Source organism: Myodes glareolus, chromosome 1 (genome assembly GCF_982192425.1).
Source record: "Myodes glareolus chromosome 1, mMyoGla1.1, whole genome shotgun sequence".
In the NCBI taxonomy this organism is placed as follows: domain Eukaryota; kingdom Metazoa; phylum Chordata; class Mammalia; order Rodentia; family Cricetidae; genus Myodes; species Myodes glareolus.
The window spans coordinates 27,327,282-27,429,402 of NC_142026.1; the positions used below are offsets into that span (position 1 = coordinate 27,327,282).

The 102,121-nt window shown below is 41.9% G+C and overlaps 1 protein-coding gene across 1 annotated transcript; it reads left to right on the forward strand.

Moving 5' to 3' along the window:
• Positions 1-2,372: 2,372 nt before the first annotated feature.
• On the forward strand, positions 2,373-87,477 carry LOC125396888 (nuclear autoantigen Sp-100-like). Its single transcript, XM_087907268.1, has 25 exons — positions 2,373-2,503; positions 4,626-4,785; positions 13,564-13,732; positions 14,625-14,699; positions 16,899-16,958; positions 18,648-18,737; positions 19,253-19,402; positions 19,795-19,875; positions 32,715-32,861; positions 33,928-34,106; positions 39,735-39,867; positions 41,400-41,453; positions 43,902-43,952; positions 50,569-50,622; positions 50,843-50,917; positions 54,619-54,669; positions 57,037-57,141; positions 63,464-63,606; positions 65,045-65,083; positions 66,904-66,942; positions 70,343-70,443; positions 71,789-71,906; positions 72,173-72,244; positions 72,932-73,075; positions 82,771-87,477. The coding sequence occupies exons 2-25, from the start codon at positions 4,627-4,629 to the stop codon at positions 82,897-82,899; spliced, it is 2,418 nt and encodes an 805-aa protein (XP_087763394.1). The 5' UTR covers positions 2,373-2,503; position 4,626; the 3' UTR covers positions 82,900-87,477.
• The last annotated feature ends 14,644 nt before the right edge of the window (positions 87,478-102,121 follow it).

Below are 102,121 nucleotides of genomic sequence, written 5' to 3' on the forward strand. Positions count from 1 at the left end.
ACTGAAGGGCTATGGGAGATGATGCAGACTAGAGGTAGGGACTCCCCGGACATGAGGCCTTGGTCCAGCATCCCACCTGCTCCTGAGCGTTATCAGGACCCTGGGCTTCTTCAACGGTGTTTCTCATGGATGGTCCTCAGGTATTCAGAAGATGGCAGATAGACCTCCTATGTGCCTCTGTCCTTGACTTTTTCCTTCACTGCCTTCGGATCTCTTCCCATTCACACTTCTCATTAGAAATATTCATGTTTCCTCCTCTATCTCCCCAGCATCTCACACAGTTCAAAGCCTGTGACATCCAAAGCTTCACATCCCTTACCTTACTCAGGGAGGTTCTAGGCAGAGGTCTGGCTGTTCAGTGAATTCACTCAGTCTCACCACAGTCTCTAAGAGTTCAGATATTCCTACCCAATGCCCACCAGGCCCTAAGAATAATTGCATAATGATGATGGAATTGCCCAGGACTTCCTTTTGGGGAATATTATTTTAGAGTGTGTGACTTTTGTTTATGTTGCATTTGTTTAACTCTGTGAAGTTGTGTTACTGCGCCTGTCTAAACACCTGATTGTCCTAATAAAGAGTTGAACGGCCCACAGCAAGACAGGAGCAAGGATAAGAAGGGCTGGTAGACAGAGGGTATAAATAGGAGGAGAAAGGAGAGAAAAGAAAGGGGAAAGAGATGGAGAGGCGGACAGCAGGGACTAGACACCCAGCCACTGAGCCAGCCACGGAGTAAGAAGGGAAGCAGGATATGCAGAAGAGAAGAGGAAAAGCCCAGAGACAAAAGGTCGATGGAATAAATTAAGGAAAAACTGAGAAGCAACAAACCAAGCCAAGGAGAAGCATTTGTAACTAAGAACAAGCTTCCATGTGTGATTTATTTGGGAGCTGGCTGGCAAACCCCCCAAAAGAGCCAAAAGAGTAAAAAAGCATCACAGTACAGCTTCCGGCCTCTCCTCTCCTGGTGCTCAGGTAAAGCGAACTTGAGGAAAAAGACACAGCCTTAGGCTTAGGGTTAAACAAGATTAAGGCCTCATAGCCCCAAGTTTATCATTTTCTCTGACCTTGGTCCTAGACCATCTGACAGATAGGCAACGTGAAGAGACAGGATGAGGATCAAAATACTGTCTGCAGCTAGAGATGGCTCAGCTGTTGAGAGCCTTCTCTTACAGAGGACCAGGGTCTGGTTCCCAGCACCTGCATCTGGTGACACAGCTGCCTCTGACTCCAGCTCCAGGGATCCCACGTGGTCGGTTTTCTTACAGCATTAGCCACATCCACTCCCATGTGCATACCCCATACAGAAACACACATGCATGCATTAAAATCAAATAAAGTCATTTTAAAAAGTTTTATTCCTGATAGAAGTAGAGTTGGAGACCTGGCTAAAATGTGGGACAGTGAAAGGAGCCCTGAAATCTGACCTCAGGCCTGGCCTCAGGCTGTGGCTGTCAGTCAGACCCGCTCCAGCCCCGCACCTGCCTGTCCCTGTGCATTTGAGCTAAGGATGAGAACAGAGCCCTGGGCTGCGCAGGCAAGAAGACTGCTGGAGACCTGACAGGACTCAGGCTCACCCAATCTCCTGGTTCCTCAGAGAGAGTCTTCCCAGAGGGAGCAACAGAGAGGAACCTGGTGCATCCTGGTGATCCCTGAGGGCCTTCCTGGAAGGCCTCCCTGGAGGTGTCTGTGCATCTCTCTCCAGGTCCACATCTCAGAAGGATGGACAAGTTCTTTGTCCTTATGCCCTGGTGGTCACTGTGGCAGCTTCCTTTCACTCTTGAGTTCTAGGCTGGGATGACAACTCCTCAGTCAGTGCTCTGACCAGAGTGTCCATCAAGCTGAAGGATCTGCCTCTCCAGCCCCATTTCCCCTGGTGTCTGAGGTAAAGCTTCTCTTAGTCAGGATCCAGCTCTGTATTTTGCTGCTAGCCTGAGAGAGAACCTGAAAGTGTGTGGCCCTCCTTCCCCATCTCTCGCCCACCCATGTGCTCTTCCTCTCATGCCAGTTCAGCCAGGGACAAGATAAAGTAGAGATTACAGCCCACCCTGGGGAAATCTGTTCCCCTAGACACAGGGGTGCCTAACAGTTTGGGTTAGAATGAAGTTGTGTTGTTGCTGTTATTTATTGCCTTTCGGTTGCTGCTTTATTTTCCATCTTTGTGTAAATAAGGTTACTACTAAGACCTGGCCCTGCATGTCCCTGGTGTTCCCCTTCGCAATCCACTAGCCCCCTTTCTCCTCCCCGCTGCCACCACATTCCAGGAAAGAAAGAAGGGACAGTATCTCAGAGCAGTCCAAGTGAGAGTAGAAAAATACTTTTATTTTCCTTTTCCCCATCTGGGCGGAGCCCTCCCTGGTGAGTTAGTACTCAGGCTGACTTCCTGCTCTCAGCTGTGGGCCACAACACACAGTCTGCAAGTCTGTGAGGAGACCAAGGATCAGAGATCACCCTTCCAAACCCCGAGCAGGAGTTGGGAGACAGAAGGTGGCAGCTTCAGCAACAGGTGAGTCTTTCTCCCTCTGTAACTTAATCCTCTGACAGCTTGGGTGATTTCACGTCTTAAGTGGCTGCAGCTTCAGTCAGTTTAAAGCCCTGGACATGAAGAAGCTGTGCACTGTAGTTAGAGAGAAGAGATAAGAGAGAGGTAGAGAGAGGGAGAGAGACAGAGACACAGAGACAGAGTGTGACAGACAGACAGAGGGTGACAAAGACATACAGAGAGACAGCAAGACAGAGACAAGCAGACACAGAGACAGAGAGAATACCCAGAGCTTTTGAAACTGAGTAAGATATCTGCCTGCAAGGCCAGTTTGCCACAACACACAGTCATAACGTTCTTGTGTGCAACACTGTCAGCTGTCAGGAGACTCTGGTCACAGCTGTGAGGCACTCCTGGCGGCCTCTGTGACACGATTCTGTTGTTATCTCAGTAACTCTGCGTTTTCTCAGTCCCTCTGCCTCTCTCTGCTTTCACTAAGTCACCTCAGGGAAGACATTCAAATAGCAGAGTCTCAGGGTCAGCAGCTGGCTGCCCTCTGTCCTGGTCTCCTACCTGTCTGGCAGGACTTGTCACCTAGGAAGCTGTCCCAGGCTCACTCCTGGTTTGAGTTCTCACTGTCAGATTTTGTTCCAAGAAAGAAAAAAAGACAAGAAAGGCCCTGGCTAGCAGCGGCCATGTCAAGCTGCACGTTTTTCTTTCCACCTCAGCGCCCTGTCCTAGGAGGTGACTCCTCTGACAAGGACATGGCCGACCTCTGTCTGCTCCACAGTGGTGATCAGATGTGCTCCTCAGAAACAGTGCCAGTCGGGGTGTTTGCTCCTGCACAGGAAGTGATGTATTTCCAGTACTGCTGTTGAACCTAGGGCCTCGACTGTGCCTGACTATATATTTCTATCTATTTTAAGGATGTTAGAATCCGTGTTTTGCTATGTTACTCAGGCTGGCCTGAACTCATTCCACAGTGCTGAATGGCCTTGAACTTATGATCCTAGTGCCTCAGTCTTCTGAATGAGTGGGGATACAGGCCACTGTTTAAAAGCTTTATATCTTGTGGAATTATAGAAAGTATAAAACCACTTTAACTGTCCCCCATACACAATCCCCAAAAAAACAAACAAAAATAAAAACCCAAATCAGTTAGAATACAATGTGTAATTGTTATTCAAAATATCCACCTTTTCCTGTACTCAGAGGAAAAAAATATTCAGCCTGTCACCTTTATTGATTTGTTCATCATTTTGAATTTCCACTTCATATTTTTGACAGGTTTTTTAGTTTAACTTACTTGCTATAAAATTTACCCATTATAATAAACAATCCAATGACATTTTACAGAGCCTGCAACCAGCACCACAGTTCAAGTTTGTAACTTTGGACTAGGAATCCCCAGAAGAACCCCCACAGCTGTGTACAGTCCGTTCTTGGTCCCTAGTCCATGCAACCACACATACATCTGTCTCTGTAGATTTCATTTCTGGGCATTTTATAGATATGGAATTATACATTATGTGGCCATCTTTATTTGTCTTCCATTATTAAGAAAAATTTTTGAGATTCATTAACTCATAGAATGTATTAGCATTTTGTTCCTTTTATTGAGGAATAATATTTCATTGTATAAATTATCCAGTTTTACTTTTCTACATTCAAACTAATGGCCATTTCAAACATTCCTAACTTTTAGCTATCAATAATGCTACGAGAAATATTTGCATATAAATTAGTGAGAATATTCCTTTTCACCTGTATAAGAACACCTAGCAGTGGAATTTTTGAATCATAGTTAACATTATATTTCACTTTATTTTTGTCTGTATGTGAATATGCAGTATACATGCATGCATAAACATTCACATGCATGAGGGCTTATGTGTGCAGATGCACATGTATATGTGTGTGCACATGTGCACATGGGAGTGATAGGCAGGGTCTTTCTTTCTTGAACCTAGAACTTGCCAAATTATTGGACTTGACTCATTGTATTTATTGGGGTTAACTCAAGACCACCTATCTTATGTATGTTACTCCTTTACAGTCTTTCTTTCATGTATAAAACCCTACATTTCACAAGCATATAGACTGATAGACCTGATTATCATTTCCCCATGGTATTTCTCCCCTCCAGGATGTCCACAGAAGATAAGAACACAGAGACGATTCCCTTCAAACCTATATTCCTGACCTTCAAAAGACATAAAGTGATGATTTCAAATGCAATAAAAAAGCCATTTCCTTTTCTTGAGGTACTCCGTGACAACAGTCTCATCACTGAACAAATGTATGAAGTAAGTGAGGTTTGTTATACCCTATGCTGGTAAACAGGCTCCAGATTAAGTTATACTTTGATATCTTGGAGCCAAACTGGATGATTGGTAGGTTTTTAAAATTGGACTTAATTTTTAAAGAAAGATTTTATTTTTTTTATCTTTTTTTTTTAAAGTTTATTAAATTATAAAAGTTTCCATTTCCGCCCCTCCTCCCAACACCCTCCCACTTCCCCAACTCCCTCTCCTCCCTCTCCCTCCCTAAGAGTAGTCAGGGTTTCCTGCCCTGTGGGAAGTTCAAGTTCCTCCCCCCTCCCTCCAGGTCCAGGAAGGTGAGTATACAAACAGACTGGATCCCAAAAATCCAGTATATGAAGAGGAAACAAGTCCCAGTGTCATTGTCAATGGCTTTTCAGAAAGACTCCGGGCCAGCCACATCCAGAGAATCTGGTTAGATCACGTGCTCGTTCAGTTCCAGTCCAGCTGGCCTTGGTGAACTCTCATTAGATCAGTCCCCTTGTATCAGTGGGTGATGGCGCCCATCGCAGTCCTGATTTCTTTTTTCATTTTCTTCATCCTTCTGCTCCTCATTTGAACCGTGGAGGGCTCCGTCCGGTGCTCCAATATGGGTCTCCGTCTGTATCGCCATCCAACGTCGGATGAAGGTTTCCTCTGCTCTTGCCTTCTTTGTTCACGTTCTCCTTCCTTCTGCCTCTCCTTTGGACCTAGGGAGCTAGGTCCAGTGTTTCGACGTGGGTCTCCGCCTCCATCTCCCTCCATCGCCAGATGAGGGTTCTATGGTGATATGCAAAATGTTCATCAGTATGGTTGTGGGCCAAGGCCGGTTCAGGCACCCTCTCCTCTGTCCAGAGAACAATCTGGGGATCTCTCCTTGGACCTGGGATCCCCTTTATACTCAAGTCTCTTGTAAACCCTAAAATGACTCCCTTAGTTGAGGTATATACTTCCCTGATCCCCTATCTATCCGTTCTCCCTCCCCCCCATCCCAGTCCCCCCATCTTTCCCCATTCCTCCCCTACTCCCTTCTCTCTAACCCTATCCCCTTCCAACAGCTCCCCTACCACCCCCCATGCACCCGAGGTTACCTGGGACTCTTGTCTATTTCCAATCTCCAGGAAGATAGCTACATGATTTTCGTCAGGTTCACCTTCTTATTTAGCTTCTCTAGGATCACGAATAATAGGCTCACAGACCTTTAATTACGGTTAGAATCCACTTATGAGTGAATACATACCATATTCCTCTTTTTGGGTCTGGCTTACCTCACTCAGTAAAGCGTTTTCTATTTCCATCCATTTGCATGCAAAAGTCAAGATGTCATTGTTTTTTACCGCTGAGTAAAACTCTAATGTGTATATGTTCCACACCTTCTTTAACCATTCTTCTATTGAGGGGCACCTAGGTTGTTTCCAGGTTCTGGCTATTACAAATAGTGCTGCTATGAACATAGTTGAACAAATGCTTTTGTAATATGTTAGGGCATCTTTTGGGTATATTCCCAAGAGTGGAATTGCTGGGTCCTGAGGGAGGTTGACTCCCAGTTTCCTGAGAAACCGCCACACTGATTTCCACAGTGGCTGCACAAGTTTGCATTCCCACCAACAACGGATGAGTGTTCCCCTCATTCCACATCCTCTCCAGCATAGGCTATCATTGGTGTTTTTGAGTTTGGCTATTCTGACAGGTGTAAGATGATACCTCAAAGTTGTTTTGATTTGTATTTCCCTGATCGCTAAGGAGGTTGAGCATGACCTTAAGTGCTTTTTAGCCATTCGAAGTTCAACTGTTGTGAATTCTCTGTTCAGTTCAGTACCCCATTTTTTAATTGGGTTAATTAGAGTTTTAGTGTCTAGTTTCTTGAGTTGTTTGTATATTTTGGAGATCAGACCTTTGTCTGTTGAGGGGTTTGTGAAGATCTTCTCCCAGTCAGAAGGTAGCCTTTTTGTCTTACTGACAGTGTCCTTTGCTTTACAGAAGCTTCTCAGTTTCAGTAGGTCCCATTTATTTATTGTTTCTCTTATTGTCTGCGCTCCTGGGGTTCTGCTTAGGAAGTGGTCTCCTGTGCCTATGTCTTGTAGACTACTTCCTACTTTCTCTTCTATCAGGTTCAAAGTGGTCAGATTAATGTTGAGGTCTTTAATCCATTTGGACCTGAGTTTTGTGCATGGTGATAGATATGGATCTATTTTCATTCTTCTACAGGTTGACATCCAGTTATGCCAGCACCATTTGTTAAAGATGCTATCCTTCTTCCATTGTATAGCTTTAGCTCCCTTGTCAAAAATCAGGTGTTCATACGTTTGTGGGTTAATACCCGGGTCTTCTATTCGATTCCATAGGTCGACTTCTCTGTTGTTATGCCAATACCAAGCTGTTTTTAATACTGTTGCTCTGTAATAGAGTTTGAAGTCAGGGATGGTAATGCCTCCAGAAGTTCCTTTATTGTATAAGATTGTTTTAGCGATCCTGGGTTTTTTGTTTTTCCTTATAAACTTGATTATTGTTCTCTCCAGGTCTGTGAAGAAGTTTGATGGGATTTTGATGGGAATTGCATTGAATCTATAGATTGCTTTTGGTAGAATTGCCATTTTTACTATGTTGATTCTCCCAATCCAAGAGCAGGGGAGGTCTTTCCATTTTCTGGTATCCTCCTCAATTTCTTTCTTCAAGGACTTAAAGTTCTTATCAAATAGGTCTTTCACTTCTTTGGTTAGAGTTACCCCAAGATACTTTATGCTATTTGTGGCTATCATGAAAGGTGATGTTTCTCTGATTTCCCTCTCTGCTTCTTTATCCTTTGTGTATAGGAGGGCTACCGATTTTTTGGAGTTGATCTTGTATCCTACCACATTACTAAAGGAGTTTATCAACTGTAGGAGTTCTTTGGTAGAGTTTTTGGGATCGCTTATGTACACTATCATATCGTCTGCAAATAACGAAAGTTTAACTTCATCCTTTCCAATTCGTATCCCCTTGATCCCCTTATGTTGTCTTATTGCTATTGCTAGAACTTCAAGCACTATATTGAAGAGGTATGGTGAGAGTGGACAGCCTTGTCGTGTTCCTGATTTTAGTGGAAAGGCTTTGAGTTTCTCTCCATTCAATTTGGTGTTAGCTGACGGCTTGCTGTATATTTCTTTTATTATATTTAGGTATGATCCTTGTATCCCTAGTCTCTCCAACACCTTTATCATAAATGGGTGTTGAATTTTGTCAAATGCTTTTTCAGCATCCAATGAAATGATCATATGGTTTTTTTCTTTCAGTTTATTTATATGATGGATTACATTGATAGATTTGTGTATGTTGAACCAGCCCTGCATCTCTGGGATGAAGCCCACTTGATCATAATGGATAATTTTTCTAATGTATTCTTGGATTCGGTTTGCCAGTATTTTATTGAGTATTTTTGCGTCAATGTTCATGAGTGAGATTGGTCTGTAATTCTCTTTCTTGGTCGTGTCTTTGTGTGGTTTTGGTATCAGGGTAACTGTAGCCTCATAAAAAGAGTTTGGCAATGATTCTTCTGTTTCTATATTGTGAAATACATTAAGGAGTATAGGTATTAGCTCTTCCTGGAAGTTCTGGTAGAATTCTGCATTGAAACCATCTGGTCCTGGGCTTTTTTTGGTAGGGAGATTTTTAATAACAGCTTCTAATTCTTCACGGTCTGTTTAGATTGTTCACCTGGTCTTGGTTCAACTTTGGTATATGGTACTTATCTAAAAAAATGTCCATTTCTTATACATTTTCCAACTTTGTGGCATATAAATTTTCGTAGTAAGATCTAATGATTCTCTGAATTTCCTCTGCGTCTGTGGTTATGTCCCCCTTTTCATTTCTGATCTTATTAATTTGCATGTTCTCTCTCTGCCGTTTGATTAATTTGGATAGGGGCTTGTCGATCTTGTTGATTTTCTCCAAGAACCAGCTTTTTGATTCATTGATTCTTTGGATTGTTTTCTCTGTTTCTATTTTGTTGATTTCAGCCCTCAGTTTGATTATTTCCAGTCTTCTACTCCTCCTGGGTGAATCAGCTTCTTTTTTTTCTAGAGCTTTCTAGTGTGCTGTTAAGTCTCCAATGTGTGCTTTCTCCGTTTTCTTTAATTGGGCACTTAGTGCTATGAACTTTCCTCTTAGCACTGCTTTCATAGTGTCCCATAGGTTTGAGTATGTTGTGTCTTTATTTTCATTAAATTCAAGGAAGACTTTAATTTCTTTCTTTATTTCTTCCTTGACCCAGGGGTGATTCAGTAGTTGACTGTTCAACTTCCATGAATTTGTTGGCTTCCTGGGGTTAGCACTGTTGTTGAATTCTAACTTTAATCCATGGTGGTCTGACAAGACACAGGTGGTTACTAATATTTTTTTGTATCTGTGGAAGTTTGCTTTGTTACCCAGTATGTGGTCAATTTTCGAGAAGGTTCCATGAGCTGCAGAGAAGAAGGTATATTCTTTCCTATTTGGGTGGAACGTTCTATAGATGTCTGTTAAGTCCATTTGATTCAATACCTCCAATAATTCTCTTCTTTCTCTGTTAGGTTTCTGTCTGATTGACCTGTCCATTGGTGAGAGAGGAGTATTGAAGTCTCCTACTATTTGTGTGTGTGGTTTGATGACTGCCTTGAGTTCTAAAAGTTTTTCTTTTATATAAGTAGGAGGCTTTATATTAGGGGCGTAGATATTCAGGATTGAGACTTCCTCCTGATGAATTGTTCCTGTTATGAGTATAAAATGTCCATCTCCATCTCTTCTGATTGATTTTAGTTTGAAGTCAATTTTGTTGGAAATTAGAATGGCCACACCTGCTTGTTTCTTAGGTCTGTTTGCTTGAAAAACCTTTTCCCAGCCGTTTACTCTGAGTAGATGTCTGTCTTTGTGGTTGAGGTGTGTTTCTTGTAAACAGCAGAATGTTGGATCCTGTTTTCGTATCCAATCTCTTAGTCTGTGCCTTTTTATAGGTGAATTGAGTCCATTAATATTAAGTGATATTAATGACCAGTGGTTGTTGACTCTGGTTATTATTATTTTTTGTTTATATGTTTAATAGAGTTTGTATGTGTCCCTTTTTTGAGTAAAGCTCGTGAAGGGTCGCTAGATGTCTGAGTTATTGTAGGTAATGTTGACAATGTTGGATTCCTTGGGTTGCGATTTTCCTTCTATTACTTTCAGTAAGGCTGGGTTTGTGGCTACGAATTGTTTAAATTTGTTCTTATCTTGGAATATTTTGTTTTCTCCATTGATAGTGAACAATAGCTTGGCTGGGTATAGTAGTCTGCGTTTGCATCCATGCTCTCTTAGTTTCTGCATTACCTCTATCCAGGACCTTCTGGCTTTCATGGTTTCCATAGAGAAGTCCGGTGTAAGTCTGATAGGTTTACCTTTATAAGTTACTTGCCCTTTTTCCTTTACAGCTCTTAATATTCTTTCTTTAATTTGTATGTTTTGTGTTTTGATTATTATATGACGAGGGGATTTTGTTTTTTGATCAAGTCTATTTGGTGTTCTGTATGCTTCTTGAACCTTCATAGGAATATCATTCTTTATGTTGGGAAAGTTTTCTTCTATAATTTTGTTGAATATATTTTCTGGTCCTTTGATCTGCAGTTCTTCTCCTTCTTCGATCCCTATTATTCTTAGATTTGGTTTTTTTATTGTGTCCCAGATTTCTTGAATGTTTTGTGATGAGAATTTATTGGATTTGCTGTTTTCTTTGATCAGAGCATTTATTTTCTCTATGGTATCTTCAGACTCTGAGATTCGTTCTTCCATCTCTTGTATCCTATTGGTTATGCTTGATTCTGTAGTCTCTGTTCGTTTACCTAGATTTTCCATATCCAGCTGGCCCTCGTTTTGTGTTTTCTTCATTGACTCCATTTCAGTTTTCAATTCTTGAACTGTTTCCATTACCTGTTTGATTGTTTTTTCTTGGTTTCCCAGTGTATCATTCATGGATTTACTCATTTCTTCGAACTTTTTGTTATATTTCTCATCCATTTCTTTACTCATTTCTTCAATCTTTTTGTTGTACTTCTGATCCAGTTCTTTAAGGGAGTTATTCATATCCTGTTTAAGGGACTCTATTGCTTTCATAATGGCATTTTTTTCTGCTTCTTCTGAATTAAGAGGTTCAAGACCTTCTATTGTAGGGTCATTGGTATCTGGTGTTTTCATGTCGTTTTTTAGATTGTTGGAGGAGTTCTTGCCTTGGCGTCTGCCCATCTCTTCCTTCAAATGCTCTCTATTGGATCTTCTGGTACCAGGTCAGGTTCCCTTGTTGGGCAGGGACTTCACTGACAGAAGGTCTACCTTTCCTCAGGCAGCCTATTGAAACACAGGCACTCCCTCCTGCCGGGTTGCACTCACAGCCCAGGCCCAGTGAGCAAGGGAGCTGCTCTGGGGAGATCTTGTGGCCCCAGAGGGAAGGGGGGAAGAGAGGAAGGTGTGCCTGGATAAATACTGGGACAGGATTCTGGAGAGCTCTGCAGGGAGGAGCCTCCTCTGCCTGGTGACCAGAAAGTCGAGGGGGGCAGGGAAAGTCTGAATTCCTCCTAGCCAAAGCCCTCGGGACAGGAGCAAACTCACCCCTCCTCCAATGGATGTCTGCTAGAAGATCACTGTCTCTTGCTGGCCAGGAGTGTGGCTGAGCTGAGACAGAGCTTGCCTGTCCTCAGGCAGGCTCTCAAAGCAAAGGAAATGCCCCTGCCGGCCTGAGCCCACAGTCCAGGCCCAGCATGCAAGGGAGCAGCTCTGGGGAGATCTTGTGGCCCCAGAGGGGAGGGGGGAAGAGAGGAAGGTGTACCCGGATAAAGGCTAGGACAGGATTCGGGAGAGCTCTGCAGGGAGGGCCCACCTCTGCCGGGTGACCAGAAAGTCGAGGGGGAAGATTTTATTTCTTATGTGCATGCATGTTTGTGTGCTTTTGCGTGCTCATGTGTGCATTTGTGTGTGTGTGTGTGTTCACATGTGTGCTGGTGCCTACAGAGTCCAGAGAAGAGCTCCAGCTTCCCTGGAACGGGAGTTACATGTAGTTGTGAGCCATCTGATGTGGGTGCTGGGAATCCCCCTGGTCTTCTATTACAGTAACACGTCTTCTGAACCACTTAGCCAACTCGCCAGCACCCAAACCTAATTTCTGACAAAGAATTATTGACAAAGTTTTCATAGCACTTTGTAGAGATATAAGCTACAATAATACATTCATCAATTATAAGTTAGAATTCTGGACTCAGATTTAAACCTGCATATTCTGGGAGTGATGTATATCATGTAAATATTTCGAGAAGTCTTCTCTCCATGTATTAAGAGGAGGAGAAGCAGAGACCTCAGGAGATGGTGCTGCTTCTATCTGAGGAGCAGGTGTTCCATGGTCCTTTCTGGATGAGTAATGCTGAAGAGAAGCCAGGGCAGAACAGGGGTTCTCCATAGATGTGCAATGTCTCATGGATTTTAAACCATAGAGTTCATGGAATTCAAACTCAATTAAACTAAAATGATAAACAAGCTAAAAGTTAAAAGTGATTTTAATTTACTGTTGGATTATTTTATTGAACTGACTTAGTGAAATTTCCATGACGACATTTTATTTTAATTAATATCTATTTTTTTAAACCTATATCTGAGAATATTACAAACTACAGAATTTTTTATTTGGACAAATTTTTAAAAACTTTTTTATTATTTTATATGTCTGAGTGTTTTGTATACATGTAAGTCTATGCACCACAGTGTCCCTGGTTCCTCTGGCGGTCAGAAGAGAGGGCACCAGATCCTCTATGACTGTAGTTAAAGATGATTGTGAACATCATCAGAGTGCTGACAAACAAATCTGGGAAATCTGCAAGAGCAGCAAGTGTGCTTAACCCCTGGGCCCTCTGTACAGTCCCTCCAGTTGTTTATTTGTTTGCTTTGCCTTATGAATTTGCCTCCCTCCAGCAGAGTTCACAGTCAGAGGGAATGGACACCTGATTTCCTAGAGGAGGACAGGTGGTGTCTGAGTAACAGAACAGCACTGGCCACCTACTCTGTTAACCTTTAAACAAACAAACAAAAAAAAGAATGCTTCTGTTTTTATTTTTATGGGTACAAGTGTTTTTCCTGACTCTATGTGTGCATAGCACTTGTGGGCCTGGTGCCCATACTGTACAGAAATCAGCACCAAATCCCTAGAAACTGGAGTTACAAGTGTTCTTGCATTGCTGTGTGGGTGCTGGGAACTGAATGAGGGTTCTCTGAAAGAGCAGCAAGTATTCTCAACCGTGAACCATCTTTCCAGCACCTCCATTCTAGAAAATATTATTGCATATATTATTTATTCATAAGTCTGTGTGTGTTTCTATTGTGTGTGCATGTGTGTATGAGCCTGCTGCTGTGCTTGTGTCCAAGTCAGAGGACAGCCTGTGGCTAGTTGGTTCTCCCCTTTCACCATCTGAATCCCAGTGACTGAACTAAGACCATCAGGATTGGTGACCAGTGCCTATAACCCACTGAACCATCTCACCAGCCCCATTGTTAACCCTTAACCCAAGTGTCCCTCTCTTACAAAAAATGGCCCTTCTTACATGTCACAGGAATGAGGGTGGGAGCTTAAAGTCACTAGTGAGTATTTTCAAAGAGAAAATATTTACTTGTTTCATGAAGTAGCAATGCAAATATAAAACTTTTTATTAAAAGATATGATTGTTGGTGATTGAGGTACACTAACTATAATTGTTTCCTATGGCTCTTCTGTGACTTGGAACCCTGCACTTAAAGTTTCTCCATCAAATATCTTGTAAGGATTTTAGAGATTCCTGTACAAACCTGGTCCCTGTACAAGAAGTGGTCTACAGAGCCTTGGAAGTACTGGAGAAGAGACTTGACCTGCAGGTTCTACGGGTATTGTTCTGTGTGGAAAATATGGAGGCATACCCTAATTTGAAACACATTTTTGAAAGACTTAAACACGGTAATTGGGTTTAGTATCCCCTTGGAGATCACAGTCCTTATTTCCCCCGCCCAATAACCATATATTAAGCATCTACCATGTGTCACATATTGTACAGCACAATCTGAGATGTAGGAGTTTAAAAACTAACATGTTACGTATCATCACAAAACTTACATCTAATGGCTACAGTCAACACGCTCCCGAGGTCTGCTAGGCTGGCTATATAGACTGAGAAGACAATGAGAGCCCCACCAGCATCAGGCTATGGAGAAGAGGACAGGAGAACTCAGTCCCAGGAGGGTAGCACTGCTGTTCTCTTCAGTGGAGCCCTTATAATATTATACACAAGAGTCCATCAGGTTCACTACACCCACCTTGAGTGACAGCTCGGCTGTGGGTTGCAGGAGTCATCTTAGCTTAGCACCACATGCTCATAGAAATCAACAATGTGTGAGCCAGTTCTTCAACCCCATCTGGCCCATCTTTAAAGCCTGCCCATCATGAAGCCTCCCTTTGGTATGTGCCAGATCCTTGACCTTCCATCCAGGAAAGCCCCTCTTTCTTCTTACAATTCTGGAAGCCATGTTCAACTTCCATTTTTTTTTTCTGTTTTGACATCCACCTTCTCTGCCCTCTGATCACTGGAATAGGAACACAGCACAAGTGTGTCTTCAAATTTTTAGTCTTGACCTTGAGCATCTCCTTTCTGTATGGGAAGCATAAAGTCTCCCTTGTGGAGTCTTCTCTGTCCCAGGACATGATGGGTAAACTCTGTCATGTGGCACTCACTAATCTGCAGTGATTAGAAGACTGGACATTTCTAAACGTGTAATGCAGAAATGCTGCCCCTTGTTCCTACTAGAGATCTCTAATGGCTTCCTCTTCTTCTTTTCTCTCCCTCCCATTTCAGTCTTACCACCGAAAGAATTGTGGTCCAGAGACATTGATAGAAGGGACCCAAACTCACAGCTCAGTCTTAAACAAGGTAATTATACACTGGTCTCTCATACCAGATATGTGGTGAGTGAAGTTTTCCCACACCAACAAACTCTCCAGACATCAGCAAGGTGTCTTATGGTGTAATTAAATCAGATAAAGTGTTCAGTGCCATAAGACAGCAGTCTACTTCCCATGCTGGTTAAAAAATTCTAGAGTGTGGCTACTGCTTCTGCTCAACTAGACATAAACCAGAGGTTTCCATGGCTCCTCAGGCAACAGAACTGTTAGCATAGCTCATGAGCTTCAAAGAAACATTAAAATTTATTTAAAAAAGTTATATCTCAAAAATAGTCAGCTATGGTGAGGGGAATTGGGAAGATGACTCTGTTGTCAAAGTGCATGCAAGCACAGGGGCTTGAATTTGATCCCCTAAACTCATGTAAAAAAAAACCAGCTCAATACACAGGGGCAGGTGCTGCAGTCCTAGTACCAGGGAGTCAGAGACAGACAGCTTCCTTGTGATCACTGGTTATGAAAACTGATGAGGTCTAGTCCAGTGAAAACTCCATCTCTACAAAAACCGGTCTATGCCACCTAAGGAATGACACCCAAGATTGTCCTCTGTTCTCTCCCACATATGCACACTAACAATAACCACATGGATGGGGAACACCCCAAGGAATAACAGGGAGAGAACACAACACCCTCTTGTCTTCGCTGGGCACACCACCCTTCCTCCATTATGGAGATTGTCAACCCCAAATCTATCTGAATTAGTCACTTGGGAATTTTAATAAAAGTTCCACCATGCAGGCATTATTGGTTACATTATTAGCTATGTGATTAAGTCAAATTCTAGCTCTTCTCACCTTGGAGATCAAGGTTCCAATGCTATCATCATGTTTTGGTCCCCTGGAAGCCAGCATTCCATTTCCAATGGCTTTCCAAACTTTACCTCTGTAATGTGCACTGCGGTGTTACTGAGGAAGGCTGGCTATGCTCAAGGGCAGACTGACGCTGTTTTCACCTTAATCTCTTGGAACTTACCCAGGATTTGAGGATTTCTGGCCAGAAACGGGATGAAGATCAAAACTATCATTTCTTAGTATGTCACAGTCTCAAACTTGATGTTAGAAGAGATGGATTCAACATAAGAAATGTTGTTTGGGAACCTGGTCTGTTTGGACGCTCTCCTTCCTGGACCTGGAGGGAGGGGGGAGGAACTTGGACTTCCCACAGGGTGGGAAACCCTGACTGCTCTTGGGACTGGAGAGGAAGGAGGAGAGGGAGTGGGGGGAGCGGGAGGGTACTGGGATGAGGGGAGGAAGTGGAAATTCTTATAAATAAATAAATAAGTAAATTTTTAAAAAAATGTTGTTTGAGAGCAAAAATATTGCAGAAGAAAGATAGAATAAAACACCCAGCGAGAAAGTGGTAGAGGTGTGGGGAGAGCACATGGATTCTTTCAGACAGGAAAAGAAAGAGGGAAGGAAAGAGTGAGAGCAGAAAGTATAACAGACAATGGCAGAAGGATCCATGTTGCTAGTTTCCTGCTTTGGTTATCATCTACTTTTGATTCCTATCAACCCCAGCTGGTATGAAGCATGGACATCATTTAGATGCCCAGTTTATTGGTGAGGAAGCTGAACCTGAGAGAGACCATGTGGGGAGTGTTCTTGGTGTCAAATGAAGGAGCAAGAATCCAGACACTCAGGAGGCAGAGTCTGTGTTCTTGACTGTGTACTGGTAATCCAATGGAGAACATGAAACAGAAGTAGGGGAAATAGAGAGAGAAAATAGAGGAAGGAATTCAAAAATGGGAGGGAATGGAGACAGGCTGTTTCTGAGTCCTCATGAGAAGACCAGCAGGGACAAGCCATCAGATATATACGGGGAGGCTGTTTTGTGATAGGTGATGTGTTTCGGAGACAGCTAGAAACAAACTCATGTAAGGCCACTGGGCATGAATTCTCTGGGGACACATGCAGACATCCTATAGCCATGGATATGAAGACAGGTCACCATCAGGTGCTAAAGTGGCCCAGGCAGGACCTTCTCAGCCAGTGCTGACTCTTACAACCTTTTCTCATGACTCGAGTCTGATCTCAGGAATCATGGGGAGATTGTCAGCTCCAGATGGGCTCTGGATTGGTGCTTCAAAGGCTGCTTCAGCTCTCGCATGATAAAGACAGAAGAGGTAACCTACTCCAGTTCCTGAAATGAACATCTAATTTTTGTTTCTTAGGACCTGGTGACAGCTGCTCTCAAGAAAGCCTGACCTGGTCACCCTCCTCCTCATCTGGTGGTCTGTTCTCGTTGACTCTGTTAACATTGCTCTCTCCTCCCATGCAAACTCATTTGCTTTCTGTTGTTGTGATGAAACCCCATGACCTAAAGCAATGTGGGAAGGTTTAGTTTATCTTACAGTTTATAGTCCACTCCTGAAGGGACATCAAGATAGAAACTTGAGGCAGGAACTGAAGCAGAGGTCATGGAGAAATGTTGCTTACTGGCCTCCTCAGTTTGCTTTCTTATATATCTGAGGACTATCCATACAGTGGTGTCGTATCTATCATTAATCAAGAAAATGCCCCCACAGTCTTGTCAACAGGCCAATCTGATGGAGAAATTTTCTCAAGTCCCTCTTCCAACATAATCCTCTCTTGTTTTGTGAACGAAACAAAACCAACCCTCACAACACATACGTGGGGAGCTCTTTCCTCATTTTTCTGATGTCCATAACATTTTCTGCTTCTGTCATTTTTCCAGGTTCAGGGTTTAAATACTAGGGTCCTCGGGGTTGACTAGTAAAGTTTCGGCTCCTGTATATCTTGTCCATATTCATGAATTCGCAGTTGTCTGCCTGTGGCTCTCTTGACTAACTAGACGTGGCCTACATGCTCTGATCTTCTGTCTAGCGGAGGTTAGAGAGCGATGATGAACATGAACATTAGGGAGGCAGTGAATTTTCCCCTTTGGGTCCAGCTCATAAGATCATGTCACAACTGGATCTCTTCAACGATACCTCTACTTGTTACCAGGGTAACAGCTTGAGAGTCTCTCTCCAGAGAAGATAGACCACTGGGGAAAAAACTTTTGATGTTTTATTTACTTACTTATTTGTTTGTTTCCTTACTTATTTATTCATTTATTTGACTATTCGAGAGAGTATTTCTGTGTAGTCCTTGACTATTCTGCAATTTTCTCTGTAGACAAGGGTGACCTTGAACTCAGAGATCCACATGCCTCTACCTTCTGATTGTTGGTATTAAAAGTGTGTACTACCATGGCCTGACTCCTTTTGATATTTTAATTAAACTCTTGACCTTCCTTATATTAATAAATATTTAAGCGATTTCTTATTTAGAATATTCTAAATTCAAGGCATTGATCATAATGAATATTATGTTTATAAACAGAACTTATAATTGAATTATAATTATAAACAACAATAAATATATTATAATGTAATAATGAATATAAAAGAATATTATATTTTTCTGATATATTGTTACAGGTATTCTTTCAGTAATCTTCTGAATGACTTAAAAATGATGCTGTCTCATCCTATTTTCAGAAAATAAAAAGTTTTATTTGAGGAGAATCTAATCTTTTACTCAACTAAGTGTTAAGATTCAATTGTGCTTTAAGATCCAGGGCAGATCAGGAATGTCTGGGTTCAAATTCTGCCTCTGTGATCCCAGGCAGGTTATCTGTCCTCTCTGGGCCCTGGGGTCATTTCCTATAAAAGGGATGTGACAGTGGTCCATGCTCCAGATGGATGTCAAATGATGTCATGAAGAGCGTCAATACTTGTGTTTGGTGCTTCATCTCTGTTAGATGCATTTCTTGTTTTTTTTTTTTTTGACCGATTCAGTCATCAGTGTCAGTTGTACCTGCTTCCAGAATCTAAGCTTCTCATACTGCATAAATGGGATTTCTTCTCTAAGGATGTCTAACATGGATACTCACTATGAAATCCATTATTCCTCAGCCTGGAGAAGTAATGATGGAGAAATTACCACCCTCACCCAGGGAAACCAAACTGAGAATCATCAATTCTCCATCCCCCAGATTCACAATGGTATGTACGCAATAGTATTTATTTCTTTATTCCATGACTTGTCTTTGTAAACACATCTCTGGCACTTTGTGGGGTTTTTTTTGTTATTTTTGTTTTTTGTTTTGTTTTTAAAGATTTATTTATTTATTTATGCAGTATCCTGCCTGTAGGCCAGAAGAGGGCACCAGGTCTCATTATAGATGGTTGTGAGCCACCACGTGGTTGCTGGGAATTGAACTCAGGACCTCTGGAGGAGCGGTCAGTGCTCTTAACCACTGAGCCATCTCTCCAGTCCTCTCTGGCACTTTGGAAGGGTTACTGTGTGGATTTCAGGTGAGATATGTCATTTTAAAAGAGACTTCTTAAAATTAACACTTTATTTTTAAATGCTTTTGAAGATTCACTTACTTCTGTTTTATCTGTGTATGTGTTTTCTGCATATATATATATATATATATATATATATATATATATATATATATGCCATGTGTGCCCCTGGTGCAAATAAAATAATTACAAAATAAAATCTGTTTTAGCTGTGAGTTTATCTGAAAATGAACTATCAAAAGACCTCAAAGAAACAGTAAAGATTAACCACTTGAGAGGAGATACTACTGGCAACGACATTGATGAACTGCAAAGGCCCCAAGCAGCCATACCACCAGGCCCAGGTTCTGAGCCTGAGGGTAAGATGGACTCAGTATTAGCACGAAGGGCTAAGCTCTGGGAGGGAGCAGAGGAAGGCGCTGGTGTCTGATACAAGAAGAAAACTACTTAGGCACGAAGAACCAAAGAGAACACTTGATGCACTGTTGAGACCTGGAGGGGGTTGTTGAAAAAGAAACCCCAGAGGGAAAGAGTTGGAAAAGTCTTACCAGGGCAAAGAGAAGCTAAGAAACAAGAGTTAAAGGTGTTGGCTAGGGAGTCCTGAAGCACAAACACCTTCCAGGGTGGGGTGGCCGCATGTGAAGATGGGGCTAGAAGTAGGAACGAGAGATGAGATCAGGGGGAGGGATGAAGGTGGAAACTGGGAAAGACAAGGCTCTTGGGATCTCATCTGTGGCCTTTCCATCTTCAGAGTCCTGTGAACTAGAAGTCCAACTGAGTGACAGAGATGCAGGCCTGGAGCCTCACATCCCATTGCCCAGCAGCAACAAAAGTAACTATTGTTTACCTTCCTGGCTTTGTCAGGTGGTCTGTATGGGTTTGGTAGAACTTTTTTTTGTTTGTTAAAAAAATTCTTAATCATTTTCAAAATTGACTATTGAAAAAATTGTTAGGCATATTTGGGGTTTTGAGTGTAGTTTGAGGGTGGAATGCTTGTCTAGCATTTGTGAGATCCTTGGTTCAATCCTAGCACCACACACACACACACACACACACACACACACACACACACGCACATATGTACCCATGCACAAGCATCCACACCCCCCCACATACACATCATCTCAGAGGCAGCATACAGTTTTAAATACGCAATTGAAATGGCTGTATCAAGGTATGTGTATTACCTCACATACATTTTCGTGGGAAGAATATTTAAAATTCATGACCTCAGCAATTTCTTGAGAACTCAATATATTGTTAGTCTTATCATGTTGTATAATGGACGTCTTGAACTTATTCTTCCTGACTGAAATTTTATGTCCACTATGACCTCAACCCCCCTCCTCACTCCCACTTTACTTCATCTGAGTCAGACCCTTTCCCAGGCCACCAAACGTGAAATCGTGTAGCTTTAGCTTTTCTGTGTAACAGAGGGCCAGCTTGTTCATTGGGGTTTCAGTTGTTACCGGTACCCCACTTTCGGCAAGCCCCAAAGAAAATCGCACAGAAATCTCCATAAGTTATAAAACTGATTGGTCCATTAGCTCAGGCTTCTTATTAACTCTTACAGCTTATATTAACCCATTATTCTTATCTATGCTAGCTACACGGCTCAGTACCTTTCTCAGCGAGGCAGTTTACATCTTGCTTCTTCAGAGTCTGGGCAGGAGTGGAGGAATGGGCTTCCTCCTTCCTAGCCTTCTCCTGTTCTCATCACCCTGCCTCTACTTCCTGTCTGCTTGACCCACCTATACTTCCTTCCTGGCCAATCAGCATTTATTCAAAATAAACAGATTGACAGAATACAGACAATTCTCCTGTACCACTCCCCCCTTTTTTAAAACAAAGGAAAATACCCATTGTCCATTTTTTGGGAATGTGGGCATAGTATTCCAGACTACTTCTTGCTTGTTGGGGGCACTGATAAGCTTATGGGGACCTAAAGAAAATTTAGAATTATTATCAAGTCCTGACTGCAGTATCCTGTAAGTCTTGATCATCTCAGGCAGCAGTCTTGAATCCATTCTGGATGTAGAACTCAGACATCCAGACCATCTGTTCCCACCACAGATTTCTCAGGTGGTCTTCCTTGATCAAACCTGATTTGTCTTAATTCAGAATGAATCCACAGTCTTTCATTTCCTATGGAAACCAAAGCAAAAGCTCTTCTCCAAAGTAACATATCTTCTGACTTCAATTTTGAAGTCAAGGTCAAAATACCTATCTTAGTCAAAATACCTATCTTGGATTAATTCAGCAGCATTTATAAACAAATATCTTTTAGCAGCTGTTGCTCCTTCCTTAGCATTCAAACAATTCAAAGAGAGCATAATAGTATCAAGATTCTCTGTGTATTTTCCATCTTTATGTGGCTTTATTTTAACCTCTATATCTTTTACTTGTACTTTTACTTTTTGAGACAGGTTTTATCTATATCTTTGTCCTAAAATAACTCTGTAGACCAGGCTGTCCTTGAACTCACAGAGATCCATCTGTCTCTGCCTCCCCGGTGCTGGGATTAAATGTGTTCACCATCACACCTTGAATTCACAGAGGTCTGTCTGCCTCTGCGTCCCAAGCTTTGGGATTAAAGCATGTACTACCACACCTTATTACTCTCTTTCTTTCTTTTTTATTTTTAAGGACTTTAACCTTTAGCCTGCATATATTTTTAACACACTGTAAGCCATTTAGAGGTTTTTTTCATCTTTGAATCGCTCTTTACTGTATCTCTTTCTTTTTTGACCATATGAGTCTTTAATTTACTAAGCAATATGCTTCATGAATGTTCTTCCTCATCCATGTTGTCTCCACTGATGTGGTCTCCTTCACTTTAAGACTGTCTGGGAGTGTCTCCAGTGAGAACAGCACATTCTCTCCAGCTGCTGGCAGCTGTTCATGCTGACTCCATATGTGGAGCTTGTCTGGCTGTAACAACTGCAGGCATCTCATTAACAGACTGATTTTAATTCTCCGAGTTCTGTACACAGTAGAGAGGACTGTCTACTCATATTTTCAGTTGTTTTTGAGGAAACTCCATACTATTTTTATCCTAACGGCTATAGGTAATCACACCCCACTCACACATACAGGGCTCCATTTCTCCACATTACCAACACTTCCTCTTGTTTGTCTTTTTGGTGGTGGCCATTCTAACTGGTGTGAGGTGACATCTCTCTGGAATTTCTTGTTCCCTGACCATGGTGCTGGACACCCTTGTTTTCCCCTGGTCATCCATAGTCCTATTGAATAGAAGCATTGAGGTTGGGCATCCTTTGGTAAAGAGAGAACTTTTCGCCCTTGAGTACTGATGTTTGCTATGAGTTCTTTGTAAATGGCTTTGAGTTTTAACTGCATATAATTTCTGACTTTTATTTATTTATTTTTCAAAGTTTATTAAGTTATGAAAGTTTCCATTTCCGCCCCTCCTCCCAACATCCTCCCACTCCTCCCCTCCCCCCCCTCCTCCCTCTCCATCCCTAAGAGCAGTCAGGGCTTCCAGCCCTGTGGGAAGTTCAAGTTCCTCCCCCCTCCCTCCAGGTCTAGGAAGGTGAGTATCCAAACAGACTGGATCCCAAAAATCCAGTGTATGCAGAGGAAACAAGTCCCAGTGTCATTGTCAATGGATTTTCAGAAAGGCTCCGGGCCAGCCACATTCAGAGAATCCGGCCACATTCAGAAAATTTGGTTGGATCAGGTGCTCGTTCAGTCCCAGTCCAACTGGCCTTGGTGAACTCTCATTAGATCAGTCCCCTTGTATCAGTGGGTGATCGCACCCTTCGCAGTCCTGAGGTTTTTTTTCATGTTCTTCCTCCTTCTGCTCCTCATTTGGACCATGGGGGGCTCAGTCCGGTGATCCAATGTGGGTCTCCGTCTGTATCGCCATCCATCGTCGGATGAAGGATCTATGGTGATAAGCAAAATATTCATCAGTATGGTTACAGGCCAAGGCCGGTTCAGGCACCCTCTCCTCTGTCCAGAGAACAATCTGAGGATCTCTCCTTGGACCTGGGATCCCCTTTATAATCAAGTCTCTTGTAAACCCTAAAATGACTCCCTTAGTTGAGATATATTCTTCCCTGATCCCATATCCATCCTTCCTCCCTCCCCCCATCTCAGTCCCCCGAGTTTTCCCCATTCCTCCCCTACTCCCTTCTCTCTAACCCTCTCCCCTTCCAACAACCCTCCCACCCACCCACCCCATGCACCCGAGGTTACCTGGCACTCTTGTCTATTTCCAATCTCCAGGAGGATAAGTACATGATTTTCTTCAGGTTCACCTTCTTATTTAGCTTCTCTAGGATCTCGAATAATAGGCTCAAAGACCTTTAATTATGGCTAGAATCCACTTATGAGTGAATACATACCATATTCCTCTTTTTGGGTCTGGCTTACCTCACTCAGTAAAGCATTTTCTATGTCCATCCATTTGTATGCAAAATTCAAGATGTCATTGTTTTTTACCGCTGAGTAAAACTCTAATGTATATATGTTCCACACCTTCTTTAACCATTCTTCTATTGAGGGGCACCTAGGTTGTTTCCAGGTTCTGGCTATTACAAATAGTGCTGCTATGAACATAGTTGAACAAATGCTTTTGTGGTATGATAGGGCATCTCTTGGGTATATTCCCAAGAGTGGAATTGCTGAGTCTTGAGGGAGGTTGACTCCCAGTTTCCTGAGAAACCGCCACACTAATTTCCACAGTGGCTGCACAAGTTTGCATTCCCACCAACAATGGATGAGAGTTCCCCTCTCTCCACATCCTCTCCAGCATAGGCTATCATTGGTGTTTATTACTTTAGCTAATCTGACCAGTGTAAAATGGTATCTCATAGTTGTTTTGATTTGCATTTCCCTGATCGCTAAGGATGTTGAGCATGACCTTAAGTGTCTTTTGGCCATTCGGAGTTCTTCTGTTGAGAATTCTCTGTTCAGATCAGCACCCCATTTTTTAATTGGGTTAATTAGAGTTTTATTGTCTAGTTTCTTGCGTTCTTTGTATATTTTGGAGATCAGGCCTTTATCTGATGAGGGGTTGGTGAAGATCTTCTCCCAGTCAGAAAGTAGCCTTTTTGTCTTACTGACGGTGTCCTTTGCTTTACAGAAGCTTCTCAGTTTCAGGAGGTCCCATTTATTCATTGATTCTCTTATTGTCTGTGCTACTGGGGTTCTACCTAGAAAGTGGTCTCCTGTGCCTATGTCTTGTAGACTACTTCCCACTTTCTCTTCTATCTGGTTCAAAGTGGTCAGATTAATGTTGAGGTCTTTAATCCATTTGGACTTGTTTTTTTGCATGGTGATAGATATGGATCTACTTTCATTCTTCTACAGGTTGACATCCAGTAATGCCCGCACCATTTGTTAAAGATGCTTTCCTTCTTCCATTGCATACCTTTAGCCCCCTTGTCGAAAATCAAGTGTTCATAGGTTTGTGGGTTAATATCTGGGTCTTCTATTCGATTCCATAGGTCGACTTCTCTATTCTTATGCCAGTACCAAGATGTTTTCAATACTGTAGCTGTGTAATAGAGTTTGAAGTCAGGGATGGTTATACCTCCAGACGTTCTGTTATTATATAAGATTGTTTTGGCTATCCTGGGTTTTTTGTTTTTCCATATAAAATTGATTATTATTCTCTCAAGGTCTGTGAAGAAGTTTGATGGGATTTTGATGGGGATTGCATTGAATCTATAGATTGCTCTTGGTAGAATTGCCATTTTTACTATGTTGATCCTCCCAATCCAAGAGTAAGGGAGATCTTTCCATTTTCTGGTATCCTCCTCAATTTCTTTCTTCAAAGACTTAAAGTTCTTGTCAAATAGGTCTTTCACTTCCTTGGTCAGAGTTATCCCAAGATATTTTATGCTATTTGTGGCTATCGTGAAAGGTGAAGTTTCTCTGATTTCCCTCCCTGCTTCTTTATCCTTTGTGTATAAGAGGGCAACTGATTTTTTGGAGTTGATCTTGTATCCTGCCACATTACTAAAGGTGTTTATCAACTGTAGGAGTTCTTTGGTAGAGTTTTTGGGGTCGCTCATGTATACTATCATATCGTATGCAAATAACGAGAGTTTAACTTCTTCCTTTCCAATTTGAATCCCCTTGATCCCCTTATGTTGTCATATTGTTATTGCTAGAACTTCTAGCACTATATTGAAGAGGTATGGGGAGAGTGGACAGCCTTGTCTTGTTCCCGATTTCAATGGAATGGCTTTGAGTTTCTCTCTGTTCAGTTTGATGTTAGCTGTCGGTTTGCTGTAAATAGCTTTTATTATATTTAGGTATGATCCTTGTATCCCCAATCTCTCCAACACCTTTATCATAAAGGGATGTTGGATTTTGTCAAATGTTTTCTCAGCATCTAATGAGTTGATCATATGGTTTTTCTCTTTCAGTTTATTTATATGATGGATTACATTGATGGATTTGTGTATGTTGAACCAGCCCTGCATCTCTGGAATGAAGCCTACTTGATCATAATGGATAATTTTTCTAATGTGTTCTTGGAATCGGTTCGCCAGGATTTTGTTGAGAATTTTTGTGTCGATGTTCATGAGTGAGATTGGCCTGTAGTTCTCTTTCTTGGTTGTGTCTTTATGTGGTTTTGGTATCAGGGTAACTGTAGCTTAATAAAAAGAGTTTGGCAATGACTCTTCTGTTTCTATATTGTGAAATACATTAAGGAGTATAGGTATCAGCTCTTCTTAAAAGTTCTGGTAGAATTCTGCATTGAAACCATCTGGCCCTGGGCTTTTTTTGGTCGGGAGGTTTTTGATAACAGCTTCTAATTCTTCGCGACTAACAGGTCTATTTAGATTGTTCACCTGGTCTTGATTTAACTTTGATAAATGGTATTTATCTAAAAACCAATCCATTTCTCGTACATTTTCCAACTTGTGGCATATAAACTTTCGTAGTAAGTTCTAATGATTCTCTGAATTTCCTCTATGTCTGTTGTTATGCCCCCTTTTCATTTCTGATCTTATTAATTTGAGTGTTCTTTCTCTGCCATTTGATTAGTTTGGCTAGGGGTTTGTCAATCTTGTTGATTTTTCTCCAAGAACCAACTTTTTGTTTCATTGATTTTTTGGATTGTTTTCTGTGTTTCTATTTTGTTGATTTCAGCCCTCAGTTTGATTATTTCCAATCTTCTACTCCTCCTGGGAGAGTCTGCTTCTTTTTTTTTCCAGAGCTTTCAGGTGTGCTGTTAAGTCTCCAATATATGCTTTCTCCATTTTCTTTAATTGGGCACTTAGTGCTATGAACTTTCCTCTTAGCACTGCTTTCATTGTGTCCCATAGATTTGAGTATGTTGTGTCTTTATTTTCATTAAATTCAAGGAAGACTTTAACTTCTTTCTTTATTTCTTCCTTGACCCAGGGATGATTCAGTAGTTGACTGTTCAACTTCCACACGTTTGTAGGCTTTCTGGTGTTAGAATTGTTATTGAATTCTAACTTTATTTCGTGGTGATCCGACAAGACACAGGTGGTTACTAATATTTTTTTTGTACCTATGGAAGTTTGCTTTGTTACCGAGTATGTGGTCAATTTTCGAGAAGGTTCCATGAGCTGCAGAGAAGAAGGTATATTCTTCCCTTTTTGGGTGGAATGTTCTATAGATATCTGTTAAGTCCATTTGATTCATGACCTCTAGTAATTCTTTTATTTCTCTGTTGAGTTTCTGTTTGATTGACCTGTCCATTGGTGAGAGAGGTGTGTTGAAGTCTCCTACTATTAGTGTGTGTTGTTTGATGACTGCCTTGAGTTCTAAAAGTTTTTCTTTTACATAAGTGGGTGCTTTTATATTAGGGGCATAGATATTCAGGATTGAGACTTCCTCCTGATGAATTGTTCCTGTTACGAGTATGAAATGTCCATCTCCATCTCTTCTGATTGATTTTAGTTTGAAGTCAGTTTTGTTAGATATTAGAATGGCCACGCCCACTTTTTTCTTAGGTCCGTTTGCTTGGAAAACCTTTTCCCAACCCTTTACTCTGAGTAGATGTCTATCTTTGTGGTTGAGGTGTGTTTCTTGTAAACAGCAGAATGTTGGATCCTGTTTTCGTATCCAATCTCTTAGTCTGTGCCTTTTTATAGGTGAATTGAGTCCATTAATATTAAGTGATACTAATGACCAGTGGTTGTTGATTCCGGTTATTATTTTGTGTGTGTGTGTGTGTGTGTGTGTGTGTGTAGTAGAGTTTGTGTGTTTCTCTTCTTTGAGTTGTGGTTGTGAAGGGTCGCTAAATGTCTGGGTTATTGTAGGCAGTGATGGCAATGTTGGATTCCTTGGGTTGCGATTTTCCTTCTATTACTTTCTGTAAGGCTGGATTTGTGGCTACGAATTGTTTAAATTTATTTTTATCCTGGAATATTTTGTTTTCTCCATTGATAGTGAATGATAGCTTGGCTGGGTATAGTAGTCTGGGTTTGCATCCATGGTCTCTTAGTTTCTGCAGTACCTCTATCCAGGATCTTCTGGCTTTCATGGTTTCCATAGAGAAGTCCGGTGTAAGCCTGATAGGTTTACCTTTATAAGTTGCTTGACCTTTTTCCTTTGCAGCTCTTAATATTCTTTCTTTAATTTGTATGTTTTGTGTTTTGATTATTATATAGCGAGGGGATTTTTTTTTTGATCCAGTCTATTCTGTGTTCTTTATGCTTCTTGAACCTTCATAGGAATATCGTTCTTTAGATTGGGAAAGTTTTCTTCTATAATTTTGTTGAATATATTTTCTGGGCCTTTGATCTGCAGTTCTTCTCCTTCTTCAAACCCTATTATTCTTAAATTTGGTTTTTATTATTGTGTCCCAGATTTCCTGAATGTTTTGTGAAGAGAATTTGTTGGATTTGCCGTTTTCTTTGACCAGAGCATTTATTTTCTCTATGGTATCTTCAGAATCTGAGATTCGTTCTTCTATCTCTTGTATCCTATTGGTTATGCTTGATTCTGTAGTCTCCGTTCATTTACCTAGGTTTTCCATATCCAGCCAGTTCTCGGTTTGTGTTTTCTTCATTGCCTCCATTTCAGTTTTCAATTCTTGAACTGTTTCCTTTACCTGTTTGATTGTTTTTTCTTTGTTTCTCAGGGTATCATTCATGGATTTACTTATTTCTTCAAACTTTTTGTTATATTTCTCATCCATTTCTATACTCATTTCTTCAAACTTTTTGTTATATTTCTCACCCAATTCTTTAAGGGAGTTATTCATATCCTGTTTAAGGGACTCTATTGCTTTCATAATGGCACTTTTTTCACTTCTTCTGGGTTAAGTTGTTCAAGTCCTTCTATTGTAGGGTCCTTGGGATCTGGTGTTTTCATGTTGTTTTTCAGATTGTTGGATGAGGTCTTGCCTTGGCGTCTGCCCATCTCTTCCTTCAAATGCTCTCTATTGGAAGTTCTGTTACCGGGTCAGGTTCCCTTCTTGGGCAGGGACTTCACTGACAGAATGCTCACCTTTCCTCAGGCAGGCTATTGAAGCACAGGCACTCGCTCTCTCCGGGATGCGCTTACAATGCAGGCCCAGCTAGCAAGGCAGCTGAGCTGGGAAAATTTTATGGCCCCAGGGGTAAGGGAGAAATATAGGAATTTGTATCTGGATGGGAGCTGGGATGGCAGACGGGAGGGGGGAGCCAGCACTGCAGTGTGACCTGGGAGTCTATGGGCTCAGGGAAAGCCCGAGCTCCTCCTCACCGGGACCCTGCCACGGGCTGAAGCAAACTCACCCCTCCAATGAATTTCTGACTTTTAGATTAGGAAGATATCTGATTCTGGTCCTTTTTTAAAATAATAGTTGAGTTTTAATTATGAATTTAACCTTGTGGCTTGTCTTAAGTCAAACTGGAGACCTTCTGCCTTCTGCCTGGACATTTATACCTTCCCATAAATTTGGAAAGTTTTCTGTTATAGCTTCAAAGTTTTCATTCTCTGTTCCTTTACAAAGGAAATAGGCCTAGCTTTTCAGGTGAGTCATTCAATAGCCTAGGACTACAGTCTATAACAGACTTGGAGACTCATATCACAGTTACTGGCTTTGGCCTCATAGGGGCCTGCTTAGTGCTGAGTTCTCTGGGGCAGCACCAGCATTGAGGTCGAAGGTCAAACCTGGTTCTTGGCTTCTCTGTCATCCCTTAGTTGGAAGTTTTCTCTCTCTCTATGCTGTACTGCTGGGGTTAGGGATTATTTAAAGTGGCCAAGCTCTATATATCTTTTCTTATTTCTTGGACCATCTAGGTGGTTCCCTTAGTCGTTAAGAAGTTAGTTTCATGCATACAGATGTTCAGTCTCATGTTGGGGATGGCTGGGTTGGGTATAATTGCAGGATTGCTTTCAAATCAGCTTTTTCGTGTAGTAAAAATACATTTTAAAATGTATTCTTTGTTTTTCTAGAATAGTAAACATGCTCTATTTTGTTTTGGCCCACATTGTCTACCTCCACCGAGACACAGTCTCTTGGTGATTTTAACACCTGTGAGGGGGAAAATTGTTGTTGTTCTCTTTAATAGAGGGGTGCCCCTGGGTAGAAAAAGTGAGGAGAGAGAAAGGGGAGGCACCAACTAGAGAACAATAAATAGCAATCCCGGGCAGGAAAGCATGGTTTAGAATAGCATGCAGCCCAAACCTTCCTATGCTGGCTGAAGGATGGAATGACTGGGACCTTTCTTCATGGAAGTTCAATGGAACAGAGATCCTGTAGGACATTTCCTATCAGCTTTCAAGGAAGGAGGCCCAGGGGAGAGCCCTGCAGATAAAGACTGGGCAGTGCTGATGGGAGACCTTTAGTGATGCTTGGGGCGAGACAGACATGGAAGGATGACCTGAGGCATCCAGGAGTGGACAACAGGGCAGACACTAGGTGTGGCAAGGAGACTTCCCCAGGTCAGGTGACTCTCTCCTCTTCACCTCCTTAGTCTTATGCTCAGAGTACATCTCTGCCTCCCCTTGGCCCTGAACCTGAAATAAAGTGACTTTTCAAGTACAGAGGGGCTGTGAGGTCACCCTCAATGCTGCTGACCCCAGTTTGAGCTCCAGGGCTCACTTGGTGACAGGAGAGAAGTTACTCCCACAGATGTTCTCTGACTGCCACACGTGTTGTGGTTAACATGTGCTAAGTAAAGTAAACACATAATCAATCAATCAATGAAAAAATATAGAGGGAGAAAAGTATGAAAAATAGGAAAGTAAACAAATAGTGGGAACTAGGCAAGGCACAGAGAGCCTGATAGAGGAAAATTGTCAGAATGGGCTGTGAGAAATGGGGAAACTAGCATGTCACTTCTGCTAATCAGGATAAGATGTCCCCTCAGTGAAATGACCCTGTAATCCCCTCAGATCATCAGGACCTCACTTATCTTGAGTTTCACTTTAAAAGATCTGCTACTTCCTAAACACACATCTCCGGCCCAGGCCTCCCCGCTTGGTTCATTTTCTCAAGTGCCTAGAAACCTTCCAAAGACCCAACAGACGTCTCTATGTGGAGACTGTTTTGGTATCTTTTGTTCAATAATATAACAGAAGCACGCGCACACACACACTAGTGGTTTAGAGCTTCTCTCACCTCATTTGGCCCTGTTTTAATTACAATTTTTACCCTTCTCCAGCCTGCCTGTGTGTGCATGCCCAGCCTAATCACCCTATGTTGGACCCCATCACACTCACTTAAACTAGAGGAACAGGCTTTTGTCTGATTTTGCCCCTCCCATGTTGTTCCCTCCAAATTTCTTGTCTTCTGCCAAAGAAAAATCTTCCGAGAATGAATTGGAATGGAGACATGGCTCAGATTATGATGACTGGCTGCTCTGGCAGAGGACCCAGAATTGGTTCCTAGCAACCACAACCATCTCTAACTCCAGTTCCAGGAAATCTGACACCCTTTTCTGACCTCTTCAGAAACTGCATGCACAAACCACCACACAAGAAAAACACTCACCTACATAAAGCAAAAATAAAATAGGTGCAAACCAGTTCGTGTGGCTTTTAGAGCCCAGTGCCTTCTGCAGCTCTCAGCACTCCACACTGTCAGAGTGACAATGAAGGTTGACTCCCACACTCCTCTCCCCATCACTGGTCTCTTACCCTAGCACCACATCCCACCACACCTACAATCTGTAGGCTCCTGCCTTTGCTATGCCCTGTCCCTGCGGCTTCTGCTGGTTCAGGAAACACTGTGATTTGGGGAAACAGTTGGATATAATCTCTGAAGTTTGAAAACTCATATCCCAGAGTTCAACAATGACATTTCTCAGCAGAGGAGAAAAGAAATGTGTGTTAATCAGAAGACACAGGAAAGGTTGAGTGTGATACATGCACTCGGGAGGAGGAAGAGGAATAGCAGATCAGGAGTTCTAGGTTATCCTTGGCTAAGTAATTTGAGGCAAGCCTTGGCTACAATGCAACCCTGTCTCAAAACAAATGACTCAAGACACAAATAAGAAAGAATTCTCTCAACAGGGGTTATGTTAAAAAACAAATAATTAAAGCATAGTAAGTCAGCATATTTCTTTCATTTGTTTGTTTTTTGTTTCTTTTTTCAAGATAGGGTTTCTCTGTGTATCCCTGACTGGCTGTCCTGGAACTTACTTTGAAACCAGGGTGAACGCAAACTCAAAGCTCCACCAGCCTCTGCCTCCTAAGCACTGGAATCAAAGGCATGAACCACCACTACCAGCCTAAGTCAGCGTATTTCTATAATAACAAAAATACTAATACAGAAGACTCTCACAAACATATTAATACGCATATGTAACTTATATATACACACATGTACATATATCAATCTGGGAGTATTTGACTTCTTTGAGAACAGAGATAAGTTAATAGTTATAATTTCTTTTATATTGGTTATATAAGCAGCAAAATTAACTTAGGCCTTGAAACTGGAGATGGTAATTGACTTTGAGATTTACTGTAGGAACAGTGGAATGTTTCACCTAGAGGCCTCTGGGGTGTCGGTCATCTGCTTTTCTGATCCAAGTGATAGTTTCTCTTTGCAATCATTTAAATACCACTTTTATATATAAATGTTAATCTGCAGTTAAAACTTTAATTTTGTCTTCATTTATTTTTTTGAAAGGGTCTTGCTATGTAGCCCAGGTTGCCCTTGAACTTAACATTCCCCCCCTCCCCGCTCCCTGTCTTAGCATTCAAAGTGCCGGGTTTGCAGGTGTGTACAGCCTTGCCTGGTTACTTTTTAATCTTTAAAGTATCAAAACCAACTATCTATCCAAAGATTAAATGGGTAGAAGGAAATGGAAGAACAGAGTGGGAGGGAGATTTTAGGGATAGGGTTAATCATGTATTCAACTCTAGAGAGATAAATGAAAATTCTTTGAGTGTATATGTGTGTGTTTGTGTGCATACACATGCACTGGTTTGCATGTGCATGTGTTTGTATGTGTGCTGAGGTCAGAGGTCAACCTCTGGTTGTGTTGTGCTTTGTAGCTGGACCTCGCTGACTAGTCTAGACTGCCTGTCTGGCCAGTGATGCCCTGGGACCCACCTGTCTCTCTCTCCAGAGTGCTGGGATTGCAAATGGATGCCATGTTAGGTGTCACTTTTACGTGGATCCTGGGAATCGAACTTACGCTTGCACAGCAAACACTTTGCAGCCTGAACTGACTCCTCAATCCCTGAAAATAACTTCTTCATTGTAATTTGGACCAGGAGCAGAGCTACCCAGCCATGGAATCAAAATTCGTCCTTGTTCTGTGAATCTGGTAAACATAAAGCAAGAAAATTCTTCAGTTTTCCTGAGTGGTGAACATCAGACCCACACAAGGACCGACCACAATCAGGCCTCTGAGGTAATAGGTAAGGAGGACGGACAGAATTGCTAGAGCTTCCCAGGCAAGAGGCTTAGACAAGTCATCAGGGTCCTTTGGGGGCAGTGCAGGTAGCCAGGTGGAGGCAGGAAGAGAAAAAGGCCCACCAACGCCAACCTTCACCTTAGCAGAAGGAGGTGGGGAAAATTAAAGGCAGAAATGAGAAATGGAGGCTAATAAATGCTGAGGCCAGACTTTCTTTTCTAAATTAAGAGAAGGCAGGTGTATGTGGTGGTGTGTGGGGGGGGAGAGTTGGCAGGAGTTAAGAAGAGAGAAAAAATATCAGGGAACCAAAATATGTGTGAGAAGAGGTGGGCAGGGAAGCCTACCAAGGACCAAGAGGTCCATCGCTGGGTGGAGATGAAGAACAGGATGACAAACAGAGCCAAGAAGAAAGCTAAGGAGCAAAAAAAGAGTGAAAAAGAGGTAGGTGAGGGTGTGGGAAAGTGAGGACCAGAATGAGGGTACAGACAAGATGCTTGTCAGTTGCTAGGAGGGACTATCTCTATGACAGCTTGGTCAGTTGTTGGTTCACAGCCTTAAAGGAACGGTGTACAGCCTGGAGTCAACTATTCAGGTCTTCTTAGTGTTCACACTCAGGTGTTCCCTACCGTGTGTGCCTACTGTCACCCCTAAGGTGTTGCGGGATATTTGACCACACTGGGTGAAGGTGTGTCACTGTTTTACCTCACCTGTGTAGGGCACCTTCAGATTGATTCAATAAAGAGCTGAATGGTCAATAACTAGGTGGGAGACAATAGGCAGTACTTCTGGGCTGAGATGGAAACTCAGGGAAGAATCTCAGAGATGGGGATTTGCCAGCCAGATACAGAGGAAGTTGAAAGTGCTGTACTGGGGAAAGGCAACGAGCCATGTGGCAGAATATAGATTAAACAGGTTAAAGTTTTAAGAGCTCGTTGGGAACAAGCTTAAGCTAAGGACAAGCTTTCATAATTAATAGGAAGTCTCTGTATTATTATTTGGGAACTGGCAGTCCAAAAAAGTTCAACTACACTAAGATGCTTAAGGAGCTTTTCTTTCTTTCCTTCGTGCAGACCTTACCAGAGATAATTCTGAGGATGAAAATAGCTGCTCAGAGGAATCCCCCTCAGTCACCTGCCAGCCTAGTAAGGAAGCCCAGAGAGCAAGACAGGCTGTGGCATCTGCTCTCAAGCTACTGTTTTATGATGGGTTTTGTTCTGAGTCTGTTCTGTATGATGGCTCCTTGAAACCTGTTCTGTCCATTGAATTTCATTTCTTTCTTTTGGAAAATGCAGGGAAATCATTGCATACACTTCAGGGGATTAATCTTATCCTATTAGTAGATAGAGTAATCCATTTTTAACACAACAGAAACAGTCATGTGTGTGTGTGTGTGTGTGTGTGTGTGTGCATATGTGTGCTTATGTACACTTGGGCATATGTTCATGTGTACAAGTACTGGTGTGCATGATCATGGAGTTCAGAAGACAATCCCAGGTGTTCATCCTTACCTTCTACTTTGTTTGAGATCTAACCTCTTCTTCATTGACATGTGTGCCAGGTTAGCTGGACCAAAGTCTTCCATGCATTCTGTCTTGGCTACCTGGCCTGCTGTATGAACCCTAGGATTACTGTCCATTCTACAGTGTCTGACTGCACATCTTTGGTTCAGGTCTTCATGCTTGTACAAGAACTTTAACCACTGAGCCATTCCTCCAGCCTCAATGAGTTTGTTTCTTAAACTAATTATCATGTTTACTAAGTGTTAGACTCATCCAATGATTTCTATAGAAAGCAAAAGGCTTTCCACTCCTTTTGGAAGATCATCATTCCTCTAAGCAGAAACTTAGACAATAGTCCAAAAGCAAATCATCCAGCTATGTGGTTAAGTAGACAGAAATAGAGGCTCAACATAAAACTTTCTGAAACCCAAAGTACTGTTCCCAACAAAATTATTCATCAAGTCATGGCTTATGGAGCGATTTTTCAAAAGGCTTTACAAATAACGTGCACTTCTTTCTTTATAACATCCTTAAAGAACAGCTAGAACAGACATAGACATCCTTTTCTCCTAGTTGAAAAAAACCAGTCACAGATGATATGTGTCTATGTAGTCTCCAAAGTGTAATGGACTGTGTCATCCTGTGTACTGAGTAGTTTCTTTTCTAAACTGTGGGATAGGAAGGTTTCTGGGTGTGATGTCATGAACCTGTAAGCCAGCACTCTGGGGGTGGAGCCAGGAGGATCAGGGGCTCAAGGTCATTCTCAGCTGCACAGGATTCTCTCTCACACACAAACACAGAAACACACACACATGTAGAGAGGAGGGAGAAGAGAGAGAGAGAGAGAGAGAGAGAGAGAGAGAGAGAGAGACTAGAAAGGCTTGATTATCTCAGCTCTATCTGGGTTGTTGGAAGATTAAGATTCTATAGTGTGCCCCTTTGTGATTCTTTTCCTATATCCAGAAGACTTTAGGCATGTGCTTCCTCAGGGAAAACACACTAGGACAAAACCTGAGGTCAAATGAAAATGCTTCTTGGTCTTAAGGTTACAAAAGAGCAAAGTTTGAAATGGTGCTTTCATTTTAGTTGCTCATGTGTCTTGTGTTTGTTTGTTTTTGTTTTTATTTGTGGGTTTTTTTGTTTGTTTTTTGAGACAAGGTTTCTCTGTAGGTTTGGAGCCTGATGTAGGAGGGTCATCTGTCTATGTGTTACTTTCATTGGTTAATAAAGAAACTGCCTTGGCTTTTGATAGAACAGGAGCTTAATAGGTGGAGTAGACAGAAAAGGATGCTGGGAGAAAGAAGCAGAGTCAGGCAGATGCCATGGAGCCAGCTGCCAGGTCAGACATGCTGAATCTTTCCCGGTAAGCCACCACCTCATGGTGCTACACACATTATTAGAAATGGGTTAATCAATGTGTAAGAGTTAGCCAATAAGAGGCTAGATATAATGGGCCACGCAGTGTTTAAATGAATACAGTTTCCATGTAATTATTTCAGGAATAAGCTAGCCAGGTGGCCAGGAGCCAGGTGGGATGAAAAGCAGCCCACTGCTCCTTTTACAGGAGCCTGTCCTGGAACTAGCCTTGTAGACCAAGCTGGCTTCAAACTCATAGAGATCTGCCTGCCTTTATCTCCCAAAGTACTGGAATAAAAGGTGTGTGTTACCACCGCCTGGCTTTCATGTGTCTTTTAAAAGTAGAAATGTGTTTTAGGTTTTAGACTACAAATACACTCTGTGTCTATGGTTCAAAAGCAAAATATTATTTTTCATAGAAATGTGGAAAGTATCAGATCAATGGCAATTGTTCAACATAAGATTTTCAAGGTCTCTTTGTGTGTGTGTGTGTGTGTGTGTGTGTGTGTGTGTATTCACACGTGTGTGTAGTTATAGAAGTCAGAGGTCAGTATCAGGTGCTATTCTTAAAGAGACATTCACCTTGTTTTTTGAGAGAAGGTCTCTCATGGTGGGAGGCATTAGAACTCACAAATTTAGCTACACTGTCTAGCCAATGAGTCTCTCTAGCTCTGGGATAGCATGTGTGAGTCACCATGGATTGTAGAGATCCAGCTCATGTTTTCATGCTTGTTGTCAAGAACCTTACCAACTGAACTATCTCTTCTGGCTCTTTGACATAAGACTTTCCAAGTTTCCCTACAAGAAACACAAGAGATAATGGAAATTCAAAAAGATGAGCGGGGGTGGGGAGGGGGTGAGTAGAAAGTCAAGTCTTTGGAAGAAAAAGGCCAAGTGATTTCAGATGTCCCCTTGACAGTGAATTGCATCTGCCTTAGACATCAAAACAGGGTTTCACCAACCTACTGTTCTGGTAATTTAGAAAGGCAGAACTATGTTCATGGATGGAGGCCAGGCTTTTTAAGCAGATTCAGGGTAATTCTAAAATTTCTTATTAGGGAATTTCCTACTAAATTGATTTCTTGTTCACAACCAGGGGATTCCAGATAATTCTACTATTTGGTACAGTGATCAATATTCATGACTTAATCATATGAGGGAAAGGGGGCCTGTGAAGTCACATGCTCCAGACACTAGATTGTACCAGAAATTGGCTAGAATTACAACTTCTGGACTATGGGATGATTCATATGAACTATGAACAGCAATGGTTCGAATTGTAATCCAAGCATTCTCCATAAGGCTTGACTCTTCAACTCTAGGGTACCACTTTTTGCATTCTTCTTCTCTCGTCTTATCAGAAAATCCAAACTCACCAGGGGATGATTTATCTGGACAAGCCCAGCTAAGAGATAAAATGAAATATAGCAAAAATAAATAAATAAACAAACAAACAAACTAGTAAAAGGGCACTGTCTTTACTCCATGAGATTGCACCTATTAATACTAAAGAGTTGAAATAGTGCATTTAGTTTCTGCAGTGGCTCTATAGTTTATAGAGTATAATAAGAATTGAATTCTTCTGTTTATTGATAACACTGTCATTTGTCATTAGCTTAGAAAGTCTACGAATAATAATTTGTGCTATTTACATATCAAGCAGATAAAATTGACCTAAGGGTGTTGTCTGAGGTTTCTGTCCTGCCCGGTCCTGCAGTCATTCAGTCCCAAAGAATCACACAGATATCTACATCAATTATAAACTGATTGGCTCTTCTTATTAATTCTGATAACTTATATTAGCCCATAATTCTTGTCTGAGTTAGCTACGTGGCTTGGTACCTTTTTGGCGAGGCAGTCGCATCTTGCTTCCTCTGAGGATGGGATGGACTTACACTTCCCTCTTTCCAGAGTTCTCTTGTTCTCATTGTCCCGCCTCTACTTCCTGCCTGGCTACTGGTCAATCAGCATTTTATTAACGATAATACAAGTGACAGGGTACAGACCATTGTCCCACAGCATAAGGACTGCAGAGATGGCTCAGCAGTTAAAAGCACTTACTGCTTCTGCAGAGAATTCAGGTTTGGTTCCCAGTACCGAAACTCTCTCTGCAGGGCTAGCATCCTCTTCTGATCTCCAAGGGCACTAGGCATGCATGTGATGCACAGACAAGCAAACAATCATGTGCAAAATAAAACGTTTTGAACCTTTTTTTAAAATATCAATTTATTCTTGATTGCCAAGATTTATAACAAATATTTAAAAGTAAAGGCCAATTTTTAGTCCCCATTTAGTTACTTGTTCCATTTCACTCTATGCATACTAAAATCAGATATGTGAAAATACCTGTTAATGCTCAACATTAATATATCTGATTTATGATGCAGAAATTAAACACTCAGTTGGTACATCAATCGTCACTCTTGTCAAAGAAGCTTATTGTTATAATTCAGAAATAGGTTATTAGGACAGTCAAAAGACAAAATTTAAATTCAGGGGCAGATGGTATTTACTTGATTGGCCAAAATTTAAAAATAAAACAACCTTCATTTCTATAATACTTCAAAGAAATTTAATGTATGGTTTTTGAGAAATACTTTCAAAGATACCTACCACTGCCAGCATTACAGTCTGATACTTTTAATAAGAGTTACCCTACACTGTTCATATACCATCTTCTGGCATTACATCTGATACTGTTAATCATAATTATTATAATGGTCAAGGAAGTTTAGTTACTAGTTACTATCAATTCACTTATATATAAGCCAAGTGTGCTCACACTTTCCCAGTTTTTTGAAACTCTGATGTGTTGATTTTGGTCTTTCCTCAACATAAAATTTCTATGACACTTAACAAACCACAGATTGATGACACTTTGAGAGCAAAGCAGAAGTGGACAGTCCCCTCCAGTGCTGCCACCACTGAACGGACTGCTCTGTCATGCTGCCTGGCTGAACACTGACAAGGACACCTACCTACATGAGTTTAAAAATTGATCTGCACAATTTAAAAAAGAAATTTAAAAAATTATATACAACAAATTGGTTTTTAAAAATACAAAAATAACATCTGTCACTTCTGTCATGCTGACAACTTGACATATATATGCATGCAGAAAAAGTTCCAACTCGGTCATCTGAACGGCTGTGCTCTAATATGATGAACAAACTGCCACTATGTTCACACTGATGGAAGGTGTATTCAAAATATTTCATATACTAAATACTACAATAGTCTCTGCACGTATAAATGCTGGTTATAATAGTTTCTGCTTTGATTAAAAGTGTCTTAAGCTAACATTAAGTGCACTAAAATCCATAACAGTTCAGAAATCTATGACCTTACAATAAAGAAATCCAAAATGTACAACTATAAAACAAGAAACAATTACTGCCATGCAAGACTTAAACTGAAAACTGCAAGGAAATGCAATTTAAAACAGCAAGCTCAAATATATTTAACACTCAAAGGGTCAGCAGCGAGTTCTGCCAACAATAGACTTAAAAAAGAAAATACATTCTCTTTGCTGGTATAAATCATATCTTCAAATCTGAGAGCAAGCCGTCTGTCCTCTAGTTTAAGAGATTAACTCTTTTACAGTTGTTTTAATGAAATCTTTCCTCCCAGTTAAATCGTAAGCGGGATAGTTTTCATATACCTCTTTGCAAGTCTGCTTCATTGTGACTTCTTCCAAGATAGCATCAGCCAGTAATTTCTTCACTGTTTCCTTTAATTCTTCATCTGTAGGTGTTTTTTTTTCAATTTTTTAATTAATGGTTCATCATCAGAACTATCTTCAGATTCAGATTCTTTTTTGGAACTGTTTGATTCTTCTTGGTGGTGCTGCTATCTGCCTTCTTGACATTAGCACGTTAGCACTTTTTACAGACTTGTTACCTTCAGCAGCAGCTTTTTGTTTTGCTGTTTCTTTTATAGCTGTCTTTTTTGGTGATTGTTCCTCTTCACTTTCTTTCTCTTCATCTTCTGAAGATTCTTCCTTATTTTTCTTCTTATTTCAGGACATTTGGTTTGCTTTGACTTCCTTGTTGTTTCGTTCCCTTTTACTACCTTTGCTTGAAGATTTTTTGGATTTTGGCAATGGTTTGCCAGAAGGCTTTGGATGCATTAAGAAATTCAAGATCCTCTTCACTAGTTTGCTGTTCACGCCTGATCTCTCTACATCAAGAACCTCACAAATGCTCTTTAACATGGCATTTCTAAACTTTTTCAGCATTTCTTCCTTCTTTTTATACTGGGTACTGTCGTTTTCAAATGGAAAGCCACTGAACTGACCCACATTCTTCTTTAATGAGGACACTGTGCCTGATCTGTTGAAAAGCAGTTTGTGTAGATTTCTAAGTTCATCTGTGTTTTCTTACTCAGAAAGAAAAGTATCCTTTCAATTTCACAGTTTCTGACCCTTCCCTTGAGCAATTGTAAATGGCTCTCTTTGTAAGGAAGATACTTGCATTGTCAATCTTTCTACTTTCTTCTTTTCTCTCTTGCCTGCCACAATGAGACTCTTTTCTTTCTCTTCCTCCCCCCCCCCCCCCACCGCCACTTCTCCCTGTGGTCCCTGGGGCCTGGCATTTAGGTAAGCCGGCTGCTGTGCTGGGTGATCCTCTGCCTCCACAGCAGGGGCCTCAGCCTACATGCTGCTGGGGACCGTGGGTGCACACCAGGAGGCCGTGCTTGGCTCCTCAGAATCTTTAAATTTTGTTTTTAAAGCAACTACAGATATCCCTGTTTAAAACATGGTTAATTTGTTGGCATATGTTAAATATATATATATGATTTTAACGAAGAAAGTAGTATCTAGTCATCACAGAACCTTAGCAGGGAGCCGTGGTAACTAGGTTGTTGTTCATTTATACTTGAGAAAACTATAGCTACTGGTGCTTGAGAGCCATGGACAGAGGACCACAAAGAATTAAAGCACAATCCAGGGTAAATTCAGTCTCAGACTAGGGCCTCTGGAACCAGGTTCATTGGAAGAGAAGCATTCCTTTATACTGTCCTGCGAACACAGACTGATTTGATGCAGAGCCACAAAATTAATTTTGAGTACAAATAATGGTGTTATTGCTGGTTGTTTTGTTTATTACTCTTTATACTCTTTTGGATTTCTTGATTTTTTTTACTCTTTATTCTTGGGTCTTTTGGGGGGAACTTCCACCCAGCTCCAAAACAAATCACACACACAGTGGCTTATTATTAATTATAAATACCCAGCCTTAGCTTGGCTTGTTTCTTGCCAGCTTTTCTTAAATTAACCTGCCTACCTTTGGCCTGTGGACATTTATCTTTTTCCTACTTCTGTAGTCTTACTTTCACACTTATTGCATGGTTGGCTGAGGGGCTGGGGAGGTGGGGGGCTGGGTAACTGTCTGCTAGCATCTTCCTCTCCTCCTTCTCTTGCTCCTTCTCCTTCCTCTTCCCAGATTTCTCCTTCTATTTATTCTCCCTGCCTGCCAGCCCCACCTATCCTTTCTCCTGCCTCGCTCTCAAGTGTTTTAGGCAGGCAGAGTAACACAGCTTCGCAGGGTTAACAAATGTAACATAAAAGAATGCAACACATCTTTGCATCATTAAACAAATGCTCCACAGCATAAACAATTGTTACACATCTTATGTTACACATAATTTTCCATAACATAATAGTTTTTCTCTTTTTTATCTTACAGAGCCTATAAATTCCAGAAATCCTCCTACATCCATAAATATACAAAGGAAAAGAGGTAAGAAAAATGAGGACTCGTTAAGATAATTGAACTGTGTGTTCAACAAGAGATTCACTCTTCTTGGCCCTATTCTTCAAAGTACTATACAAGTCTGGTTTTGATTTTAGGTAATTCCTGCTTTAACTTCTAAGTTGATCAGGCAGGCTAACTGCCGTACTGGGCGAATCCAAAGAAGTTAGTGATTTCATTCATATATTAAAAGTCTTTCTAATATTTAGTAGAAGTTTAATTTTTAGTATACATTTTTAGGTGGAAGAGTTGCCTGGCCCTGTTCCTAGTGATCATCAGAGAAATAGAAGACCCACCATCTTTTTTTTTTAACACTCCCATAATTACCCCAAGAGAAAGGCATTGCTGTCAAAACATGTTGACCAAGATACAAACGTCATCGGAGACCCCAAAAGGAACGAGTAGAAGAAAAGTGTGGTGTGAAAATTTCCTCACCTTCAGGGTTAGCTCATAAGATAAAATAGTAAACCTGAGGTAGGATCATGAGCTCCAAGGGTAGGGACATTCTTGTACTGGGATTTCAGAGCTTTGCAAATTTTTCCTAGCTTCCTTTTTCTAGACTTTTCTTCTTTCCCAGTTCCCCAATTGATATTGTCAGCTAGCCACATTTCTACAGTGAGGAGCTGAACATAACACACTCTTTCTGCCTCTGTCTCTCTCTCTCTGTCTGTCTCTTTGTCTCTATCTCTTTGTGTGTGTGTGTGTGTGTGTGTGTATGTGTGTGTACCTTCTGTGTAGCTGAGAGATCAACCTCAGGTAATATGCTTCAGGTATCATTTCTCAGGTGTGACCCTGGTTATTTATGAGACAGGGTCTCCCACTGGCTGGAGCTCACCAAGCAGGCTGGGCCAGCTGGTCATGAGCCCAGGGACCTGCCTGTCTCCATCTCCCCAGCACTGCAGTTACAAGTGCATGCCACCATTTTCTTTTTAAACGGGGATTCTGAATCAAAGTCACCGAGTCATCTGAGTCATTCCTCAGCTCCATGATCAGAACTCTTCTGAATCCAGAAAGTAACCAGCTGGTGGTGGTGTAGACCTTTAATGCCAGCACTGGAGGCAGCGGCAGGTGGATCTCTGTGAGTTTTAGGCCAGCCTGGTCTACAGAGTAAGTTCCAGGACAGACGGGGCTACACAGAGGAACCTTGTCTCAGAAATAAACAAACAAAAACAAAACAAAAAAAAGGGGGGGGAAAGAAAATGATTCTATCAGAATCCTGGAGCTGCGTGAAAAGCATAAGACGGGCTTGTTTGCACCCGGGACATCAGAGTCTCAAGCTCTCTGCTGTGGTTGCTTCTGACCACACAGCACAGTACAACAGTCCCTCTGGAAGACCATTATCTCGTCTGGATCTTTTTTAAATAAAAAGAAATATGTAATGTCTCAAAAAAAAATCCAGGAGAAGTCTCACTCGGTACCTGTGGCTCCTCTCAACACTTCTTACATCACCCCTACTCTAAACCTCCCCCTCCCAGGGACAGGGCCTTGCTTCCCTTCCCCCAGCTTCTGATCCTATATATAAGATCAGCCATTTTGATCGCCTGGTCTCTATCTCTCCTGGTCTCTTGGCCACTGGCTGTCTCCACTCCTGGATCTCCCCTCCCCTCACCCCCAGCTCCATGACCTGATTCAGTCTGTTGACCTGGTTCAGCCTGGACCCTTCCTGATGTTTGTGGCTGTTCTCTTCCTGTAGGCAGAGTTTCTTTGTGTCTCAGGAAATAATCATTCAGAAACTTATTATTATTTATAAATGCTCGGGTGATAGCTCAGGTTGGTTACTAGCTAATTCTTACATTTTAAGTTAGTCTGTAATTCTTATATACCCTTTGCCACGTGGCTGTACCTTCTTTACATGCAGCATGTTCATCTTGCTTGCCTCTCTGTCTCCCTGACTTTTGAGACTCCACCCTTCTTCCTCCCACCATCCTCTGTCTGGCTGTCCTGCCTATACGTCCTGACTAGCTACCAGTCAGTAACTCCTTTATTAAACCAATCAGAAGGTGCCTTGGCAAAGACACATCTTCACAGTGTACAAAAAAGATTATTTCAGAGCGTCTTCCTCACATTTACAATAAACCTCCTCCTCAACCACACCTAGGAGCAGCCATGTCCTCACTTATTCATTCAAAAATCATTGTGAATTGGGGCTTAACCAGATCACTGGGGTTGAGTGACAGTGTTCTTCTTCTTACATATGCCCAGACTCCTCAGCCCCCAGGTATTGAATTCGTGGGATGATTTGCAGTGAGGATTGAATGACTGTGGGTCTCCATCCTTTTTGGAAAAAAAGAAACAGAAATGATCATGAATACATCTGTAGTCCAAATACTGTCCATATAAGTAGATATACTCAATACTGACTACTTAAGATGTCATGGAATCCCTGTGGCCATTTTGGTTTTACATTGCTGGTTTTCTTTTCCCTTTTCTTTCCAGATATGTCTGATACTAAGAGCTCAAGCACCAGGAAAAGACAAAGAAGGACAAGTAAGAACAATTTAAAATTCTAGATGTAGCAAATACTTGTCTCTGTAACTAAAGCCTAGACACCTTTTCAAGCAAAATAGTTTTAGCCTGGATGGTGGATCACTCACGTGATGCTTTTGGTTCAAGTGAGTTGGAGCCATTGACTATGGCACACAGGTCTCAAAAGCAGTCAACAGTACGAGTTTACCTTTCACCCAAGTAAAGAGGATGAAGTTGATCCTGGGTGGAGAGGTCACTTCATTTCACATGATCATCTAGGGCCCTGAGATCTTAAAGACTGGCTTTGTCACCCACCATGCCCAAGACTCCATAGCAAATAGAAATGGAAGCAGATGGTACACAAATAACCTCAGAAGGGGCATGAGGTCTAAGAAGTGATCACAGAAGAGAATGGCCACCAGGGCAAAGTTGGCCCCAGCCCCAGCGTTGGGGACAGTTTCTGGAGCAAATTTGACCAACAGCTCAGATAAAGGCAAGGTTGACCTACTGAGAGCTTTGTTGCTATGCCTCCCAAATAAACTGCAGGTCTGTCCTACCTTCTCACACGGGCTGCAGGATTACCCAACCCTACCTGTCCTCTCCCTCACAGACTGGCAGGACTGTCCCTCCCCAGGTATCCTTCTATTTGGCAGGACTGAGCCTTCCTACACACTCATACAGGCTGCTGTTTGCGTGTGTGTCTTCCTCTGATATGTGCAGATACCAGGAGTTGATGTTAAATATCATTGTCTATCTCTCTGCCTCATTTTGAGACAAAGGTATCACTTTGAACCTGGAGCTCACGGATACAATTAGGGTGGCTGATGAGTGGGCTTCAGGGACCTTCCTGTCTCTATCTCCTCAGCTTTGCGATCATAGATGCTCACTGATGCACCCAGGTTTTTATACAGCACTGAGGGTCTGAACTCAGGTCCTTATGCTTAGTGGCAAATACAGACTAGAACTGTTGAGGACTTTTCCTTCTTCATGCAGGAATATGCAGTAGCCCTTCTTCTGAACTGAGTGCTGGGGAGGAATCTCAGGAATACCTAAGATGTGGATCAGGTGTAGAAGATCAGGACGCCCAGCCTTGGCCCTCAGGATGCCAGCAATCTGATGACTGAAGGCCACTGTGACTAGACACATGTCATTCTCAGTGTTATGGCTGCTGTGTGTCCAGCTATCCTGGGAGCTCCTTCTTAATTTTAGAAAGTGTAGGAAGCAGGAAGTGACAATGAACTCATGTTTAACTGGTTGAATCCTATCAACTAAATTTACATGCTTATATATTGCTAATGTGGGAGAAATAAATAGCAGAATAATGATATAATAATATAATATAATATAATAATAATGATATTTTTACACCCACTGACATACCTACTGTGGTGATTTAAATAGGAATGACCCCCATAGGGTCCTATATTTGAACATTTGGTTACTGCCTACTTAACTAAGTTTAGGAGGTATGGCCCTGTTGGAGGGGGTGTGGCCTTGTGGACTTTGGTGTTTCAAATGATCAAGCCAAGCCCAGTATTATCTCTTCCTGCTGCCTGCTGATTCAGATGTTAAACTCTCAGCTACTTCTCCAGCACCATATCTTCTTGTGTGCTGCCATGCTTTCTGCCATGATGATAACAAACTAAACCTCTGAATCTGTAAGTCAGTCCCCAATTAAATGTTCTTCATTATAAAAGTTGCCAAGGTCATGGTGTCTCTTCACAGCAATAGAACCTTGACTGAGATACCTAGTAACACAAAGATCCTATATACCTGGGATTATTTGTAATTGTGAAAGACTCAAAATACAACTAGCCTAGCATTGTAATTATAGACACAAATAAAAATCTCAGACCAGCCACCATCAAATTTATCATAGTTTTTGATAGATGTTCTTTACCACCTAGTTAGATTATATTGTATTATTTCAATGTATTTTTAGCAAGGTCATAACAGCCTTGAAATTTGGGCAGGCTAACTCTTCCTATTCCCATTAGTAAAAGAAAGTAATGTATAAATGTGTAAGAGTTTAAAAAAGGGAATACTGAGATCCAGCAACCCATGTGTTTCACAATCAGTGACTATTGTGTATAACAGGAGGAAGAAAGCTGTGTTTCCATGATCAGAATTCAAAGAGGTAGTCAGGACCACAGACCATTCAGATGAATGTATCAGAACCTAACATAACTAAGAAAGCATATTTAATAACATTATACACACACACACACACACACACACACACACACACACATATATATATATATATATATGGATAAGGAGATGGCTCAGTGTATTGAAGAGCTTTCTGCTCAACTGTGAGAACTGGTGTTCAGATTATCATCACCAACAGAAAACCCAGGTGTGTGTGGCAGTTCACCTGTAACCCCACTGTAAGGGAGGCAGGGATGGGATTCCCTGGACAAGATAGCCAGCCTGACTAGTCAAATCAGGAAAGTTCCTGGGGTCATTGAGAGACCCTACCTCAATAAATAATGTGGAGTGTAGTACAAATAATAAAAACCCAGAGTCAAATATTGGGGTTCAACCCCAAAACCAGAAAAACAAAGCAGCCAAGTCACTAGAAAAGTTTTTCTCTACCAAGGCTGGGCAACTGCAGACTAAGCCAACTAAGCAAACTAAGCCTCTCTCTCCTCCCATTTTATATTCTCTCTAGTGCTGGAATTAAAAGCATATGACTCCCTAGTACTGGGATTAGAGGTGTGAGGCACCAACACCTGGATTTGTTTCTGCATTGATCTTGTGTAGCCTAGAGGGGCCTTGATCTCATAAAGATCAATCTGCCTCTGTCTCTCAAACACTGGGATTAAAGGTGTGTGCCAACACCGCCTCAACTCTAGAGGCTTAACTTTACCCTTCTGATCTTTATTTACCTATTAGATTAATTTATCATTTATTAAAACATAAATAAAATATTACTATAGAGGAGAATGTTGAGACACACTAATGTCAGCTTCTGGCCTCCTTGTACATGGATATATAAATATACCACACACACACACACACGGCTAGGGACAAATTTCAGGTGATAAAACGCTGAAAGGTTCTGAAGTTGATCCCCAAAACCTTTTTTGTCAAAAGAGAGAGAGGGGGGGAGAGAGAGAGAGAGAGAGAGAGAGAGAGAGAGAGAGAAGTATACTGCATGCTTGTAATGCCAGCTCAGAGGAAGTAGAAACAGGAGGATCCCTGGGGTCATTGACAAACGAGGCTCGCCTACATGACAAGTCCAAGACAAGGGAAAGATGCCATTCCAATAGGAGGAGTGTGACTGCAAAGTAGCACCAAGGTTGTCCCCTGGGGTCAACATGCAATCGCATGTATATCCCCTGCACACATGCACCTGCATATGTGGACGTGCACTCACACAGATCCATATTATATATATTACATAAAATACTGTAACATATACAAATGTACTATGCACATATGTGTATGGAGAGTGTAAGAGAGAGAGACTAATCATGACAGTGAACACTACAACTGACCACCTCAATAACCATGGTGGTCACTGTGGTTGTCATGGTGCTCAGTTGTATTGTTCACTATAGTGATCAGTCATAGTGGTTACTGTGGTGGCCGTTGATATGGTCAGCTAGGTGCTCACTGTGAGGGTCACTAATAGTGGTCTCTGTGCTGGTCAGCTGCAGTGTTCACTGTGATGGCTGGACATAATCATCACTGTCATAGTCACTGATGTGGTCAGTTGTATTTTTCACTGTAATGATCAGCCACAGTGGTCACGGTGATGGTCACTTGTATTTTTCACTGAGGCTCAGCCATAGTGGTTACTATGGTGGTCAGTTGTTGCCGTCACTGTGGTGTGCAGTTGTAGTCATGCCTGTGAGTGGTGAGTTCAACCATAGTTGTCAATCTGTGAATTAATGAATGGAGTCAAAGGAGAGAAGACTGTCAAAAAGAAGGAACATAGGAAACTATTTTATACTAAATGTCCAGGAACGATTGACAGAGAAATAAAGGAGCAAATCAGAACATCACTGACAAAAAACACCACTGGAAACTGAACTTGGTAGTGTATGAGTTAATCAGGTGTTACTGGTTTTAAAGGCATAAAGGGGAGATCATGGAGATCAGCTGGGTTTGGCACTTTGAGAGGACAGGAGAGGCCACTGGTAAAGGTGTAGATTCAGCAGCAGTTGAAGACCCAGGACTGAAGGGGTCATGTAGAGAATTTGAGGCTTGGCACCATGAATACACACCAGGAGGGACTATTTGTGAAAGTGTAGCCCATTTACAGCAGAAGACCCCAGCATTATGGAGATGCCAGTACCATAGGATGATCACCAAGAACAGCAGCAGCAATGATGCAGAGCCAGCCAGGGCCCAGAAGACAAACTGTGTGTGCTGCACAGTGGAGACAAGGATGTGACTCAAGCCCCGTGGAGGAACCCAGAGATCAAAAGTGGATCCCAGGTGTTGGATATTGAGTTATTTACAGTTGGAGTTTGGTTTTACTTTGATCTGACTATGACTGTGCCCTCATTTCTTGGAGTGAGAAAGTATTTAACTTAATTTTGACTATTTACAGAAGCCCACAGTTGAGAAGTTTTGAGTTTCTAAAGAGACTGAACATTCAATGTACTTGAATTTGTGAAGAATAGAACTTTTAAAGTTATGTCTTAATGTACTATCCTGTAGATTAATGAGAAAGGAAAGATTGTATCTTAATCATGATGTATTTGTGTGTCAAGTTGAGAAGGGGTCAATTGTGCAGGGTACATTGCTGTTAACTTGACACAAGTTAAAGTCATCTAAGAGGAATGAATCTCAATTTCAAAAAAAATGCGTCCTTGGGTTCGAGCTATAGGCAAGCCTGTGGGGCATTTATTTTTAATTAGTGATTGAACGGTGATGACCCTGGCCATTGTGAGTGGTGCTGTTCCTGGGATGGTGGTCCTGGGTTCATTAGGAAACCAGGCTAAGCAATCCATGAGAAGCAGGATAGTAAACAGCGCTCCTCCGTGGCGTCTGCATATCCATTCTCCTGCTCCGGGTTCCCTGTTTGACTTTCTGTATTGACTTCCTTCCATGATGAACAGTGATGTGGAAGTGTAAGCCAAATAAACCATCCATCTCCACGTTCCTTTTGGTTATGGTGTTTCATCACAGCGATAGTAACCCTAACAAGGCAGAGATAGGAGTAGAAACAAAATCACCTCGACAATAAAAGATCCAGAACTATGAGCCTAGAGAAGCAGACAGAATAAGATATGTGCAGGAGATGGTAAAGAGCAGCATGAGAAATGTGGGCCACACAAGCTAGAGAGCACGCTGTGAGACAGGTGTTGGGTGGCGTGGTGTCCACAGCAAAGAGGAGAGGAAAGAAGTAATGAGGGGGGCGAGAGAAGTGACACCAAGGCATCTGGGGACAGAGGTGTGGCTTACAGTTGCCCCAGAGTTTCAGAGTAAATTTCTGAGTCACCAGAGTAGCCCCCACAACCACCCAGATGACAATAAGCATCACCCGGGCATTTCATCCACCCCTGGGGCTTAAGTCACCAGCCACAACCTAGCTGTCTTTAAATACAAGGTACATTTTCTGAATTCATTGCCTGGGCATTCTGGCCAAGGCACTGACTTTCCTTGAATGGTTCTCATGAACTTCCAACTACAAATTCAGCACTTCCAAAGTCAAGCATGTCATCTGGGCCCAGCATTGTTTTTTTTTATCACTATTATTTATTACATCTGTAAATTAGAGATTCTCACAATCATCTAGGAGTGACAGATATCCAGTGAGGACAACAAAAGAGAAATGTGACATAGACATGTAGAGAGCCACTAATGTAAGATCTTTGGAGGGGGCGAAATGAAAATTCTTTACAAGCAACAGTTAGAAGCAGAACTAGAAATGATACATATTTGTGGCACATGTTTCCTGAAGGGTGTGCTGAGAGCCTAGGAAGCAAGAATGAAAACTTGCAAACATCTAACATGGTCAACAAGTCTGCCCTGGGGTCTTAGAATGGAGGTGGCTTAGAAATAACACTGTGGCAAGTGACCGTAGTTCAAGGTGAACATCAGACTGGCTCATCCACAGAAAGTGAAATGACAATCACCCAGCTGCAGGGTATTATGAACCCAAAATCGATGCCCACTCCCTGCTTCACTTGGCTATGAGCAGGTCATATCAAGAACCAGATCCAGTGATTCAGTTCCCGAGACCAAGGTTAACAGCTGAGAATGATGGCACCCAACTGTGATCCCAGTGATGGGGAAGCAGGCACAGCAAGTCCCTGGGGCTGCTCACCAGATAGTCCATGCAGTTGCAGGCTCCAAGTTCAGCTAAGACCTTGACTTAGAAAATAAATTACATGAAAAGCAACAGAGGAAAGGACTGGATACAGACCAGGTCTCTACACACATACACATATGAGTATGTACACACAGTATCTCTTTCTCTTCTCTCTTTCTCTCTCTCTTACACACACACACACACACACACACACACACACACACACACACACATACACGCGCACACATGCATATACACACATACACACACACACACCAGACTTCCCAAGCAATGATACAAACTGTCATAATGCTTGTGACTTTTATGAGAGTTTACAGTTCTCTGACCACTGCTTTTGCTTTGTAGATACCACATATGCTGAGAACAACTCTACCTCAGGAAAGCATGGTCGAAAAATAAGTAAGCACAAATGGAATTTTCTTATCTTCATGTTACAAATGAAATCATCTTATGTTAAATGATATTATTATTTACTATACCTTTAGTAAGACAAAATGAATGTTTTTCAAAATGACAATTTCATTTTTACAAAGTATTATATTTTTATCATTTTTATTCTGCTTTTAAATTGCAACCTTTTAGAAGTATCTGATTTTGTTTTTGTTTACTATTTTCTCAGGGAAAAAGAGAGACAAAATTGGAAAATACGTAATTCGGAACATCAAAATGCCAATTCCCACAAGCTGGAAAAAAGGTTAAAAACAAAACATTTTCAATACTAAATTTTCATTTTTTAATTATATACTTCCAATAACAAATCTATTTCTCTAACTGCTCATTGTAGCCATGGTAACTGTTGGGAAACATACCCAATTTAGTCAGTTCCCAAAGTACCTTGGGGAAAGGGACAAAAGAAGACAGCCACATTAACAAGTGACTTAATACATCTATGGCTAGACAAGGTCACTATAGCCTCTGCTGAACTTTTGATGGCAGAATGAGTCATAAAGTAAACAGGAAAAACCCCTGTGAGTGACAAATGGTACAGCTGCCCCTCCTCGGGATCAACCCCATGAGGTCACTGCACAGACCTGAGTCAGTCATCTCTTCCCTTATGCTTCAGTTGGACTCATCTGTAAAGTTAAGTGGCATGTTAGATTGACTGTTGTCAAGGTCACCCCAGCTCTTGGGGTGGCTTCACAGTCTAACTCCCCATGCATCTCGGTAGGCACCATGGATAGCTGCCTCTCCAGTCTGGGGAGCATCTACCAAGGCTCCTGGGTAACTGGCTGGAAGGCAAGGTGGGGCAGCCAGTCCTGCTGTCGTCCATTCAGAGACCTGTACAGCTGCCTGAGTCAGCTCCTCAGATCCTCACCTTTGCCCCGTCACTTCTGTTCTCTACATTGAAAGTCTCCTGTGTCATTTGCAATGGTTCTGCAGCTGCTCGAGCTTCAATTTCAGCCACAGAAAACTGCTGTGAAGAGGTGAATTGAGCACAGAGAGCGGAGTCTGCTCCACTGAGACCACAGTCTCCCCCTGACTAGTCTTTGGCCCAAATATGACAAATTACTGAATCATTGTTCTAAACTAACTGTTCATCCTTTCTCTCCTTTTCTCACTCCTTTTCTCCCTCCTACCTGTCTCTCTTTTGATTTCCTTTCCCCCTCCTCCTCCATGCAACCTGTTACCTCACTATATGTCTATATGTACATATACATGTATGTGTATGGCCATAAATTTTCACTTAGTCCAGCAAAAGCAGTGCCCAAAGTTGATAGTGACTGACTTGTTTGGTAATTAGGATGTCAAATGTCCTTCTAGAACATCAACAGCCTAGTGCTGTCACCTTTGGCAGTGTATCTCCCAAATACCCATCAAGTTCCCTTCTCCAGAGTTCCTTCCAGGCTACACGAATCATGCTTATTCATAAATTCCCTTGCCAATTCTCAGCCCAGTCACCAGATACACCTGACTGTCTTTAGCCACAACCTTCATCTGTACACAACATGTGAATGAGTCTTATAGGCTCACCTTCCCTGCCTTATCCAGAGACAGAATTCATGTGTTAGTCATGGCAAACCTTTAATTTGACTTGAAGGAAATGTCTGACAACTATGTTCAGAAAAATATGCTCTCTCTCCTGGGCTTTATACTGAACCTCACCCAAGCATAGGGTATAAAATGAGACCCTATCTCTGCAAATAAATAAACAGCAACAATAAAAAGGGGACAGAAAAAGAAATGTAGCCCCTCTCAGGAAGCCTGGAGTAGGGAAGGTTGACACTGGCAGGATCACACCCCCTTCCTCTTCTGTGCTCTGTGCAGCATGCTTAGACAAGAGTCCTGACCCAGGATTTGTGGTCCTGGTACACTGTTCACAGTCATCCCGACACCTGATGTTACTCTGAGAAATCCCAAGACTCATACCCTGACAACTTCTCTCTCTTAGGATGATTAGAATTATTAACAAAATAGTTTAAAACACCATGTGGTGATTGTGGCTAAATATTATGTTAAATGGTCCATGTACAGTTTTATTAATATTAGGTGGCCATTAAGACTAGAAGAGCTGGGCTAGACAGCTGGCTCAGCAGTTTTAAGTTCTCTGTTCTTCCAGACGACCTGGGTTCAATTCTTAGCACCCAAATGGCAACCTTCAACTACCTGTAATTCTCCCTCCAGGGTATCAGACACCCTCACACAGACATACATGCAGGCAAAATACCAATGCACATAAAATAAAGATAAATAGCTCATTTTTAAAAGTAGATATTTAAAGTTTTTTAAAAATTACTAGAAGAACTAAGAAGAGTTGAGACCGACTTCTCCAGGGCATTTTACCTCCCATCTGCACTGTACTATCAGGAAGACAGAGCCAGACCACATGTGATCTGGCAGAGAGTAAAACACATTTTTGTTTCTTTGGCTTCAATTAGTTTTGATAGACATAGAGGAATAGATCACAAGTCCAAGAAGGTCTAAACAGAGAGGAACTGAGAGCAGAACCCACACAACTCAGGGGGCTGTTATGGAACACCCTGAGGCTACAGCCAAGGCTGGGCTCCAGTTCAGTCACTTTACATGAGTGGAAAGAGCAGAGAGAGCACAGGTGGCTTCCTATGCGGCCATGGGGTGGAGGGAAGGAGGAGTGGAGAGTTTACCCTGGGCATATCTAGGACTTCAGCATCATGAATGACAGTGTCTCACACTGAGCACCACCCCCCGGTGCGGGTAACCTATCATCCCCACCCATCACACAGCTATCACCAAACTTGGTCCAATCACATTCTTGGACATTGCTCAATTAAGAGCAATTTGTACTGGGGGACAAACAAGAGGTGGTGAGAAAACTTCACCTATGTCCTTGACATGTCCATTTCTTCTTGTTTTACCTGCTTCTTGAAGCCTGGCTAAAAATCAAGGTGATTCTTCCTTTATGCAAGGCTAGGAAGCTCACATTTCTTGACTCTCCATAGTATCTCAGTTAGCTCACTAAGGGCAATGTGAGGCATAACACTCCAGCTCTTGAGATGTTGCTCATCAATACATGCCTCCTGGGCTGGGTCAGTGGCTCACACCTGCAGATCTCAGGACTGAGGAGACAGTGGCAGAGGCAGGAGGATTGCAAGTTTGAAGCCAACCTGGGCTACATAGGGAAGCCTTGTAGCAATCAATCAATAGATGTTTCATGGGGCCATTTATATCCCAATAGGGATGGGGGTTTTAAGTATCTGGGTAACTGTTATGACCAAGACCCAGAAAATGAAGTATTACTTATCTCAAGAATTCCTTACATCTCACTAAGGCAAGATTCCTTTGCAACCCAATCTAGACATGCCCTGCTCAAAGGAAGAAGTACTTACGACTGTATATATGGAGGAGGATTTATTTCAGGGTCTTCACTTCCTAAAGAATATCCTTGTGATGCTAGCTGTGGGCACAGACTGAGAAGGAACAAACAGACCTCTAAATTCCCCAACTTTACCATTCAAACTGATTTGGCCATTATTGTCTTAATCATGCTTATGAAGTGACTTGTTCTTTGTGTGTGTGTGTCGCATCTAGTCAACACATAAACCCTGATGATTGTCACCTTTATAATTAAATCTAGATCAGAAGTCAGCAAGCTATAGCCAAGAGGAAAAATCTGGATTGTCAGTTATTTATTAATAAAGTTTTATTAGAAAATGTCCTTTTATTTACATGTAGTCTGTGGATGCTTCCTCATATGAATGAAAAGCTAAGAAATCACAAAACAATCAAGGGCCATAAGACCTTGGATGTTTACTGTCCAGGCCTTAACAGGAAATGCTCCTGACTTCTGGTCTGGATTTGATCTTTATTTTTCAGAAAATACTAAATAAGCTTCAGGAAAGTTAGCTTTAAACGGTGTTCTATAAAGTGTTGCTTGCAATGTGATGTTATCAATAAGAGACTTGTGTGATGTTTTCTCAGCTTACACGGGGAGACGTATCAACAGTTCTTCACAAAGAGCCAGAAAACGAGGTAAAGAAAAATGTGGTTTATCAACTTTTAAGGAATAATAATCTTTTAAAATGTTTTTGAGGCAGGATCTCACTCACTATGCAGTCCTGGCTGGCCTGGAACATGCTATGTAAACCAGTCTTATCTTGAACTCATGGAGATCCACCTACCTCTGCTTTCCAGGTACTGGTATTAAAGGCATATGTCACCATGCCTGGACTTAATATTTTTTTTTCATTTTATACTATATTATACTGGGTCTCATAGACAATTTCCATGCAAGTAAATAAGTATTCTTTGAACAAATTCCACCAAGACTCATGGCCCTCCACTCCCCACTCCTGTTGATCCCCTTTGTCTCCCAGAGAAATTTGCTCCTACATTCTTATCATCTGTACATATAGTTTTGTGTCTCTGTGCAAATACTTAAGAACCACAGATGAGAGCAAACACGCCTGTCTTCCTGAGCCTCACTAAGTGTGCTTACCATAATCATCTCCAGTTGTATCCATTTTCCTGCAAATGGCAATAATTTTGATTTTCTTTTTATGGCTAAGAGAAATTCCACTGTGCACATAAATCAGTTTCTTTACCTATTCCTCTGCTGGTGGGCACCTAGGGTGGGCTCCACAGCTTGTCAGAAGCGTCACAACAAACGTTGATGAAGTAATTAAGCTCTTACTGTGTACTCTGCGCAATGAGTGACAAGCTGGCTTTTTTGATTGGCTATTGAAATCAGTACCAAGTCATAAGATCATCATCACCGTTGGTCAGTGTCAACAGAACCAGACAGAATGCTGGTAACTCCCATTCCTCCGACTAGTTAGTTGATTTGGGAGGGACCCAAGGCTTCATGTGTCTTCATGTACTGAACATTCTTGAGGTAAGAGATAGAGAAGTATGTGACCCACATGACAATAGCTTAACTTTTCCTTGCCAGTGTAGAAATCCACGGAAACACACAGACCTTGATGGTAATGTGTTCTAATTCCTCAACTCCTGTGTGCCTTTAGCCTGTTGTTTGTCATTTCTTAACTCTATTTATCTGTAAAGATGAGAGTAGGAGGGGCTGGAGAGATGGCTTAGCATTTAAAAGCACTAACTGGTCTTCCAGGGGACCTGGGTTTAATTCCCAGTACCCACATGGCAGTTCATTACTGCCTATAACCCCAATATCTGACACCCTCACGCAGACGTACATGTAGGAAAAATGCCAATGCACATTTTAAAAAAAGAAAATGTGGCATCCAGTTTCAGGTGAGTCAAGCTGAGTGCCCTGCCAGGGCCTATGCTGTTTTGAGAGACTGCTCTGAAGCAGCTGTGGGATGCTCCTCCCACCCCATCCTAGCCCCACAGTGTCTTTGATGGAACCTTTAACTGGCTGGAAAGGCAGAAGCCACTAATATGAAAGTTTATTTTAAGGCCTTCAATATCTGATTCAATGAAATTGGATCCCATGCAAATGAGACATACACACAGACTGCCAGACACAGGCATCACCAGCAGGCACCCAGGCATGTGCTGGGACACAGACAGGCAGGCTGGGTGGAGGTAGGCACACAAGCCTGCAGATAGACACACACAGGCAGGAAGCTGGTAAAGGTCTCCTCAAGGCCATGTTTATACAGAACCATGCAAAAGTGTCACTCTGACAGAACTGATTATCTAACATATGACATTACTATTTTCTTTGGGGTCTCCAGATATCTGGCTTCAGCTAAATCAATGTACTCACTCATTGTCATCCCCCCTTCCCACCATATACAGTGTCAGCCATGTTTGAGCTGACATATCAGATAGCTATACATATCAACACCATGTTGTTTAAATATAATCACCCTCACGGCTTTCTGTGTCTAACACAAGCACCTGTCAAATGGTATGCAGGGCTCCTCTAGAATTGCAGAATCTTCTAGAGAAACTGCCTGAGGCCTCAGACAAGCTCAGGAAAGGAGAAAGACAGCAAATCAGATGAAAGGAGAGTGATGACATCACCTCATATGTGCCCCCTTCCATCCCCCTCTACCGGAGATGCCTCCAACAGCAGAACAAAATTTGAGAGTTATTATTCTCATCTGCAGAACTCCAAAGCCACTGCATAATGAGAACGATCTATTCAAAATATTTGTAGGAAAGTCACTGTGCAGTGGCTGCTGTGACCAACAAGTCTGAGAGCTGGGATTCTAATACACAAGGCTTCAGCCACTATGCAGGGGTTCAGAGGCTGGGAGCAGAGCAGTTGGTTATCTGTAAGAACCTAATCGTTCATAAAAGAAACACCTTCAAGTGCAACTAATTCCTGGGGATTGGTTGCAGAAAGAAGATACCAAAGTGGGTAGAGGGAAGGGCATGCACTGTTCTAGAATAAAGCAAAATATGTCCCCACAGGACTGAGAAATCTCAGACAAAGCAATGTGGATTTAAGCCGTCCTGAGCTTCCGGTAACGTGTGGTACTGCTAAGGGGACTCTGTATAAGGAAAAATTTAAGAAAGGTGAGTTTCAGATCTTCTGTGCTCTTCACCAGGACAATGGCACCGTGTAGGGGGCGGGCATCTGTGTTGGGGGTGTCTCATCCCAGAGTCAGTTTGCGGGACTCAGGATATCGGCAATGTCACAGCCGTTACTGAAGTGAGAGTCTGAGGTCAAGTTACCAATGAGAAGAGGGCGTGAGAGAACAAGTTCAGAGGAGCCAGAAGCTCTTGACATTGCTCTCCTAGTGGGGACACACAGGGTGCAATCAACTACCCCAGCAGTGAAAGTGTGAAAGGCTTTCTTCCAAGGGGTTGCCTGTGCCCAGGACCAGGGCTTCTAGCACCATGGAGTTATGCAGTTACCTATCTGCATAGGGCACACCAAATCCAAATTCTCACAAGGAAAGAGGGTCTCCTGTGGGAAGTGAGCTGTGTGTAAATGGTCTTGGCATGGAGAGTTACTCTGTTTCTGACATTGACAGAAGCTCTCCCCAAAGTCACATTCACAGAGTACAGCCAAAGTCTGACTGTGCCAGGCAGCATTTTTCGGAGAGTCTCAGGCCTGCTGTGTTCATTATTTCCTGCACCAAACCCAAGGGAGTAGCAGCAATGAGGGCATTGCTAAAGTTTTTTCTTTTTCTCTTTCTTGTACTTTTGGGATTAAACCCAGGGCCTTGTGCCTGTGAGGCAAACACGCTCTCACTGAGCTACACCCTAAGCTGCAGTTTTGTGAGTTTAAATATTATATATCTCTGGCCTATCAGGTAACCTTTCCTTCTCCCTGTGAAAAAGGCCGAAAAGATGCCTGTTTAGCATCTCATAGCAGAGTAAGCCCTAACACACCTGGGTGGGAAATGTGTGTGTCTGAGAAAGTCAGCATCAACCTTTGTGGGTCCCTTAGCTGTGACCTCTGTCTGACTTTAAGCTAAGTAAGAAAATCCAGAGGACTTGGATTGGAATTTGGGTACACTCTAACCTCAGCTCTCTTGGAGTATTAGTCCAGTGTTCTTTGCTCTCCTGAAATATCAAGTCAGGCTGCTCTATTTAACTTACAGATTTAGAGGCTAAAAGGCCAAGATCAGGCAGCCTCACATACGGGCCTTTGGAGAGGGACTGAGGGCAGGTGGCATCATGGCAGGGGTATGACATGTAGGAGGAAGAGTCATACCATAAGACAGTGACTGGGGTCCCATAAGAACTATCTTAATCCCTCCCAAAGGCAGCACCCTTCATGATCTAGCACCACCTCACAAACCACCTTGTCAAGGACCAGGTTTTCAATATAATACCCCTGGGGGCGGGGAGACTTTCAAACCATAGCTCAACCACAAGTCAGTTTCTCTGTCATCTGCATCTGCATCTCTCTTGGGAAATGAGAATAAAACTTCTCTCACCACATTGCTGTGATAAAAAAGATAATGGACATAAAACATTGTGGAAATTGTAATTGTTAGAGTACAGTGCCACTGGTCCTCTATCATGGTTGACCTTCCTTTCCACAGCACAGTTATTTAAGATTTACTTTTATTTTCTGACTATGAGTGTTTGGCAGCATATGTGTCTGTGCACTGAGTGTGCCTGGTGGTCCTGGAGACCAGAAGTGGACATCACATCTGGAGTCATGGATGTGAGCCCCATGTAGGTTCTGAGGACTGAACCTGGGTTTTCGACAAGAGCATCAGTGCCCTTTGTAATGATTCTGCGTGAGAGGGATCTTGGCAGGTGAGAGCCAGAGGCTTCATGGCAGGCAAGAGACAGATAAGCCATGCAGGCAGAGCTTAAGTTTTATTGAGATAAAGGGAATGGGGGAGGAAAGAGAGAAAGGGAAAGAGAGGCAGAGATAGAAAGAAAAGGAGAGACAGACAGAGAGATGCGGTGAGGACGGTGTGCTGAATTTTACACAGAGAACTGAGAAAGCAGTTGCAACCCTGGTTCCTGCTGTTAAGCTGGCAAAGCTACCAGTTGTCAAACTGCAGCAAAGAACTTGAGAAGGATAATAATGATCAAAGATGGCAGAGACTTACTCGATTGGCTCCCTAGACAGTCACTCCCCAGAATCCTCCATGGTTACTGAAGGCAATATCACTCTTCTGCTATTAGGTCTAGACCTGCCAGTCTTCGGAAGATCCCATGGTTTAGGACCTTGTAGGAAAACCAGCCTACCTATTGTCTAGCAGTATGAGGCAGTCGATTCCAGTGTCCCATTGTCCACAGCCTGAAGAGGTCTTAACAGCAGCTGAGGTGAAAAGCAGTTTTGATCAGTGGTTAGTGCTGCCACTTGGGAAGCAAGGGCTAGTTGGAGGTTCTTCTGTACCCATCCATCTTCTTTGGAGGAATAGGGGGTGATGCCAGGAGCTGACCCGTCTCTCTATTACAAAAGGCCTTTTTAAATAAACATTTTAAATGCCGTGCTCTCCAGATCTCTGAGCATCTGAGGGCTGTCTGTTGGGTTATCTGAGTTATGACTACAAGGACACTAGCACAGGATCTGCCTGGAGAGCTGGATCCAAGCTGCGACGTTGCGGAGAAATGTTTTACCCAGAGTCCTCCATCTGCACTGTAACTGTAGCAGGTCAGATTTATGCTTGAGAAGGATAAGGGGTAAAGAAAAATTTCCTTCTTCAATAAAAACTTAACATTAAAAATTGACAACAGTGAAGAACAGCTTACAGGAAGGGCTGGGCCGTGTAAATCTCTAAGTTAGCGTTTGTTAATCTGAAATAGATATTTTTATCAGAATATAAAATATATTTTAAAGCAGAGTTGAATCACATATACAGTATGTTGTAACAGATCTAGCCATAAATTTTTATCTTTTCTAAAGTGCATACTGATTTAAAATATTCGAGACTTGTTTTCTTAGTCTAGAAAGAGGCACAATGAAGAAAAATCATTAGAACTGCTTACAGCATTTTTAACAATAAGCACATGTACACATACATGCAATTGAATTTAAGTTGCCCACACACACATACAGAGTTAAAGATAGCTTATATTAACACATAAAGTTAAATCAAAAGTCACAAGAATGCTGAGCAATTGGAAGCTGGCTTCTACGTCTCTGACTTGCATGTTGTAGCAAGAGGACAGGGCATGGCTGACAATGGGGGCTGCCTGAGAAGCCGTTGATAAAGGCACTGGGACTTGTTTCTACCGCATGTACTGGCTTTTCAGGACCCTAGTCTATTTGGATGCACAGCTTCCTAGGCCTGGATGTAGTGGGGAGGGCCTTGGACTTCCCACAGGGCAGGGTTCTCTGCCCTCTCTTAAGCAGGGAGAGGGAGGAAGGACAGTGAGTGGAGGAGCAGGAGGGGAGTGGGAGGAGGGGAGGAAGTGTAAATTTTTGAATGGAAAAAATAAAAAATAAAAAAAGAGAGAGAGTAGACAGACATGTGCAGGGCTTTGGAGCCAAGAAAAGAAGCTGATTCATTGCAGGTGATGCAGGTAGAATGGAGTTTCTGCATGAAATGGTTGCTCTGGTGGGCCCTGCCACAAAACACACCACTGCGCAAATACACCACACCCAACAGAGTCAGTATAAGAGGAAGTAGAGACAAAAACTTGAGTAAAAGGTGAGACGAGACAAAGAGCAACCTTAGTAAGGATGATGACTGGGTTACCTCATCTGTCCTTCGTGCCCTTCGTCAACATGGTGGTGAAGTAGCTCTTTTAACCTTGAACAAAATGGTCACATGATCACCCTTAGCAAAGATGGCAGTTAGGTCATCTTACCTATCCTAGCCAAGGTGGCCCCTGCTCACGTGTCAGAAGGTACCTTATAGATTTAAAAACATATGCACTTAGCAAGACATATATATGGGATGCAGGCATTCAGAATCACATTCATGTGACTACATCATTTGCGCATTCTTCCATACATATGAAACAGACAGGAAACAAAAAGTATTCCCAAGCAGATGCTGTTGGTCTCAGGACAGCCCACTGTGGGTAGTGTGGCTGGGCATTTGCCGTGCAGGTGGAAGCAGAAAGCACATCATGAACTGGAACACAGAGAAGGGAAACAGAAGAAGCACAGCCAGACGGGAAAGAGGAACTCACCATCCCAGCCTGAATGGTGTGGTGGCAGCGGCAGAGACAGGACAAATAGAAGAGCAAGACATTTTGAACAAGAGTATGAGATGCCTAGTGAGATAGAGTGTTTCCAGGCAGAGAGAGGATCCCACCCTGAGACAGGCTTAACTATGGTGGGAGGTGGCAGGAGTCTGCTGCAACGGGCATAAAACAGTTTTAGCATGGCTAGATCATATATCGGGAACAAGAAGCAGACAAACAAGCAAAGAGAAAAGAGAAAGGAACAGAGGCTGTGCCTCCTACTATGGATCAATGGTGGATTAGTGTAGACTGCCAATAAGCAGCAATATGATTTAATATCTGAGTCGGGGTGCAGTTTCCATGCATGAGGTAGGGAAGATCCTAAGCCTGTAATCTCCAGGGTCCCAGGATCTGAGGGAGGATCTGATCTGAAAGGCACAGGCTGCTTTCATAGTCCACAGAGAACAAAATCAGGGCTCCGAGTCCGAGACTGAGTGCCCAGTACTGGATCTTTTGAACAAACCCAGAAGACAAGAAACCATGGCCAAGACGAATCCTCAGTCATAGAAACATGGCAACAGGTTGGGGAGAGAAGAGTCCTACTGTTACTTCCAATTCTCATGGTGTTTCCTTAGTTGGAAAATGATCGGGTTTAAAATTACAGGGTTCTGACAGTTCTCAAACTGCTGGTCCTCAGGAGGAACTTCCAGGAGAGCCTGCCATGTCTGGCGGCACCAAATATAACTATTCGGTGTGAGAGGGACCTTGGCGGATGAGAGCCAGAGGCCTCACGATGGGTGAGACACAAATACGCCATGCAGGCAGAGTGTAAGTGAGGACTTTTATTGAGATAAAGGGAATGGGGGAGGGAAGAGAGAAAGGGAGAGCGAAAGAGAGATAGAGAGAGAGAAAGAGAGGGATGCAGGGGGGGAGGAAGGAGAGAGGAAGTAGGCAGAGTTTCACCTTTTAGAGAGACAGGATGCTGCCTGCCTGCCTGCACACAGAGGTGACACAGGGTTAGATGGACTCCTTCATATCCCTAAGGGGCGGAGACAGGTTCATCTGGATGCTAATATTTTTCATCACTGAACCGTTTCCCTAGCCCCAATATAATTCTTTTGCTAGCAACAAATGGGTGTTTTCCCCGTGATTCTACTGCCTACATGTTATTTAGCTGTTCCATGTAGACAGCATTTCCTAAATCACTTTTAACATCAACTAGTCATGAGTCTAAAATATGAGGGACAACCAACTGTCATGACCTGGAAGTGTAATGTTATAGAAGTAGCTGTGGTGACAGCTTCCTCATGGCTGGATGTAGTGAGGGCTCGGAGCTGCGGGCAGGCCTGCTTTTCGTCCCACCCGGTTCCTGCACAGCTAGCTTAGCCCCAGAAATAACAACACACAAATTGTATTCATTTAAACACTGCCTGGCCCATTATCTCTAGAGAGTTAGTTACTGGCTAACTCTCACATCTTGATTAACTCATTTCTAATAATCTGTGTAGCACCACGAGGTAGTGGCTTACCGGGAAAGATTCAGCATGTCTGACCTGGTGACTGGCTCCATGGCGTCTGCCTCATTGCCCTCTTCCCAGCATTCTGTTCTGTTTACTCCGCCTACCTAATTTTCTGTCCTATCAAAGGGCCAAGGCAGTCTCTTTATTGACCAATGAAAATAACACAATAGACAGATAACCCTCCTCCATCAGCTGGATTCACAAGAGTCCAACAGGGAATTTTCTGCCCTCACTCACCTTTCTGAAATGCAAGTTGTCCCTACACTGGGTCATAGCAAAAGAAGGAAAAAGCACCCTAGTCATGTTTTAGGGCATTTCCTTTTTTTAAAATCTTCTAATATCACAGCAGAATGCTTTCAAAGGTAATGTCAAAGGCTGGAGAAATGGCTTCGTGGTTAACCGCACTGGCTGCTCTTCCAGAACATGCAGATTCAATTTTTAGCAACCACACTTGGCTCACAACCATCTATCACTACAGTTACAGGAGATTCAGTGCCATTTTCTGACTTCTGTGAGGACTATGCACAGATGATGTGCACTGACACACTTACAGACAAAGCACCAATACACATAAAATAGATGAATTCATAAAGGATAACGTCAGTGGTCGTCATTCTCTTTCTTTCCTATCAGGATGAATGTGTAGCCCCTGATGACTGAGAGGGAAATGCACACCCTCCTGAGACTAAACCTCAGCCCCAGATCCAGGATATTATGCTCAAGAGCAGGTGTTTTCGCAGCTGGCTGCTCAGTTGGTCTTGGTCTTCCAGGCATCCATGAGAAGAGTATACAGAGTGACAATGAAGACTGGTTCACACCCAGGGAGTTTGAAATCAGAGGAAACCGTGAAAGATCCAAGAACTGGAGGAAAAGCATACGTTGCGATGGATGGACCTTGAAAGAATTGATAGAGGTATTCTGGGGGCAGATAGCGTCCATGGTTCCAGGAAAAGATGGTGGATTAAAAGCTTCTATGTGACAGGCAGCTTCAATTATTCTGGGGTGAGACAACAGTTTAGAAGCTCTTTCGGTGGGAATGGTTTCTTCAGCCAAGGATTTCACTGTCAGAATTCACTGGCGCCAGATGTCGGCAGAAAGGCAGTGTCCACAATACCATTATTCTTCACAGCCAGGGTCCATGGCATGGGTTGTTGCCAGCATGCACTCGGGCGTTACCTTGACTGGCTCGCATCACAGCTTAATCCTCTTAAATGCATTAACTTACATCCTTTAGATGAAAAGACTGTGACCTTTACCATTAACTAGCTGCATAAAAGTTGGTAGTATGGCTATAATTTAAACTAAATTTAAATATGATTTGAACTTGGAGTGCCAGTGATGAAAATAATATATAATTACACATCTAAAAAGAATGCACCCGTGTGGATGCCTGCATTACAGAATGGTCCAGCACTGCTTCTCCCTGGTCATTGTCTCACCCTTGTTTTTGAATACCTGAGTGAGGTGAGCCAAACCTGTAATTCCAACACTTGTGGAGACTGAGGCAGGGAGATTGCTGAGAACTCAAAGCTGGCAGTGAGTTCCACGATAGCTCACATTACAGAATGAGACCTACCTCAACACCATCTACTCAAAAATACGGGTAAATAAGGAAAATTAACTTGAAATTGCATTTTGAAGTAAGTTCTTTGCTCTTCATTTATATCAACCCCCTGAATTGGGAGAATCAAGAGGTTCCCTTAGTAGTAGAATCTGTTTCTTTTGACGTAGGGTACACGGAATTTCTGTCACATCTCAGATGGCCTTTCCCTGTGTCATCCTCACAATAAAACAAAAAAGTTTGCTCATCAAATATCAACTGAGCTGCATCCAAAGCCATGGGGAGTACAGGTGTGAGCCATGGGGAGTACAGCCTGACCAGGGCAAGGCTGCACCTTTATACCCTACCTGCAGTTACTACTGTGGGGGAGAGGAGTCTGCAGGAAATATGATGCTGTGGCTAAGGAATGGGATGCCTATTTCTGGGTTTAGGACTAAAAGCCATGTCATGGATCATCTTCCCTGAGCTGGGTCACAGAGGACAGTTCTGACAAAGTATAGGGGTGGGGCTTTCTGCATGGGGAAAGAAGGACATTAGAAACCAGCCCTCAATGTGTCTGGAAACTGTGGGTGATTAAGCACCACCTCTTGTCTGAGCTCACTGTGAAAATCACCAGGCCAGAAAAGGGGGTTTAAATGTGTTCTTGACTTAGTGTTAAGGCACATGGGGAGTAATTTCAATGTCAACTTGTATTTAACAATGGTACATCCAGACAGAATAACTAGAAAGCAGTTAGAAATACAAAATAAAAGCAACAACTTACCTCATCATTAACATCTCTGTGTTTCAGAAAGAATTTCTACCAGACCTACGAAGGAAAAAGGAAAAGGTAATTATTCCAAGATCTCCTTCCATGATGTCTGAGGCCATCATCTACAAATTGTTAGTTGTGATCTCTGTCACATTACAGTTGATAAATTCACTGGTTATGGTAAAAATGGATTTTACAATATAGTATCGTTGTGCTGAATATTTTAAAATATTATACAATATAAAAGGTCAGTGCTTCATTTAACATGAAAACATTTGATATCAAGGTGGGAACAATTCTTAAAAACAATAAAACAATGGACTGGCAATATGACCCAGGAACTATTTGCTGCCAAACCTGATGATCTGAGTTCAATTCCCAGTAACCATATGATGGAAAGAGAAAACAGGCTTCCTAAGTATGTTCTTTGCTCTCTACCTCATTGTCACATGAGTGTCTATACACTTACATATATAAAATGCAATTTTTAATGAACTAAATCCTGGAAAGATGCCTCAGTGGTTAAGAAAACTAGTTGCTTTTCCAAAAGACCCAAGTTTATTCCTAGCATTCACACGGTAGCTTATATCCATCTGTAACCCCAGTCCCAGGATTTCTTCTGACCTCTAAAAGGCACCATATTTAGACCCAAACACACTTCTTTTGTTCCTCTGCTGGAGACAAGGCATTGAGCTCTCATCTCTGGAGTCTGGATAGCTCATTGGATGACTGAGGCAGATGCTGAGGCTTCTGGTCCATGTACCACGGCTTGGAGGCAGAGATCTCACCTGATGACTGTGCATTAGAACCCCTCAGAATGTTTAAGTATCCAGTGCTTGGCTCCAGGTCAGACTCAGTGAATTGATATTCTTGATCAATTCACTGATCAGGAATCCTAGATATGTGTTTTGTCTTTTCCCTTAGTGTTAAGGATCAAACATAGGGCCCCTTTCATGTGAGCTGAACATTCTGCCATTGGACTATACTCTCAAGCCTGAAACTTTTTTAATTCCGTGAATGATTTTAGTCTATAACATGTTGATGATTGCTGCTAAATAAAAGAACAAATTTCTTGTTTAAAAAAAGGGAGGTTGAAGAAAGAAAGGTTAAGAGCACTTGCTCCTTCCAAGGACCTGGGTTCAAAACCTAGTGTCCACTTGGTGGCTTGCAACCATCTATAATTCTACTTCCAGTGAATCTGACACCTTCTTTCGTTTGTGGGCTCGAAGCTCACAAGTAAGACGTAGACATACATGAAAGCAAAACATCCATGCACATAAAATTAAAGTAAAAACAAGAAATCAAAGGGACAAGGGCATGGCTAAGTGGTAAAGTGTTTACCTAGTGGTAGAGTGCTTGTCTATCACACTTCAGGTCCTCTGCGTTCAAACTCCAGCACCATGGAGGGAACACCACTTAAAGAGAGCTTGATGTGTATGGGGATGTGCCTTAATAGTGCAGGGATTGTCTAGGTTTGAGTCCTACGCCCACATGAAAAAAGATAAACCTCAGGGTCTACTCAGGCTTCTAAATTTACCTGCTATTATAAAAAGCAAAGGCTGTTGCAAGATTCCCTGCCTGGGGCCCTGTTGGAATAGATTCCTCCAAACCTGTCGCTCAGCGGCCATTCTAGGTACCTATAAAAGAGATCCCATGGACCAGATTCGTGGTTGCAGCCTAGAATATGAACATTGTGTGTTCTTGTGTCATAGTAAATGTCTGGGTGAAGAAAGAAATTAAAAATTATAATTTTATTCACTTTGGCTCTGACTTGTTAGATATTTTCCTTTATTAGTGATATTTAGCAATAGTACATTCAGACAGAATAACTAGACAGCAGTTAGAAATACAAAATAAAACCAAAGATTTACCCCATCATCAACATCTCTGTCTTTCAGAACAAGTATGTACCAGACCCACCAAGGAAAAAGGGAAAGGTAATTATTTCAAGATCTCCTTCCATGATGTCTGAGGCCATCATCTACAAATTGTTAGTAGTGATCTCTGTCACTTAACAGTTGTTAAATACACGAATTATGGTAAAAATGGTAGTAGTGATCTCTGTCACTTAACAGTTGTTAAATACACTAATTATGGTAAAAAATGGATTTTACAATATGGTATTGTTGTGATTGATATTTTGAAATATTATACAATATAAAAGGCCAGTGCTCCAGTAAACATTAAAACATTGAGACTGAGGTGGGAACAATCTTTAGAAATAGTAAAACAATGGACTGGCAATATGACCCAGGAACTAAAAGTACTTGCTGGCCAAGCTGATGACCTGAGTTGAATCCCCAGCAACCATATGATGGAAAGAGAAAACAGGTGCCCAAAATTTGCCCTTCGATCTGTAACTGAATGTCACATCAGTGTCTATATACATAAATAAAATGTAGTATTTTTTTTAAAAAAAAAATCTGAGGGCTGGAAATATGTCTCAGTAGTTAAGAGAACTTGCTGATCTTCCAAAAGACCCAAGTTTATTCCCAGCATTCCCACGGTAGCTTGTATCCATCTGTAACTCCAGTCCCAGAACTTCTTTTGACCTCTAAAAGGCACCATATTTAGGCCCAAACACGCTTCTTTTGTTGCTCTGCTGGAGACAAGGCATTGAGTTCTCATCTCTGGAGTCTGGATAGCTCATTGGATGACTGAGGCAGATGCTGAGGCTTCTGGTCCATGTACCACGGCTTGGAGGCAGAGATCTCACCTGATGACTGTGTGTTAGAATCCTCAGAATGGTTTTGCATCCAGTGCTTGGCTCCAGGTCAGACTTAGTGAATTGAAATTGATGTTGATAGAACCTTAGATACTTGTTATGTTTTCCTCCCTCAATGTTCAGGGTCAAACCTAGGGCCTTATTCATGCTAGGTTGAACATTCTACCATTGGACTACACAGTCAAGCCTGGAATAATTTTTAATTCCATGAGTGTTTTTAGTTTATAATATATTAATGATTACTATTAAATAAGAGAACAAATTTCTTGCTTAAAAAGGAGACGTTGGAGAAAGGGTCAGTGGCTAAGAGTACTTGCTGCCCTTTTGTGAACCTGGGTTCAAAACTTAGCATCCACTTGGCAGTTTGCAACCATCTGTCATTCTAATTCTAGTGAATCTGACTTCTTCTTTTGTCCTCTGTGGACCCCCGTCTCACAAGTGGTGCCTAGATATACACGAAAGCAAAGCATCCCTGCACATAAAATGAAAATAATAACAAAAAACCAAAGAGGCAAGGGCATGGCTTGATGGTAAAGTGTTTACCTAGTAGTAAAATGCTTGCCTTTCACACTCTAGGTTTACTGGGCTCAAACTCTAGCATCATGGAGGGAGCACCACTAAAAGGGGGCTGGCTGTTTATGGGGATGTACCTTAATAGACAGTGATCACCTAGGCCTGAGCCTGGGTTCTACGCCCACATTAAAAAAGATAAACCTAAGGGCCTATCCAGGCTTCTAGACAATGGAACACTATGTAGATTTGCCTGTGTCCTGCTCTTTCTCAGGACTCACTTGCAGTGGTTTTAATAAATGACTCAGAAATCTTGACCCAGCAACCTGAAAACAGTGTTCGGCAAACATAGCCTCAGCTGCTATTATAAAAAGTAGAGACTATTGCAAGATTCCCTGCCTCGGGTTCGTGATGGAGATTGATGCCTCCCTCAGGGGCCATTCAAGGTACCTCTAAAAGATATCCCACTGACCAGATTTATGTTTGCAGCCTAGAATTTGAATCTTGTGTCATAATAAATGCCTGGGTAAAGAGAGAAACCACAAATTATAATTTTATTCACTTTGGCTCTGACTTGTTAGATATTTTCCTTTGCTGGTGATGTCATGGGTAAGGAATACTGCACCCCAATAGCATCAGACCCTACACAAGCATGAGGCAACATTTAAAATTTAGAATGAGCATGCCTGGTGTATGACTGGGTGTCTGAGACAGGGAGGAGCAGGGATGAGTCAGGGTTCACACGATGGGAGGTAAGAGGCTCATTGTAACAGGGGAACAGGGACAGTGGTAGAGAACAATAACGATATCCCTAGCAAAGCACAGAGTGAGTGCAAGAGGTTCAAAACAAGACCAGAATACAGACCTGAAAGAGTAGAGAAAGAGTGGCCATGGGAGGAACTATGAATGTTGAGGCAAATGAGTCGAGGGCACAGGACAGAACCCAAGGAACACATACCTTCTAATAGTAGAACCTGCTCAACAACAGTAGTTCTCCTGATCAAATTCCTTGAATGTTAGAAATGTCACCTTGGAAACTGAGTCAACAAAATCAGAACCCAAGCTTGCCCTTGCCACATGAGCTCCTCCCCTGAATAATGATAATGATGAAATTAATTAATTAATTAATCGAGATTACGACATTATATTTTGGAGTTAGACTTTTCTGAATAATAAATTTGTTGTTATCTCTAATTCATCTTCTTTGTTACTGTTGATATTGCAATGGTCTTTCTGCTATTTCCGTGTCAGAGTCACTGTTTTTTACAATGTAAATTTTTCTAGTCTGACATATCTCAGCAATTCCCTGAACTTTATTTCATATCAGAATTCCATTCTGTAAATCTCTGTTCAATACTAGTCCTTAATATTTTGAGGAGAGGGGCTGGTGAGACAGAGAGAGTTAAGAGCACTGATGCTCTCCCAGAGTGTTGTCGGAGGCTTCTGTCCCGCCTGGTCCCACAGTCGTTCAGTCCCAAAGAAACATACAGAGGTCTACATTAATCATAAACTTATTGGCCTATTAGCTCAGATTTCATATTAACTCTTTTTTACATCTGATATTAGCCCATTATTCTTGTCTGTGTTAGCCACGTGGCTGGTACCTTTTTCGGCGAGGCAGGCACATCTTGCTTCCTCTGTATCTGGATGATGACTGCAGACTGAAACTTCCCTCTATTCAGAATTCTCATTGCCCTGCCTCTACTTCCTGCCTGGTCACCCCACCTATACTTCCTGCCTGGCTACTGGCCAATCAGCATTTATTTAAAATACAAGTGACAGGGTACAACCCATTGGCCCACAGCACCAGAGGACCCAGGTTTGGTTCTCAGCATCCACATGGCCGCTGACAACCACCTGAAAATGTAAGGCCAGGAGATACAATTCTCACTTGTGACCTCTGCAGGCAACTGCACAAATGTGGTGCATGTATATACACTCAGGAACACACACATAAAAAAAGTATTTGAAATATCTACTTTGGAGCAAAGATTTCTGGGCCTCCTTGGTTTAGGCAAAGGCCACATGTTTTAGCACTCTGGGGTCACACAGCTCTTGATGATTTTTTGCAACATTTCTTCTTGTATCTGGAAAATTCACAGCAGTGTATGGTGTGCAGACGAGGACGGAACTTGTACCCTTGTGATAGTTGTGGGAAATTCTATCATGAAAAATGCCACATCCCACCTGTGGAAGACAAGAGGTTAGTAAGACAGCCCTGCCCCCAACCCTGGCCCTTTCTCCTCAGTACACACTTCTTCCCCACCCCCCAACACACACACACACACACACACACACACATCCTGCTAGGTTGCTGTCTCCAGTTGAATATGTCTTGATAGAATGGGAGCAAGACCTTAGTCTTAAGATCCAAAAGTATCTAGAACTGTTTTACAGAATTCATAGCAGACCATTAAAGGAAATAATTATGGAAAGATTAATGAAAAGTAATTACTCCTTGTCACCTATGTGCTCCACTGGGGTGCCAGCATCATACAGTGGTTGTTGCTTTAATCATGCATTCATTTTCCCAATTACGGAATAACAACATTGATAAAGCTGGGCTGTCAAGCCTATAGAAATCCACCCCAGCATTCTATCAAACTAATTGACTCTGGGTTACATGAGAACTGGAAATTCTGTGTGTCAGCACCCCACTCCACCCTCACCCTCACCAGAGCATGCCTTTGCTGTATCTGTATCTCTGGGCAGAGATAGAATGTGAGATTCCAAGAGGTTGACAAGGGATTAGACTGGTGATATCAATAGTGTGGACGAAACTACTGTGACCCAGGGACTGATCTCTCCTGGAAATCTTCTAAGAAAACATTGCCCTCTGGTGACAGGAGGATTCATAAAACCACTCACTAGTCCCATCACCAGGCACCATCTCAGAGGATTATTGGAAACCACTTCTACTGGTTAGTTAGACACGATATCAAAGCACAAAAGGAATCAGTTCTTTCACAATGCCCACATGCAGCTCCCAACACCCCTCAGGAGCATCTTGTAATGGGTGCTTTGAAAAAGAACACTGAATGGACAAGGAGAGGCCAGTATTTTTAAGACAGATCATTGAAATGAATGAAATTTGGTATGACTTTGTCAAGGATTTTGTTGCTGTTTAACTTGGGAAGGAAATACTTAGTTTTATCAAATAGTTTGTCACCCACCATTCAGAGGAGTAATGGTAGGTACCTGATACAGAAACCATGGAGAAGTGTGGCTTGCTGGATTTATTGCATGGCTTCCTTCAGCCAGTTTTCTTATAGCCCCCAGGACTGCCTGCCCAGAGTCACACAGCTCTCAGTGTGGACTGAGTTTTTTGATGGGACCGTCTTGGGTTACCACCTTGTTCACAGCACTCACTAATGATAGTAGGGGTTATATTTGCATATCAAACCCGCAAATATAACTCTGGAGATGTTCTCAAGAGTGAAGTTGAATGCTAGGTGGAAACCATTCTTGGACAGAGGTCTTTATCAGCCTCAGGAATGGGGGCTGGTCCACAGACTCTGCCCTTGCTCACTTTATCTCTGATCTCTCAGTGGCCCATGGAGTTGTGTCTTCTGCAAGGTAAAGGATCAGGCAAAGTGCCAAGAAAATCAAGCATTTCATAAAGAATCTGAGGTCTTGAAGAGGAAGATGTTGCCTGAGGAGCAGCTGGTGAGTCAGTGTGAAGTTGAAGGTCTCTCTTTGGTTGGTAGAAGAACATGGTCTCACAGAGGGTAAGGAACAGAACCCCAAGGTAAATCGTAATGTGCTTGGATCATGTGACCCATTGTAAAATTCATACTCCAGGGACGAGCCACATTTCATATTTGTCTCAAAGAGGTTCAAGGTCTAGGAGTCTTTCGTAGAATCTTGGATTTTAAGCAGACCTTTTCTCCCTAAGTGATCATCCATTGAGAATTGCCTTTCATCTTTTGCAGAAATGTGAGCTGCTTCTCTTGACTATTTATTGTGCACCAATATGTTGCTTTTTTATCCGCAAACCAAAGCAAGTAAGTAAGGACAGCAAAACTGAAATCTTGTGAATGATTTTATTCTGATACAAGTTGGCTTTCTCTTGCCTTCTTGATGGGTGTCTTTGTGCAGAAGGCCATGCATAGCAAACTACCATAGACTGGGGCAATATGCGCAATATAAATTTGTTTCTTATGGTTCTGGACACTGAAGGTCTGAGGCCAAGGTGCAGATAAAGTCTGGCTTCTGGTAAGGATCTTCTACTTCTTTATTTGAGACAAGGTCTCACTCTATATCTCTGTCTGGCCTGGAACTCACTCTGTAGACCAAGCAGGCCTTGAACTCATAGAGATTTCATTTGCCTCTGTCTTCAGTATTCTGGGGTTAAATGTGTGTGCCATGACAACTGGCTGAAAGTCTTCTGGGAGGCAGGCAACTCAATTCTGACTGCTCTCTCAAATGGTGAAAAGAGACTAGGAGAGCTTTCTGGAATCTTAATAAGGGCACTAATACTGCTCCTGGGGCTACACCTTCATAACCTAATTGCAAAGCCTTTAATTCTTACTTCTATTGTGCCAGGGGTTAGGATTTCACCCTATGTATTAGAGGGATGAAAATACAAGCATTCAGAATCCACAACCATGGGAGCGTGTGGAAGGCCAGCTAAGGACTATACTGACAGCACCCTGCCCTCACACACATACCTTTGGTTCTTTTTACAACAGAGTAAAGAAGACTTTCCAGACCTCAAGGAACACATGTGGTTAGACAAAATCAAGAACAGGCTGAACAAGAAGGTATACCGTTCGGTACAACATTTTGTGGAGGACATGCGCCTCATCTTTCAGAACCACAACATATTTTACAAAGTAAGAGCCTTTGCTTTGCTTTCTTTTTTCTCTGAGTTGAGTCATTTTTCCTCATGTCAGGTAAATGCTACAATTCTCCTCATCACGGGGCAAGCCCATACAAGTCAAAGTTGTGGAAAAATTCAAAAAGCCTCATGATGCAGGTGGGGAAAGCAACAGTGACCCTAAAGAGAGGAAATCAAACTTGTACTTTGCCAAACCTCAAATTTCTTAGTATCTAAAAGTCCTAGTGCTGTAGCAAAAAGTTCTTGTCACAGCTCTGGAGAGATGGCTCAGGGGTTAAGAGCCCTTGCTGCTCTGGGAAGGAGAGGAGTACGGCTCCCAGCACTCACATCAGGGGCTCGCCTACTCTCCAACTCCAGGGAATGCAACACCCTTTTCTCAGCTCCTCAGGCACCTGCAGTCACATGTACACACCACACATAAGCATACATGTTTAAAAGTAATAAAAATGACTAAGGCAGAGGCAGGCAGATCTCTGTAGCATGAGTTCTAATTGGTCTTAATAAAAACCCAAAGACAGTTATTAGGGGGTGAAAGCTGAAAGATCAGAGAAGCAGAGAAGCCAGTCTGAAGATGGACACTAAGAGGATATCCCACACTAGCTAAGAATGGAGTATAATAAAGAGTTAATTATTTAGGGGTAGACTCACAGATCACAGTCCTTTGCATGACCGGAAACAAGAACTGAATCCAGAAAAGGGAACACACTTTACATCAGCAATTATAGTATAAGAGGCCTCACCCAAGTGGGCGGGTAACTTAAAGGCTACTGGCGGTAGGAATTCCTACTGCACTTCCCCTTTTTGTTTAAATAAGAAAGTTCTAAGCCTAATACAAATTTATATACAATAATAGCAAATATCAGGTATAAAAATTAGAATTATAACCAGCACAAACAATATCAAGCAAGAAACATGTGATAAATGTTTCAATAATTGTCCTATCCTAAGGAATATAAGTCTTGTATTAGAAATAACTTGGCCAAGTGATGAAAGGAAAGTAACTACAACTATCTAGTCTTCAACCCTATCGAAGACCCGAGAAGGGAAATAATATTACTGGAATAAGCAACTTCCAAAATATGCAACAAATGACAGAGACAACTGGGTACCTGGACAATCACCCAATGTCTCATTTGCAACACTGGAGCAACCAACTTTGGCTAAGGCCTAGTGTACCTGACAGACCATTTCAGAGGCAGGAATTTTTGAAAACCGTCTTACTCTCTTTTGGCAAGATTTCGCAGTCTTTTTTTTTTTTTTTTTTTTTTTTGTATCCTGTTTGTCCTGTCTGGACATCATGCATTTTGTCAGTGGTCGATGCATGGGCAGTTCCTTGCCCAAAGGCCATTTTTGCCAAGAAGAAAAAAAGCTCCAAATGGAGTATCTTCAGTGCTCAACATTCTCTAGGGGATAGATTGGTGCTGCCAGGAGCAATCATGTCTCACATCAACAGAACCCTAAGTTATTTAAATGCCGTATTCTACAGCTCTTTGAAGTGACTGAAGATTATTTATCTATGCAGAATATAATCTGTATGTATCTAAAGAAACTGACTAGTCTAACTGTAAGTATGACAAACATGGATGACAAGTGGTCTATAATTCTTGATATCTATATAACTTAAAGAATAAGACTTCCCATTAGAATATTAAATAATCTTTAAACAACTGTGCAACAAATGAGGACAATGACCTCAAAATGTAAACAATACAAAAGTATTTTGATTAGAGGTAGAAATGTATATTGCAATATGATAAATATATCCTAAAATTGTATCAGTATACAAAATGTCTTAAGCAGGGGTAGAAGCATGCATGAATACAATATGACAAAATAACTTTGCCTAGATATACAAATATTGTAGACAAAATAGGAACATATTTAATATAATTTAAGTTTGTATCAATATACAAGAATCTATACCAATGTAAATATTACATTGTAAATATTAGCTCACAAGTATTCACTCACTATTATTACTTGTGTGAGTAAGTTCACACTAATCTATTATCCCATCCAATTTCCCCCTTTTTCCCCAAAGAGATCCCTGAGCCTACATAATTTCCTCTCCAACCCCTAACCCTATAATTAAATAACTTATAATCAACCCTTAAGTGATGTCTCTAACCCTGAGGGCAAACTTTGTTAGGAGAGAGGATGCTATCTTCTAGAATTACTTCTAGCTATTATGGGGTGATGTTCTTTCTATGTAATCCTGTGAAAGTAAAATGATGGTTAAGTTCCAAGATTACTGTCTGGTATAATTGCAAATAGTCTCTGAGTATTTGGTAGGGTTTTTTTTTTTGCGATTCCTATTTGGAGTTCTGACCAGAACATTGTAAAAAAGTGCACCATCTCAGTTAACCAAGTTGGAACCATCTTGAGCAGCTGGTACCCAAAACAGGTCTTATAGTAGTGCTATCAACATCACGATGTCATATCAATCAGGTGGATTCATTGTTGTGGGGCCCCATCTTTTTCCTGGAAACTTCAAAGATTACTGCAGGAAAATTCATTATTCATTGTAGGAAACTTAAACCTTATTTATACAGACATATATTCAATGAGAGACAAAATAGGTACGAAGAAAAGTAAATGTTTTTCTAAATTCTTTCTGCTTTCTGTTTCATACCAGACAGCTCCTGACATGAGAGAGAAACTCTGAATTTTTCTTTTAACAACATGCTTGGATTTAGAGAAGGACAGAGTCATTGTCCAACTCCAAAACTAGCTTTGACTTTTACGTGAGTCATGACTATTATTCTAGTTTATGTTCAGAGATTCTTACCCTCAGATGATCTGTCCTCATAAGTGATAATTCTCTTTGCTTGGTGATCCTATCTGGATAATTATCTTTTCCTCTTTAGATATCTAGATGTTCAGGGCCTCTTAACTTTTTGAAAATGAGTATTTTCCTGCAAAAATAAGAATGGAACCCTACCCCAACCCTTATGAGGTTTTCTTACCAACTGATTGGTTGTCACCTCTGTGGATGAGCCATCATTCCTCTTTCTCAAGACATTTCTCTTTCTCAAACTGAATCTTTATTAATTTTGATGGTATCGATAACTTTTCTTCTCCTGTTGAAACAAGAGCAAAACCCATTCTCCAACATAGCAAATTTCTTGGTTTCCATTGTGAGGTCAACACATCTTTGAAATGTACTGCCAAATTTAACACAGAATTTTTTTTTAATTATCCAATGTCTCTCTGCTGCTGTTGTTCCTTTCTCATTAGCATTAAAAAATTCAAGGTTAATAAAGCAGTATGTAATCTTTTTCTGGGGTATTTTCCATCCCTCTCTGTTTGTTTAACATATCCTTTATAGTTTGATTTGATCTTTCTATAACTGCCAACCTATAGGATTCTTTGATATACCTGTAATATGCTTTACAATATAATAAGCAAAAAACTGTTTCATTTTCTTAGAGATATATGCTGAATCATTATCTATCTTTATTTGCACAGATATACCCATGATAGCCGTAACTTCTAATGAATGTGTGATTACAGAATCAACCTTTTCTAAGATTGCCCATTTTCTAAAGCAGTTACTCATTGAAAACCTGAATAAGTGTCAATGGTGTAGTATACATATTATAATTTTCCAAAATGTGCAAAGTGTAACACAAGCTGTTACTTCACAAGGTCTCAATTTTTCATTTATAATTAATTTAGAGATGTTTTCCACCTAAGTTTTTAATTTTTTACTTGGTTTATGTGGTTAAAAAAGATCCACTCTAAGATAATATCTTCCCTTTGCACTAAAATTTTTGTAGGGGAAATTATGGAAGGCTATATGACTGAAATGCAATTAAGATTTGGATTCACCCTATTCACATGTGCCTCCTGTAATTTTTCTTAAATGACAATCAATTTCTTTTCTGCTTCAGCTGTTAATTCTCTGAAACTATTTAAGTCTTTGTCACAATCTACAGTGTGTTTAAATGAACTATTAGATCAGGTGTTATTCCAACATCTGGTCATAGACTGAAAATGTCTCCTAACAATCTTTGAAAGTCATTAAAATGTGTTCACAGTTGGTGCCTTTTGTGTTCTAATTTTCTATAAACCTATTTTATAACCTAAGTAATTGACAGAATCTCCTCTTTGTATTTTTTTTCAGAAGCAATTTGTAATTTCCATTTTGGCAAAACTTTCTTTACTTCTTCAATCATTCTTTCTAAAGCATCTATGTTAAAATCAGATAGCAATATGTCATCCACGTAATGGTAAAGTATAAATTTAGGAAATTTTTTACATATTATTTCCAATGGCTGACTTACAAAGTATTGACATAGGGTTCGGCTATTGAGCATTCCATGTGGAAGGATGGTTGACTGATACCTCCTAGTAGGCTGAGAATTATTATAAGTAGGCACTGTGAAGGCAAATTTTTCTCTGTCCTTTGTTTGTAAAGGTATAGTGAAAAAAACAATCTTTTAAATCAATTAATATAAGAGACCATCCTTTTGGTAATAGAGAAAACAGAGGAATTCCAGATTGTAGAGGGCCCATAGGTTGAATTGCCTTGTTGACAGCTCTTAGATCTGTCACCATTCTCTACTTACCAGATCTCTATTTAACAACAAGTATAGGAGAATTCCAAAAGCTTGTTGATTCTTCAATATGGTGAGCAGCTAATTGCTTCTGTACTAGCTATTCTAAAGCCTTCAGTTTCTCTTCTGTTAAAGGCCACTGTTTAATCCATATTGGTTTCTTAGTTAATCATTTTAAATGTAGGGCCATTGGTAACTCTAAAGGTTTGCTAGTTGTTTGTGTTCTTGTACATCCTGAATGGCTGGTGACCTTTGTGTATAGTACCTTATAATATCCTTCCCAGAAATATGAGTTTCTGGGACTGCAGGAATGTTAATCTGGGTATTCCACTGCTGCAACAGATCATGACCTCATAAATTCACTGCAGTGCTAGCCACAAATGGCCTCAGCCTTCCTTTCTGTCCTTCTGGCCCTATGCATTCAACCCATCTTGTGTTTGTTTCACTTGAGATGGGTTCCAATTCCTAGGAAATGAACATCTGCCTCTTGATAAGGCCAATGTGGATGCCAAGATTCTGAAGTAATGATACTCATGTCTATACCTTTATCTGTCAAACCCACAATTACACTGCCATTTATAAGCATGCTTAGCTTTTGTCTTTGCTCATTTGTAGAAGTCTGACAAAATATACGTTTCCTATTTTCTGTTGGAATTTTTGATTCATCCTCCAGGTTTATTCCATCACCCAGGACAGTATAGCTTTTTACAGAAGGCTCTGTATTTTTTTTTAAATTTTCCTGGTAACACATGTCCTCTACAGTGACTGGGAATGACTGTACCACTTTTGACTTGGGGGCCTGCAAGAGGACCCCAAGGAGTTTTCTGGTGATATCAATTTGCCTTGTCTGTCTTTTGTTGGTCTGTATTCATTGGTCCAATGTCAAACTTTGCCATACCTTCTACATAATCCAGAAGGTTGATACCTTTTATTTTTCCATTTCCAGAGGAAATATTCCTAGGAATTCCTTGTCTACAATCCCTTCTCAGATGTCCTATTCTGCTACAATTGAAACATTTGGCATTTTGATGTCTCCCCATACCTTTGGAAATTGCTTATCCTAGCCAAGATTCAGTATTATAATCAAATGTTTCAATGTTCATTGTATGCAGGATCCATTCATCCATGGGTGCTGATCTAACCTTTAAAGGCCCAAGTATCTTTTTGCATTCTAAGTTGATATTTTCAAAAGCAAGAGATTCAATAAGTACTCTTCTAGCATATGGGTCTGTTACTCCTATTTGTGTAGCCTTAGTTAATATTTGTAAAAAGTCACTAAAGGGTTCTCCCTGGCCCTATTTAATGCTAGTATATGAATCAATTTATTTTCCTAGTTCTTGAATCCTATTTTAAGCATTTAAGCCTGCTTTGTGGCATAGGGACAAGATTTGTTCATCATAAAGAGCTTGAGCCTGTGGGTCAGCATAAGTGCCATCACCAAAAATTTGATCTTGGGAAGTCTCAAGCCTTTTTGCTTTTCTCTGTTGTTCTAAAAATCTTGCCTCTTGTCTGAAATAACATTTCCACAGCAGTTGGGGCTCATCATCCAGGACTGCTGAAACTAACTGAACGCAGTTATATGAGTTGGCCTTAATGCTAGAAGCTCATTTGTTATCTCCCTAACAAATGCAGAATGCAAGCCATAAGTTATGACAGCTTGCTTAATTTCTTTTAAATTGTTCTTTCGTATAGATATCCATCTACATTTTTTGGATCCTTTTGGACATTTAGAACTTGATTCTTTGTCAGAGTAGATTACAGGGTAGGAAGCTAAAACCCTGGTTAGTCATCTCTGACAGCTACTGGCTATGTTAAATCCTGTCCTTTTACCTTTTTTCCCTGTTCATCTGCTTCAATAATTTCCTTAATCATTTCAAATCTTTTTACTCTTGTCTTTTGTAAAGCCTGAATCTCCTGGCTTGTCTATATTTCTAGTGATTTTATTGAGGGACATAGTCTTTCATCCTCATTCTGCACATGTGATATCAAGGTGTAAAGTTTTTCCTTTAAAGATAAAGTCTCATCCTTGGACATAATTTAGATAATGTGCAAATTACCTTCCTGGAGAGATACTCTATCTGCTAACTTCTTATAACTTTTTAATAGATTTTGACTGTCAAATTCCTTAGTATGAATTCTTCAGATAATTTCTCACTACTCTTTGGCATGTATTGCATTTTGTCTGTCAAATTAATGTTATCCTTTTCAATGATATTAATTTTTTCATGAACTTTTGATTCTCAATGGTATTAGTCTTGTCAGCTAGCTATTTATTCTGTAAAGACTGTATCATTTCTAAAAGTGCCTCATTCTTGTTTCTGTTATCAAACCATTTTCCTAAGGCTATAATATGAAGAAAAAACTGAGTTCCAATATCCAATGTATATATTGGATATATAGATCGTATATATATATATATATATATATATATATATATATATGTGTGTGTGTGTGTGTGTGTGTGTGTGTGTGTGCCTTGCAGAATACAGTCTATAATATCAGCAAAAAAGTTACTAAAATTTTCCATGGTAATGTCATTTGCCATTGTATAATTTTCAAGTTTATTGACTTATTAAGTAATGAAATATTTACCTGTGTTATGAGGTCCAATAAATTGTTTTAGGTATTATAATCTTTATTGCCCAGCAGGTGTTGCGGTTGCAGAGTCATGACCAGTGGTGGTGCAACCAGTGGCACCATGAACAGCCCTGGTCACTTTGATTTTCTGCCTTGCTGCTGGTTAAATACTGACAAATATGTTTGCTTGACAAATTAAAAACAATTAAAGCAGTTCTGTACATGGAGTAAGGGGCCCAGAACTCAGGAGCAGGGAGCACAAACCAGAAGCTGTACAAGTCGCTGCACGTGGTAGTGGGGGGAGGGTGTGTGCTTTTATATTTTGTGTTGTTTTGTTCTCTTTTATCTTTGTTTGTCTATTTTTTTAGTTTGTTTTGATTTTCATTTTGGGGGGGTTGGTTATTTTTCTGAGAGGGAGATAATCTGAAGTTAAGAGGATAGGGAGGTGAGGAGGACCTAGAAGAAACTGGGCTATGGTGAGAGGGGAGACTATCATGAACATGTCTGATTTGAACCTCTCTAGGTCATCCCGTCATAGTCTCTGTGAGTTCATGTGAGTATGAGCTCTCCAGTATCTGGAAGATGCTGTTTCCCGGACTCATCCACCACCTCGGGGTATTACAGTCTTTGTGACACCTCTTCCACTTAGATTTCTGAGCTTTGAAGAGAGGGGTTTGATAATGACAGCCCATTTGGAGCTGAGTGCTACAGAGAAAGACTCTGGACATTGTCCAGTTGGGGGCCTCTGTGTTAATTCCCATCTACTGCAAGAAGATGCTTCTTTGAGGAGTGCCGAGGGATTCTCTGACCTTCTATCTGATGGATACCAATATAAATGGTATTCTAATAATTATTACTATAATAAATGATGATAAATCTTTTAAAAATCACCACAGAATTAGAAGACGCCCCGAGTCATTGCATTAGGAGACCTAAGGTTGGGGGCATGTCTTTAAAACACTTTCTCAATTATCTGAGAGGAGACCAGAAGGAAATCTAAGCCAACTTTAGTGAAAAGAAAGTACAGCCAGAGTCTAGAACACCAGACTGACTTCAAAATAGACAACTGAGAGGTGGGGAAGGAGGTACAAGGAAGTTGTCACATTGAATCTTGGTCCACTGAAGCATGAAGTGGGCATAAAAACTTTATCTTGTCCAGAGTGGCATGAGTTTGGGGTGTAGAAACTATACTCTACTGCCTCTGATCAACCTAGAAAGAACAATTAATTTTATACTATCACTTTTTATTTTAGCTCTATAGTCAGTCAAAGACTGTTTTCTGTGCCCCCAATTCAGGGTGGGTATGTGAGATAAGTTATAGCTAACTGAATTCACTATTGTTGATTTTTACCCCCTATGTTTTGTTAGTTTTGGTTATAAGATGAATAAGTAATATATTCTCTCAGTTTACCTTTTGTGGCTAGTTTGAGAACATAATATTATCTTTTAGTTGAACTTAACGTGACAAGTGGCTTGCTGAAAGGATACGTTTAGAAGGGTCTTGCTATATAGACCCGAACAGTCTTGAACTCACAGAGATCCACCCGCCTTCACTTCTCTAGGATGAGACAGAAGGGTGTGTCACCATTGTCCTGCTAGTATTTCAACATTTTAAGTTGCTATATTGAGAATCTGCCTCTTCTTCAAATTCCATAACTCCCTATCTATCCTAATAAATTTCCAAGGGATTAAAAATGCAGAGAAAGGAAGACCCTGTTAATTTTCCTAAGCATTTGTATGCTGTCGTACCTCACTTAGCACCAACATGGTAGAAGTGGAAAATCTCATACCGTGAAAACTTTGTTTAGGGCAAAATATATGAAATATATTGTATAAAACTGCATTCAGGATATCTCTGAAATATTTATATAAACCAAATGAATTTTAGAATTTGACTTGGGTCCCATTCCTGTGGTACCTCATTATGTATAGCCAAATATCCCAACAACTGAAGTCAAAACCACTGCTGATCTCAGGCATCTAGAGCAAGGGATATTCAGCCTGCAATACTAGTTTTATTTCTGTCTTCCCAAGAAAAGACATAACCAAACTCTTGGGGAATATAACCTCTTCCTTAAAAAAAAAAAAGTGGGGGTCCAGGCAGTGGCACTCAGGAGGCAGAGGCAGGTGAATATCTGTGAGTTCAAGGCCAATCTGGTCTACAGAGTGAGTTCCAGGATAGCCAGGATTACACAGAGAAACCCTGTCTCAAAAAATATAACAAACAGAAACAAACAAACAAATGGTTACACTTCTCTTTATTGACTTTGAGGGTAGACAGTGCATCAGTGTATGCAGGGTGCAGGTGTGTGTGGAGGTCAGGGAACAACTTGCTGGAATCAGTTCCCTTTCCACCACATGGATCCCAGGGATTAACTCAGTCTGTTTAGCAGCAGGTGTCTTTACCTGCTGAGTTATTTGTGAACCCCATAACCTCTTCTTACCTGGGCTAAACTTCCTGGAAGAGTCTAAGCAAGATTCTGGGTTATTTGGAGGACTGGCTGGCCAAACTCACCAAGCAATAGATATCACTGATTTCCTATTTCCTTTTCAGAATCACGGGTTCAGCAATCTTGGAGACACAATAAGAAAACTATTTGAGAAGCATTTCAAAAGAATTTTTTCAATCAACGAAACAAGCAAACAACTTCAACCATGCAAACAAACTGTTTTGTTTACATAGTTTTTTCCTATTCTCTCCACTACCCATTATTCACATTCGGGCATTATGCTGGCATATCCTCTGTCACCTGGCAGGTTGTGCTTGCCAGATCAGGCAGGCAGTCCTCTGAACTGCTCACGGTCCGGACAATGTCATCAGCTACACATCAGATTTGTTGCTACAGTTACACCCCCTTTAAAAGGAGGGGCTCTGTCGCCTGCCTTCCGTCTCTGCCTCTCTTTGTATCTCTCTATGTCTGTCTGTCTGTGTCTGACTCTGCTTCTCTGTAACTTTGTCTCTGTCTCTCTGTCTCTCTGCCTATCTGTGTCTGTCTCTTTGCATCTCTGTATTTCTTTCTCTTTCCATGAGGCTGCTCCGCACTCCCTTTCTCTCCCTTCCCTCTCCCTCAAAAAAAACTCTCCACACAAGCACTGTTTGCAAGGTGTGTGCTTCTCTTTCTTACCTGCTGTGAGTCCTCTTGGTTCCAACCAGTCAAGGTCTCTCTTGCACCATTTTCCAACATTGGTTCTGAGACTCGGCAGGCACCTCCCAGCACCCTGAGGCATGATGGGACCCTGGACCAAGTTCATCTACAACAGCCTTGCTGCTCCAGTTAATGGATCGTTGGACCCCTCCATCTAACACTGACATGATTGGTGACCCCCTCTTCTCTTACCATGTACCCACGAATCAGGATCATTCTCTCAACTGTGGTTTCTCACATTTTGGCTCCATCCCAGAACTGGGTAACCATGTGTCTCTCAGGCTCAGAGTGCCCCCCAACTCCCACCCCCACTATGAACTTATGTATGCTGATAAAATATATGTTAGATTTGTTACAACATACTGTACATTTGGTCTAAAATATAGTCTATATGGTGATAAAGGTTTGAGGTTATGAACAACAGAGTAACAAAACCTAACATGAAGATTTACACGTAAGTTATTATATCTCTGCCAAATATTCAACACCAAACTTCTAGAGAATTTAAATAAGTGGCAACATTAGATTGATAAAAAGGTATTTGACAAATAAAATATATATTCTATACTGAAACGACTGATCCCTAAGAGGGTCCTTTTCCCAGAGTTGGGTACTTGGGCAGAGGCCCCCAGGCCTGTCAAGGGCGGGTACTGGCCTCTGTGCTCCCTGAGTCCCTGTTCATGGGCTACACCCCAACTCACAAGACCTCTTTTCTCCTGTTTCCTTTTGGCCCTTAATACTTTTCCTTGCCTTCTCAGGAGATAGTCTTAGTTTGGAACAAACTTGCTTTTACTGACAGAGTGGCTATTTTGGTATCTTTTCTGAGTCCATTAACTGTGATTAAAAAGTTGAAGCTCTCTTAGTGTCAAAATAATGATACTAAAAGAGCTTCAATTCAAAACAATTATTTTTAAGGTTAACCTGACAGGAATGTGATGTGTAGTCCTATATTATGGGGGTGCAGACCTATTATAGTCTGTAAGCAATACAAATTCATGGTCGTCTTATAAAAGAGCAAGCTGTTTAATTGCAGTCATTCTAAGTACTGATGAAATTAGTTACAGAGATAAAACCTACCTACTCCCCTATATGTTTTCAGAGTTAAACTTAAAACAATTTAATTATAAACAAAGTTCATCTATTGAGATATACCTAATAGACAGTCTTCAAATGCTCAGAGGTCTGAGAACATAGCATTTAAAGTGTTTAATTAAAAAGCTTTTTATAATAGAGAGACCTGTTAGCTCCTGGCAGGACCCCTATTTCAGCCAAAGAAGATAGATGGAAAGAGAAGAGCCTTCACGCAGAACTTGCTTCAGAAGTGGCAGCACTAACCACCGACCAAAAACCACCTTTCACCTCAATTGCTGCTAAGACCTCTTCAGACCATGGACAAAACAAGACACTGGGGAATCGCCTGCCTTGAGATGCCTAGACAAATGTAGGCTAGTCTTCCTACAAGTTCCTATTCCACTGGATCTTCTGAGGCCTGGCAGTCAAAGGCTTGCCCTGAGACCTCTGCCCTCATGATCGTGGATGACCCTGGGGAGTAGCTTTATTTTTTTTAAGATTTATTTATTTATTGTGTATACAGTGTTCTGCCTACATGCATGCCTGCAGGCCAGAAGAAGGCACCAGATCTCATTACAGATGGTTGTGAGCCACCATGTAACCACTGAACTCAGGACCTTTAGACGAGCAGGTGGTGCTCTTAACCATTGAGCCATCTCTCCAGCCCGTCTCTGTCATTTTTAATCACTAACTCAGGTAAAATTTATCCTTCTCAGAACTCTGATGCTGTTTGATTACTAGGCTAGAGGTAGCTTTATGAATTTAGTAGCAACAACCAAGGCTCCAGCTGCCTTCTCAGTTCTCTGTACAAAATTAAAGTCACAGGCCTCATACTCCTAAAGCTAATACTCAGTCTAGGCACAATTTACCTCGTTACCAGACTCAGAAGGGAGATAAACTCACAAAACAGATTTCGGTATAACTTCTTACCATTCCTTTGTTTAAAGGAACTAACTTGCTTTACAGTGACTGCTCTCAGTGGTCAGCCACCTGGCAAATTAGATATAAAGATAGGAATATTTAAGTGATAATAAGGAGAAAGTGATCTGAGCTACATAAAAGTATAAAATGTTTCAGATTTCTTTCCCTCACTATGCTACTATTGTATTCAGACTCCACAAGATCACAGTCTCAACAGTAAACAATGAAATTCTGATAAATTATTAATTTATCTCTGGCAAAGTCATGCTATCACTGTACGATCTTAGCTACAAGATTAGGATTTTAAGTTCCCTTTGGTTGTTTTCTAAATGTAGACTTAAAAGGTGCTTTTCATTGTGCTAAAAACATCTGCCACAGTTTTCCAGACAGAAAAAAAAAGAATATTCTTGCTTTCAACCACAATCATTTTTTGGTCCCCAATGATTCAATGGCATGAGTTTCAACAATGTGGATTTCAGTACAGATCATAAACAGTGGAAATGCTAATGTGTTTAAAACTTAACTTTTCTCAAACTCAAAGAATTCTTGTAAGCTCCAGGGAGCTGACTTGGATTCACCTCAAACAGGTCAGATGTCCCCCTCAATAAAGTACTGTCAATGTCCCTGGTCTTGACACTCCCAATTACCAGGATCTAAAACTTTTTCCCTAAACGTAACTTTGTCCTCTGCTCTGCCAGCATCATGCCAGGTACAAGGTGCACCAGATGACCCCACAGAGCCTGGACAACAGTAAAACAGCCAGATATTCCTGGGCATGGCCAGCACCCCAGCAATCTCAGGTCCAACCAAGATACTAATGCCCCAAATCAGCAGGAAGCAGTCTCGAGAACTCGGCGGCACCCTCATTCCCCAAACTTGACACCCTAACTCCTCACCTTGTGATAATAAATGAAAGGGAGAAATGTTAGCATTCAGGCATTATGCTGGCCTGTCCCCCATCACCTGGAAGGATGTGCTTGCCAGTAATCAGGCAGTACTCTGAGCTGCTCAGGGTCCTGACAGCATCATCAGCTACACTGTTACAGAAACACGCTCCTTTAAAAGATGGAGCTCTGCTGCCTGCCTTCTCTCTTTCTCTCTGCTTCTCTATCTCTCTGCCTACATCTCTGCCTCTCTATCTCAGCATTTCTGCATATCTCTCTCTCTTCCCATGAGGCTGGTCTGTGCTCCCTTTCTCTCTCTCACCTCTCTCCTTCCCCCCTACCCACAATTAAACTCTCCACATGAGTACTGTCTTCATAGATGTCTCTCTCAAGCACTGTGGGGCCCCTTGGCTCCAACCAACCAAGGTCTCTTGCATGCACTTTATAACACCTATTCCTCCAGCAGTACAATGCTCAGAGAGCCCACCCTCCCCTCTGCCCTTCTATGTAAATGACCTGCCACACTTCTGCTTTTGACTTTCTATATTGTCCTTCCTGTTCAATTACCTTCCTAAATAAAACTTAATATTTGCAATGTGCATCACAATCGTGAACTGTCAGGTGCTGAGGGAGCCCACTGAGAAGGTGACTCTGGAAACAAGATTGTACTCCTCCCCCATTGTAAACCCAAGTACCTTTGTCTCCAAATGTCCTCCAAAGCATCTTATCTAAGGATGACTTGGCCCTTTGAACCCAGTGACTAGGCAGAGATTACAACAAAACAGACCAGGAGTCAACACACTGTCCTTGGGAACAGCTAGAAGAAGAACCATGTCTAACATAAATTAAAATTGTTCATCTTGTAATGTAAAATGGGATCGAGAAGTCAGAAGTTCAACCCTGGGAGCTCAGTCATGGAGAGAAAACTCAAATAGGAGCTGTGGCTGACTGTTCAACGTCCACAGACAGTTTCTGCTGACTTGCCTTGAGCATCCAATTTGATGATGTTGTCTCTCTGTTGCTGTTCATTCTTCAACCTGGAACCTCACCGAATGCTAACTCTGGTCTGCCCTGGACTCCACTGGGAACTCCAGACCCCACCCCCACCACCTCTACAGACATCCCCAGTCAGTTCCCCCTGGATATTCCAAGTACATGATGAGCAATGTTCTGTTGTTTTTCTCTTTACTCTTTTCCTTTGGCTTGTAACATACTTAATAAACTCATTCAAAATTGAAAGTATGGCAATCATTGTTGTGTCTCAGGACTGAGCAGAATATGACGGGGTGGTCAACAGTCTCCACACAATGCTATTTCTATGTGAAAGTCGTGACTCTCATTAAAAGTGAAAGAGAGTAGGACCAGACAATGGATGGAGTGACGATTCCCGCCACAGGCACCTGGCCTCTGCTCGGGATAGTAGAATCAAATGTCATTTATATCTAAAACTGCGGTTCACAGGGGAGCACGTCGGGAATGGAGCACTCCAGGTACTTTCTACTTTCTCCTCTGCTTTTTCATTACAAAGAGTGCTCACTGCCCAAAGTCATTGATAGTTGCTAGTGTGTGTATATATATATGTACAATGAACCAGATGCTTCTAACTTCCCTCCTTGCCTTTGACTAACATTCTAGCCTTCTAGGGTCCTGACAATAACATCCTAGTTTCAGCAGGAAGTATTTACAGAAGAGAATGCATTGTCCCTTGTCTCCTCCTGGAATGTTAGATCAAATGGAATTTCTTGTCTTACGGGACCTGAGGTAAAATAATAACTGCTCCCCATTCTCATTTCCAAATTCCTTCTAGATAAGAAACTCTGTCATCCATCACAGGACTTTTGGACCCTCTGCTTCTGCTAAATGCTACTGGTTCTTGCATCATTGAAGCCTTAAATAAATGATATTTCCTATCTGGATACCGCTAAGCTGATGATGCTAAAATCCCAGTATCAGCGCCTGAACCAAACCCATGACACACAAACTTGCAGATGTCAACTACTGAATAAGGGAAGGCTCACTTTACCATTAGTGATGGAAATTGGTCACTGCTTGAGGCAACCGTTTTTCCCATCTTTGTAATCTCACTCAGAATCCAATGGCAGCTGGCTTCCTGATTTAACAGGATGATAACTGGTAGGCATGTGTCTGTCTCTGGCTTGACAGCCTGTGTTAATACTTAGGTTTTAAATCAGACCAAAGATTTCTGCATCTTGGTCCAGTCGGAATAGTCTACTTCTCTTTTACCAATTTGAAACATCACCAGAATGGGAAAAAAATGAGAAGTCATTACAACTGTCTCGTTACCCACCATCCAAGGCATCAGCTTAGCTGGGGCCATAGGTACGAGAACTTCAGCCTTGGTACTACAAGGGTCAGAACTACACTACAGGGCCATGAGAATGGCAATAAATGCAGATGTCACTGCCCTAGAAAAATTTGCTGCACATTTGGAAGAATCACTCTCCTCTCTAAGTGAAGTACTTCTACAAAGTAGAAGGAGCCTTGACCTATTGTTCCTTCAACGTGGTGTGGGGGAGGGGGCTTACAAGGTCTTAGGAGAGCAATGTTGCTTTTATACTAACCATTCTGGTGTTAGTAAGGACTCCAAGGCCCTACTTAGAATGAGACTGCAAGACAGACAATGAGAAATACAACAAAATAAAGGATTATTGGCCAAAGACACTCATTCATTCCCAGCTGCCCAGACCTAAAGTAATGACACAAAAACTATATTATTTGTAACACTGTTTAGGCAATATCTTTTTTTATTGATTTTTATTGAGTTCTACATTTTTCTCAACTTCTTCCCTGCCTCTGAAGAGTTCAAGAATAAGAAAATAAAAATGTAGATTCCAAAAATAAGAATGTAGAAATAAAGAAATATAAAGTTATAACTCTAGGAAAATGAGAACAGACTGTCAGCAGCTTTCTCAGCAGATCAAGGATCATTCATTCACAGTGAGCTATTTTCTCAGATGCTTGGGAAGCTTAGGTCATTTTATAACTGACTGTTTTATTTACAAGGCCAGAGCTTCTCCCTACAAATTGAGAGTAGTGTCCTGGTCATCCCGGAAAAATGACAGATGTGAACTGAGTTAACCTTTAGGAGACAGAGATATGTGACCTTTGGGTTAGACACTGTCTCCATTATGGACAACTGGTGCCACCAGAGGAGAGGCATAAGACTCCAATATACACCTGGAGGTACCAGGAGACAGTGGACAAATGCAATGGTTTAATTAATGAGCTCTGATAATGGAGGTTGTAAAGTATGGCAGTCAGTATCTGAGTTTTACCTTGAGATAGTGTGAAAAGCTTTCTGCTATCTCCTAAATTCTCAGCCTAAGAGCCAATTAATCCTAATTTATTAACCTTCTAGTATTACTAGCAGTCCTTCTCTGACTAATTGCTAAAGACATTTGTTTTCTTGCAATTAGTGACCTTCGTTGTAATCTCCTTTGAAACATATTTCATGATGGCTGCCTAGTTACCCATTGACACTAGCACTCACTCCCCTCTTTAGGGTCTCCTCTGACCAACCCAAGGGTCAGGGCAAGGTTGTAAAAATTCCTTTGTTCAGAGCTAATGCTTGGTGCCCCTACTATAAAAAGTGGGTTCAGAAACCAGCCTTCTGCCACAGCCTAATGAACACTATCTCTGGCTGTGGTCTCAGCTAGCTGATAAGCTTCTGTGCCCCGGTGATTTTTTTTAATTTTTATTTTTTATGTGTAAGTTTGCTTCTGGTTTTCCTAGGATCTGGTTTCTGGAATAAAGTTTGTTTCTGGTTTGTTAGACTTGGTGGTGTTCTCATCTTTGCGCGATCCCCCTGGAACCAACATTATGGCTGCCTGTATGGGGAAGCGCAAATCTGGTTTTGAGGGGACATTTTGGTCTCTGTTTTTTGGCAAACTTTATTATTCTGTGGTTACCAATTGATAAGGTTCTGGTTCTGGTATCTGGTGTCTGGACAGTCTGGAGGCTCAAGGAGATCTAGCGAACGTGCTTCTAATCTCAGAACCGGGGGAAAATAGGGGATGCTCTTATTCCTCCTCTGGCCATTAGGTCATGAGGTGTGACCTTTTCAAACTGGTATGGGATCATGTGACACTGCACGCAATGATGTCTTGTCAATTCTGTTTCATATCATGTTGTCATGTTGTCTTTTGTCAGTCTTCTCGTTGTGGTTGTGTGTGATGTAATTTCCACTATGGGAAAAAGCTTCTTCCAAACCTAAGTCTCCCCTGGACCTTGCCCTTTTTCTTTTCCAGGATTTCAGGGAGGCCACTACAGCTGTCTGCAGCCCCTGTGAAGCTGGAGCTACTCAGACCTTCTACTCCCTTGTAGAGCACTTCTCCCTCCCCTCCTCCTGCCTTCCTACTTCAGAACTGAGCCTCCTTAGCATTCTTTCAGGGAAGCCACAGGTGGTCAGCGGTGGGCAGTGGTATCTCCTGCTCTCCCTGTCTGCACTGTGTGACCTCCTGATGGGGATGGCAGCCCCTGCCTAATTTATTTCCTCTTTCAACTAGTGATCTGTATAACTGGCAACTTCAGACTCCTTCATTTACTGAGAAATCTCAAGTGTTAGATACTATCCTGTTTACACATTCCCTGACTCGGGGTTTGGATTGCCAACAATTGCTCCAGATAATGTTCACCACTGAAGAAAGAGTTAGAATTCAGCAAAAATGCCATAAGCAGGTTCCAGGATGAGATGATTGACCCACTAATGAGACAGTCATTAAGAGATGGTCTCTGAGCCCGTTAGGCTTCCCACCAATCTAAGACTCCTGAGAACCAAATGGCAATTAACCTGGCTTTTGTCAACTGAGCAGCCCCAGATATTAAGAGGAAGCTCCAGTAACTCAGAGGACTTAAAGGTAAAAATCTGACTAAATTGATTGCTATTGCCACTAAGGTTTATAACAACAGAGAAACACCTAAGGATAAGCAAGTTTGGGACTGACAAAAGTCTTTCTGGCAGATAAGAGCTGGGGGCCTGATGGGCAGAGGGAATACAGACTGTCCCAAATAGCCAACGGGCACTACTCCTTAAGAAAGGATTATTGGGTTTATTGCAAAAAAGGGGCCATTGAAAAATGAAATGCCCACAAAGGAAGAGGGGACAAAAAGTCTTGGGATTAGCAAATCCAGATGATTAAAAAGGACAGGGATCAAAGCCTCTGCTAGAACCTTGAGTAACCCTAAAAGTTGAGGGGCAACCTGTTAATTTCCTAGTGGACACTGGTGCTCACCATTCATTGCTAGAAACTCCACTGGGGCCTCTGTCAGACAAACAAATGTGGGCTCAAGGGGATATAAGGACAGCTCTGCAACCATGGACCACAAAACAGACTGTGAGATTGGGAAGAAAAAAAGTTTTGCATTCTTTCATAGTTATCCTTGAATGTCTTACTCCCTCCTGGAAAGAGACCTATTGGCTAAGATAAAAGCCCAAATATATTTCACTGAGAAAAGGGTGACAATCTCCCCATGGCCCGAAGTCTATGCCTTATGCCTAGATCTGAAAGAATACAGGCTCTCCTAACAGACTCTCACTTGAGAGGCATCTCCTCTAATAGCTGAACTCCGGGGCTCCATCCCAGGAGTGTGTGCAGAAACTAATCCACCAGGATTAGTGATTCAGGAGCCCCCAGTTGCAATCACCTTAAAAGCCAATGCCCAGCAGGTGAGGGTGAAGCAGTTCCCCATGACCCCAGAGGCCAAAGTTGGGCATTACTAAATATATGAATCAGTTCCTAAAACACAGAATCTTGATGCCTTGCCTGTCTCTGTAGAACAGCCAGGGACCAATGACTTTCCACCCATTCAAAAGCTTAGGGAGATTAACAAATGGGTTGAAGATATTCATGCTATAGTCCCCAACCCTATAATCTCCTGAGCTCCCTGTCCCCGGAGCTTCAAGTGTACTCAGTTCTAGATCTTAAGGACACCTTCTTCAGCCAAACTCTTGAAGCCAAGAGTTAGCTGCTTTTTGCTTTCAAATGGCACGACGGAGATCGGGGCTTTGGTGGTCAGCTCACCTGAATTTGCCTGCCACAAGAATTCAAAAATTTCCCAACTCTCTTAGACAAAGCCCTACAGTGAGACTGAAAGGATTATCAGTCCTTATACCCGGAGGTTCCTCTGAGCCTCAGACCCTTTCAGATCCTATTCTCTCACTTCCAGGATTTCAGAAATCTAACAGTAGAATTTTTCCAGCCTTCCCTGCCCCTTTCTGCCTCAGGAGTTCAAGCTTCAGCAGGCTCCTGTCTATGTTAGCACTGCTGACAACCAGGGAGTGGATCGCCCCTCCCTGTCAAGTTGGGAGCATAGGCCCCAGCCCCTTGCTTCTATCCCAGTCCCCAGGCCTGGTCTGGACTCCAAATCCCAGCAGGCCAGATCCTGACCCCTCCCTGGGGATGGGGTCAGGACCACTCCCCAGGGTACTTAAGAGATCTCCTGAAAGAGGAACATGTGGTCTCCCTTTCTTCCTCCCAGGGGCCGGTTCCCACTCGGGGCCACCGGAGAGCGCAGATCACCCAATAAACCTGAATATTTCTTAATTTGGCTTGTTTTGATTTGGCTTGATTGGGAATTTTTGCGTCGTCAGGGAGTTCGTGTTAGGAAATATTCCTAACACTCCCCCACAGGTACTGCAGTCTCAGACTCAAATGCCAAGGAGGAGCCAGGAGGACAGAGGGAAGCAGAGACAACTACAAGGCCAGGTACCAAGGATGGCCACTGTCAGATGCTTCTCCTGGACGATAATTGGTTTGGGTCTCACAAAATGACTCCTGCTCCAAAGCCACACAGCGGGAACCCCAGAGCAGAGCAGCTGCAGAACAGACCCAACAGGAAAGTACAAATGGCCTGCAGCCCCTCCCCCGCCTAAAAATTCAGCTGGAAAAAGTAAGAAAAGTTCTGTCTGGTTTAAATGCATAAACAGGGCCACTAACTGTTCATTTCTAATGTATGAGTTAATTATGTTCAATGTGTACTGGCTGTAGGCCTTACTGACTGCCCAAGCTTAAAATTTACCTCTAAATGTTCTGGTTATTGTCTGATATAATCGCTTTTCCTTGCCTTCTTAGGAGACAGTCTCAATGTGATATAAACTTGTTCTGCTATTACCCAAAAATGGTTATCCCAATTTCTTTACTGAACTCATCATCTACGATTAAAAGGTTTAATTTTGATACTAAAAGAGCTTCAATTCAAAATCAATATTCTTGACTAAATTTGACAAAAATGTAATGTAAAATAATAGTCTTATAAAAGCTGCTAACATGTTATAGATAGTTAAGAAATACAAGTTAAGAGTCAACTTATAAATGACAAGCTGTTGGTCATAGTCATGCTAAGTACTGATATGATTAATTACAGAAATAAGCCTTACCTAGTCCCCTGTATGTTTAGGACAAATAGCTGATGGCAAGGGTTGTCTGCTCAGATATAGCTAATGGACAGACAGTCCTCAAATGCTCAGAGATCTGCAGAAAATGGCATTTAAATGTTTTACTAAAAAGTTTTCTGTAATGAGAGACATGCCAGCTCCAGACAGCTCCTCTATTTCCTCCAAAGAAGACAGATGGGCACAGAAGAAGATCTACTCAAAACTGGCTCAAAGTTGGCAACACTAGCCACTGGGAAAACCTGCCCTTCACCTCAACTACTGCAAAGACTCTCTTCAGATGATGGAGAAAACAGGACACTGGGAAATTAACTGCCTCCAGTTGCCAAAGGCAAAAGGTAGGCTGGTCCTCCCATGAGTCCTTACTCCACAGAAACCTTTCTCTCTCCTGCTCATCACACCTTGATGTTGGATTCCCTTCTTGTTCCCCATTTTGATCTGTGAGTTCCCCTTTTGTATTAATTTATTTATTTATTAAAAATTTCCACTTCCTCCCCACCTCCCTTTTCTCTCCCCTTCCCCTTTTCCCCCTCCCTCTCCAGTTCTAAGAGCAGTCAGGGTTCCCTGCCCCATGGGAAGTCCAAGGTCCTCCCCACCCCATTCAGGTCTATGAAGGTGAGCATCCAAACAAACCAGGCTCCAACAAAGCCAGTCCATGAGGTAGAATCAAAACCCAGTGCCATTGTCCTTGGCTTCTCAGTCAGCCTTCATTGACAGCCACATTCAGAGAGTCCGGTTTGATCACATGCTCCATCACTCTAGAGAGGTTCCCAGGTCCAAGGAGATGTCCCCAGCTTGTTCCTTGGGCAGCAGAAGAGAGGGTTCCAGAACTGGCCTTGTCCCATAGCCACACTGATGAATATCTTGTATATCACCATAGAACCTTCATCTGGCGATGGATGGAGATAGAGACAGAGACCCACATTGGAGCACTGGACTGTGAGTTCCCCTTTAATGAAGAACTCCTTATTATGCCATATTCAGACCTAGTATAGTATTGATTTATTTGTGTTCCCAGCCAACAAGCATATTCCCTTTCAAAGGATGGTATGAACTCTCATTTAATGGTCACCATAGTTAAATACACTTCTATCAACCTTAGCTGCATCCTTAGTCCTCTTACTGTTGACTCTAACCTGTAGATCATGTATAATTATTGCCTTGGTCAGGTTTATCAAAGAATATCCACGGTTAAACTGATGGTTTTAAGATAACAATATAAGCCTGTAAACCAAGGAGAAACATCTCCAGGATTTGAGATGATGCACTACTCAAGGGGAGAATGAGAAGGCCAGGCAAATACCATGTCAGGCTCCTAATAACTCAGTTAAGAACTAGGCCTCAGTTCCTGACACTTGAAACTGGGCAGTTTCTGAGGAAGTCATGAACAAAAGCCAATCAATCACCATTGCCCATGACAACAAGGGTGAGGGAGATAGCATGTACCAGGCCTGAACCAGCCCCCACAGTATCTCACAGCAATAGCCAAATGAAGACAGAACCTGGGACTTATCCAGGCTAGACCCAAAATGGGAAAACTGTAGCCCTAGCCAGCCCCTGCTAGCCCTAACCAATTAGGAATGTATTAAAATGATTGCCACTCACGTAAGCCAGTCCTAGATAGGATGACCTAGCTGCTTCTGGAATTTCTTTAGCTGTGTATAAGGAGCCTGTGAGCTTCTCTTAGGGTCACCATTTAGTTTTTGTGTCAGATGGGTGGCCCCAGCATGTTGGAACTCTTACTCTCCAGATATTAAACGCTCTTGCCAATTGTGTGTGGGTTTTTTTGTGGGACTTCTCTAGGACCCTAACAAGGGCTGTAACCTGAATCCCTTGGAAAGTGAAGCCTGCTTAGTAAGTGTCTACAACAAGGACCAGACTGATGCTATCACTCCGTCTCCTTCAGCAAAGAAGACGAATGCTCAGGCTTTGCATAACATCTATGTCAGTTTGTAAAGATGACCTGTACTGACTCCAATTGAAAGTCTAGAACCATCCATGAGTTTTCCACAGGCATGCTATTTAATTGCCTGAAAGTGGCTCAATCCTGTGAGCATGTAAACAGAAAGGTGGTTCTGAACTGAGTCTCTCCTCTTTAAGGAACGCTTCATGTCTGCTGCTGCTGGACAGGGCACATACGTCCCCTGAGTAAGTAAGGGAGCACAGAGAACTTTGTCTGGTCCACTTATGCCTCTAGAACCAGTCTGGGTATCAGCATGATCAGAACTCTCATGCTGCTATTCGCCGAGAGATAAGGAACCTTGGTTTCTTGTTCCTGAAGAAGCACTGGAGACCAGGCTATTACTTGGGTAGTGATTTTGGATGCCATGCAAAATCCCAAACAGCTTGAGGTCTCAGCAGAGGGAAGAACTCAGACTGGATTTGTGAGAGCAGACTGCACTTGTGTGACAGCTGGACCAGAATCACCCTCTTGCTTCCTATAGCCTGACCTTAAGAGCAGCCACAGTCTTGTCCAGGGAGACTAAACAGCTAGGAGATTTCCTGGTGGGTGTGGAGGGCCGCAACCACATTCTCCATTACAGGATGGCGCTGGCATCCAGTTTCACCGCCAGGTGAACAAGATAATGCGCATGTAATTGGTAATTTTCCACTGCTGCGTCCCCGCCTACTCCCGAGGCGTCATATGGGTTGATGGGCAGCAGACCAATCCAGGAGTGACACGTCCGAAGCGAGAACTGTTTCCTATATAAGGGATGGGTTCCCCTCATTCTGGGTCTCCGTTTTGGAAGCTTATGCTCTCTCTCTCAAGACGCATTAAAGCTTTTCTGCAGAAGGATCCTAAGTGTGCCGTGTCGTTCTTGCTGGTGAGACGGTAGCGCGGGACAGGTGGGTAGAGTCATGGAAAAACAAAAAGCATAAAACAAACAAACAAAACCCAGAACAACCAGGATTTCTTGAGCGTGAAGAGAAAGTCAAGGGCCTGGCTGATATCCAGTTAAACAGAAGTCTGTCTGAACTGAGAACTAAGTCTTGTTCTTCATGCACAATGAGCCAGTATAATCACATAAACCTCTGCTGTAAAAAAGCCTTCTAGTTCTGGCTTAAACAGGAGTTGGTAGGTACCTGCCAACCCAATCAGTCTTGACCCAGAATGGGCCCCCAGAACCCTTTTATCTACCCAGTACCTGCCAGGTCTTACCATGGTTCTTCTATTGAGATCTCCTGATTGGCAGTGTCCCATCTGACACGTGCCCTCTTCCAGGATTGCCTTAACCTGGAGTGTCCTCTCCTGAAACCTTTATCCCAAATTCTCTTTAAGCCCCACGGCATGTTGAAAGAGGTGATCACTGGTTTGGTCAAGTGTGAGAGACAAAATTATGTTTTCAGCTTTAATTTAGTGTGCCAAAGAGATCCATGGAACAAACATGCCTCTAACCCTTGTCCAAGACCAGATACTTTCTGAGGCTATTGAAGCCACATGGTTTCAATCCCCACATAAGTTTGTTTGATCCAGCAGCACCAGATGTGCTTGATCATGTGCGGGCTGGAGGTATGTAGACAATACATGTATGCTTGCCCATGATTGGACGGGATGGGAAATATGGTAACCTTATGGGGTTGTCTTTTTAAACCCCTGTAATATGTGACTCATTGCCATTTTCTGGGAACAGAAATGGACCTGGCCAGAGCTCATCATCCTGGCCCATATTAAATTAAAGCTTGCTTCAAATTTTGCTCGAAATTATGGTGGTGTCTTATTCTCTCCTGGGTAGATTAACACAAGGCCAGAGTATACTAGATTCCTGTGTCAACAATCCTGCAAATAGTGCAGATGGAAACTGGGGTATGAGGTGTTCAGGGAAGGGGGAAGCCCTTTCATGGCATCCTTCTAGAACTACCTTGGGGTAAATAGGTGGGGCATGGCCTCAGGCTGCTGCCTGTCAGACCCATTCCAGCCCCATACCTGCCTATCCTGATTAGCTCCTATTTGAGCTAAGGGATGCACAGGCAAGAAATCTGCTGGGAGACCTGACAGGACCCAGGCTCACCCAGTTCCCTGGTTCCTCAGAGAAAGTCTTCCCAGAAGGAGCAAGAGAAGAACCTGATACATCCTTATGATCCCTGAGGGGCTTCTTGGAAGGACTCACTAGAGGTGTCTGCCCATCTTTCTCCAGGTCCACATCTCAGAAGGGTGGACAAGTTCTTTGTCCTTATGCCCTGCTGGCCACTGTGGCAGCTTCCTCCCACCCTTGAGTTCTAGGTTGGGATGACAACTTCTCAGAGATAATGCTCTGACCCAAAGTGACTATCAAGCTGGGGGACCTCTCCCCCCTCCACCCCTACTTCCCTTGAGGTCTGAGGAAAAGCTTCTCTTGGTCAGGATGCATCTGAGTTCTCCTGCTAGCCTGAGAGACAACTTCAAAGTGTTTGTTCTTCCTTCCCTGTCTCTCTCCCCACCAAGCTACTGGAGTCCAAGAATAAGAATATAAACATGTATCAGAAGCCTTAGGATTAAGTATTAACAATGGGTTACCTTGCTTTACAACCAATAAATAGCCTCTGTCTGCAAGGCAGAAGCAGCCCTCTGTGAACTGAGGGTCAGCTTTTGATAGTTCTCTGGCCATTCAAGACCAGCAAGTGACGTGAACTGAGTTAACTTTAAATGATGGGATGTATGTGACATTTTGGTTGTGCATTGTTCTTTACCCTTCCTAGGTATGCAAAACTGGCAGTATCAGGGAAGAGCAGAGCTTCAGTAACCACCACCAGAAAGTGCCAGAGAAGCAATGGGCTGAATACAAACACTAGTTTAACTGGAAAACAGTTAAAAAAATTGTTGAAAAAAAGCTAATTGTATCTGAGTTTTACCCCAAGATTGTAAAACTTTTTTTGCTCATACCTAATGCTTGCTTATTCCTATAGAAAGGGGAGTTTGAAGACCGCACATGGTCACAGCTACAGAAGTCCAATCTCTGCCTGGGGACCCTGTTATAGCTGAGAAGCTTTGTGTGCCCCATGGAGATTTTTTTTTTCATTTTCTGAAAAAAGTTTGCTTCTGGTATAGAAGACATTGATGGTCTGTTCTCCCCCTCCCCATTATGACGCAACTTCAACTTCTGAACCCAACATTTTTGGTGCTGAATCCTCGGAATTCGCACAATCCTGGTATTGGCGGGGCGGGGACACCTCAGTCTCTGGCAAACTTTATTCTACTGGTTTTGGCCAACTGTTAAGCTTTCTCTGGTTTCTGGTACCTGGAAAGTGGAAGACTCAATATGATTAGATGGATTCATCAAAGACCTCGGTGCTGGAAGAGACCAAGGATGCTCTGACCCCTCCTCTGGCCATTGGATTGCTCTTCTGTGGCCTTTCAGGACTGTTTCACGATTCCCAGCTCCCTGCATGCAGTGCGTGTCTCATGAAGTCTGTTTAACTGTCGTGTTGTCTACTGACAGTCTCTTCGTGGTGATTGTTAGTAAATTAATGTCTGCCCTGGGCTAAGGTTCCTCTGAGCCTCAGGCCCCTTCAGAACCTATTCTTCCACTTCCTGGATTTCAGGAATGGAACAGTACACCTGCCAGCCTTCCCTGTCCCTCTCTGCCTCAGGAGTCCAGACTTCAGTGGACTCCTCTCTGTGCAAGCAGTACTGGCAGCCAAGGAGAGGACTGCCCCTCCCCTGCAGATACTGCAGGTCCAGGACCAAATGCCAATGGTGAGCCAGGGGGACAGAGGCAAGCAGAGGCGACTGCAAGGCCAGTCACTGAGGATGACCACCATCAGCCACTTCTAGATGATAATATTTTAGATCTCACAAAGTAACACATGCTCCAAGGAAAGGAACACCAGGGCCCATTAGCAGTGGGAGCAGCCCCATCAGGAAAGTACAAATGGCCTAAGCTCTTTTCCAACCCCAAATTTCAGCTGGAAAATGTAAAAAAAAAAAAAGAAGAAAGTTTTGTCTTGTTTAAATGCATAAACGTAGCCACTAGATGTTTATTTATAAATGTATAAGTTGACTTTGTTCAGTGTGTTCTGGCTGCAACCCTTACTGACTGCCCAACCTTAAAATTTACCTCTGTGTGTTCTGGTTATTGAGTCTGACATAATAAGGATTAAAACAGTAATAATAATAATATATTTAAATAATACTATAAGTTCTTATCTCAAGAAATAAAGATGTTCATGAGATATGTGTTAAAATCTATATGATTTGTAACAAAATTTGGTATATAAAAAGGGCTGATAATTAAAACTTCAGTATATAGGTATATATATGGTTCAACTTCTTTTTAAGATATATATACACATATATGTTTTAAATTTACCTAAGTATGAGCTAAATCGAATGTGTATATGTGTTTATAATTTACATCCAACTATTATTTTAAAATTAAAGTTACATGTTATGTAATATTTCATAGTCTTAATGAGCCCTCTGTGAGAGTGATAGCTTAATGAGGTATCTCCTAGACTAAGGAAGCAACAAGTCTCAAGTGTTTTAGAATGATATGGACTTTACATGATGATAAAAATTTAAGATTATAGAGATCTATTCAGAGTAACAAAGGCTAACTTAGAGATTTACACACTTATGTCTTTGTCAAGTATTTAACTTCAAGTCTTTAGAAAATTTAAATAAATGACAGCATATGTTTGATAAATAAGGTATTTGATAAATAAGATATATATTCTTAATAAAATACTAGGCAATGCTGGCCTCTGTGTTTCCTCAGTTTCTGCTCAGGGCCCACACCCCAACTCACAATCCCCTTTCTCCTGCTTCTCTTTGTCACTGGGATTATTCCCTTACTACTTTCCCTTGCCTCATTATGAGACAGTCTTAGTTTGGCACAAACTTGTTCTGCTTTTAACCATAGAGTGGCTATCTTGGTTTCTTTACTGAAATCGTCTACTATTAAAGAGTTTTATTTTGATACCAAAAGATCTTCAATTAAAATCCTTACTTTAAGACTAAATCGGGCAGGAATGTAATATAAAGTCCTAGTTATGAAAGCTGCTAACACAATGTAGACTGTTAAGAAATACAAGTTAAAAGTCATCTTCTAGATTACCAAGCTCTTTGGTTATAGTCATGCTAAGCACTGACGTGGTTAATTGCAGGGAGAAGCCCTACCTAGTGCTCTGTGTGCTTAGGGCAAATAACTGGTGGCAAGTGTTGTCTGCTGAGATCTCCCTAATGCACAGCCTGTCCGCACATTCTCCCTAATGCACAGACTGTCCTCACATTCTCCCTAATGCACAGACTGTCCGCACATTCTCCCTAATGCACAGACTGTCCTCACATTCTCCCTAATTCACAGCCTGTCCGCACATGCTCAGAGATCTGCAGAAGACAGCAATTAAATGTTGTATTTAAAAGCGCTGTGTAATGGCCAGGCAAACCAGTTCCAGACAGCTCCCCTATTTCCTCCGAAGAAGACTGATGGAAGCAGAAGAATCTCTACCCAAAACTGGCCTCAAAATTGGCAGAACTAGCCACTGAGCGAACCTGCCTTTCACCTCAAGCGGCAAAGACCCTCTTTAGCTGGTGGATAAAACAGGACACTGGGGAATTTAATACCTAGAGTTGCCTAAGGCAAAAGGTAGGCTGGTCCTCTCATGAGTCCTCACTCCAGGGAAGCTTGTGGGATCTTCAGAGAACTTGCAAGCCCACCTCTGCCAGCTGGAAGACAGATGTTGCCCTATGACCTGCCCTTAACGACCAAGGAGGACCTTGGGGTAGCTGTCTGGACAGCCAGCAAGTAATTCTCTGTCAACTTTTAATCAATAACTCAGGTAAAGTTTATTCCTTTCAGAACTCTGACACTGTTGGACAAGTAATAGCTTTGCCAGCTTAAAGGCAGCAACCAGGGCTTCAGCTGCTTTCAGTTCTCTATAAAATTCAGGTAACAGACCTCACTCTCTTAGACCCAAACTAAGTCCAAACACAGGTCACCTTGTTACCAGACTTTAAAAAAGATAAACTCACAAAACAGATTTCAGTATAACTTCTTCCCATTCCTTTGTTTACAGGAACTTATTTTACAGCGACTGTGCTCAGTGGTCGGCTACTTGGACCTAATGGCAAATTAGATAAAAGCTGTTTTAAAATGCAAAACTTAAGATGTGAGGGCCTAAGAATGTTTGAGGGTCCAAGAAAGTGTTTTAAGGCATGCAATGCAAGTTATGAAGGCCTGAGGATAAGAATGTTTCAGGGTACAAAAAAAGTGATTTAAAGTGCATAAACGCGAGTTACAAAGGTCTGAGGACAAAACAGGCTTAAGCACTGATAAAACAAAGATGATTTGAGATGTTTAAAAGAATAAAATGTGTTCCAGATTTCTCTTTCAATATGCTACTGTTATATTAAGACTCCAAAATTTCATACTCTCAGCATGAATTGACAAAATTCTAATAAGCTATTAATCTAGCTCTGGCAGAATACTACCACAGTCACCATAGCCACAAGCTCAAGATTTCAACTTCCCTTTGCTTGTTTCCTAACTATAG

Excerpts from the sequence above, each read along its gene's own strand:
- LOC125396888 (XM_087907268.1), top strand. The coding sequence starts at position 4,627 with ATGTCCACAGAAGATAAGAACACAGAGACGATTCCCTTCAAACCTATA. Across the intron at positions 63,607-65,044 it reads CCTTGAAAGAATTGATAGAG|AAAGAATTTCTACCAGACCT; the intron begins GTATTCTGGGGG and ends TCTGTGTTTCAG. Across the intron at positions 73,076-82,770 it reads ACCACAACATATTTTACAAA|AATCACGGGTTCAGCAATCT; the intron begins GTAAGAGCCTTT and ends TTTCCTTTTCAG.